General features: G+C 35.5%; 2 protein-coding genes across 6 annotated transcripts; both read left to right on the forward strand.

The window, feature by feature from the left end:
- The first annotated feature begins 38,918 nt into the window (after nucleotides 1–38,918).
- On the forward strand, nucleotides 38,919–96,031 carry LOC149559096 (protein STICHEL-like 4). Of its 3 annotated transcripts, none has more exons than XM_089833054.1 (7): nucleotides 38,919–39,271; nucleotides 41,617–44,274; nucleotides 48,361–48,580; nucleotides 48,858–49,316; nucleotides 54,310–55,045; nucleotides 89,347–89,410; nucleotides 95,728–96,031. In XM_089833054.1, exons 2-7 carry the CDS (start codon nucleotides 42,181–42,183, stop codon nucleotides 95,797–95,799), a joined length of 3,645 nt encoding a protein of 1,214 aa, XP_089689180.1. In that variant the 5' UTR covers nucleotides 38,919–39,271; nucleotides 41,617–42,180; the 3' UTR covers nucleotides 95,800–96,031. The 3 variants fall into 3 exon arrangements, with proteins under 3 accessions (XP_089689180.1, XP_089689178.1, XP_089689179.1); XM_089833052.1 differs by lacking the exon at nucleotides 38,919–39,271 and adding an exon at nucleotides 39,380–39,762; XM_089833053.1 differs by lacking the exon at nucleotides 38,919–39,271 and adding an exon at nucleotides 39,380–39,651.
- A 41,210-nt stretch (nucleotides 96,032–137,241) lies between these two features.
- LOC149559097 (putative xyloglucan endotransglucosylase/hydrolase protein 33) lies at nucleotides 137,242–143,180 on the forward strand. 3 transcript variants are annotated; one of them, XM_089833057.1, is made up of 5 exons: nucleotides 137,242–137,269; nucleotides 138,347–138,520; nucleotides 139,827–139,927; nucleotides 140,067–140,275; nucleotides 142,364–143,180. In XM_089833057.1, the coding sequence occupies exons 1-5, from the start codon at nucleotides 137,257–137,259 to the stop codon at nucleotides 142,953–142,955; spliced, it is 1,089 nt and encodes a 362-aa protein (XP_089689183.1). In that variant the 5' UTR covers nucleotides 137,242–137,256; the 3' UTR covers nucleotides 142,956–143,180. The 3 variants fall into 3 exon arrangements, with proteins under 3 accessions (XP_089689183.1, XP_089689182.1, XP_089689181.1); XM_089833056.1 differs by lacking the exon at nucleotides 137,242–137,269 and having other exon boundaries at nucleotides 137,700–138,520; nucleotides 139,833–139,927; XM_089833055.1 differs by lacking the exon at nucleotides 137,242–137,269 and having other exon boundaries at nucleotides 137,701–138,520.
- Nucleotides 143,181–144,179: the final 999 nt, after the last annotated feature.

Here is a 144,179-nt window from a genome sequence, read left to right on the forward strand (position 1 = left end):
GTTAGAATGCTAAGCCAAAGAACATGATTCATTGTCACAAGTGCAAAAAAAAAGGTCATTAGGCACATGAATGCAGAACCAGAACCATGCATGCACCAAAATTTGAAGGACACTACTATAATTGTCAGAAGTTTGGACACAAAGCCTTGGAATGTCGATTCAAGTTCATACAGTCATCAAACAAGGGAAGAAGCTATGAAAATTCCTATAGTTGGGATTACAATACAAGACATAGCTATCATTATTTTCAAGAGTATGGACACATCCCTATGAATTGCATAAGATCACACTTCAGTGATAGATACAATAGGTGGTTGAGTCAAACTACATGCTTTAGTTGTTTGAAGACTAGTCATATCAGCAAGCATTACCCAACAAGGACAAAGGCACCTAACTTAGAGTTCAATAAAGGAAAAGGTAAGGTAGATTTTGAGTACATCAAAGGAGATGTGAAAAAAACATGGAGGAAGAAAGAGAGAGGCAGCACATCAAATGAAGGGATCAATTCACCTGAAAGGTCAAGTGATCACATCTCAACAAACTAAGCAAAAAGAGGTATGTGGGACTGATATTTAAATGCTTCATCATACATCAATTCCAAGATAGGTTAGTGCTGAAAAGAATAGATTAGCATGAATAATAATGCAAGTCAACAAGGAAAAACCAAAATTAAATCTTTAAGTTTTCATCTTACTGTTGAGTGTGAAAAGTTCTCGTCAATTGTCGAGTAAAATTCTAGTGTGTGTCAAGTTGTTAGCCAAAGCCAATTGAAGCTGAGTCAGTCGTAGTTGTCAAGTGAAGAAAATTTCTATAGAAGACAAGTAAGGTTAATTCTAATAGCTACCGAGTGATGGGAAAGCCAATGGATGCCGAGTGAAATAGAAATTACATAAAAATTGAGTTTACAGTTGTATAAGCACCATGCATTAAATGTGATGTTTTAAAAGGGTATGAGGTAGATTTTTGCTCATTTCTGTTCATTACAAACATAGAGAAAGAATGAACAAAGAGCAAAGAAGTGATTAACGAGTAGAGATTGAAGCATTTGCACAGATTCTAGCAAAGATCAAGCATCATTCCATCAATCTAAAGGTATTCTTCACATGTTGAGTTATGTAGTTACGTAATTTTGTATTTGCTAAAATCCTAGTTTGAAAAATGGCCTCTAGCTCTAAGAATCCTAAGGACAAGGAACCATTTGAAGTTTAGCTAGTCAGTAATGAGGTAAAACAACCAAATTTTAAGGCTATTCCAGAGATTGCATACAAGAATAATCCAGCAAGAGTATTATCTGTTATTCCACCCAAGGTCATAATGGTTTAGGATGTAAGGAAGTGTTATAATTGCAAGGTTGGAGGAATTGGAGACATGGAAATTTGTCAGGCATATGATAAATTGTGTGAAAATGGAGTGTTGAAAGAAAAATTCAAAATCATAGAGAGAAAGGGCTTAACCTGTGTCCTAGATTTCTCCATTGTCTTCAAAATGGAATGGATAAGAATTGTCTTAAGTAGAATCCATGATGGATGCCTATGGCTAGAAGGAGGACCTATCAAACTATCAAAGAGGATTGTACATCGAGTTACAGGATATCCAACCCTAGATTGGCCCAAGACCCTAAGGAGCGACTCTAAAGAAGTGATTGAGCAAAATACAGGGGCAAAGTGGAACAAGAGAGGAATGACATGTGATACTATCAAGGATCCACTTCTTGAATTTGTAGTGAGGGTCACATCACACAAATTCTATTAGTCAAGCCAACTAAATAGTGTTCCTTGTATAGTAGTAGATGTAGGATGCAAGATTGTGAAGAAAGATCATACTTAGGATCTGGCAGAGCTACAGTTGCAACAAATAATGGAGAACTTAGGAGCAATAAGGAGATCTAAAAGTGATCAATGTAAGTTTGGTTCCATATTGATATGCATTTTTTTCTATGTTCAAAATGAATTCCCATCTTTTGGTAAGATAGGATGGAAGACCAATAGGTTTGTGGCTATGCAAATAAATGAGTACATTGAACAAATGGGAGACAATTTTGAGTTAGTAATGACTAGTTATTTTGAAGACTTCAAGTAGTCAATGAAATAGAGGCTAAGAATTCTTGTTTCCCTAGTGAAGAAGTACTACAATGATATTTTTTTCTTGGTAGACATTGATTACACCTTTATCCAAGCTGCAGTACCTAGACTAAGATGGCTAAGGCCTTTGGGTTATGAAATCAACATAGATGAGGTATCAGCTGCCATCACTGCACTACTTGCAGAAGAGGTTGATAAGTCAAAAAAAATCTTTGGTAACTATGATGTTGTGAAATCCAAGGTTGAAATGGAGTTGAAAAATACCTCAACTCTAAAGAAGAAGGATAAAATGGTGAGGAAGTTGAAAGCTAAATTTGGTGAGGGAGATGAAGGCAACGATGAAGATGATGATGATGAAGAAGAAGAGAAAGGCTAGGAACATCTTGCCCTAACCCAAGGTATGGGTGAATATGAAGAAGAAGGTGTTGAGGAGGAACAAGTTGAGGAAGCACTAGCAAAACAAGAATCAAAGAAGAGAGGCTAATACATAGCTTGCAGCTCAACCAAAGGAAAATTAAATTGCAAAACCAAGCCCTGCAAAGCCTATTGCTCCAGCCACAAGAGCTACCACAAGGGCCACCACTCAAAAGGCTAAGGAGCAACTAAAAGAGAATAAGAAGGCTACTAAACAAAAAGGTCCTGTGCAAAAGAAATTAAGGAGAAAATATGTTGCACAACCAAAATCTAATGATGAAAAGACCCAGTTAGAAGACACAAGCCAGTTCAAAGTGGTAAGTCATGCTCCCAAGTCTAATAATGAAAACATTTGTGATAATGTTAGGGACAATGAAGACTTAACTAGTTCAAAAAATATTGATTTTAATAAATTGAGTAAAGGAGATTAAAATAAGGCTAAAGAATCAGTGTATGCCATGATGGAAAAATTCAAGAATACACCTCTTGAACTTGATAATACAATGCCCAAAGATTTATATTCAATTGTTGAGAATAAATGGCACTATTGCCTAAATATGGAAAAGAAAATAAGAGAGTCTACATTGGCACAAGTGATGCCAAAATTGTCAAAAGGGAAAATAACCAAGGCAAACAAGAAACATGGTATCAAATTTGTACCCAAGTATAGGGCATTCAACATACTTCAAAACAAGATTGAAGATATTGTAAAGAAATCAACTCAAATGTGGAAGTTGATATATGGCTTGACTACTATTAAGAAAGAAGAAGAGGATCCCTTTGAGGGAAGAAAAAATGGAGAATATGAGGATAATGATAAGGAAGGTGAAATTGAGAAAGGAAAGGAATGTAACACAATAGAAGAGACACAAAAAAAAGGAGATGAAATGGAAACAACTGAGGAGAAGCAAACAAATCAAAATGTGCAAGACACACAATTGCCACCATTAAATCCTCCACATGACACAAACAAACCTACAGTCACAATAAAAGTGAAAGATATTCCTAACAGCTTAGCTCAGAACATCATTCCATTAACTACAAAGGATCTAAAGAAGATCCTTGACCAATCTACATTATAGACTAAATTGTGTGATAATCTAGTGTTGGTCAGTGTGGATGAATTACAGAAAGTAGTAGCTAACATAACTAGGGAAAAGGTGAATACACAAGAACCACCTTCTGCCATCCCTATAGCTACTAGTGGTCAACCTCCAATACAAACATTAGAAGATACATCAGCAAAGGTTGACACCACAACCAAAGTTATTATAATTGAACAATAAAATTAGACTGTAGAGGAGCCCACAAATGATCAAGCTGGATAGACAGAGGTATCTGTACCTACTGCACAAACATAAGGTGCACTATATATAATTGTGATTGATCAAGGAAGATCAAAAGAAGACAAGGACATTCCAAAGGAAAAGGAGTAGGAAGCTATTTAAACATTGGTTAATTTACCAACAACTGGCACTCCTACCAAAGTTCTTCAAAAGCTAAGCACTAATGCAATGCCACTTTAGATTTTTGTACCAGGCTCAAGCTCAACAAATGTTGCAAGGGTACTTCACTATGGAGACCCAACACTAGATGAGGAAATAGTTATACCAAAATATGACTATGCAACCATGAACCTAGAATATATCAATATCATGCAAGAGGCATTGGAAAGGAAGAAGAACCAAGAAATACTCATAAAGGAGTATAAGCAAAGGCAAGCACTACATAAGATCAAAGACATCTTTTTAGATGCATTCAGCTTGCAAACACCTGATGAAACCAAGCCTATGTTGGAACAATTATTAGAAATTGTTGAACAGATGACAAATGAAGACTAGGAAACCAATGCAAAACTCATGGAATGGTCTAAAAAGAAGTTTCAAAGTAACTTTAATAAGAAGATATCTAGTGGAACTGGCTAAAAGATAAAAAAAGTGAAGGTACTTGAGAATATATTCTCATTGTACACAAAATTGTGTGACTCCACACTCTTCACACAAGAAATGAGCCAGAGAATTTTGAGTCTGGAAAGAAACCTAAAAATATCTGGTATGCAATTACCAAAAAACTTGGCTCAAAGTGAGAAGCACTTTCATTCAATGCTTCACACACAAAAGGAACTAGAAAATAGAAGAGGCTAACACAAGAGCCAAGCTAGTCTAGATTCAAGCTTCCCTAACCCCTCACATGGAAATACTACAAAACAAACTAGCCTATGTTGAAATAGTACTCAAGAAATATCCTAATCTTTCAACTTTAGATGGCTTAGTTCACCTTGCAGTAGAGATAGCCATCCAAATCAAATAATTAGATTTTGTAATAGACAACTGGGATGTTGCTCTCAAGATTGTAATGGAATTGAATATAACTTTCTAGATAAATACACAATCAGTGTATAGACCCTTTGACATAAGTGTCAAAAAGGGGGAGAAATATTTAAAAGGGGGGAGATAAAAGATGGATACAAATATGCAAGGGGGAGACATGTGAAAGGGGGAGATATAAATAAATAGATAGTAGAGCAAACAAAGGGAGAGTAAATAGTAGAAAAGTAGAAACAGGCTATATCAGAACATATCAAATAGAGAATATCAGAATGATTGAAGATAAAGAGTAACAATAGAGGTAAGTCTACTCTAAGAGTTCTTGGATACAGAAAAGACACATAAACTCAAGGGGAGTCACAAAATTTTTGAGGTATATGGTTCATTACAGAATTTTGAACACTATTGAAGTTTTGTATATATGTTGAACTAGATGTATATTATACTCAAAGAGATTAGATTCATCATGTATAGTTAAGTGTTTTTGCCACTCATGTCAAAGGGGGAGATTGTTAATCTCAGATTGATTTTGACAATTGAGTGTCAACACACTTAAACTTTTTACTAAGTTCATGTCAAGCTAGTGACATATGCCAAGTATAATATGTATAGATGCCAAGTTGCAATGAGTGCCAAGTCACTCATGTGTGGGGTAGATCAAGTGCTAAGCTAAAAATAGATGCTAAACAAGTTCAAGTGTTGAGCCAAACAGAATTATAGTATATTCCAAGCATCAGTATTATCAAGTGTCGAGTAACACAGAATGGACCTAATTGTTTATGATGGCACAAACAACTATGTAACCATTTTTGAGCTGACATATGGATAGATCTCAAATCTCTAAAGATAAGATTGAATCTATTTGGATTCCTTGTGTGATCAACATGAAACCAATAAAAAAAATGAAACGAATTAAGTGAGAAAAATGAATGAATCTCAATCGTAGATTCATACCTAACCCTAAGCCACCAAAGTCTTTTTAAAGGGAGACAAAGCCCCATATTTTAGTATGTGAGAAAGAGCATTAGAGAATAAATGTGAGGAGGTGATACTAGCAAAGATTTGAAGGAAGTGAAAGGGGTGAATAGACCAGTATACATTCAAGGTGACCTAGAAGGACATAATTGTAGAATTAGTTATCAGAATAAAGGATCAAGGATATAGCAATTTCATATCAGATCGAAGAGGATCAAGAAGGACTGAATTGAGATTTGAAATTAGAAATACCAAATTGTAAGTGTATCAGATCAAACATTCTACTGTACTTTCTAACAAATGTATCAGTAGGATGAAATCCTTTATATTAAGGTTGACTTAACAATCATTGTGAAATCCTTTAACAGGGTGACATTCCAAGTGAGTGTTCCAAAGTCCTTTAGCCAGGCACACTTTTCATAGGGTGTTAAAATACTTTAACATGGTGGGATCTAACAATCCTTTGTAAGCCTTTAATAGGGTAGGCTTTTTGTAGGGTAGATCATGAGAATGGTCAAATTATGTAACCTTAATAAGTGAACTTTATTGCTGCAGTAGTGAAGAATTATGGGTGTCATCCCTATCCTAGTTTTACCTTCTCATTGGAGGTTTTCTAGGTAGTCATATTTAGTGTCAAGTGTTTATGTGGATGCATTTACTTTACATTATATTTCAATATGTTTATGCATGCATTGTTTTAAAGTTAAAAGTTTTATTAGTTATCGATTAGTACTTCTAATTCAAACCCTCCCCCACCCCAGATGTATACATTTACCATTTGAATTTCCAACACATACATGTATAAGTCAGTATGGGTTAAAAATTAAAATTACTATGTAATAAGTATTAACTTTAAATCACATATGTTGTAACAAAAAAATGTATACATGTATTGACATAGAAGGATTCCATGCCTTTGCATGCCCCTGCTCTCTCACATCAAGGTGTGTAGCTTTTGTGTACACATCTAGTGTATCCTCCTCAAATACAAACTGATACTTAGAAAGATCACTTATGGGACCCAGATAAATATTCTTACATGTTATGCAAGTATGGGGCACACAAACATATGATGAGCTCACTGATGATGAACTTGTGCCAGCATCATCAACATAGGGAGGCAACACTGACCGAGCCTGTGATATCAATAGGCTACTCAATCTATGGATCACTTTAATAGTCTAAGAGCTAGCCTCTCCAATGATATCAAGATGTTGCACTAGAGGAGAGGGAGACATCAGTAGGGGGAATAAAAGTTCTAGCTTTCTTTTGTTGGGAAAAGGGTCTATCCTGAGGAGCTCCTCCTCCTACACCCATGTTGGGTCTCATGCTCCAATAGATCACCTTGAGGCCCAACACAAATTTGGCATATAATTTTCTAATGAAATAAAATGGCACCTCTAAATTGCTATGTGGAGGGATGTCAAAAACCATCCACCAATGATCCAAAAAGTTTGCACGAATAGCCTCATTTGTGCACCATTTCATTGATAGTTTGGGCTTTGTGAATTCTACTTGTTTACCAATTTTTGGGTCTGCAAAAAGGCTAACCATATCATCTTTAGTTATATTTAGGGCCACAACCTCATCATAGTCCAACCCATCATCAAACATAGCATGCATTTGGTCACGCCAATGAAGAGCAACATTTTGTTCATTGGTAAGTGTTTCAATATTATGCACTATGGTGTTTAACATGGATAACATGGGAGCCAATATAGGTATAATGTTATATGTGGTTCACAAAACCCTCAATTCAATGACATTTTCAAATATCAGATCTTCAATTCGAGGAGGGTTTTGAGGGGGTAGGGGATCATTTGGTGGATGATTTTGAGGGGGTACTAGATCGTTTGGTGGAGGGTTACGAGGAACATTATTTCCTGTCTTAGTATCATCATTTGGGTCAGCCATACCTATTAATTTGAAAAACATAATTTCTATTAAAAATAACCTAAATTTCCATAATTTCTATTAATAAAAACCTATTTTTTAACAAATTCAATTAAAAATAACTAATTTATAATAATATTCATTCAAAACATCAAAAAAAACTTACCGTTATTGTATACCCATTCTGAAATTCGATACTTGAATGGAGGTCAATGCTCAAGCCAAAAAAAATGCAATGTAAAAAGAGCTCTCGAGGTTTTTTGTTAATTTATGTTACAAGTTTTGGGCATCCAATTTCATATCAGATACCCAATATAATATTGGGTATCTGATATGAAATTAGATACCTAAAAACCAATCAGATACCTGAAAAGGCTTGGTCCTAACTTTTTAGCTTTGGTATCAGGATGGGTGGAAAAAGGTTAGAGTGGATTTTGAAATGCTTTTAGACATTTTCAAACTCCATTTTTTTCATATCACCACTTTTTGGCACACCATGATCCTACACATACCCAATAACAATTGAGCAAATGGGTACACTTCAAGAAGCCATGGCTAGAAAGAAACATCAAGAAATGCTCAGAAGGGACCATAGATAGAAGCAAGCTTTTCTTAATATCAAAGACATATTCTTAGATGCATTCAGTCTACCTACTCCAGATGAAACCATGTCAATTCTTGAACAGTTGATCAACATAGTGGAAAAGGTAAGTGATGTAGACCTTGATACTAATGCAAAATTATTAGAATGGTTTGAGAAAAAGTTTCAACATAAAGTGAATGAGAAGATAAATAGTGATATAGCACTTACACAAGTTGCATTGGAAACTAAGATAGGCAGTGTGAAGAAGGTACTTGAGAACATTTTCTCTTTGTACACCAAATTGTGTAATCCCACACCCTTCACACAAAAAATAAAGAATCACATCCTGAGCTTGGAAGTTCATATGTAGTCATACGGAGCTAAATTTCCCATGACACTAGCTCAAAGTGAGAATAACTTGAGGACCCAAAGTTAGTTAGCACATTATCTATAGATGACACCAATATAAGGGCTAAACTGATAAGCATCCAAACTATATTCACTCCTTACATGATACTTTGCACAAGGAGTTAGGCTATGTGGAAAATCTTATGAAGAAAGACCCCAATCTTTCTAGATTAGATGGCCTAGTAAACCTTGCTGCTGAGCTAGCCATCCAAATTAAGTCTTTGGAGGTAGCTTGTGACAATTGGGATGCTACTCTTAAGATTATTCCTGAGGTCCATAAATATTTCTTGGACAAACACATTATTCGTGTATAACCCATTAACATCAGTGTCAAAAAGGAGGAGAAAGAGCTAAGGGGGAGTAAGAGCATGGGAGAGCAAGCAAAGAACTACAAGAGATCAAATACTCAACAAGAGTAAAATTTTGAGTCTAGAACTAGATCAAACAACTCAGGGGGAGTTATAAGATTTTGAGGTATAAGTTGGTGCAAAATTTTGATATTTTGAAATTTTGTACAGAAGTTGAATACTTATGTTATGTTATGTTATGCTCATGAGAATAAAAGTATTAATGCATGACCAAGTGTTTTTGACACTCATGTTAAAGGGGAGATTGTTGATCTCAGATTGGTTTTGACAAGTGAGTGTCTATATACTTAAGCCATTTACTTAGTTCATGCCAAACAAGTAGTATATGTTGAGTACAACATGTATAATTTAAAGCATGTCGAGTCAACAGTGAGTGTCAAGTCACTTATGTGCCAAGTTATTTAAGTGTCAAGTAGACAGTATTTATTGAGTGATTCAAGAGTCAAGAAAGTAGTGCATGTTGAGTCATTTAGATGTTGAGTCATAGTATTGAATCAATATATGCCGAGCATTACAGACTTTAGATGTTGAGTAACATAGTTTTGTCATAGTTGTTTGTGTTGGCACAAACTACTATCTAAACCATTTTTGAGCTTACTTATAGATTGAATTTCAATATTTTGGTGATAAGGATGAATCTTAAGTTGGAATCCCTATGAATTACATGCATCCAATTAGGTAAAGGGAAGGTTTAAGTGGAAAAATGAATGAATCATAGTCGTTGATTCATACCTAACCCTAAGTCACCTAGGTCTTCTTAAGGAGGACAAACCCTAAAAAAATTTTAAAAGAGAGAAAGGGAATGTAAAAATGATCAAGGAGAGTTTTTCATGCGCAAACCAAGACATTCATCATGACCAAGGTATTATGATTTGAAATTGCATTGTAGGATTAGGTAAAGGAGAATAAAGGAAGGAAATAGTGAACCACAAAGAGACATTTGATCAAGAAGGATCAAATGTACATTAGTTTAGAGGTGATCTATCATCAACCAAAAAAGTGCTAACTATAGGATCAATGCTAAGACATTCTAATAGGTGAATCAGTTAAATCTCTTAACAGAGTAGTCCTAATAGGCTGTATTGAAATCCTCTAACAAGGTGCTTACTTTATTGTCAGTTGAAGTCATTTAACAAGGCACACTTTTAATAGGGCAAGACCTAACAATCTTTATAAGCCTTTAACATGGAAAACCTTTCATAGGGTAGATCATGTTTCATGATCAAACATTGTAACCTTCATTGGATACACTTTATTACTATAGTAGTGAAGATTTGTGGGTGTCATCCCCACCCCAGTTTTACCTTTTCATTGGAGAGTTTCTAGGTAATCATATCTAGTGTCATATATGTGTGAATGCTTACTTGTTTACATGCTTTAGATGTACATGCTTTACATGATATTTGAATTTACCTATTGAATAGGCGAGATGGATGTATGGTGAATATTTTATGGGTTAAAAGTTTGAACTATTGATTCACCCCCCATAGCCCCCCTCTTAGATGTTTACCCTTCCTATTGTAATTCCAACAATTAGATCCATCAAGGGTGCCCTAAGGGGTTGTAAGAATACTTAAAGCATACTTAAATAATTGTAATGTGTCCCAAGGGGTCATATGGGATCACAAGAGATTGGGTAATGTCCCTTTCGAGAAGTTCTAAGACCCCTTATGGCCCCTTTCAATAAATTTTAGCCATCAAGTGTAGCCTAAGGGGTCTTATGACTTCTTTAGGTCACACTTAATGGATTTAATACTAATCTTCCTCCAAATCTATTTTCCAACCCTTTTGTGGATCTACAGGCTCAATCACATGCCTAAAGGATTGGTCGAGAGAAAACTATGACTGTATTTCAACTGATTACAAAATGTTCAATTGAGGAGAAAATATTGTAGTGATAAATAAGAAAATTGGATATGGATAATCTAGTTATGAATTCTATTAAGAATTAAACTATTAATGAACTACCTCAGATTAAGAGATAAATTTCACCTAGTTAATGGGAAAGTGAGGGAAGAGCTTCTTGGACCCATGAAACAAGTTATAAATAAGGACTTGAAGAGCTAGGAAGGGGAAAACAATAAAGGAAATATGTTATATATGCATGTGAGTCTACGTTAGATGATGATGATGATTACTTACCATCTACTAGTAGCTCAAGTAGTAACATAAGGTCTTTAGTGCACATGTACTCAGAAACAAAATTTAAAGGGATCTTATAGGATCTTAAGGGGTCCTAATGGAACTTTTGACACACTAGGACCCCTCATGACCCCTTTCAATACATTAGAGCCAACAAGTCTCTAGAAGCACTAATATTTGTCAATGGAGGAGATATACCCATTAGATATGCAATAACTTTATATCTAGAGAGAGAGGAATGATAAGGGCAAGGAAGGAGACAAAGGAAATGGGGGGTTAGGGGTACAAGGGGAGTGGGAAAGGGATTATATATATATATATATATATATATATATATAGAGAGAGAGAGAGAGAGAGAGATCTATATATATTGAGAGAGAGAGAGAGGGGGTGGGGGGGGGGGGTGCTGTAATAAAAACTAATGGTATAATCTAAATAGAAAGGATGCACCCTACTTCATAAATCAAGGAAGAAAAAATAATCTTAAATATCTCACCTTGATTGATATCACCAATTCTAAAGCTTTCTCCCAACTAGAGCCCCTTTTCCTTTTATAGTACAAACATGAAAACATAAATCTAAAATTTGAACAATGATAAGCTCTACATAAACCTTTAAAATATAGGTGCACTGAAACACAACTTAAAATAATCTTATTTAAAGATATAGGAGGGACAACAACATATAAAGCATTCTAGTTGTCAAAAACCATATCAAACCCAACTTGATTCTGTAATCACCTAAAAATGGTCATCTAGACTATTAGCCCCTTTCTTGGCATTTTGGCTAATTTAATTTTTCATTTACCTACACCAAATAGCTAATAATCAATTAATTTGATTATAACCTATAGTTTGACTATGCTATCCTAAGTTCATTATTTGATTAAAAGAACATGTCCCCTTTTAATTAAATAAAAAGACCCCATTCTCCTAACCCACTTAAAGTGCACACATAAAGTTCTTTTCTATTTTTGAAATTAAAAGAAAATCTTATGAGACTTTTGTCTTATATGATAAATCAACTCAATTTCTATTGGTTAACTTGTGTGTGCACACAGATCCCTCCCATTTTCAATTTCAACTATTGATCATCCACCCTCTCGATCTTGATCTCTACCATTTGCACAACTTTAAAAGGAAGAAGGTTTCTCCCCTTAAAGGATCCACACTCTTGAGTATTGTCATGCTGCAGGATTTTCATTGGAGTGCTTGAGAGATTTTTGTGGAGAGCATGATCTTCTTGTCTTCATTCTTTGCATTCATTGCATCCTAGCTTCATTTACATAGTGTAGTTCTTTTGCAAGAAACTTAGATCACATAGTCTAATTAGGATGGTTGTAATACTTGTATTTGTGTAGCTTAGTTGCATTGTGCATCCCATTTCAGCATAGTTTCATTCTTGCATTGCATGCATCAAGAGTTCTTTGACACTAGCATTCTTGCTCTTGCTCAAAGAATATCCCATTTCATGGTTTACTAGCAAGAGCTACATTTCTAAGGCTTAGTTGAGAGCCATTTTAGACTTATTTGTATGCTTTTGCACTCGATGACTAGGGAGCCCTAAGCCAGCATTCAAGCTTTCCAATCCATGGAAAACCTTGGATAGAAGGGTTTAGGGAAGTGCACTCCTTTTAGTGTATATTTTGGGCGCCCACTGTGGGGTAGAATAGTAGTTTTGTCCTTAGTTTTGTTGTTTTTGTCACCATTTTCATTTTTTGTTTTGCATTTTCTTTTTTAAACAATCGCAATTTTGGGCAATATTTTTCTAGTTCCTACTACTGTTATGTGAAACTTTTTTTTGGAAATAGTGTTGCACAAAAATACTGAACTATATCGCCTCTATATGCAAACTTCTATCGCTAGGCTTAAGGAAATATATCGCATAGAGAAGTTCTATTGCACGGATATACTATGAAGTATCGTACAATAGTCTTCCAGTGAAAACTATCACTTGACAGAGATTTGCTTGTTGTCTGAGCTGTCTTGGTTAGTTTTTTATTGTTGTTGGTTGGTTGTTGGTCTTTACAGGTTTCTAAATGGTTTTATAGAAGTCCATTCATAGATTTCTCTTTGTTTTTTGAAGCTAACCTTTGGTGCTAAAGGTTGTGGTTACAAGTTGCCATTTTTGAAAGTTTAAAATATTGCTTAAAGAAATGCATGTCAAAGCTCCAAATGAAAAAGGGCTACTAACGATTGTTTGTAGGGCTACCCAACGCATAAAAACCAAAAAATTTCTTGTTCTTTTTATTGCATGTGCAACATATACTAGTTGTTCATTTTGTAGGTACATTAAAACTTGTAATCGGGATTCCTTGATGATAGGAGAGTATGCTCTTGACCCTTGTGGTGAATCAGAAATCTTGACCCACCTTTGGATTTCGAAAGCAAGTAGATAATTTACTCTTCTTGGTGTGTTTGGGTGAAGCGATTGGAATAGGCTTAGTATGCTCTTCACCCTTGAGGTGAATTAGAAATCTTGACCTCCAAGAGTTGATCCCCTCAATGTTTAGTTAGGATCCTTTAGCGAGCCTGCTCTTGGACAACTTGAATGGAACAACCCAAGTGGGGACAAGAAAATTACCTAGCTCTTCCAACCCACTATAAACTCAAGGCAATCAAGGACACAAAACCTTGGTAGACATAGTGTTTGTCTTTGCTTAGTGTGATCACTTATGGGATTTCGACCATAGGGAGATCACTAGGCAAAAATACTTAAGGTGCTCTTATGGCCGCGAGGTCTGTTACCTAGTGCAAGGTGGGGTGTCCCATAATTGGGAGCAAGAGGAACACTATGAATGGAAGCCCTATCTAGACACCCAAGGTTAGTATCCACCCTATTTTTCCACTCAACTTCTTGGTGCAAGGATCATTCCTAGTGGACTACCCAGATCACCCCAAGATTTACACTCACCATATGCGTTATCTTAGTTGTGCTTATGGCAGTTCTATGACAAAGCCAATATCTCTTGTGGTAACCACTTGGTGTGAGGAAAAGGAGCATCAAGCGTGGGCCAAGTTGTTGAGTAATGAACCATGACCTTAAGGTAGATTTATTGGCTACTATTTTCAAATGTGTTGACTAGTGCTAACATTCTTGCACATCAAACAATCATGGTAATATTAGTAGAAAGGTTGTTATCATATCACAAGTGCATGTTGGCAAGGTTGTTTTTACCCTTGTTCAACTGTTTGAAGACATGTTAAAACACTTTTTGTTTGCAAACCTTGCTAATAACTGACACGAACTAGAAACATACACTATCTGATTCAAAAAATCACCTGATTGTCAAGACTGAAACACAAAATTTTGGAGTTAAAACTAGTTTTTTTTTGTACACAAACTAGCACTTTATTGCCTGGTCTCTGAAGAAATATCACGTGACTGAAATTTTCCAAAATTGCATCACCTGCCTATTGTGAGTTATTTCCCTAGGTACTGAGTTTTATCACATCACTTTGTGTGAACTGTCGCTTGCTAGAAAAGTATCACCCTCCTATTTTGAATAGTATTGTACAACATTTTATGTTGTCTTACTGTCACTTGGTAACTGAGAAAGTATCACTTTAGGTTATTTCTTGCCAAAAACAGTGTCTACATTATGGTCTTTCTAGTTTAGGGTGTGTCATTCATGTTTCCTGAATTTTGGTTGCATATCTATATGTTAGGAAGTCGTTCGAGGTTGAAAAGATGGGTCTAGTTCATCAGATGTAAGTCTTGAAACATCATTGATAAATCACTTGTCAAAATCTAGTTACCATTCTTTTTAGCTACTTGCTATTGAGCTTCTTGCTTGCTTGCTTAGATCGAGTGACTAGTGTTGTAAATCCTTGAGCATTGCTTGACAAGCCATCTATCATACTTCAATAAGTGACTAATCTTGATTATGAAAGCTTCAAATCTAACTCACTTTTCTCATCCTATCAAACAAGGACATGTATTTACATGCTAGTTACAACTAGATTTCAAATTGTTACTAGCAATCATACTCCTTTTGTTTTTAGACAATTAGAAATCCCACCTAGACGTCCTCACGAACAACCTTGTTTGGAAGACCTTGAGCCAATTGAAACACAAACAACTAACATTAGGCATAATCCACTTTACAATTTTGAAAATTCATTTGGCACATCTTGTGAGACACCTAAGGGTGAAAACGGTTTAGTCACCATGGTGTACCCCGATGAAGTCCAACATTTTTAAGAGGAACAAGTGTGTGAAAATCAAAGGATCTTTGAAGCTATGTATGTTAGGGAAAAAGGACATCAACAAGTTGAAAACAATAACCATACTCGCCATGAAGGGAACAAAGGAAATTGCTCTTGAAATGCTCTTGATGGTAATGATGGGAACAACACACTGCTAAGAACTCCTAGAGTCACCACATGCACATGCCCTTCTCATCATGACAGTGATGAAGAAGTAATTAGCGAAGATGTCATAAAGTTCCAACAAGACAAATTCGCTCAAAAACTGATGCTTAGAGCTTTTGAGGAAAATGGAGACCAATATTTCTAATACATAGATTTTGATATAGAGCACATCATTCCAAAATGGGAACTCACTGAAGCTAAGATATTAAGGGAAGAAATACAAGAACTGAGGAAACAAATTACACAACTACAAGTTTCAAAAGAACCACCTAAAACCTCATTTGTTGAATCAATATGTGTCCTTCCATTTGATAGGAGTCTCTACATGCTGCCATTTCCTAAGGATATAGAGGTTCCTAAGTATGAAAAATACAATGGAAATGGTGATCCACATGATCATGTGAGGCATTTTTATGCTCTTAGCATGGAATTTATGCACGAAGACACCTTTCTTATGAGGTTATTTCCTAGGAGTCTAAGAGGGCAAGCTATGAAATGGTTCACCAAATTGAGTCCTCCCATTAAGACATTTGACGAGCTTGCACAATGTTTTATCCAAGAATACTCCTATAATATTCAACATCTTGTAACAGTGTTGGACTTATGCAACATCAAACAAAAACTAGGAGAGCCTTTTGCAACATATCTTCAACGATGGAGGGCATTATACTCTTGATATCCCTGGCAATTTCCTAAGGCTGAAAAAATTGATATCTTTGTCAATACTCTCATACCAAAATTATACTTTGATCTAAGGAAACAACTATTCACATCTTTCAATGCCATGGTTGAGCGTGCGTATCATATTGAAGATGTTGCTATCAAAAAGGGTGATATTGTCATAAACAAAGATAAGAACAACAATGGAAACGGTAAAGACAAAGGTAAACCTTGAAATAAACACAAGTATGTTGTCAATGATGGAGTGGTGGATACTAATAAGACCAAGGAACCTACATTTAACCTTTCCACTACCATCTATGGCACAAAGCAAAAAGAAAATGTGAAACCACAAACATCTAACAAAAGCTCTAAGTTTACTAAGAAACGACACGTTTACACACCAATAGTTGAGCCTTATGAAACAGTATTGAAAACTTTAATTGCAAACAACTTGATTACTTTGCTAGATAATTCTCGACCCTATGACCCACCCATCAAACCCTCGTGGTGGAGAGAAGATCATATTTGCAGTTATCATAGAAGCAAGGGTCACAACATTGAAAACTGTTTCAAGCTCAAAGATGTGATTCAAGATCTTATTGATGAAGGCAAAGTTGTCACAGATGGTCTCGGCAAAAATACTAATCACAAATCTTTTAAGCAACCCTTACCAAAATATTAGAAGGGTGAAACCTCTAAAGCTACTAAAAAGAATCATGATGCTAAGATCATCTATGCTTATGCTAACACGAACAATGTCATAGGTATGCTTGAGCTTGTTGAGTATTTATGCATGGCAAATTCTAATGATGACAACCAATATGTAGATGAACAACCTAAAGTTGTCTTAAAAACACATGATGTTCCTCAATACCATAATGACCCTCAACCTAAGGTGGTGCTTCGGGTGACTGATCCTTTTTCATCACAAAGTGAACCACTTAATGCTATTATTAGGGGGCAGTCTAAGGTTGTTCTAAAAGTTTCCCAAGATCCCAATAATTCTTCATCTTCTAAACAACCAACCACTTCTAGGATCTCAAACTATGACCTTGTCAGTCAATTACAGCGTACTCCAACTCAAATTTCCATTTTCAAGTTGTTAGAGTTATCTCCTTTGCACAAGGATATCCTTGAAAAAGCTTTACGATCTATTAATGTTCCCACAAATATTGATGTGGAACTATTCCAAGCTATGGTGAATCATATCTCTTCACCTTATCACCTCACATTTTCTAAAGATGATGATCGAGCTCCTAGTCATCCCCACAACCTTGCTTTCCATGTCAAAGTCCAAGTTTTCCAAACTCGCATTCGCTAAGTCTTGATGGACAATGGTGCATGGTTAAATATTATCTCCTTTAATGTCATCCAATAGTTGAGCATGTCAGAATTTGCTATTGATCCTAGGTGCAAGATCACCATAAAAGCTTACGACGAAGTTGAAAGACCTTCCAAGGGTCTAACTGTGCTACCAATTCAAGTTGGTCTAGTAGAAAAGGATGTTGTTTTCCAAGTTCTAGATATTCCCCTTGCATATAATTTGTTGTTGGGATGACCATGGATTCACGACATCCAAGTGGTGCCTTCTACGTATCATCAGTGGATCAAGTTCCCTTTTAATGGCACTGAAGTAGTTGTCCCCAATGACAACTCAATGTCCATCAACACATTGTCTACTACTGAAACACTAGTTCCCAGCCATTGCTCTTCTCATGATCCAACACCATCTCTTACAAAATGTGAATGGAAAATGAAAATGATGAGTCTTAGTATGGGAGAATACACTTTAGACTCTATTATTGCTCTACTAATTTCCCCTTGGTCTTATGGGAAGCCGTCCACCAAAAAGAAACCTTATGCATCTTACATGACTCTTTTTGGCACTTTTGTCTAGTCCTTAGTTCCTCTAGAAGTGAAAAAAGAAGAACAAGCTATTAAAGACTGGATATATAGGGGGAGGATGATGAAGAGGATCTTACAGTTACCACTCCCATTTCTCCCACATGATATGGAAAAGGATATAAGATGCTTGCAAATATGGGCTATCAAGGTCATGGGTCTTTAATAGGTAACAAAAAAGCTCTAGTTGAACCTTTAAGTCATACCCAAGGTCGTGATGCTTGAGACACTATTGGCTTCGGATTTGGGCTAGAGGATAATATGCTAATGTCTACTCAAAATGCACCCATATCTAGTGAATCAGAGGATTATGATCCTCCCTTTGTTGCTACTGCTTTGCAAGATGAAGACTTTGTGCCTACAACTTCTCTTCTTTGGGGGGAAGACACTCCAAATACCACTAATGATGCTAAAGCTTCCACTTCTTGATAACTAGAACAAGATGAATCTGCCCATGAGGACATGAATAGAGGTCGGATTAGACAAAATATTGCTCGTCTAATTGCTAGAGATTAGAGTACAGACTCTCAAGAGTATAAATGGGAAAGTTTATCAGACACCTCTTGTGAACTAGGAGTGGATGTTATTCATGATTATGTAACTCAACCAAATGTAGTCGATGAGTCTAGTGTAGGGTTAGATGAGTTTAGCTCACAATATGCTTCAGTGGATCATGCTAGTTCCTCTATGACTATTCCTGATCTAGATACCTTTGCAACATTTAATATTGACTCACCTTCACATGTCACCAGAGGTGACTCCTTTTGCATCAATCACCTTGAAGCTTCTACCTCACTCTCATTGATCCATTCTAATCTCATAGATTAGTCTATTCAATATCAAACACCATAAATACTATCTTTTTGCAATGACTATGAGATCACTTGTTACCTAAATGCCATTGAACCTATCACTTCTTCCACCAGTGAACCTGTGATTCACATGACAGAATCAGATATCAAGTACCTTAGTCATAAAATCAAAAGAAAAAATAAATGTTCAAATGGTGAAAACCATGTTGTGGCGATATCTGAACCTAAAACTAGTAAAAATAAAGATGTATCTAATAGTGAAAACCTCTTTGAGGCACCTACAAATGAGGTACTTGGTAGTCTACCAAGCTATTTTCAAGATAGATCATCAATTCTTATTAAGCCTACACAACCAATCAACTTGGGGACAGAGGAATCTCCTTAAATTATTCATGTAGCTCAATCATTGTTAGCTAAAGAAAAAGGAGCAATTTACCCAATTGTTCTAGGATAATAAGATCAATTTTGCATGGACATACTTGGACATGTGTGGGCTTGACAAAAATTTAATCATGCATCATTTGTCTATTTCTCCTGATATCGAGCCTGTTAAACAAAAATTGAGGAAGACGCATCCACATGTAGCTTTGTTGGTAAAAGCAGACTTGGAGAAACTTTGAGTGCAAACTTTATTAGAGCAATTGACTATACAGAATGGATCTCCAACATTGTACCTATATCCAAGCATGACAAAACCATCTGAGTTTGTACTAACTTTAGAGATCTTAAAAAAGCATGCCCCAAGGATGATTTTCTGCTACCAAACATTGATATGATCGTAGACATGACTGTGAGATATGAAATGCACTCCCTTATAGATGGGTTTTTTGGGTATAATCAAATTAAGATAGCTCCAGCTGATCAAGAGAAGACAACCTTCACATGTGCATGGGGTACTTTCTATTAGAACATCATGCCTTTTGGGATCAAGAATGTTAGTGCTACCTACCAAAGAGCAATAACCACCATCTTCCATGATATGATGCATAAAAATATGGAAGACTATGTTGATGACACGTTGGAAAAATCTAGAACAAGACACACACACCTTCAAGACCTTAGTTTGATATTGGACCATATGGAACAATTCCAACTTAGGCTAAATCCAAAAAATGTGCCTTTGGTGTCACTCCAGGAAAGTTTCTAGGCTACATTATCTTAGCTAAAGGTATTAAGGTTGATCCCAAAAAATTCCAAGCTATCATGGATATGCCTCCTCCAAAAAATATTAGTCAACTTAGAAGTCTACAAGGGCATCTACAATCCATAAGAAGGTTTATTTCTCAATTGGCTGATAAAGCTCAACCTTTCAACAAGAATTTGCACAAAGGTTCACTCATATCTAGAATGATGAATGTCAACAAAGTCTAGATCAAATCAAAGGGTACTTGGCAAAACCTCCCATCTTGATGCCACCTATTCTAGGAAAACCTTTGATCTTGTATATCTTAGCTACAACTTCTTCTATAGGAGCATTGTTAGCCCAAAGTGATGAGACTAGTAAAGAACATGCCATACATTATATTAGTCAAACTTTGGTTTCCTATGAGATGAATTACACTAGCATTGAGAAAGCTTGCCTTGTAGTGGTCTTTGCTTCTCAAAAACTTTGATGTTACATGTTGGCACATATAGTCCACCTAGTTGCTAAAATTGATCCTTTGAAATATCTCTTGAGCAAAGCTGCACTTACTGGTCATCTCGCTAAATGGATGATGATTCTTTCAAAATTTGACATTCATTATGTTGAACATAAAGCCATCAAAGGACAAGCTATAGTTGATCAACTAGTTGATTTTCCTTTAGAGGATACAACACTCATACAAGCTAAATTTCCATATGCCTTAATAATGTACATCACTAAGAGAACTTGGAAAATGTTCTTCGATGGGTCGCATACACAATATGAAGCTGGAGTTGGTATATTGTTTGTTTCTCCTCGTGGATATACGATTCCCAAATCTTACAAACTCTTGTTCCCTTGTAAAAACAACATGGCCGAATATGAGGCTTTAACAAATGGGATCAAGATGGCTCTTGAATGGAGAATAACTGAATTGCATATCTATGGGGATTCCCAACTTGTTATTAACCAAGTGAATAATGACTATCAAACGAAGGATGACAAGTTGATACCTTATAAAAGGTTGATAGATGCTCTAAGGAACTATTTCATTTTTATAACATTTCAGCAAATTCCTAGGGCAGAAAATAAAGTTGTTGATGCTATGGCTAGTCTAGCATCTATTCTCCAACTACAAGAACATGAATCTTGATTTGAGTTCCTAGTGGAAGAACTGCATCATCTCACCTATGATTCCCTCAATAACCAAGTGATTTGTACTATTTTAGGTCATGACTCTTCTCATTATGCCAACATCTTCTCTTACCTATGTGATCAAATTGTTCCTGAGAATCTCACGCGCAACCAAAAATGCCAATTCCTTCGTAATGCCTCACATTACATTTTGGTCTCTGGTGACTTGTATAGAAGGGGTCTAGACGAAACTTTTCTTAGGTGCTTAGAGCTAGAAGAGTCCAAAAAGGCACTTGCCAAAGTCCATGACAATAATTGTGGGGCACATTCTAATGGCCTTGCACTTGCTCGGAAGCTACTTAGAGCAGGTTATTACTGGCCAACTATGCAAACTGATGCTATTCATTATGACAATTCTTGTCAAAAATGTCAACTCCATGGTAACTTAATCCATGCTCCTAGGCATGAGTTGATCCCTTCTATGACATATTGGCCATTTCAACAATGGGCCTTTGACTTGGTCAAAAAAATTCACCCAAGTTCATCTAGTGGCCACAAGTTCACCATTATCGCAATTGAGTATTTCACTAAATGGGTTGAAGTTGTGCCATTATCTACTGGTACAGGCAAACATGTTGCCCTATTCATACTAAATCACATCATTTTTTGATATGGTATCCCTTCCTCTATTGTCACTAATAATGGAGGACAGTTCAAAAATAAGGACCTAAGACAACTATGCAAGAAGTTTAAGATAAAACAACACTGGTCTTCTATTTATTACCCTCAAAAGAATGGTCAAGTAGAGGCCTCCAACAAAACATTGCTGAAAATCGTGCATTGCACAATTCATAAGTTTGGGAGAGATTGACACCTACAGATAAATCTAGCACTTTGGGCCTACAAAACTACTATTCATACTCCTACAGGGGCCACACCCATTTCTTTAGTCTATGGTTCTGAGGTTGTTCTCCCATTAGAAGTAGAGATCCCTTCCTTGCGAGTCTTTTTGCATGGGTTGATAACTAATGAAGACCATAGAGCTATTCAAATACAAGAATTAGAGACCCTTGACGAGCGCCATAAAGCAACTTTTGATCGCATGAGGGCTTGTTAAAAGTGCATGTCTAGTTAGTATAATAAAAAGGTTCATCCACATGAGTTTCAAGTTGTTGATCTCGTGCTTAGAGAAAATCCAAAGAATCAACAACATAGAGAGTAGAAGGGAAAGTTTGAACCTAATTGGTTAGGCCCATACATTATCACAACAACATTTGGGTCTGGTGCTTATTAATTGTCTACTCCTGAAGGTGAAGAGCTTGCAGAGCCTATCAATGTCCTACCCTTAAAGAATTTCTATGCTTAAAGGCCTATTGCTTAACTATCTTGTACATATTTATGATCCTAAAAAAAGTCCTAAAAAACAGAAAATGTCCTAAAAATGATCATCTTAGTGAAAACCTAGCAATAGATGCTTTGATGCATCATCAAAAAAACAAAATAAAAATAAAAATACAAAAAAAGCACTATAAAAAGTCCTAGAAATAAATTAAAAAAAATAAAAAATTAAAAAAAATTCCAAGTGGTGAAAAATTGGAAATAGGTGCTGCTTGAGACCCTTGCACCTATGTCTATCAATCTCAATCACTCATCTTGCTACACATTTCCTAGTTTGGGATTGTTTCGTGTTCTCGTCTCGGGGGCATTTCTCTTTAGCCTACTTGAGATTTCCTTTTGCACTAAGGTTTCCTTGCCAACTCACAAAACAATGCTTCTCAACACTACCCCCCAATTAGACATCAAGTGTTTCTCAACACTTTTCAAATAGTTTACCTACAATCTTCGATGTTGTGATATTTTTCACTACCAGGACCGAGTCTTGAAGAAATAGCCAAGTGACTTACAGACACACACTTAAACATTTAAACAATTGAGCTACATATGTTGATCTTTATTTACTTTGTGTGTTGTCTATGCAATTTCTTTACTAGGTGTTCCCTCCTTAATAGTCTCTTGAGGATGTTATTGACTAGAAGACTGGGGGCATGGGTCACATTTTCTTGATTTTTGCTTGTGGGTATACTTTATTTGTCTACAATGTTTTAAAGAATTTCATGCTGATCCTATTTGACACTTGGACTTATAAACATATCATCCTCGTCTATTTTTTGCAAGACCAAACTCAGGGGTTATCCTGGAACTTATGCCTTGATATAGGTGTAATCTTACTATACTAAGCTTAGATTAGATTCCCACATACCTATCTAATATTGATCATATTCATATCCTCATAGTTATACTAGTGATGGTTATATGATCTCATGATGTCCCTAATAAATGCTCAATGATGAAATAAGAGTCTAAATATTATGTGTCCCTTGCTAGTAAACCACTTTGCATATTAGCTTGCATTTTAGGTTCATTTTGTTTAGTCTAGTCTTGCATTCCTGCATATGGGGAGACCTCTCTCTCTTTATCCTTTTTGCAGATCTGTCAGCTAACTGCTTCCATGCTCTTCTTTTCTTTCTTTATCATGTCTTTCACCTTCTTGATCTTTCATTTCATATCTATCTTGCTATCCTATCATCACAAGGGGTTAATCTAAATATCACATTCAATATATCCAAGTGTCACATATTTTCAAAAACATAAAAGTCTATATCATACACATGAGAGCTAACAACATTGCACATAAGAGAGACACATGAGCATAAGTATCCAACCAAACACATACATGAGCAAGAAACAGAAACAAAAACATCACATGGAAATTAAAAAACTAAAACATCCATTTGAGACAAGTACACAAGATTGCTAATCAAATCCAGTATCTCATACATATATATATATATATATATATATATATATATATATATATATATATATATATATATATATATATATATATATATATATGTCACAATACATATACAAAAAAATGAGATCCAAAATCTGGATATCTATCTCAAAAATACATGATGTACACTCAAAATTTCAAAACTAGCGGCCTTAGCCTATGACTAACTCCCACCCTCTGTAGTGGGTGGAGGTGGTGGCCCTAGTGGTGGAGCCTATCTCCTATCTAGTGGTTATACCGCACCCTTTGATCTACCCGTCTGCTCTGAGTAATCAAGTAGTCCCTTCCTTGGTGGTACCACACCTCTATAAGCGACATAATAATATGTGGCATGGGCACCATGATGAGCCTCCTCTCACTGCACAACATCATTCTCCCTGCAGAGCTCATCTCCTCGTGTTCACTCATCCATGAGTTGCTGATCCCACACTGCAATGGTAAACCAAGTTGCCTATAACTCTGTGTCTAAAGTGTGGATCCTAGCATCCTGCTCATCATCACCCCCCCTTGCTAGCTACTCTAGCTCTGCCTCCGTTCTCCTTGCTCACTGTCACCTCAGTGGCACCTCCTCCTCCTCCATCGCCCTCACAACCTATCCTTGTCTCCTCCTCCTCCCTAATCAAGATCCCTCTCCTACCTCCATGCACCTCACACCCCTACTTTTGCCTTTGCCTCCACCACCTCTGTATTCCCCTCTCCTACAAGTAGCGCATCAAGCTCTGTGAATCATGGAAATGGCTGCCTCTGCCTCTCATATAAGTATTTAGGATTTTGCTCCTGCATCTGCCACATCTAGGCGATAATGCCAATGAGTTCGCACTAAAGCTGTTATATCCTATACTTTTGTGTGGTAATCCAACATAGGCAACCATCCCCGTGCCTCATCTGATCACATCTGAGCATAGGTGGTAGTCTCCATCGATATCACTTGTTGCTCTACAAACTACCGCCATACCTGATTGATCATGAATCACTCCACCACATCTGTCATCCTCCCCACCAGTGGCCTATTGTATCTCATATAGTCTAGCTCCCATGCATTAGACCATTTGTGGCACTCTCAATAAGGCCACCATGTAAATGCCATTAGCTCATCAAAGACCCATCGATAATAGGTCACATCCCCACTTTGCGTCTAGGGGATAAATCCTCTACAACCAAAGATGAACGACTAGCTCCGCTCTTGTGGTTGTACTTGTGGTAGGATCACCACAATGTGCTCCCAAGCCCAGATTTGTACCACTACTGCACTGCATGCCCATGAGTGGCCCTTGTGATACACTATCTTGTGTAACTTGTGATACATCTCTACTAGTATCCTAGGTCCCCATGCCATCTTGCATGGTCGTGCAATCACCTAGTCAAATATCAGTTGACCCCATCCTAGTGGGAAGCCCTTTTAGCCCCTATCTATCACTAAGGCCTGAGCCACCAATAAACATAACAAGTTGGGAAGAGGGAAATTTGCTCCATACTCCACAATCAACTGCTCCCAACCTAGATGTCAATCTAAGATAGTAACATTAAGAAATAGTTGTTACATCATGGCCTACCCCTTTGTCAGGGTCTAATCATAGTACACTTGCGACATAACTAAGATTAACATCAATCTCTCTCACATCAATATTTGCAAAACATGACAACAATAATCAATCAAATAACTTACCGGCTTGTCATGGCATGGCACTCAAAGAATGCGATAGACATCCTCCAATGTAATAAAGTGTAATGGACACCCCTGGATGTCCCATAAAACTAAACCAATTTGCTGAAATGAATTTTGTCAAACAGTTTGCATGCAACCTCTTAAAACCCCTTATAACTCTGGAAATTAAACATTTATTTGTTTGTTGTGTTTCGTGCATGGAATTGGTATCATACAACATAAACAAGAGAGAAACTACAACAATATGCAAAGTGGAACTGCTGCTAATAAAATGTTATTTTCAGAATTCATAAAACCAAATACATGGCAGATTTATCAACTCACTAATTACTTCAGCAATATTGTCATAATACTCCAGCCCATGCTTACGAACTTGCTGCTACAATACTTTGTCCTCCAATCAGTCCACTACCTTCATAATACCATTCCCTCCAAGCGGCATAAGCGTCGGACAACTAGTGAAGAAGATATGAGCAAAATATCAAATCTGCCTGTAGCCGGAAATGCAACTAAACTGCCTGATACTAAAGCCAATAAGAAAGAATTCCAAAGGCCAAACCCCAAGGGAATGACGTCTAGAATGTTACAAGAGAGGATAGACGTCCTCAAATGCCAAGAACAAAGCTGCAACTCACACATCAATTTCTTCTCATATTCAACCTGTCTAATGAAGCCACAAATGCTTCCTTTTATTCTATTCCCACGGGTCCCCTCAACTCATATGGGCAATGTGGGATAAAAGATGTGTAATATAAAACATATATTAAAATACCCCTTATGTCTCCCTTGGGTACACATCACCATAAAATATATATTAAAGTAACACTTTAATATTTTACAATTAAATTAGACGTTACTTTAATAAAACTTCAGGCATTAAAATGTATTAGCAATCGGACTCCGAATAATGTGAGTGATAGCTCATCGGAAAGCTCTCACCGAGGAGTATCGAGTCCAATCACGAAAATTGACCTGCACTGTGTCCTGCCGACTTACTAAAAATAGTAAGTATGCCTGAAACTAAGTAAATCAACTTCGTTTTGGCCCAAACTGGAAATGACTAAGCCAAAACACTCCAAGATCCCATTAAACCCTTCATTAGCCCTCGGGACCATGTAGAACAAGGCTAACGCACACACACTTGGTCAACTCATATGGGCAATGTGGGATAAAAGATGTGTAATATAAAACATATATTAAAATACCCCTTATGTCTCCCTTGCCGACTTACTAAAAATAGTAAGTATGCCTGAAACTAAGTAAATCAACTTCGTTTTGGCCCAAACTAGAAATGACTAAGCCAAAACACTCCAAGATCCCATTAAACCCTTCGTTAGCCCTCGGGACCATGTAGAACAAGGCTAACGCGCACACACTTGGTCAACTGCTAAAATGGGGACATTACATAAAGGCCTCACCAATCAGCAGATGAAAGGTGTTATGCTCATTGTGTGACTGCTCAGCTAGTGCCGTCAGCAATCCATGGTTTGACCATATATGGAGCATCCATATAACCCATTGCAAACCCATATAGATAAGGCCACATGCTCATCATCACTTAGATACTACACAACACACAACCTCACCAATTTGGGGCCTCTGATTAGTAGTGCTAAGAATACCTTCTGTCAGCACACAGCATGTACATGTCAATAACACATAAAAAATGTAATCATAATGCAAAAAAATCCACAAAAACATGTTTTGTGATACTTTTTCATACTGTAGGCAACATAATTTGCTGACAGTATATTGTGCGATACTCTTTCTAAAGCCATGCGACACAATTCTATCATGCGACATTTTACACTAGTTCATGTGACATATGGGTATGTCCCATACGATAGATTACACAGCACACACGCGATACATTTTGTGTAAAAATCTATCGTGCCATATTTATCAAAGTACTCATGTGATAATTTTTAAGTATCACATGATATTTTGCAAAAAAACCTAAAAATCATATGAAAAAACACCACAGAAAGCTCAAAAAAGTGACAAAAAGTTGTTACTTACCAGTGCCCCGTACTACTTTGGCTGGTTGTACAACTGACTATGCTTGAAACGGTGTCGGTGAAGCAAAATGTTTGCCAAAGCCATCATAGCCTCTCAACCACTCACAAGCTCTCAACAAATGACAAAAGACAAAATGAATTTGAAAATGACACTTGGGACCCTTTTATAGCTTTCAACCCCATTTTGACCTAATTTTCAAACCTCTTAGAATTGCGCAAAAATTGCACCCCTAGCTAATTTTGACATTCTGGATCCATTTTTAGGATCAAAATTGAAATCCAAGTTCATCTTGATGGTCAAAATCACATTTTAAAATTCTACCTTCTTCTGAGTAGTTAGCTATTTTTTTAGTCTAATCTCCGAATCATCGTCGGGGCATCTTCATCTATTCATGTCTTCACCATTTCTACGCTTCATATCTCCTTCTATTCACCTTTGCATGCTTAAAATCACTTTTCTACTTGATTTGACCTAATCTTTATGTTTTATCCTTCATGGTCAACTCTGGTCAAATTGAGGCATTCTATCACTTCTTAATGGTCACTTTTTAGTTCTAATCATTCATCTATCATCTTGGACATTGATATGTCTCAATTTATTCATTTATAGCTCATTTTTGCATTCCCCTTATCTCATTTCCATTTCGATCTCGAGGGGGCAGACATACTTTATCACTGCTTGCTACAACTATTTGTTTCTTAGGAGCATATGATTGATCTTTTCACTTGCTCCTGATCTATCTACTTTGATAGGTGTTAGAATTCTTCTTGGATTCTAACATCATCTTTCTTTTCCTAATGTTTAGTACTACCACTATCAAGCTGTACATTTAGGATTTTCTATCTCTTTCTACATTTCGTTCTTTGGAATCAGATATCTATGTCTATTGCTGCCTACTTAGCTTCTATTTTCTTTCACATAATGTGTTCTCAAATCAATCACACATTACTCAAAGAATGGCAAATGTAATCACCTAAAAATGGCCATCTAGACTATTATCCCCCTTCTCATCATTTTTGCTAATTTAATTTATCATTTACCTAGACCAAATAGATAATAATCAATTAATTTGATTATAACCTATAGTTTGACTATGCTATCCTAAGTTCATTATTTGATTAAAAGAACATGTCCCCTTTTAATTAAATAAAAAGACCCCATTCTCCTAACCCACTTAAAGTGCACACATAAAATTCTTTTCTATTTTTGAAATTAAAAGAAAAGCTTATGAGACTTTTGTCTTATATGATAAGTCAACTCATTTTCTATTGGCTAACTTGTGTGTGCACATGGATCCCTCCCATTTTCAATTTCAACCGTTGATCATCCACCCTCTCAATCTTGATCTCTACCATCTGTACGACTTTAAAAGGAAAAGGGTTTCTCCCCTCAAAGGATCCACACTCTTGAGTATTGTTATGTTGTAGGATTTTCATTGGAGTGCTTGAGAGCTTTTTGTGGAGAGCATGATCTTCTTGTCTTCATTCTTTGCATTCATGGCATCTTGTTTACATGGCATCCTAGCTTAGTTTGCACATAGTGTAGTTCTTTTGCAAGTAACTTAGATAAAATAGTCTAATTAGGATGGCTGTAATACTTTCATTTGTGTAGCTTAGTTGTATTGTGCATCCCATTTCAACATAGTTGCATTCTTGCATTGCATGCATCAAGAGTTCTTTGACACTAGCATTCTTGCTCTTGCTCAAAGAATCTCCCATTTCATTGTTTACTAGCAAGGGCTACATTTCTAAGGCTCAGCAGAGAGCCATTTTATGCTTATTTGTATGCTTTTGCACTCCATGACTAGGGAGCCCTAAGCCGACATTCAAGCTTTCCAATCTATGGAAAAACTTGGATAGAAGGGTTTAGGGAAGTGCACTCTTTTTAGTGTATAGATTCAAAAGTGCTATTTGTATCAACTTGATAGCTCTATCCATTTCTACTAGTTTGTTCTTGTTCTCTCTCTTTCTACTTTGAAGACTTTTGTGAAGTAGGATTCAATAATTATATAGAAGCTTCTTGAGAAACCCAAAATAAATATTTATATCACAAAAATAATAGTATTTACAAAAAACTTAGACTAATATAAAAACTACATACCCCATTAACATGTAGAGTTGTATAACTACATATTTAAGCCCAAATAATTATACAAATATTTGTTATCATATAAATAAGCTCATGCATACAAGTGACAAAATGATTGAAACATATGAAATTAAGTGTACCACATAAGATAATGATGGATGGATTTCCATGCCCTCCAAATCTGGTGGTGGTGACATATTGATAAGATCTGATGATTTCTAAGATAGTTGAGATAGGGAAGACCTAGTTAACATTCACCTTGGTGCACTTAACACATAATAGGTCTAAAACTTGTGATGAAGATGGCACCTGCAACTACTAGACTATCATGGAAAACTTGTGATGAAGTTGACACCTAAAACTACTAGACCGTCACAAAAAAATTATGATGAAGATGACACCTACAACTACTAGATTTTTATTGAAAACTTGTGATAAAGCTAGCACCTACAACTACTAGAATGCCATAGAAAACTTGTGATGAAGTTGACACCTACAACTACTATACTATCATGGAAAACTTGTGATGAAGCTGGCACATACAACTGTTAGATTATCAAAGATTTCACAACCAGTCTCTGTCATTTCTTCATAAGATTATGTATCTCTTGGTTCAACCACAAGGATCACTCTCATATATCTTGACCTTACTTTGTATTGTTGCATTGCAGTTAGGTCTAATCTATAAGGGTTATCATTGAGATGAACCAAAAATTGAATGATTCAAAAATCCACTATTTGAGTTCCAGAAGATAAACTTTCCTTTATAGAATTGGTATTTTAATCTTTGTATAAAACCCATTGTGCATCATCCCTCCACCACACTCCTTCTATGGTGGGCTTTGGGTATTCTTTCATAATACACATATTTTCCTTACAATATTTTTTCTAATTACTAAACTGATTGAAAAATGTGATGGTTCTAATGTGTCCCATGGATGGTTGATTCAAAGTGTGAAACTTGGGATTGAGATATTTTTTAGAGTGCCCTAGTTGATCCAATCATTTATTTGGTGAAATCAATCCATTTTTTGGTAGTTTCTTCTTTAACTAGGCCTATGAGGCCTCTAACCAATTGACTTTACTTTTATAAAGATATAACTTGATCATGTTATTGCTAGTATAGTTTTATTAAGCATAACACAATTGTGTTATTGCTAGTATAGTTTTATTAAGAATAACACAATCATATTATGTAGGACCTAGTATGACAATTTACTCTTACTAATCATAACGTGACCATGTTTTGTTAACAAAAAAGTGTGATCCTGTGTAGGTTTGGTAATAGGTTGTTAAACTACCCAACAATTTAGATTGATGATTTTCCTCCATTTTTGTTTCTTTAGACATTTTTTCATTTTTTAAAATCAAATTTTGTCTTTGACTTCATTGGGTTTGTAAATAGTGAAGTGGATATCTCTAAAATTACCACCATAATCTCACACATTTTCTTACCTTTCTAACCATATAGATATTTTAATTTTTGGACAAAATTAACATTGTGAAGTTATTTTTTCCATGTATCAATGTCTTGAGAGTCCTTTTAGATGTACATTTACTATTTTTAAAATAACTTTTTCTAGTTTACTTAACCAAATAGAAAATAAATTACATACTATTGTTCTACACTTGATTCTATGCACTTAAGAAGAAAGTGTTGATTTTAGATTATTTAGATTCAACTTTTGTTGAATACATGAAGAGGTACTAGAGTTTTAGGAAGAGGTCACTTTAAAAAATCATAGAGAAAAACTACTCATAAGAAAATTATGAAAAAAATGCAAAACTTCTAGATCTCACTCTTACCTATCATTCTATCAAAGGGCTTTTCAAAATACTAAACATGACTATGTTTTGTGGAGTGCACAGAAACAACTATGTTATATTTTTCAACAAAAAATGAGAACAATTTTATGTGCATGCAGGGTTTAACCCTCTTAATCTTATCCATTTTTAAAAAAACTTAGTAGTTTAGAAATTAGTTTCAGATTACTATAATATTTGTGTTTTGCATATTTTCTCATTTTGAGTGCATGACCCTCAAATAGGTATTCCACGGTCAGGTTTACCTGATTTTAGAAAAAAAGTGTCCACTTATACCCCCCCCCTTTTGCACACCATCTTGGTGCACTTAGCGACTTCAATGTTTCACTTTTATCTTATTTGAATAGACACAAGCAATGATTAATAACCAATAGTAAAAGACAAGTAATAATAAACGCTAAGATAATACTAGAAAGGGTATCAATATGCTCAAAAGACATAAAATGAGTGAAGCTACCCTCCTCAACACCACGAGATGAGAATCACACACACACATAGAGATCAAGAGATATAACTTGTTGTAATAAGATGTATTGAGGCTATAAGAGTGAATGATCAAGAGATGTAGAGAGTCAAAAATTGTGTGAGACCCAATGAAGGCTCAAATGATATTTAAAATGTATGCAGGGTTCAATTCGATGTCAGTGGGTGGTGGATTCAAACATTACAATTGTAGGTTGCCAATTTGTAATGTCTCAATGGTGACTTGCATGTTTGTGAATTTGGGGATGAGAGTACACCATAGAACATCTCCATGACATACACACATCCTGTGTGATTTAGGTTGTATTGCCAAGATTCTAAAATAGGTGCTAATAGATAGATGATGTGGATTTTGAGTCATGGGCTAAGGTAAGAGTGATGCTAAATAGAGATATACACATAGGTGCAAATTTAGGCCATCATAATGAGATGCACTCTTTTGGGCCCAATTCAATATGGATATTGGTTAACATGCTTCAAAAAAATATAGTATGTATTATAACATGTAAATTTTATTCTTTGTCTTGAGATATTATGGTAAATAGGTAGAAGGATATTGTGTGGTGACCTAATTCAAATTTTGTTGGCTAACATAGAAGATTATGAAGGAATGCAATGGTATAAGTAAAAGACAATTCAAATGTCTATGTGTGTGGAAGGATACCCATATGAAAGGAAAAATCTAGATATTATATTTTTATATCCTATAGTTTTATCAGAGATTTCCTACACTAATTTAAAATCTTGTTGAACCTAATTGTTTCACCTTTCTCTTTCTAAAAAATAGACAATCTTTTAAAATTCTTACATACCTAATAAAAATAAATAAATTTTTAATATCTTAAAGAATTACAAATTTTAATATTTATTACATTATCTCTTATAAATTCCTATATTAGTTTTTAATTTAATGGCCCTTCTTGTATTATGTTTTTGATATTATCTTCATTATTTTAAGAAATAATAAAAATTAGATAAATAAAATCTTACATTATCTCTTATTATTAATCCCATCTTTTTATTCTAATATTATTAATTAATTAATTGCTATTCTATTTAATCAATTAGGTCACGACAGGTCGCTTTAAAAGTACGATTTGTCTATACACCTTTACAGATATCGAAAGAATATTTTTAACGCCCGTTGAAGTTTAAAGAATCTCTACCGTCCGATCAAAATGGCCGGGAAAATACTTTTCGGCTTCCTCTCCTTAAATATAAATAAATAAAAACGTTTGAACCGTCATTTAGAAGGATTCTAACCTGGAACATTTGCAACGCAGGGAATTCAAACGAAAAAAATATACAATTGATCGAACTAAAGGTGCGTATAAAAACCAGAGAAAACGGAGCAAATGATCATTTTGGTTGGAAGCTTTTTTTACATATGAGGTTTTTTTTTAAAGGATTTGTGGCGCTGAAGTTTTTTTACCGTGAATTACAAGTAAACAATCACTTATGAGGTAATTCGTCCATTTTAGCTACCAGTGCGTTTTTTAGATGTGATTTAAAAAGAGAGTTAACGATAAGATCCAAGTATTTTGAGTTGCTTTGGAATAAACAGTTTTTATCAGAATTTTTTGGCTTAGTTTTAGAATTGAAAGAATTTAACGGTGAAAAGCTGGTTTCTGTGAAATTTATTGTTGAAATACGAGTTAATTTTCATTTGCCTTGTGAATATGAACTCTCTGCTAGTTTCTCCGTTATAATTTCGCTTCGAGGAAAATACGAATTGAAGATCCAATAGATTTCAACTCTTTTGATTTCGATTGTATTATTACATACGGTCCGGCTTTTGAAATACGAGGCTCGCGTTTTATACAACACTTAAATTTTATGAGATCTTTTAAAGAATTTAGTTGTTTTTGAAGTAGATTATTTGAGAATCTATATACATTTTACTAATAAATTATAGAGTGCGATCAGATATGTTAATGCAAAAAAAATCATCCAAAAATAACTCGATTACATTCACATGATTTATAGAAGCTTTAATGTCTGTAATCTTTTGACGATTTCAGTTTTAATCATTTAATATGATTTGTCTTACGGTCTTTGAATTATTCGTGGTGATGTGCCGTTATTATCGTGGAAAAGCAAAATTTCTCCTTGTGTGGCTGCGATTGCTTGTTAAGGGTTGTCCCACACGTTTTTGACCTACAATTATTTGGAACTTGCTTTGTCTGTGTGGACCATACGAACTTTTTACACCATTACAGTAATCTTACACAGCTTATCTCATCGCTACAATATATTTTGCACATTATCTTTTAATGACAGGAAGAATATTATAATTATTGAAGAATTTTAGGAATTGACCTGTATAGGTGATACTGAGTACCTAACCCTAATCTGAATTTTCGATTATGATTATTTTGATAATCTTATTTACATTTGAGTGGGCCTTCCAACGTCTCGCTTTCACTTTTGCACAACTGGTATGCAAAGTACTGTAATCCACTTGATTCTGTTAAAATTATTTATTTGATGGTAACTGTGAAAGACAGATTGGTTGCAGTGACAAGATACTTCAAACAAACGCTTTCTTCCCAACATTGATCGTATTTGTTACATTGGGATAGAGTTGGGATATAAATGCTTCTTATTAATTAATGTTAAATAATTCGTAAACGATCTTCGTTTCTAGTTTATCAAATTTGATTGGTGATGGTAATATTGAGTGGTTATTTATAAATTTGATATGAGATTTTTATATGAAGGATAAGAAAGAATCTTAAAGAATTAGATCTTTTGATGTGTCGTTGCAGTAATATTTTTGAGGTTTCAAAATTTTGGTAATTTTTAAAAATCAAAATAGAGTAATTACAATGAAAATAAATAGCAAGGATTAAATAGTTACAAAAAGGTAACTATCATAACTTCGAAATGCCTAAATCTTCATCTTTCTTTGTTATTCCAACCTATTATACAATGAACTTTTCATTAAATTTCTATTTTTTAAATTGCTTTTCACACTTTAAAAAAATTAATTTATTATTATTTTTCTAACTTATTAAAACATTGGCTTTACTATTTTTACGAAAGGTATAATTTTCTTTCTATAATCATTTAATTTAAAAGTTTATATCTCTTCCACTTGCAAGTTTTAACTATATCAATCTTTGGTATCAACCTTTTTTTATACAAATATAGTTTAAAATATTTATATAAACCTATTTCATATTGAAGTTTCTCATGATTGTCAAATATAATGCAATTCAATTATTTAAACTATGTTATAAAAGTAACCTTTAAAAATATTATAATTGAATTATTGTAAATAAATACAATTTTATCTTTCAAAATAATTTAATAAAATAAACAATCCAATTAATAACTATAAGATAAAAAATTTAATTAGCTTTTTAGAAATTAAATATAATATGTAAGATAGTGAATATATATGTTTAAAAAAAATATCAATTATCATATGTATTCTATTAAAATTTAACTTATCATTTTAGGGAAGTCAACATTAAATTTTATTGTTATTGTTTGCATAAGTTTTAATTGTTTATAGCTATTGTTTTGACTTTTCATAGTAATGACATTTTTTGCATGTAAGAATTAAAAAATGATCATGTACCTATTACCCACAATACCCACTTAATGATACAACTATTGAAGTAGTAGCATGCTATAAGTACCAATAAAGATGCACAATTCCTCCAATTACAATTTACAAAATCTAACTAGTACAAATTATGATAAACAATTAGGTTGACTCTTTAGTGAAATGGTGGGGCTTAATGCTTGTAGGGCCTAATACTAAGGTTTAAACCTTGTAGGGTTACTCTCTACTTTGTCAACAGTTGAGAGATTGTTTTAAGGGATTTGAATTAGGCATACTAGTTTGGCACTGCACTAAAGAATGTTACATTTGTTATAGTGATAAAGAAAGATCACAGTAGGAATGGTGGAATAAATAGTGGAGGGACACTTTAAATTGGCTAGAAATCCTTGTAGACAATATCTTGGCAAGGATGGAGGATGGGATAAAAAAAGAAGAAGAAGTAGAAAACAATTTTTTTATTTACAAATTAAGGTTTGAAAGATAGGTTCAAGGGTTTCTAGCCTAGTTTGGAAGATCTATGCAAATGGATATCAGTCCATGAGAGTAAGATTTTGGAAGTTGATGTTTTAGATCTATTTGGAAATAAGGGGATTTTTTGTGTTTGAGTTCAATAGTGAGTAAAGCAGGTAGAAACCTGTTGTGTACGCAATGGAGTTGGCAAGATAAATATATGTTGTAGTTGAAACAATGGCATCCTACATTTAACCTGATAATTGAATCATTTGAAAAGATGCCAAAATGGGTAAGATTATCAAAGTTGTCATTTTAGTTTTGGTTCAATTTGTGCTTTGAGGCTATTGGTAATTCCTTAGGAAGATTTTGGAGGTGGACAAGGGTTCACTTGGATACTTTGACAATACTTATGCTCGCATCAATAATTGAAATGGATATGACAAAGGCACATTTGACAAAATTATCTTTGAAAATTGTGAGTGGAATGTGAGTGTTCACAACTTATAAATTATGAAATCATTCCATTTAGATGTAGAAGGTATTTTTAGAACAAAAATTGCTATTGCCAACTCTTTAAGGAGGTGGTTCATAAGAAGGTCTCTTGGTGGAATGAGTCTTCCCCTTGAATTGTGTTAAATTGTAGTAAGAGGGAGTGAATATTCAGAAGTTGACAAAGATGAGATGGAGCCTGTAGAGACTCTAGGGTTCTAGAGGTTGTCCAGAAGTTGGGCTTGACTAATAATGAGGTTTATTCACATGGTGGCACTAATAAGGTATTTTCAAGAAAGAAGACAAATATTTCCTCATCATCAGAAGTGAGGACATGGGCATAAGCTTCCTCACTAGATTGGAAACATTTCAATGAGTAAGGGGGAGAATAACATGTCTTCTCTTCAACCTTTAGCACTTTCTGAGTCCTTGATACCTAGTGCTACAAATGAGTGTGGTTTGACAAGTGTTGTTGTGGATGTGGGAGAGTGCATTGTTCGCAACATAAGTGAGGTCCCATTCGATCATACCCCAAAGTGGATAAGGAGGTTGCTAAATGAGAAGATGGATGGGAATAGTTAAAGGAAGAGGGACAACAAATTTAAGAAAGAAGGGGACTTTGATATGATTATTTGCTCTCATACAAAGAGTAGGTCCTAATTTAATGCTTGACTAGAGAGGTCTCTTGTACCATGTTGTTTAAGGAGAAGTGGATCTTCATCTTTATCCATCCTTGATTTTGGCTAGGTCAAAAATCAATTATTAGCAAAGATTTATTATCACCAATAAAAAATAGTTAAAATAAAAGACTCTTAATATATGTAAAATTTATTCATAAATTTTTAATTATCATTTATATAATTTAAAAGTTAAATAAACCAAGATGAAGGTTATTCAAATACGAACGATATAGACATAGAACCCTTAGGGCCTGTTTGGCAACGAGAATACAAGCAGAATAGGCATATGTAAATTCTTAAAATTTTGAATTCTTCGTTTGGATGCACCAAATCAGAATTGGAATATGAAGTAAAATAGGAATACGTATTCCAATTTTGGCCCAAAAATAGGGTTTTGCAATTCCACCCAAATAGGTGTTATTGGAATACATATTCCTATTCCACTTTTATTTATTTTAGAAAACATAAATTTTGGGATCCGTGAATTCTCCATCAAATATTGGTTGAACTAGACAGAGAATAAGAATATGTAGCCCCATTTTCTATTCCAAAATAGCTATTCCTATTCCCTTCTTCCTATTCCTGTAACCAAATTGGCCCTTAGGCCCCGTTTGGTTGCTGGAATATGAGTGGAATAGGAAAACGAAATTAGAATATGTTTTATATTCGCTGTTTGGTAAGCTCAATCAGAAGGGAATAGGAAGACATATTCCAATTTTGCCCCTAAAATGAGCATATGTCTATGCCAAAAAATATCTGTTATTGGAATAGGCCATTTCCATTCCCATTCCGATTTTCCATTAAAAAATATATATATATATATATTTTAAATTTTTATTTTTAAAAAAAAATTTTTTAAATTTTTTTTTTTTTTTACTTTTACTTTTTGAATTTTTTTTAAAAATTTTTTTTAATAACATTTTTAAAAATTATATCTATTTGTTTAAAAAAATGAAAATGAAAATGAATTAACTAAAAAAATAATAAATTAAAAAAAAAATTAGGAATTTAAAAAAAAAAAATACAAAACTTAACCTTATTCCTATTCTATTTTTGTACAACCAAACAACAGATTAACATATTCCAAGTCGAATTCCAAGTGCACCAAACATGATTGGAATTGCCTATTTCGATTCCCATTCCTCATTTCCATTCCCATTCCATTTTTCTATTCTAATTTTCTATTCCTATGCCAGCAACCAAACGGGGCCTTATTGTATAGATGCTTCAAGTAGTTTCATTGGTGCTTGAATGACAAATAAATGCTAAAATACTCTCATTCAGCATTAACTGCCAAGGACAGGACGTCTTAGTGAAAGTCAATGGTAGATCGTGTGTTAATGATGGCAAAGAAATAAGGACATCAAATATTTTCCTATTCACAATGGTCACTAGTTCGAATCCCTACATCGACACCGTTGGTTGTATGTTTTGTTGTTTTTAGTATGACAACGCACTTTATCGAGATAGCCAATCATAAGGCTCTCTGGAGAGTGGTAATAGTATGATATGCTTTCTGGAGAGGAGTAATCGTATGATATGAACCCAACTTTTCATGACCATATATCATTTGTTTTTTTATCAAATTTCCATCCGCGAGACATCTGTCCTCAGAACCATAATAAGCCCACCTTGAGGGATTCCTTCTCCTGTGGTCTATAACTAGGGACTGTTCTTGTTCCCATAAAAATTCCCGCCTTTCAGGAGAGCCTGTGAAAGTATAAAACTTGAATAAAATAGCCATTAGGTTAATACCCATCAAGTGCTTTCAGTTATACGATCTCAGTATTGCAGAGTGTAACATGACATAATCAGAACGAATACTTCTTCAGCATGTCTGACATAGTGTATTTTATTCACACTTTTTGGCGGAAACGGCGGAGGTGTGAGAGACTATTTAAACAAAAAGAATCTCAACCGTTGGATCATTCGAATGCCACGTAAGTGCCCGGCAAAAAAACATTTGAATATTTTTGGGGCTGGAATAGAAAATAATAAAATTTATGAGCTGAGTGATTGCTCGTCCATTAAGGGCGTTAGATCATTAGCTGTATTTTTTCATTTTCGAATTTTATTGGTTATAATTTATTTATTTTATTTTTTAATTTAAAGTTAATTAGATCATCATCAAGGCTGTGGGGAAATCCTTTGTATGCCTCCGTTAGTTGGGACCGGTGGATTATCTAGAGGTGCTCAGTTTTTAATTCTCATAAAGCTGGCGTCTTCTGCAAAGTAGGGGCGTCTGTTTTTATTATTTCATATTTTGAGCGTAATACATCTGATCGGACTAAAACTGCGAATCAAACGCATCAAAAATACAGTAAATGATCGCTTTTCCTTTTGAAGATTTATCTACATTTCAGTTTTTCGAGGATTTAATGGTCGCTCTAGTTTCAGTTCAGTAAATTCCAAAAACACAGTAATTTATGAGGTATTTTTGTCGCTATTTTACCAATTAATCTGGTTTTTTCCAAAGTCTAGTAACGCCGCTGAAGTGCTATGAAATGTCGAGTATATTAAATGAAGGAAGTTTTAGGAGAAATTTGTTTTCCATTTAAAAATCCTAAGAAATTAGTGGGGAATGCTGAGTTCCGGTAATTTAAATCCAAGCTCATTTGACCTCTAAAATTAAGTATGGTTGGTAGATTTGAAGTTTGTCTATTTCGATTGAATTATTATGGATTGTTCGGATTGTGGAAATGTGCGCATTTGCATTTTTCCGAGCAATATAAATGACCCGAGCTTTGATCTCAACAGCATTTGCTGATTTCAGCTTCTTCGTAAACTTGATGATTAAAATGATAGCATTTTTTAATTTTATGGAATTGAAATTTGTTTTGCCTGGCCAGCTGATTTGAAGATTTATAACTATGGTTTTATGGATTTTGGAAATGGTTTTGGCTGCCTTTTTATGCTGAGCCTATGTTTTGAGCTTCCTTATCACACAATCTAGATATTTCTGGATCTTCAGAAGTGATCTCTTAACATTTAAACGTCTTATGCTTGCAAGACGTATATTGTTTTCTTGGATGCCAACAAGAGATTTATTTGAATATTGACTGCCATTGGGTGTAGGGGCTGGGTTTATAAACTCGAGAATGGGTAAATTCGAGATTTTTCTGTCACGATATTATTACAGTTTGTTGCAGCTTGATCCTACCGAACTCATATTTAGAAAGAAATTTTCAGGCCGTTAGTTATGATAAAATTAGCTTGCGTTTGTGTTTTCATTCACCATTCTGACATTTAGGAACTGGAGTTTTACCTTTTATCAAGGACATATTCTCAATCTATACGATTAGGTTAAAGCGATTAAAGTACTTCGGGCAACTTAGAAAAGGCCAATTTTCATATCACACATGAACAGAAACTTTATGTTCTGGATTCAGGAACTGGAAATGCTATTCAATCTTATATTGATTTCTCTGAACTATGGCATTGCTTATAGCCTCATGTCTGTCCAAATTTTCAAGTTTTAGTGTTTTTCACATAAAATGATGAAAGATTTATATCGTTTTAACGGAGAGGAGGAAGATATTTTCTTTATCGTGCACCTTTTGAATATTGATTTTTTTATTAGTCAATTTAGACCTTCCAATCTGAATGAAAACCCTAATTTGAGCTTTATTTAACAGTATAAACCATTTCTCTCTGAGTTTACAACCCAGCCTTAAGCTGCATGGCTGTTGTGTAGACCTTCCTTAAATATTGGATTCAGGAGTTATTTTGTAAATTTCCAGACCTTTCTTTTCTGCGTCATATAAATTCTGATTGGATTGGAATAATTCCTGGGCTTGGATGATTAGTTCTACATTTCATTTTATTCAAGGATCTGAATCACTCATCAAGGAGTTGGGACGACTACAAGCTAATAAATTCTCTCTCAGCTTCTTTTTGTACATCCGAATTTTAAATTATCACAGTTCAAAATACTTGAGACAAGTGATTAAACTGAAGATCCTGTAGATATATTGAACTTCTAGACTGGGGCGTGCTTAGGTATATGAATTTCAAATTGATCTGATCTGAATATATGCTCTTATCTTTTCTATTGTCCACAGTACTTGTTAAATTTTACCTTACAATACACTGCTTTTCTTGACAATTAGATTATTTCAGAGTCTAAATCTTGATTGTTCTGTTTTGTAAATCATTTTGTGGTGTGCTTTTTTCAACAATTTTATGCCATATTAGTGTTCATGAAATTTCATTTGGCCTAGATTATTCTGCTTATTTTAAATTTTTAAGCATTGTCTTACTAGTGAAATCTTGTTTGCTGTGCTAGGGCCTTATTTGCTGACAATGAGAGATCAAAGTGAATTAATATGAGTAAAACAGATCCAACAATGGTGGAAACCTTTGAGCCGAGTGATTCAGAGGAGATAGTACAAACTTGATCTGCTAGATTGTGTTTTTGAAGGGGGATTGGCTGTTTTGTTTATATAATCTATCTAAAAAGCATTCCAGTCTGCAACTTATAGTCTGAATACTATTTCGCAAATTTGGTCATGGGAATTCATAATGCAGAGCATCTGAATCTTTATGTATCGCTGTGATGAAATGAATTGTTATGCAACAAAGTGTGGTCCTTAGCAACTCATGGTATGAATGACATTTGTTGTGGATCAAGGTCAAAGGGATAGAATGACATGTTCATTGATTTTTTGTTTGTTGATCAGCTGAATGCCTGGTTGTTCTTTGCCATGGTTGTAATACATGGTTGGCTGTGTTCTCAGCTTCCACACGATGCCCATCTTTTTTGTTGTCTTGTATTCTCATTTGCTTCCCAGATTTATCTTGAGAGCCCTTGGAGTTCTGCTCGTTGCAGTGCAGCTGTTCCACTTGTATCATGTCAGTAGCATTTAGTGGCATCTCCAAAGTTCTCTCTGAAAGGGATCATAGTATCCAAGATCACGTGAGAAACCATGCACATTTGACTAATTTTATTCATTTGAAGAATCACATGCATGTGAACAAGTCAAAAGCTATGTTGGATAAGCGATTTTCAGCGGAAAGCTCTCTTATGAAAGATTTAATCACTCTTCGACGATCACGATCTCTGCGGGACCCCTCTACAAGTCCATCATGGAATTCTCCTATTATGGGCTCTATAATGAAGAAGCTAGAAAAGGAGAGTGCAATTAATCTAAATAATCTTCAAGGCATAAAGCCGTTCGTTGGTGATCATAGGAAAGATTCTAGAAGGGCTGTCAGTGCCTCGCCACTTTCTCAAAGTGACACATCAAGGAAAACAGAAGCTGTATTTGCAGGATATGGTGTGAAAGATTCAGTTGAAGATGATAGAAGACTAAGGAGAAGAAGGAAACTCATTTCTAATGCTCTCGCTGATAGTAGGTTGAGACATAGAGACTTAAAAAGTAGAGGAAGGAAAAAGGGACTGAATGATGAAAAGTGGAAAAGTGATTCTGAGCTTGGAAGGAACCCTAAAGTCAGTAATTTGAACAGAAAAGGGTTGCCTCTGAGGGATGTTAAGAAAGATGTAGTCCAAAATAAAATAGAGGCAGGTTCTGCAATTGGTAGCAGGTATAATTTGACTCCTCAGTCTCACTTACATGTTTCAGCAAGTGGGGTGAAGAAATCCAAAAAGTGCAAGTTAAAACGGATCAAAAGACCTCATTTTCACAGCCCAAAACAAGGACAGCATCATGATACTCCATGTCTATCTGATGCTTTGGATTCTGTTGGTCGTGGAAAGATTAGTACTGTAGATTATTCAGATTCACATAAGCCTGTAGTTCAAACAGAAAGTGAGAAATCGAGAGTTGGTTATGCTCCTAAAAAGGGCTGTGGGATTCCTTGGAAGTGGTCTAAAATTCATGATAGAGGCAAGAGTATCTTGGACATGGCAGGTCGGAGCCTCTCTTGTGGGCTCTCGGATTCGGCCACACGAAAACTTGAAGGCCTTGATTCACAAAGCCATTCCAGTTCTCATCAGGAACCTTCTACTGCATTAGAAACATCTGATGCCTCTTCCTTGTCTTATGATTCAGATTCTGAGTCTCTTCCTTTATTGATTGAGACAGGTGCGTCTCAACAAAGCGCAGAATCAAATGCACCAGGAGCAAAGCTTTCAGGTGAGTTGGGTCTTTATGCTGACCACCAGATACATGTGAGACAAAACTATGAAACGGATTCAGAAACCAGATCAATAGTTAATATCGGACATAGACAAAATACAAAGGGTGGTGGTTCTTCTAAATATGAAGAAAGGAATCAGAACTTGTCTCAGAAGTATGCTCCCAAGACTTTTAGAGAATTGATAGGGCAAAATTTGATAGCTCAGGCTCTTATGAATGCTGTAATCAAAGGGAAAATTGCCCCAATTTATGTGTTCCATGGGCCTCATGGAACAGGTAAAACTTCATGTGCTAGAATTTTTGCAGCAGCCATGAATTGTCATTCTCTGGATCAATCTTACCCTTGTGGACAGTGTCATCCATGTTTAGCTCAGAGTCTTGGAAGGAATTCACAAGTTAAGGAAATTGGTGGAATTGGAACACTTGGCTATGATTGTTTTCAGAGTTCTCTCACTAATGCAGCTATGCATCCTCAATTATCTTCCTATGGAGTGTTCATAATTGATGATTGTGATATTTTGACCAGTGAAGAATGGAATGCACTTTATAAGGTCCTTGATGAAGTTCCTTGGAATACAGTCTTTATTCTAATTACATCAAAACTAGATCATATACCTCATGCCATTCTCTCGAGGTGCCAGAAATATTTGTTTCCAAAATTGAAGGAAATCGATATTGTGAATAAGTTGCAGATGATTGCCTTACAGGAGGATTTAGAAATTGACACTGAAGTGTTGAATCTCATAGCGTCAAGATCAAATGGATCTATGCGGGATGCTGAAATGACACTTGATCAGTTGAGTCTACTGGGGCAAAGGATATCTCTGTCCTTGGTTCAGGAGCTTGTAAGTATGTGTAATCCTCCAATCATCTACTTTACTTTTATTGCAATGATCAGCAAAGGAATTGTGTCAAAGAATACCTATGATATGTTTCATAGAAGTGATTCTTCTGTTAAATTTAGATAAATATTGAAAGATGCAATGCCAACTTGAAATGGAGTTGTTTATTGCTTTCCAGTTGTTTATTGCCCTTATCTGATAGTAGATGCATTCTCAAGCATCTATAGGATATCCAATTCACAAATATATTCAAAACACAGTTCAAAATACAAAGGATAAGCATTTCCAATCACTATGAGATATGCCCTAAAGAGAGTTTTCTTGTATCCAGACACATCCATTAAGTTTTTAGTCTTGAAAATTGATATGGACTTTTTACAGAAATTAGAGCCACAGCCAATGTGAAGAGTGGATATTTATGTCTGCCAAGGTCAATTATATGTTGTTCCATGCTTGGTGTGCAAATAATGGCTTTCTTACATCTCAGTTGCTTCCTTGTAATTAGATCTTGAGTACCTATCTTTACAGTATGAATCCGAACCCAGCAGTTAATAGTTGATTATAAAAGCCAGTCGGGATTTGTTAGAATGTCATTTTGTTTTTGTTTTCATTATCCTATGATCTTGTTCACACTACAAAGGTGAAAAACATCATATAAACATTCTCATTGTTGAGTCTAGTTTGATTTAACACATACATTGAGCTCTGCCGTGTGCAACTGCGAATGATTATCATGGTCAATTTCGTTTGTTAGGATACCCTTTACTTTTTAGCAACCCGATTCCCAACTCTATGTACATGTTCTTTAATTCTGAAATAATGAATTGATGCCGAAGATATATGCTTTTAAACCAATTATTTTAATTTTGGCTGAAGGGTTGCTCCTGAATCAACCATCTCCTAAGTTTCCTCTTTGGTTGCAGTTAAATGGAGGTGAATGAGAGTAATAAACTTTGAATTTGGAAGGAATCATAAGTAAAAATAACATTGCAAATTCTTCTCTAAGTTTATAATAATGTTCTCAAGGAGTTGATTCTTGAAAAAAATGCATTTTGGCTCTTATTTCGAAGAGCACAATGGAACATATTGATCATATTATGCAATTTCTGAACCATTATTTACATGAGTGACTATAGGGAAGATACATAATGAGAAGGAGGTAACCTTTGAGAAGACATTGATCATTGATGAAGGTACGCTCTGATACCACTGACGAAGGGCCACACCACCCTTACCAACTCACAACCAAGAATGCAACAATAAGGAAACAAAGAGATGACAAAATACTTCCCAAGCAATTTTATTATACTTGACAATCCAATAGCAATTACAATAACATTTCTACAAGATCTCTCAAGATCTAATCCAAACACAAGCTAGTCCAGATCCACACTCTGGTAGAAACCCCCAAGATCTCAACTTGTGCTCGCAAGCCACCAAGCAACCTCCTTGTTTCTAAACCGCAGCCACTAGCTCTTCTCCAACTTTATCCAAGATCCAAGTGTAAACTGCCTCACATTCGGCGCTCTGTTTACACACTCACAACTCCATCACAATCCTGCTGTAAACTGCCTCACATTCGACGCTCTGTCCACAGACTCAGGAAAATTACTCTTCACTTCCTCCTTCTCTTTCACACCTTGAAGCCTTCACATCTTCCAACTTTCACACCTTGAAGCTTTTCCTTCCAAAGCTTTACCTTCCACAACTTCTACTTCTCGAGCTCCTCCTTCTCGAGCTTCTCCTTCTCGAGCTTGATTAGAAATGCTCATATGCCTTGCTTAAATAGGCACTTACCACCCAATGCATGACTTATCCACAACCTTCTAGAATTCCTCCTACACAGTATCCACAACCTTCTACAACTTCCATAACCTTCTACAATATCCACAACTTCTTACAATATTCATAACTTTTTAGAATTCTACCCACACACCTCGATAAATGGAATGACAATCGTTTATTTTTTATTTTTTTTATTATACAACCTATGCACCTTGAAAATAGAAATTCCCTTTTCCTTTCTTTTCTCCTTTTTCCCCTTTTTATTTTTTAAAAATTATTTTCTCTAATTTTTGTCACTTTCTCTCTCCTCCACAATTTTTTAAAATTTTTTTTTCAATAATTTTCCATGCAAGATGCTCCTGCATCAATCATCTGCTGTATAGTTTCTGTGCTACAGTACCATTTATGACCAAGCACTACTAAATGACTAATGCAACAACTCAATCAACTCTTTCATATTTTGAAGTAAAGGAAACCATTTAGGGAAGAGTTTCTGATTTTCAAGACTTGTTATATAAAACTTGATAAGATATAGAAATAATGAATAAGGAAGAGGTTAAATGAATTTTTTTGAAGGCATTGAAATGTGAAAGATCAAATTAATTTAGCTTTTCTCATTAACAAGAGAAAAAACAGAGGGAAAAGGTTGTGATATTGCCATTAGGACTCAACAGTGTAGTTTTTAGGTTAAAGTATTCTCATTCAGGTCTCTGATAAATGGGTCAATGACTTTGACGCAGAAACCACATAGTTGAATCCTACTAGTAATATCACAATTTGGCTTGCTATGGAAAATATCTCTCTTACTCATCAAGAGGCAAAAGGTATTTTATTTTGTTGTTTAGGCACATGTTATTAGATTTGTGTTCATTGGATATTAGTGTTTTGAAATTTCTTTAGTACCAATATTCTACTTGTCTTTCTGAATCTGAGCAGTTAAAGAGACAAAAGTTCAAGAGAAATAATTAAGTTGATTTCACTTTTCAGTGTTCTTGTCTTTTTTAAAGGTTGCATCTCTTCTTAAAACTACATTTCTTCTTATTTTTGGAACTGTGATGATAGTTGCAACTTTCAGTTTGTGATTTCTTTTAATTTAACTGCTTAAACCATTTTTAGAAATTCAATTGCCAGTTGGTAGATACTTGAAGCTTTGAAGGCATGTCTCTCCTTATAAATGAGAGAACCTCTGGACATGACTTAGTATTGAATGTTTAATCCTTACACCACAGTATCTTATGGGAGAATATCACAAACAAGTGAGTAATATATAAGGATGAATATGAATCAAATCGATTGCTCTGCTCCCATATTGATATGAAGGGCACATCATAGAGAATACAAGAGATTTGAAAAACAAATGCATTTTGCAGAACTAGGACACTGCTAAGAAAGATGATGTTAGCATATGGATCCACAAGTAGAAGTTTTGCATGGTATGCAAAAATATTAAAATGAAATAAGAGTAAACAACTAAATAAGAATTATCACGTAGTGCAGGTAAATGGTGGCTATTTGCAATATTAAGTGTTCAATAAGTGATTTCATCTGAGAACATAGAAACTGAATATGCACTGGTATATGATTATTGTTCTACCATAAAACTATATGTTTGTGAAAAAGATGGCTTATTACATAGCAGAAAATATTATGTGTGCATGAGTAGGTATTTAAACTAAAAGGGCATGATTACTTTATTCAGTAATCACTACAATTGAAATTTATCCTTCTGTACCAAATTTCTTTAATCAAATTGGGGTTGGTAAGATGATCCTCACTAAGATCTATCTGGATGAGCATCTCGTACAAGAGTTACTAACCAAGATTATGTTGTTGATAGTAGTTGGGCTGCTTATACTACCATTGTTTTAACAAGGATGGTTACCTACTTCTCTGCTTTTCTGTTTGACAAAATGTGGGTGACTAGAAAGTTAGAAACAGAATTTGATGCTGCCCATGATAGATTTCTGTACCTATAAGAGAAAACTTCCTTCTAAGATATCGAACATCTCCAATATTAACCAAACAAAAAATGAACATATTTGAAATGCAACTAATCAATCATTAAAACCACATATTCATCTGTTAAATGCTTATGATTACCAAGGTATAAGTCAATTACCAATCACTTAACTATTATTTTTTGTTTCCAGTAATTGTGATAAATGTGAGCATTTCAAATATCAAGCAGAAAGAGTATTTGATAAAATTGTAAATTTTCTTGCAAAGCTTTCCATTTACTGTTTGGCTTCCAATAAGGACTTTATACACTAGTGCATCTGTAACAAGCTAGTTTCACTTCTTCAGGTTGGACTGATACCAGATGAGAAATTGGTAGACTTGCTTGATTTGGCATTGTCTGCAGACACTGTGAATACAGTGAAGAGTTTGAGAGAGCTCATGGAGGCAGGGGTGGAACCGCTGGCCTTGATGTCACAATTAGCAACATTAATAACTGATATTCTTGCTGGCAGTTACAAGCTACATAAAGAAAGGCATAAGAGAATGTTTTTTCACAAACATACATGTAAGTTATTTGTAAATAACATGTATGTGCTAAGAATGAATCTGTTTTAAAAACTATTTTCTAAATAAGTTCTTAAAGATACCATTGTATTAATTTTTTAAATCACAAATATGATTTACAAATTCAAGAGTTCAGCACAGAGTCTAGAGTTTGTATCTAGAAATGCATGCTTATTGATTCTGGTAATTGGTTACATCATTGCATTTATTTAACACTTAAAAGTTTAAGTTCTACTGAAATTCTAACATTTGAGTGAAACCACTTGTTAATTCGGCAGTATCTAAAGAAGAGATGAATAGGTTGCGACAAGCTCTTAGAACTCTTTCAGAGGCTGAGAAACAGCTTTTGTTATCAAATGACCGAACGACATGGTTGACAGCTGCTTTGCTGCAACTTGCTCCAGATCCATCACATAAATTTCGTAGCTCTTCTTCAGGAACCAGTGCCATTCAGAGCCCTGTAGCACGTGCAATGGAAAAGGAAAAAGCTGGTGGAGAAGTAATTAGTGTTCTATGGAATAACCTGGACAAGCATTCCAAGTCAATACAATATGCAAAAGGTTCCCCCATGTTTGAAAGTGGTGGTTCTGGCACAAGGGAGAGGATTCCCACTAAGACATCAAGAGATTTTAATTTACACAATCATACAGGAAGTGGGAGAAAAGTACAGTCTTTGGGAACAGGAGGAAGGAAAGACATAGCATCTTTTGAATATAGCGAGGATGTAAAAATAAATGGTGAGACAGATGCCCTGCTATGTTTGTTAATTTTTATGAGAACTGCAAAGCAGACCGGGTATGATCTGTAAATACTAAATGCTTGTCTGAATTGGTTGACTTTTTGCAGTTAGTACTAGGAACCTGCATTTGGAAGAACACATAATTCAATCTATTTTTTTTTATTTATGAAAAATTCTGATATAGCATTCTTGTGCATTCTCTGTAAATATGTCGATCTATTTTTCTAGTTTTGAAAACTCTACCAAAATAGTACATTTGAAACTACCTTCTCCTGTAAATCATCATTAATATTGTAGTATCAAATAGAATGTGGAACATATGCTGAGTTACATAGGACACAAATTCTGAATATTGGAGCTTAGGTTTGTCCTGCATTCAGGAAATAACAGATACTGCTCTAGGAATCTGCTTCTCCATTGGATCAATAGGAAAATTAATTTGCCCATCCATACTATAACTATATTATAGTAACTCTGTTAAAATCTATAATATTTTTTTTTAAATTGACATTGTGGCTTTGATCTTCACTAACAACTTGTTATATGGTAGGTCAACCCTTACCTATCATTTTGTACATGTCTATAGACCTTACTGGTTGAGGTTGAACTACTTAGATTTACCCTTGTCTAGCTATGCATACATGAAAAACATGACCTTGAAATGAACTACATACTTCATGAATATGCTCGAAACCTTAAAACTTGGGTTGAAATTTTGTTGTTGAACTTGAAAGTGTAGTTTGAAAACTCGGACTTGACAGTACAAAATAGAACTCGAATTCAAGACCCTGCAAAAAATTCTGCAAAGAAAAAACAAGAAAAGGGGTTTTAAGTCTGTTTTTGGCATTTCCTTAGAACTCGAGAGTCCTTCCTAAAAACTTAGGAGTTCTTCCTAAAAGCTTTTGAGGTTCTTTGACTTGGACTTGTGATGACTCAGCTCAGGGGTTCGTGGCGAGTTGTCTTGGCAAGCCTGGAGCCACGAGACCCATGAGCTGTGGTGAGTCACAATAGTCTTCAAACTATGCTTCAAAGATAGTTCCCAACTTAATGTAACTTCCCTTGTTCATGAAAAATGCCCCAATATTGTGTAACATCTTATTTATTGAGAATCAATATCTCAAATCCCACTGCCTGTAAAGATGGTAATACTAAACATATTCCTGATCCACTCATACAAATCCTGGAATTGATCTGAAAAGTTGAAACTTAGGGAGTTCTTCATATTAGAAATATCTTGAAACATAGGTTCATATGAGTGAGTCTAATTTTAATCTTGAATGAGTTTACTCCATGTATTGCATTGGTATTGATCATTAATTTAAAGTTAAAGATCTCAACAGAAAGGTCACCTCCTTCCTTCGCGTTGGCTTATCAAGAAGGGTTTGAGGCCAAGCTGACAATACAAAGTAGAATGTTCATATAGGATTTTGGGCATTTTGCTAAATCCAAAAAACAAACAGTGCCTCAAAATGCAACGGATGTAAACCAATTACAAGACTACCAATCTTTTGAAATATGCTTAGTGTAGCTGGTATTAAAAACATAAATACCATTGCATTGCAGCTTCTATCACTGCTGTGTGGGTCCCCAAATCTCTAATGTAAGGAGAGTTGACATAATACTGAGCTGGTTTAAGATCTGCAAGTGGCATTTGTCTACTCTTCTTATAAATAATTTCCTGCAAGAAGAGGTCATTGAGTTCTTGTATTAGGGAGACACGTGTCACTTTAATCCTTAGTTACCGGTTTGAGTTTGATTCGAAATACGGGATTATTGTTCGTCCTAGTTATCTTTCTCGATGGTGGTGTCATGGCTTGCGTATCCCTTTGAGGTCATTCATAGTTGGTTCTCATCTTCTTCGTGCTTAGACAGATCATCATATTGACAGAGGGGAACGTATCTGTAAGTTGTGTACTCTTTATGAGATTGAGACGGAGACTCACTTTATCTTTTGGTGCCCTATCTTTTATGAGATCAAAGGGAGATTTCATTTTTTTTTGGTGACTGCTGTTCTCTCTCAGCCTTCTTCCGTTATTGTGACCAGCGATGTCTTGCTCTTTATCTTCAGGAGGCTACTTTGCTCCGTGCTAGTACTTTATAGTCCCTGCTTCCTCACTAGCATACCTCTGATCAGCTTATTACTGCCTTTTTCACACCCTTATCTCCTTTACAAGGTGTGAAAAGGCCGTCTAGTTCTTCCTGTTCTACTGTGTCTGCTTTCTTTTTGCCAAGGGAAGACTTCTAGTCTTTGCCTTGGACTCTCTCTCTTCTCTTGTTTCTTGCTTCGCTTTTCTCAGACACCGTTTGGTGTTCTTGCTGTTGTCAGCATCTTGGTTGTAGCTCTTAGTCCCATAGACACTTTGCGGTCTTTTGTTGGACATTAATAATATTATCTTATCTTATCTTATCTTATATATACATATTTATGAAGCCTAGAAGCAAAAACTTATATAAAACTTTATATATATCTGATTTTGTTTCTCATATAGCTCAAAATCCAATCTTCCAACTCCTTGCGCAAACTCACTTTTGCTCAATCACCTATTTGCTCAAAACAATATCAAATATGCTATTAAAAATGACTTAAAAGCTGTTCGTCTCCGAAAATTTGCTTGGGTTTGAACCATCCCCTGCAAATGGAAACCTGCTCGAATTTGGGTCAACTAGACCAGTATTTCGAACTGGTTCAAACCCAAACGTAGTTCTGGGGGCAAACCAGTGAACTTGGGTAACTACATATATAAAATCTTAACTTATTTTGGTTCTAGCAAAGTTATTGAGCACTTTCTTTCCACTTCTTTTACCTGCCTAGGAAAGGAAGCATAAGAGTAAGAGTACAATTGATCAAAAAAGACAACAGGGTACCAAAGGGTATAGCTAAATACTAGATGATTTATCCTGGCTTTATTAGATTCCATTTTTTGTAATCTATTGTAGAGTTTAATTTTGACCAATAAGAATCTCTTCTTTCTCCTTTCTTTTTTATTTATTTTTCTTCTCTACCCAGTTCTCTAATTGCTTCAGAAGTGTCCAAACAAAATATATAATGCTCCCATTTAAGAGTTGACTTAGCTCAACTGTTAAAGCTGAACTATTTTTTAACTATGCTCCATAGAGTTTCCGGGATGGGGATGTGTTTGTGGTATTGGTATGGTTCATATCCAATTTTTTTGGACAATTATTAAAAAAGAGGGAATATATATATATATATATATATATAGAAAGAAAGAAAATATGTACATCATAACATTGATAAACCATTCACCATAGACATTTTAGAAGTTGAATACATAGCAAATTAACAAAAATGAAAACCCTTTTCTTGCAACTCAAAAATGAAAACTTTCTTGCTGCTGTTCTTTGTTTTTATTCTTGACATGAATGGTTGAAATGAAGAATGGAAAAGACTTTACCTTTTTAGCCTCCAAATACGGTTCCATCAATTTGAATTTCTATTTCCACCCACATGGGACCTGCTCAACAATTAAAAAATAGAAAAAAAAGTGTCTCTTTTACAAATTGGTGGACTTATCTTTGGCTATAAAAGGGTACAATGTTAGGTACTGGGGACGTTCAAGGGATAGCTAGGCCGTCCTTAGTACCTAATGGCATTCTTAAGTCCCCTATTTTGCATAAAATGCCATTTGCAAGGCGTTTCCTTTTTGGCATTTTTGGAATAGCATTGGGGACAGGAAATTCCTAGACTCAGACTTGGCAACAACTTGACAAAATGAGGAAACCCTTGAAATTTAGAGAGTTTTAACGATTTAAACCTTGTTTCATGCACCCATTATGTAATAAAGCATCCTTGTTTGATTTGAAGTATCCTCAATTCTAATGGTTTTCATTGTAAAAGTGAATGTTCAGTTCACCTTGAGTGTCATACCTATGCACAAGTCTAATGGCACTCCATGTCAACAAGAAATTGTCAGGTTTTAAAGTGAATCATGATTTAGTACCTGTGTTACCAAATTCTTCCTTGGCAAGTGCAAAGTCTGGTCCCATTCTTGCAAAAGTCCGTTCCTTATCATATTCTTGCAAAAGTCTGTACAAATTCTGTTAGACGAAACTGACACAAATTTTGCAGTTTCTATGGTAAATTGCCAAATCTGCAGCAGGACTCAGGCTGAATTTTACCAAAAAATGGAATTTTTCTAGTCCATTTTAATCAATCCAATCCTCCAACCCTAAAACAGACCAGAAAAAGGCTATAAAGAGAAAACATATGCTATATATATATATATATATATATATTATATCTGGTGGTGTATATTGCTATGTTACTTTACTATTAGCACAGTGGTGTACGAACTTATTTTCTGCTGCATACATATACATATACATATCATACATATATACATATAAAAAATATATATTTTTGTACGGACGAACCCAAATGAATTCAAACAAACCCCCAAAAAAATCTTGAATGAATCTCAAACTCGAATCTCGAACCCACATCTAAACCCAAATCCGAACTGGCAACTTAGTTTAATACTTATTGCATAATCTTCTCTGTTTGTAGATCATAATACCAAGTTGAGTTTCACTTATTGCATCTTATATATGCTGGTTATAATATAACATTTTAAAACATTCTTTAGTACGTACTGTACAATTTGACACACTAACTGAATACTGTAAATACATGTATTTTTTCTTTTATAAGTTCTGTCTACCTGGGAGCTAAAATATAGTAAGCATGGTAAATTATATCTCTCTCCATCTAATATTGCTTGCAATAGAAATGACTATATGGTGCTCCTCATCACTATAGTTTCTATAGAGTGTCATTCTTTAGTTTGATTTTCTAGTTGTAAATACCGTTCCTATATAAATGTTAGTTAATCCATATCTGTTATTTAACTCTGATATTAAAAGCTCCAAGTTATATTTAGAGTCAATGCTTGAGCTGAAAATAGTTCCTATTTATGTTTGATTTCTGAGCAGTGCATGTGAATATTTGAACTGATATTTTCCTTTTGATATAGATAATGTAGAACAGATGGAATTTCACAAGAAGCAACACAAAATGAGATCAGTAGATTTTATTTCATCTTGTTCACAACAATCTCAGTCAAATGCTAGCTGTCCAATTGAAGTTCAAAATAAATTTTCACCTTCAAAGGAAGATATTGGTCCAGTAGGAGTTGTTTTGGCACTTGATCAATCAGTTGATTCAGGTGCTACCCAAAAAGTTGCTTTTGATCCTAATCAAAGCAGGTTACAGCTAGGTGCTTCTACTATTGTTGCTGAAAACAATTTAGTGGTCAGAATTCAGGCCAGCGAACAGGAAACTTGTCAATCTCAGAATGAGGGTTCCTCAAGTGAGAATGTTAGACCAGATTTTTTTAATTCCTCTATTCATGAAGGTGGTTGTGGCCAGCAAGTCATACCTAGAGTGCATTCAGATAAAGTCTTTGGGAATGAAGGGGAGCAGGAAGTTCATTGTTCTTCACTCTGCACACCTCTGGATGGGCAATCAAGTTCAGAGGCATACACAAGAGAACAATTCCAGTCGCAAAGCATGCTCAAGAGTAAATCCACACGTGGTAGTGCAATTGAGCAGCCAAAGAGCAGTACTGATGGACTTAATCAGAATTTCCAACCTGATCACATATATGGCTCATCTGATCAAATTAGCAGAGGGGATGAGGGAACTGATATATTGACCTTTATTTCTAAGGAAGGAGAATCCATTGCTGAAAAAATTGAAGAAGAAAACTTGTACGTATTTTGTTTCTATTTGTGCTTGTAATGAATCTTGATATTTGAGAAATATACACATCTTTTTATAACCTACTGTTTGTATTGGGCAAAATTGTATTACTTACAGCAGGGTATATTGACTTCTCATAAAGATTTAGAATTAAAAAGAATTTTGGTTTTTAGAAACAGTGATATATAGTTATAAAAACTGTGTAAGACATGATAAATAGTTTGACAATGTATATACGAATGAGAGAGGATATGATTTTGAAGCTTGTGTTGCACCTTCTAAAACCACCATATTCATCTATCTTCAAAATTTGACAAGCATCATTATAAGAACACAGGAAAAATACCAGAGCAAGGTTATAAACTTATGACTACTTTATTATAGTGTTTGAGCAATATGGTGTGGTTTGTTCTTATGGAGTTTTCAAATGCATCATTGATTTCAATGAGATATTTTGCATGGTCACCTAGTTAGATTCTTTTAGGAAGAATCAAATGCCATCTTTCCATAAATCATAATTATAAGACTCAGATTCAACTCAGACCTAGCAAGCTGATTTTGACCCAAACTTGAACTTTGCACTCAGACTTTGCAAATTTAAAAAATCATGAAATATAGAGATTTTTTTCAGAATTTAAAACTATTATCATTCACCCTTTTAAAAACAAATTTGAAGATAATAAACTAATCAGATAGAAGCTACTTCAGTCAGACACACACATATACATCAATTACGAGTATAAAAATTATTTTAGCAATGGGTGACAACATTTTTCAATATAAAAATATTGTTAAGCAGTGTACCAAACATGGGGTTTATGATATTCATGGCATTAAAAAATAATAATATATTTAGTCATGAAATATGGTACAAAGGAACTTCTATCCCTCATTCAACCCAACATTAGTATGTCTTTGTGGAGTCATGTGCTTGTATCTCAACCAAGTCTACATGTAATGCTATAGCCCTGGGAGCATTATTTAGTATATAGTTTGACTAAGAAAAGTATAAGTGTAAATGTAATTTATTTACTAGGAAGTCAATTGGGAAGAATGTGAATGAATAAAAAAATATCATTCTTTCATCCAACATGGCCCATAAAGCTTTAAAAAAAAAAAAAGCCTAGAGTTTGAGATTCTAGGGCAGCGTCCCTGTTGAGGTCAAGGGCTTGACCCCTTGTGGTGAGTCATGTGATGCAAGAGCATCCTTGGCTCGTTGGCAATCTTGATCACCCAAAAATATTTGTTTTCGACTTTCTGTTGTACAGTTTTCCTTTGGTTTTAGGTTGCGATCGCTTTGGTTGGTTCATTTTCTTATGTGATCCTTATGGTGTGGTCTAGGCATCTTGAAGAATCCTTTGTCTAGCTTCGCATCTTGTTCCGATGTTTCCAAATAAAGTTATCTTAAGATTGGTCCGGTCCTTTATTGGCTTTCCTGTTCTAATAGCCAGAGCAGCGAGTTGTGGCTTGCGATGAAGATGTACAATATGCGATGTTTAATGGCACATTGCTCTATGGTGTAATACGTTTGATCGACTCTTGTATGTTTGCATGACTCGATGTATCTGTTTAAGGTTGTTTTTATGGATTTTGATTGTGATCTATTTGTTTGTAATATGTTTCATGTTTGAATCTTATAATAAAACAGATATAACCCAAAATCCAATTGAGAGTGTTAGACCAAAATAGGAAATAAAATAAGCAGAATAACACTATTAGATAATCTTGATGTAGATGCACAGAGGCATAACAACATCAAGTAATTTAAATCTCTATTATGCCACCCCAGCATATACAATATACCTCCAATATGATGAAATACAGAAGAGCTATCTTGTTTATACAGGCAAGTGTTGGTAGGAAGTTTGGACAAGTGTCTCAACTTGGAGGAAGTAGAGTCTTCATGGAATCAACCACCTACCATCTGGAAGAGTGGTGTCCGAATTGGACTTAACTATATCTTAGAAAGATGGAGTCAAAAGTGTGACTCAACAATATCCTTCTAATATTAATATCCAAAATAAATAATTCCTCCTAATAAATGAGTTCACCTAAGTTAATTTAATAGAAGAGTGAAATGGAAAAGAACCATTTACTCTACACCCCCATGAAGTGCAACTTAGAGAGTACACTAAAGCTCACAAAGATAGATTACAAGCATGATGGGTCAAAGCTATGAGGCCATATTGGGTATTCATGTACAAAATGCAATGAAATCTCTCATAAAGCAGAGAAAGAAGGGGAAACCTAATGGGAAAAACCCTCACCCAAAAACAAAGAACTGAAAAACAAGATGCATGGATGGAAGCAATAATCAAGATACTCCCATTATGACATACATTATTAATATACAATCAAGAAGTATGAGAAGAAGAGAGACAAAGTAACCCCCTTCAATGTAGAAGGTGGACTAGCAGTAGATGCTCTAGGCTCAATGTAGAAACTGCTCCATGATTATAGAACAAAATTCCTTCCCCTAGGAAGAAACATAACCAAAGATGCATGAAAGAAGCCTCCCGATTTGAAGGAAGAAACTTCAAACTATATGGAATCTTTGAAATCTGCTCAAGTCTCCTCATGCCAATATTGTAGGGCACCTCCTTTAAACTATGTGTACTAAGCCACTCTCTTGAAAAAGACAAGTTCAAATCAACTGAGGATGAATGCAAAACATGTGTCAAAGTCCCAAGTATCTCCTCTAAAGATAAAGTGACATCTTGCTGAATCAAAGTATCTACTATCATGTCAACCTCAAAAGAATGGTCAAGTAGAAATTGAAGGTGAGTGTTAGTACATTTCCTTGCAACAACTGTAGAAGGATCATCTTCATTAAAGAGAAGATGAATGTCATCAATAATGTCTGTTAAATTTGCAACGTAGGACTTTACAAACAAACCTGAAATGCCTGTCAAGTAGTTATCCCATGGAACTGGGTCTAGAAAACAAGAAGTATTTTGTTGTGTTGAATCACCTAAATCCTTTTGTATGAACGCAAGCATCATCAGGAACAACAATAGATGCAATATCAGTAGCAAGAGAAGGAATGGATGGCTCAAGAACTTGATCACATGTGAGGATTCCCAAGTTCAAGCAGCCAAACTTCTCCTTAAAATGTGAATCAACACTATGTGTGATCAAAATATGTGGAAGAATCACTATCATCATTAGGAGCAAAATCTGCAAAGCAGTATATCTGAGATGCATGGTCAACCACTCCTGTAGTAATGATTTGTCTGCTGTCCAAGACTCTGATAAGAACTAATTCAAGAGTGAATTCCACAGTCCTCCTTGTTGGCCCATTAGTGAGTTGATAGATGGAAAGGAGATTATAGGTTAAGTGAGGCACACACATCTTTGAAGGTAACCTCCCCCTTATCAATTATTCCTTTCCCAATCACATTCATGTAAGTATGATCCCCATCAATATAGGTGGTGCATGGCAAGGCTCAAATGAAGATTACAAAGACTGTGAAGATGCCACATGATGAGAAGCTCCTGAATGTATAAGCCATTTCCTTGAATCATGACTTGAAGTAGCAATTAAGGCTGGACCTTTGCCTTTATTATCCTTTCCCTGAGCAAAATTAAAATGGGAAGAAGAGGATGAAGTAGTCATTTTTGAAGATAGATTTATATAATTCTTCTTAAGAAGATTCCCGAGTTCATCTATATCCTTTTTGTAGCAATGCTGTTCTTCATGTCCATATTACAATAAGTCGTCTATTGTTAGTTAATCGTTATCTCTTGTAAATATCTATTAAGCTTTAGTTTGCTTTCTCTAGAATAGAATGTTTCTATTCTTTATGATCGTTTCCTAAGGAAACATCGTCTCATTCTTTTATAAAAATTGACCTTTCGGTCTTTGTTAATATTAAGCAAGTATTTACCATAATATGGTAGTAGAGCCAATACTTGAATTTTTTTGAAAAATTTATAATTTCATTTGAAATTATTTGCTCTTCGGCTAGGTTTCTTTTTTGTAAATTGAGGGAAATTGTGGACGATTTCATCTACAACTCACATTTTTTTTGTGTTAGAAATCGCAGGTTTATTTGTTGGAAAATTGTGGGTTTATTTGGCACCGGATTCGTCTGCAAATCGTGATTTGAACTCTGCAATTTTTTTCAAATCATCTTTGTCATTGTTGGGAATCTTGTGCAATTTTCCCTGCTGGTTCAAGATGTCATCCACATCTTGCAAATTTCTAGCAAAACCTTGCGTTTTGAGATTGCATCTTCGCGTTTTATTGGAGGGCTGACGTCTGTCGATTTCTGGTCTTTTTTTGCCCATTTGCGTGCAATCCAAGCATCCATGTTTTGCATTTCTCTGTGCTTTTCCCTCCATCCCGCCGTGACCTCCTTCTAGCACTGGTCGACTGTAAAATCTCCATTTTTTTGCAAAATTGACCTTCAAAGTCGACGGCTAGGGTTTTGCCCAAAACCCTACTTTTTGGGTTCGGAAATTATTTTTGTTTGTAGATTCTTGGTGGGTTTTTCGAGAGCTCAATTGGGTTGTCGTCCCTTTTTTTGGGTGTCTCGATTTTCGTGCCTCAATTTTTGAGCTAGCAGATCCAAAAAATGACAACATATTTCTCTTGGGTTTTTCGAGCTCTCTTTTGGGTCACTCTAATTCTACTGGGTCTTTTGGATTTTTGACTCGAAGAATGTGCCTTCACAAATTTTCACAGTTTTTCATTGAAAAATGTGCCATGGCATCTCTGAGAAATATCTTGCTCGAGCATAGCTCCAAATTCAATGGTCGCAATTATGGCACTTGGAAGCAGCGCATCATCACAATTTTTGAATATCAGAACATAGATCAACTTGTTTTGGGTGTTACGAAGCATCCAACTTCTTCGGGTCTTGATCAAGATACATGGGATCTGAATAAGCGAGAGGCAGTGATGCTTCTCAAATTATCCATGGTTGATGATCAGCTTTCTCAAATTCCATCCGGCAAGACAGCTATCGAAATCTGGGCACATCTCAAAGGTCTTCATGAGACTTTTGACAAGAGCAGAGCCTTCTTTTTGAAAAACACTTTGTTTTCTATTGTCATGGATGAGTGCACCTCGCTCTAGGCACACCTGAATTGGATTCAGGAAATCCGTGATCAGTTACTTGCCATTGGTCGCAAGATGGAGGAAGAGGATATTGTGGTTATCACTCTTCGGAGTTTACCAAAATTCTATGAGCATTTTATCGAGACTCTCAACATCACATCTTGTGGTGTTGATTTGAAGTTCACTGATCTATGCACCCTGTTGCTTAAGCAAGATCGGTGGAAACAACAGTTCGGTAGCAACTCCAGTTCCATCTCCACGGAGCAAGCCTTTGCTGCGAAATTCTTTCAGAAGGATAAGGGCAAGTTTCAGCAGCCATCTCAGTAGAAGTCTTCTGCTCTAGCATCAGATGGTTCCAGAAAGAAGAACATTTAATGCAACTACTGCCACAAGTTTGGTCATATGAAGGTTGAATGTCAGAAATGCTTAGCTGCACAGTCTAAGCAGTCAGGTTTGCAACCCAAAGCAAATAGTATAGAGCACGCTGAGCAGGCGAAATTTGCCTTTTACGTCTTCATGGCTAAAAGACTTGCAGATCATGTGAAGTCATCTACTTGGTACATTGATTCAGATGCCTCTTGTCATTTCACTCACCGCAAAGATTGGTTTATCGACTACCAACCTTATTCAGACTCTGTTATTTTTGGTGGCGGAGAAGAGTACACGGTTGCTAGTAAAGGCAACATTCAGATTCAGTCTATTGGGAGGAATCTCATATTCCTTGATGTGTACTAGATTCCAGGGATGGAACTAAATCTACTCTTAGTCAGTTAGCTACTACGACATTCTCGACACTTGACAGTCACCTTCAGTTCACATCAGTGCACCATCACTGATCGGGCGACTAACTCTACTATTGCAGTGGGTCTTGAGGATCATGGTCTTTTCAGACTTAATGATTTTGGTGATTCTTAGGACTTAGCTATGGCTAGTCGGCGATCTTCTATCAACACCCTTTGGCATCAATGATATGGGCACTTAAATGTGCATTATCTCTCACAGCTTGCTCGGAATGAGCTTGTTCTTGGATTACCAAAGATTCAGACTCAACACCTGACGCATGGCAAGCTGGGAAGCAACATCGCACACCTTTCACCAGTGGTGATTCTTGGCGAGCTTCTCAGGCACTTCAGCTTGTTCATGCCAATATCTGCGGCCCCATGGCCACTTTTTCTGTTCTTGGGTCCAGGTATTTTCTGTTGTTTGTTGATGATTTTAGTAGAAAAATGTGGGTGTATTTCCTTAAAAAAAAATTAGATGCATTTCCTGTATTTCAGAAGTTGAAACCCTTTGTTGAAAAAGAGTTTAGGAAGTCTATTATTACTCAGATTAGACAATGGGGGCGAATTTTGTTCTAATGCTTTCTCCAGCTTCTTGGATACACATGGCATCAAATGCCAGTTAACCACGCCCGACATGCCACAACAGAATAGTGTAGTTGAACGTCGGAATAAGACAATCACCGAGATGGCTCTTTCCATGCTTGAACATAGACATGTTCCGAAGCAGTTTTGGGCCCCTATAATTTGATGGGCCTTGTCATTTTATGCCTTACCCTAGCCCCCTAACCCCTTTAATAGTAAGGGGGCTTTTATGGCCTATAATTTTATGGGGGCCCTATCCCTAGCCTAGCCTAGCCCCGCTCCCTAGCCATTTGATGGGCCCTATAATTTTATGGGCTATAATTTTTAGGTTAGGTAACCTAAAATTTTATGGGGTATGGCCTATAATTTTATGGTGGATGGGCTATTATTTTAGGTAGGTATGCCTATAAAATTATAGGGATACAACCCTACTGGTCACCCAGAGTGGCAGTCAAAGGTAAAACTCTGGAAGAGGCCTGGTCAGGTCACAAGCCTAGAATCAGTCACCTGGAGGTTTTTGGCTCTCTTGCTTTTGTTTGGATCCACGATGCTTCATGCACCAAGTTGGATGTCAAGAGTCAAAAATTGATGCTTGCTGGATATAGTAGTCTTCACAAAGCGTACCGCCTAATCGATGTTGAGACATCTCATCTCATCTACAATCGTGATGTAGTCTTAGATGAGCAGCAAGGACCATTCATGCTTGTTTCTCTTGTTCCTGATCCAGCAGACCAGTCTTTGATGGCTCATGATTTGGGAGTTCGACATCCATTAGGTCCACCAGATGGGAGGGCTCCAACAGCTCTTGCAGCTCTAGTTATTTAAGTGATACCTGTACAGACTCCTCTGACTTCTCCTATAGGTTCACCTTGCTTTGTAGATGCTTCACCTGAGTTTGATCCAACTTCTTCTAATGAGGATCTTGCTGATCAAGCATCTCCTAGTACTACTGTTGGTCATTCCCCTATTCGGCCTAAGTGGTGGGCTAAGACACTTGCTGATCTTCGTGATGATGAGCTCATTGATGGGATAATTGCTCGGAAAAAAAGAAAAGCTACAAATTCTGTTAACTTTGCTCATATGGCCAACATTCACAGTGTGTTTGAACCTCAAACATATGCTGAGGCTAAAGGAATTCCAAAGTGGGAATAGGCCATGACATCTGAACACCAGAGCCTGTTGAAGAACAACACTTGGGTCCTTTTTGCTCTTCCACCAGGGAAGAAACCCATTGGCTACAAATGGGTCTACACAATCAAATACAAATCGAATGGTACTTTGGATAAGTACAAAGCTTGTTTAGCGGCTTAGGAGTGCTTTCCTGAATGGTGATCTCCATGAAGAGGTCTACATGATGCAGCCTCCTGGTTTTAAGGTTGTTGGTAAAGACCATCAAGTTTGCCGATTGGTAAAAGCTCTCTATGGCTTGAAGCAGGCCCCTCGGGCATGGTACATCAAGATTGATAAGTACCTCAGTGATTAAGGCTTCAAGAGGAGTTCTTTAGATTCAAATTTGTACATCAAGACTACTGACAGTGACATCATCCTTCTGGTTATCTATGTGGATGATTTGATCATCACTAGCAGTTTGGCATCTTTGATTTAGGGAATCAAATAGAACTTATGCCAGTCTTTGATATGACTGACCTTGGGCTCATGCATTATTGCTTAGGTGTTGAAGCTTGGCAATAGTCTTTTGGTTTATTCATCTCTCAGTCCAAATATGTCGGGGTCCTGTTAGACAAATTCTGACCCATCAACCGTATACCTCACCCTGAATTGAGTATAGCAGGAATTGCTCCACCGCCATAAAATTTTAGGCTGTACTAGAGCACAGGTAGAATCTTGGATTGAAACTTGCCATAGAATAGAAACTATACAGATAGGCAATATAATCCCCCACCCCCTTACCCCCCCAATCCCCCCTGTGGAAGGCAAGGTAGGGATCTGATTGAACTATGCCAGCCATCATAGATCTCGAAGCTAGGTTTCTTTCATCGCCCTATCTCTATCTCGGTCTGGGCCCCACACCCCAGGGACCAACACTTTTTATTAATTAGCCCTTACTATTGCTTAGGTGTTGAAGCTTGGCAACAGTCTTCTGGTATATTCATCTCTTAGTCCAAATATGCCAGGGTCCTGTTAGACAAATTCCAAATGCAGGATTGCAAACTTGCATCTACACCTATGGAGAAAGGTCTCAAGTTATCAACAAAGTCTGATTCTCCTTATGTTGATGATACTACATACAGGCAACTAGTAGGTAACCTCATCTACCTCTCAGCTACTAGGCTTGATATCAGCTTCGTAGTCAACTATATTTCACGCTTTATGACAACTCCTAAGGCTGATCATTGGATGGCAGCAAAGTTTGTGCTTCGTTATGTGAAGAGCACTTCAAATTATGGACTTTTGTACTCTCGAAGTTCTAATCCTAAACTCAGTGGGTTCACAGATTTAGATTGGGCAGGCTTTGTTGATGATAAAAAGTCAACATCTGGATATGTGTTCAATTTGGGATCCGGTGCAGTCACATGGACTAGTAAGAAGCAGTAGGCAGTTTCTCTCTCTTCTATAGAGGCCGAATACAGAGGGATTGTTAAGGTAGGATGTGAAGCTGTTTGACTTTGTCGAATGCTTGGGGAAATGCATATGTCACCAGCAGGACCGACTACTCTATTTGTTGATATGGAAGGCGTTATCAAGTTAGCACGAAATCTAGTCTGCCCTGAACGAACCAAGCAGGTGGATGTTCATTGTCATTACATACGATAGCTGGTTGAAGACGAGACTATAGATTTGCAGTATGTTCCTACCACAGATAAGACTGCAGACATTCTCACCGAGCCTCTTGGTCCTGATAAGTTTGTCAAACTCAAAGGACAGCTTGGTGTGTTAGATAAATTAACCATTAAGGGAGTGTATTACAATAATAGATAAGTCGTCTATTATTAGTTAATAGTTATCTCTTGTAAATATCTATTAAGCTTTAGTTTGCTTTCGTTTTTTGCTTTCTCTAGAATACAATGTTTCTCTTCTTTACAATCGTTTCCTAAGGAAACATTGTCTCATTCTTTTGTATAAATAGACCATTCGGTCTTTGTTGATATTAAGCAAGTATTTACCATAACAATCCATTCTTTTGGCAATACGCATAAGTAGGCTTTTCCTTATTAGATTATTACTTGTTTGAGGAAGCAGATTCAAATTCTCTCTATGCCTTATTCTTTTTTTTTTTTTTTCGCTTTTTTTGTTCAAGTTTCCTTGCTTCATTCTATACCTTAGTCACACAAGTAATTAATGCTTGTGATTTGGATTTCTTGATGATACCCATTTGAATTAGCTTAACTTCCGCTTGGATTAGAAGATTTGAAAACACATCAAAAGTAGGATCAACATATGCAACTCCCATAGAAACCCAATTAGTGTGAAAGGCAGAAACAAATGTAGAGCACTAAGGTCCAAACTTAGATAACACATTGAGAATCAACTGTCTATCTTCCTTAATTATCATGTAGTCCTTTAGCCGTGTCCTTGTTTAATCTTGGAGATGTTTTCTTGGATGTTGAAACTTTTTGGATCAAGATTCATCTGATCATTATCGATTTGATTATCCTTAATCTTGTCAATTCACCATTCAAGTTTCAAGAGCATCCCAAGCCTCTTTATGTGTCTTGAATGACTCAAGATGAAATTGTAAGTCAAAAGAGACTAATGAAAAAATGTAACCAAGAAATTCCTCACAAATAATTTCCCATGCTTGAAGAGGATTAGCATCAGTAGGTGTGGGAATAGATTCATTTACATATCTTTTGTAACCTTTTTCCCTTACATAATTCCATATTTATTTTTTTGATGGTCATAATTGTATGGAGTTAGAAGTTCAATTTGCGATTTCCTCATTGTCTTATAAAAAGGAACCAATGCAATCAAAACAACACAAGATCAACCTCCCAAATTCACTAGATTGGAAATCACCCCCCAAGATGCAATAATTTTGGCACTTTATACTTAGTGCGTGTAAAATTGTCACTTGTCAAAATAGATCAAAGTGGGCTTATGATTTTGATTATTACAACTGCAAATGTGAATCTATAGAAGACTCAAAAATATGGGACACAAGATCTCTCAAGGATTTTATCAATTACAAGTGCCAAATGAGGTCATAAAAGACCAAATTCTGATAGTGTTATGCCGACTTATAATTTCTCGAGAGTGATGCCAGATCTAGAAAGTAGACAAAAATTCATTCACTTACAAAAAATAATACCTGAAATAATATCTTTATAATTTTGAATGAAGGTCCAAAAGTTGCAAAATTCAGGATGAGATAGGTATAGTCATGATAATTTGCAATTTTTTGTTAAATTTTTTCACCAAACTAGAAAATAACACCACCACTGAAAACTTTGGAAAATTTTACCTAAAATCAAAAAATATCGCATCAAACTTTGATGCAAAAGCATCTTGGGTCAATGAGCAATCTTGCATCACCCAAACATTTCTTGATTTTGTACTAGCCTGCTGGTCGTGAAGTAGCTGTTGCTGCTTGGAGTTTTGTGTTGTGCGCAATTAGTATCTTATGTAGGACCTATTTTTAGTCCTTACCCTAAGAGCACAAAAGTTGATGTCGTATGCTTTGAGTTTTGTGCCATTCTTTCCGGTCTTTGTTTCTTGCAGTTTTCTTTCAGCAAGGCGTGTTATTTCTTTTGGCATGGTTTCCTATGATGTGCAGTTGGGAGCCACCTCCTTGATCATATTTGGACTTACCTTGATGAGCGCGTGAACAATTGATGCCCATTACTTGGGTTATGACTCACACCTCCAAAGCGAGACCTATATTGTAATTAAATGCTTGACTGACCGACTTGTGGTTTAGTTGGCTATTTAGACTTGGATTTGTTGTTGGAAAATAGTAGATGGGTAGTAAGAAAGCTTTTGGGATAAGAAATAAATGGAAGAAGAAGGAAAGCTTTTAGCCCTATCCTTGTAAATCTTTTGTAATGGCTACAACCTAGAAGGCCTCACAACCGGGCATACTGGATGTTATTACATATATTTCATCATGTTAGTTGTAATCAATCGATAAACTTGTGAATTTCTATTGTCGCTTGACTGCAATTTTGTATTTGCTTTTGTGTGTACTTTGGGTAGGCTGTTAGGTGATTGGTTTCAATCTCTGATTGGTCCCATTCTCTATCATCCCTTGCATTAGGTGGTATCAGAGCTTGAGGTTTTTTTTTTCGTGAATTTGGTTAGTGGAGAACCTTAATTGGATTAGTTGTAGGGTGGCAGATCTGGAATTTGACCTATAACTTGTAGTAGGTTATGATTTTGCAGGAATTATTGTCAAGATGGTTTGAGGTAGAGGACATGTAGATAATGCTATAATGGACATGTTGAGATGTATGGCAACGAGACTTGAAGTTGTTGAGACAACCCAAAGAAGAGGTGTACATCTTGAGGATGGTAATGACAATGAAGAAGTAGCACCTAATCCTAACCCTGGACCTGAAGTGGAATCCTAACAGTGATAGGAAGCCTTGTTTGCAACTGAATATACCGCACCTAGTAATTTTTCATGACTCACCGCTTTGGGAGTGTTTAGTGTCCATACCAGATAACCTATGTTTCAGATTTCGATTCGTTTCGAGTCCATTTGACTAGGTTTTGAATCCCTCAAAGTTGGTCATTTATTGATGTCATGCTGATGCAATTTGTTCTGAATTTCGGGAAGCCCTGTTTGACTTGTTATAATTTTGACCCAGTTGACTGAATTGAGAAAATTCCTTTTGCATTGCATTTTAGAGGTCAGAGACTTACTAGGTTTCAACTTTGAGCTTATGACGAATCCATTTGATCAGTTTTCAAACGCAATTCCAAATGCAATTTCTAACTTTTTACTGGTGTCAAAAGGTGCAGAGTTGTTGGTACCCCTGTTTGTGATGTTATATCTCAAAATCCATGATAGGTGGGATCGAATGAATTGTACCGCTGCGTTCTCCTCCGAAAATACTTTAAGTGGGCCAATTTTCAAATCTCGATGAATCCGTCTGCACACTTTCCCAGGTCTATTCCATTTGCAAAAAACATTTTTCTGCCATTGTTTCCAATTTGGAAATTCCGAGTAACCCACTTTGACCACTCGCCGAATTTGCCTAGTTATTCATCATGAGCCCAAATCGTAGAATTATACTCTCCTCGTGAAAGTGAACCAATGCCCTAGTTTTCGTTTTCCCAAGTGTCAGTTTCCTAGTTTTCAAAGCCAAATCCAAACACGATGTATTGCTTTCTGACATGTTTCCTTGCAACAGTTCTGAAGGGCAACTTTGGCAGTCAATATCTTTTGACTGGGAGTTCATCATAAGACGAGATTCGACTAGGTAAGAGTTTGTGGAACAAAGAATCAGTGTGTCAGTTCCCAGAACCCAATCACATGTTTTTGTTAGTTTTTAAGGCCAGCCAAAGGACCTTTTGGCACACATTTGATAGTTTGCAGATAAATAGTAAAATGAATTTTTAATGGCAAAGCAGTGATCAAATTTGAATCCGGTTAATGTCGGATGATTCAGTAGGCCACTCTGAGATGTCAGTTGTTTGAAAACAAAATTTTTTTAGCCGGACCCACTTGGGGCCCGACTAATTTCACCAAGCTATTGCGGTATCCAAATTATTTCAAATATGGGATCATTACATTTGAAAGTCCCATTTGAACAGTTTGGTTGTTCAAAGCAAAGTGGGGGTGATATTGTTGATCAATATCAATTATCACAGAATATGCCAATGGTGCAGCTGTACAGGAAAGAAAAAGCTAGGTGGAGGAGCATATCAATGCTTTTGTGGTAATAGAGAGTTGTCTGATACAACCTTAGAAAAAGCAGACCAAGGAGATCTCTTCCAATTGATAAAGCTTTCAGCTTTGAACTGGATGAATTGCTTAGAGCTTCGGCCTATGTCTTGGGAAAGAGTGGGCTGGGAATTGTTTATAAGGTGGTTCTTGGAAGTGGGGTTCTAGTTGCAATGAGGAGATTGGGTGAGGGAGATGCTCAGAGATTCAAGGAATTCAAGGCTGAAGTTCAAGTAATTTGATGGATTTGACATCCAAATATAGTGATGCTTGGAACGTATTATTGGGCAGCTGATGAGAAGCTGTTGATCTATGACTTCATCCCAAATGGAAGCCTGGCAACTGCATTGCATCGTAAATCAGGCCACATTGCCACAGCTCTGTCATGGGCAATTAGGCTTAATTTTATGAAGAAGAACGCAGCCGATTGAAGAGAAGACCCATGGCATGAGACTAGACGAATCAGGGAGGAAAACACGTACAAAGGACTCGATTTCCTATCCACCACGTTTCCAGTCCATGGTGAAGGTAGAACATTATGTGTACACAGAAAGGGAGTCGTTATTTTAAAGCACAATTTGCATCAATAAGGGAAGAACAAAGCAAGCCACAGGGGCATTCACGGTAGGGGAGCCAGAGGCAGCACCGAGGAAGGAAAGCCATTTGATAAGGAGGTTTCGGAGCGCTATAGCTTCATTGATGGCGTCTACTCCATGTGTATGTGACGAGGAGAATTGAGTGATTCATTTTGTAGATTCTGGGAAATCTTCTAAGGGGAGTATTTGCTCTTCAAGTACAAAGATGGGTCCAAGCAAATGCTATGATTGTGGGTATAGTGGAAAAGGTGGACTAACAAAGACCTGTTTAAATTGCTTTCTGAATGGAGGAAAGATTTACTGATATGAATATGGGGTATCAACAGAACGATATAAAAATCGCAAGGGAGGAACTTGCCACACTGTGGTAGCCAATAAATCCAGAAATTGAACAATTCATTGAGCACGGTACCTGCTTAAAAATGGATTTGGGGTTTACTCTCTGACTAATAACAATTGCGAGAATTTTGCAATCTATTGCATGACAGGAACAAAAGGCATTAAATCAGGTCAAGTAGATAAGAAATGGATCCTTATTAGAGTTATTATGACATCAACTACTAGCCCCATTTCCGCGAGAGCAAAACCAAACCCAGAACAGAGCAGGACAGTGAGTTAACTAGATTATATTGCAGGTGAGTTGGGTCGTCCACATGAAACAATAAGGAAAATAAGAAGGAAAGAGGTTAGAAAATTATGATGACCACCCATCTGTACAAAGGAGGCCAGCTCCATCCTTTTGTCAAAACATATAATGCAGAAGAGTGAAGAAAAAATGTAGAGTTTGAAATTAAACTCAAAGCAATTATCCCACATTCGTTATGTGATGGAGTATTGAAGTGTTTAAATATAATCATACACCAAACATGAAGTGTCTTAAAGACACAACTTTTGGAAGTTGCGAGCTACAAGGTGGGACCCGTGGTTGGCTAGAGGACCTCGGAATTCGAGCCTAGATAAAATTTTGAACGAAAATGCAGATAGAGATGATGTGGCACCAAATGCCCAAATGCATAGGATTGCGCCATGTGATGCATCCTACGGTGGGCGCTTCCTCGCTTCCCGGAAGTGCTTGGAGGATAAATAATGCGATAAAGTGCCTGGGCACCACGTGGCAGTGGGCCTAGGCCGGTGGTGAGGTGGTGATCAACGACGGAATCAGATCGGATGCTCAAATTTCGCCACATGGATAGAATAGACAGTCAGCGCATTCTTGCAAAATGGAGTTGCTTGGAGGATAAGGAATATGGGCAAGCGCGGGCTTGACTGGCGGTGACTTGGCGGGTGCATTCGAAGTGATGTGGCGGTCCAGTGGCACTCAAGTAGCCAATGAGAGGCTACCATGTGGCGATGCCTGGCAGACCAATTGGAGGCCGCCACATGGTGCCTAGTGGATGATGACTATGTAGGGGTCCACAAATCAGAGGTGGACACACGTGGCATGCTTGGTCAAAAGGGGTTTGACCTGAAATGCAAGGTGAGGGAAAAAATAAAATGTCTTTAAAAATGTCAATTTTAAAATTTTTTTCTGAAATGCACGTACATGGTTTTAAATTCAAAGAAGCATATATTCTGAAGTGTAAACTTTAGGATATTTTGAATTTTTGAAAAAATGAGGTTGCAGACCAGATACCTTTAGCAAGGGGTACATTTTTCAAACTAAGATTCAGGGGGTTTCTGGTAAGCGAATATAGGCATATTATATATCCCCAGAATCGAGAGAAGAACTTTCCGATTATGGAGTTCATTTTTGCACAGGAATATACTGGTCCGAGTTATAGGCAAAAATGTAAATTTTGGGCCTTCTCAGTGAAATGGGCTTGTAACAACGGGTTTTCTTCTATCTAACATCAACATAAAACTAATTGAATTATATTTCATATTCACATGACATAGGATTCAATAACAGTTTAAAAACTGAATATGTAAGTCTACATTGCCTTTTGTTCTAAATCTATCAAGATTATCATTAACTAATAATATATATGATCAGCTGAAAATAAATACTGAACTAATTACAGTTGATTGAAATGAAAATGTAGATTTAAATGCTCATGATCAACTAACTAAAATTTTAAGAAAATATCTAACTCTACAGGAAAAGATTCTTAGAGCTTGAAAAGAAAATACTAAGCTTGCAGGTTAAAGAGAACATACAGTCTTTATTTAGGAATCTTCCATAATTGGTTGTCCAAGCTCTAGCTTTGGTGAGAGGAGAAGCATTATCATAGGCTTAACCTCCCAGCCGCGGACCTTTTTACTAATCCCCACAGGTTCTAAATTAATAGAACGACTCTCCCTATCTCAAGGTCGGGCTTGGGACGTTCATTGATCCAACTATCAGAGTAATTAGGTGGGTTGAAGTCCCAACAGTTATTCGAAGGAATAACTGAAGCATCTAGACAACAACATGATCAATTTGTTGTGGCAAATCTGCCTATTACCACCTTGGCCAAGAATTTCAAAATGTGGGTTTATAACCCGATCTCCACCACTCAACTTGACCACTAATTTCAAAAGTGGAACTTGCATGAGCTTAACATATATTAGTTTGTTTATGAATGATTGATTTGGTTACTGATTTCATTCTTGTATTTCTTTTTAACAGGTTCATCTACACCTCATCACCATAATCAGGCCATCAGGTCGGTGACTCCTTGGTGCCTGAACAATTAACTCTTACTAATATATCTTGTACCTCTTCACAAGATTCTGGCTCTTAAGCCTGTGAATTCCTTGGTACATGGATTCATCTCAGATTTGATAGTTATTCCAAATTGTACATCATCATTTATCAAGAAGTAAAAAGAAACATTCAAGAAAGCTTGGCAGAGTAAAGATATATTCAAATATTATGAATTTGACATTCTTTATATTATCAAATTAATGTTGTAGCAGTGGATTAAACTTGAAGATTTATTATACTGGATAGTTGATTGTAGTTGGCTTTATCTATGAAATACAAACATTTATGTGATGACTGAATGAGAATGTTTAACCATAGTACAATCGGTTTCTCTTTCAAAAATAGGAAGACGACAAACTTGCAAAGTATACTAAGAATTATAGATTCTATTTGGTTTTTAAACAACTCAACATATCAAAAGGTATAATTAAATAGGAAAAATCTCAGCGTACATGACACACTGTCACCGTATTAAAGGAGACTCCCGCTTGGCTTTAATTCGGCTCCCAAATCTGAATGCAGCGCTGACTTGGCAATGAAATTAACAGGAAACAATGTAACCAAACCTCGACGCTAATGAAAAATAGTTTTATGGAAATAGAGACAAACTAGAGCAAGAAGGATAATGGTTCAACCGTGGTCTCCAATACACGACAAGGATGCATAAATAAGCTTAAGCCGACCTTACGGCTACCCAGCAGTTACAAAAAAGATTGTGAACGACTCTTTATTCAATCGGCTAGAAGAAATAAAGAGGAGGGAAAATTTAAAAGAAAGAAAGTTGAAGAGATTTATTAAAGTAATTATATCATTTATATTATCTTATCATCTTGATTAAGTTTATAGGTATGTATTTGCAAGGTGACATTATTGGATTAATGATTTTAATGTAATGGTGCCACCTTGTAATTATTTATCTATGATCTTAATTGAGGTAATAAAATAATATTAAGTGATATTGTTATTTGATAAATTTATTAAACGTGAGAACTTTGTTTATTTTTAATATTTATATTGTTTTTACTTATAGCTCATGTGGTTCCACCAAGAAATATATTGTCAAGTCTTAATAACGTTGCCAGGGCGGTTTGTAAGGAAAACTTGTCGCTTTTGATGATTGAACCTTATGACCATCCCCTTCCGATGACCTCGTTTCGTAATGCTTCCCCTCTCTCTCTGGTCTTCATCCTGCAACCTTTAAAACAACATTCTCGCCAAAACATCAATTCAAGATTCATAATTTGTTAAATAAAATCAAGTGATCGTTAGGAAATTCCATTATAATAACTAACTCATTCATCATAAATGTACAATGGCTAAAATTAACTGACTCCATTTCACATGAACACAACAGTTACATTTTAACTAACTCAGTTTCATATGATAATTAGATTGATGCAACGGCTAAAATTAGCTGCTTCAATTTCATACGAACATGAAGAAATAAACAACGGCTATAACTACCATGATATAACAACGACTATAATGAACTAACTCAATTTCATATGAACATGAAAAATTAGTTTGGTTCAACGGCTATATTTAGTTAAAAAAATTTTAGGGCAAAAATTGGGATGTAACAGGGTTAAAATTGAAAATGTAGTTACAGGCATGGTAAAAATACATGGTAAAAGGTTTGTTGGATTAATTTTGAGAAATATTATGCCATTTTGGTATAATTTGGCTCCAATTTTCAGTTATGATGGATATTTGTTTTTCTAGTTGGGCTGAATTTTTGGATTGAAGTTGGAATAATGATTGAAGAATTAGATCTTTATGTGAAATGAAAGGGAAAATGAAAATATCTCTAGGTTAGGATTGAACTCTTTCATCCTATATATGTAATTTCTCTCTTTCATTGTAGGGGTTGGAAGATATTGGAAAGGTTCCTTGGAATTGAAAACTGAAGTAGAAATGGTTTCTTTGGAATTGATGAAATCTGAATGGAGTGATTTGGGATGTGCTGGTTCCAGACCATGAAGCTTTTCTTTGGCTGTGATACTTGCTTCCCATCCCATCAGTTTCTCATTCCCACCATTTTCTCTCTTGTATGACAGCATATGTTCATTGTACAGTCTGGTTTATTAGGTACTTTATGAGTAAATTTCATGCATTTTCATGTATTATTTCAAGGAAATCAATACAAAGAACAGAAGGTGTTGAGTTTCATTTTAAATTTGGTCTCCTTTCTCGGTGAGTTATAATGTTTTATGATCTTTGAACAAAGAGCCTAGATTATAGTTGCAGTCCCTTAAGGCTGTATGCTGTTTCATTGTTGCCTATAATTCAAGGAGTTATGAACATGCTTCAGGGAAATCAACAGGGTTGCAAGTTTATTGAGGAGGATATCAGGTAAGAATGAGATTTAGATGGAACATTAATATCCAATTTACAAGGTAAATGGATAGGTTTGGAGTCTTGACATAAGATATGTGTCTTAGATATCCAAAATGCATGAGGGAGATTCGTGAATTGCCCAATGGATGAGGCACTGAACAGCTATAGGATCATTAGTTTGTTGTCCATACATGGTTTTCATCCACTTTCCCCACCCACATAAAATCAAATCAAATTGAAATCATCTTTATATTTTATGTTTGAAGAGCTAAAAGTATTGCCCTCACTCAACTTGTGAATTTCATAGAGTTGCAATTTGCTATTGCACGTCTTTGTGATTGCATAAGTATTAGGAGATATAAGGGTTCTATCTGCTTTGTTAAATTCAGGAATATGTTTAGCATTGGTACCATATAAATTGAATCTAAGGTCCACCTGTCTAGGTTTTGCAGAGCCTGAAGTAGAAGAAGGTTCTAGCTTTATAGTTGGCCTGATGTTTGAAATAGTATGTTGAAGATGGGAGTTAGCTGCCCCTAGATGTACCTTATTCTCATTGGGGTAATTTGAAACCTATAGCATCTCAAAACACCAATAGGAAGAATCAAATATTGTTACCTTTGGTAGAAAGACTTGATAAGAATCATTGTACTAGAGTAAGAGTATGTTTGGTTGAAGGTAATCAGTTTGTTAAAGATGTAAAGGACTAGAATTTTTTTTTGCTTTGATTCCTAGAAAGATTGAGAAACAAGATGAACTTGAGCATGCACTTGAGATTGAATCTTTGCTAGCTGAGTTTCAAGATATTAGTTCCGATAATGTAACTGATGGTTTACCTTCTGTGAGAAGTATTAGTCATTGTATAGATGTGATACGTGGAGCTAGTTTGCCTAATAAAGCACTACATAGATTGACACTTGTTGAAAATGTTGAATTGAATAGACAAGTGCAAGAATTGCTTGAAAAGGGTCCGATTAGAGAAAGTTTAAGTCCTTGTTCAATACCTGCTATATTGACACATAAAAAGAATGGAGAATGGAGAATCTGCATTGATTCTAGAGCTATAAACAAGATAACGGTGAAGTATAGGTTTACCTTGCCTAGGATGGATGACATAATGGATTGTTTGAGGTTAGAAAGATATTTTACAAAGATTGATTCAAAATGTGGCTATCATCAAATCAGAAGCAGAGAAGAGGATGAATGGAAAATTGCTTTCAAGAGAAATAAAGGTTTGTATGAATGGCTGGTTATGCCTTTTGGTTTAACTAATGCACCTAGTACTTTCATGAGGCAGATGCGTGAGGCTATGAAGAAATTCTTTGGTAAGTTTGTGATTGTATATCTTGATGACATTTTTATATTCAGTAAAACTAAGGAAGAACCGTTTGAGCATATTAGACAAGCATTGCAGAGATTGAAGGAAGAAAAATTGTTGATCAATTTGAAGAAATGTTCTTTTATGAAGGAAAAGATTGTATACCTTGGTTTTGTGATTTCAGCTGATTGTTTAAAGATGGATCTTGAAAAGGTAAAAGCTATTCTTGATTGGCCTACACCTGAGAATTTTGGAGAAGTTAGATCATTTTATGGATTGGCGAGTTTCTATAGGAAGTTCATAAAAAATTTCAGTTCTGCATGCAATGCTATGACAAAAGCTATGAGAGGAGACAAACTGGATGGTAGTGGAAGTGCCATTGGCGTTGTTTTGAGTTAAGAAGGAAGACTTGTAGCTTTCTATAGTGAGAAGTTGAATGATGCTAAGAAAAGGAATTCAATTTATGACCAAGACTTTTATGCTATTGTTCAAGCTTTGAAGAAATGGAGACATTATTTAATGCCTAATGATTTTGTGTTGTACATTGACCATAAAGCCTTGTAGTATTTGGGAAGTTAGAATAAGTTGAATTAGAGACACATGAAATGGGTAGAGTATTTGTAGAAATTTTCCTTTATGTTGAAACATAAGAGTGGACTATCAAATAAAGTTGCTGATGCTTCGAGTAGAAGAAGGAATTTGCTGAAATAAATGAGAATTGAGGTACTTAGTTTTGATGATTTGAAATATTTGTATGAATCTGATCTTGATTTTGTAGAATCTTGGTAGGCTTGTAAGAATCAAATGATGAGTGAGCAGAATAAGTAGATTGATTATTTCATTTAGGAAGACATTTTGTTTAAAGGAACTCAATTGTGCATACCTAGAGGATCTATGAGAGATAATATCATGAAAGAGAAACATAGTGGAGGGCTTGCTAGACATTTTGGAATTGATAAAACAAGTGTATCTTTGACATGTATTTTTGGCCTCAATTTTATAAAGATGCGTAGATGATAGTTAGAAGTTGCAAAATTTGTCAAACACCAAGAGGAACTAGTCAAGATTTAGGATTGTATTCACCACTACCTGTACCAAATAAACTTTGGAAAGATATCAATATGGATTTTGTTATTGGTTTGCAAAGAACTTAGAGAGGTATTAATTCTATTCTGGTAGTGGTTGACGGATTTTCAAAAATGGCTCATTTCATACCTTGTAAGAAGACATTTGATGTAGTACATGTGGCTGAATTATTCTTTAAGGAAATAATAAAGGTTGCATGGGTTGCCTAGGACTATTGTTTCAGACAGAGATACTAAGTTTATTGGTCATAAATGGAGGACACTTTGGAAGAAATTGGATACAAAGCTGACAGATGGACAAACTGAAGCTGTGAATAGAAGCTTGAGTAACTTACTGAGATGTTTGGTTGGGGATACGCCTGCTAATTGAAATTCGATTTTAACACAAGCAAAGTTCACATAGAACAATTCAGTGAATAGAAGTACCAAGAAGACTCCTTTTGAGATTATTAATGAATTGAATCCTAAAAAAACTACCGAAAAGAGAAGTGATGAAGCAAAGGAATTTGTAGATTTCATGAAGACTTTGCATGAGGAAGTAAAGAAGAATTTGGAGGATGGTAACCTTGAGTGTAAACAGAGAGAAAATAAAGGAAGGAGACAAATCTTTTGAGGTTAGAGATTAAGTGATGGTTCGTTTGAAAAAAAACAAATTTCCAGTTGTTACCTATAGCAACCTAAAGATGAAGAAGTTTGGTCCTTGTAAGATCTTAAGAAAGTTTGATAGTGGAAATGCTTTTGAAGTTGAATTACTAGAAGACATTGTTATTTTACCTATATTCAATATTGTAGATGTCTTTCAATACTTTGAATCATATGAGAAATTAAAAGATATCCTAGATTATCCCAAGAAGAAGATTGACAACATTGAGAAGGTTTTGGAGTAAGAGTACCAGAGGAAAATATTGCATGGATTACCTTGTTTAGTGGAAAGATAAACTAGTAGAAGACAATTCATGGATAACACAAGTTGAGTTGGATCTTTATGATTTAGGTTAGAGCATTAGGGTTACCTAATGTGGACATCAATTCTTTACTTACCCCAAGTTTTTGATGTAGGAGCATCTTGGGTTAATGAGCACTCTTGCATCACCCAAAAACATTTCTTGATTCCGCATCGGTCTATTGTTTGTGAAGTAGTCATAGCTGCTTGGAGTTCTGTGTTGAGCGTAGTCAGTATCTTATTGAGGACCTATTTTCAGCCCTTACCCTAAGAGCGTAAAAAATTGATGTATCATATGCTTTGAGTTTTGCACCATTCTTTTTGGTCTTAGTTTCCTGCAATCTTCTTCCAATGAGGTGTGTCATTTCTATTGGCAGGGTTTTCTATGATGACGTGGCGTCTTGCACAGTTGGGAGTCGACTCCTTGATCATAAATGGACTTACCTTCACGAGCACATGAACAAGTGATGCCCATTACTTGGGTTATGATTCACACCTCCAAGGCGGGACCTATACTGTAATTAAATGCTTGACTGGCCAACTTGGGGTCTAGTTGGCATTTACGACTTGGATTTGTTGTAGGAAAATAGTAGATGAGGAGTGAGAAAGCTTCTAGGTTAAGAAGGAAATGGAAGGAGGTGAGCTTTTAACCCGAAAGGCCTCAAGCCAAGCATATTGAATGTTATTACATATATTTCATCATGCTAGCTGTAATCAATTGGTAAACTTGTGAATTTCTGTTGTCTCTTGGCTGCAATTCTGTGTTTGCTTCCATGTGTATTGAAGGTAGGTTGTTAGGTGATTAGTTCCAATTTTTGATTGGTCCCATTCTCTATCAATCCTTGTGTCGAATTTGGAGTCCAGATGACTAGGTTATGGCCTTTTAAAGTTGGACTGTGGGATTAAAAATGCAAATGGTGAGGGGTGAATGTTGTAACAAAGGAAAATCACCTGTTGTGACAGTCATATAGATGTCAACGTTAAGACGGTGAGTTGGTGGGTTTTTGCAAAACATTTAGTCCCACATTGGTGGTTTGAGGGGCTTCAAAGTTGTTTATAATGAAGAATCTTTGCATGTAAAACAAAGATGAGAACTCGGTGACACACATGGGTAGCGACAACGGAGCTGTAGCACATGGGAGGCGCTAGTTGTTTATGGTGGATTGTATGTGCGGCTTTCAAATGGCTATCGACGAAACTGTAGTTCAAGTTAGCTGTATGCGTGGGATGGAGGTTTAATTTTAAAGATGGGTGACTCCATTGTCCTTATTTTTTTGAAATACAATTTTTTTCCAATGCACATTGCCTCGGTTTTGCATTTGAGGCTTTGGGAAAAATGTTTTTTTCCATAGAGAGATCTAGGCACCAAAATAGGGTGAATTTTAAATCAAAATTTGTCACTCAATCCTCCCAGACACAATGGCATGGTTCTTTTGGCCTGAAAATACCTCCTTTGCATGTTTTCCTCTAGATCAGAGTTACAAATGTGAGCCTATGGCTTGTGCAAATGAACTTCGATTTGGATGAAATTAAAGTATAGCTGCTGGACTTAGTCGAGCCTTCTGGATGCAATGGAATTGTCAAAATTGCTCTATGAATCCTCCAAAGTGTTGCAATTAATAGATCAAGAAAATCAATATATATGCAAAAGAGATAAATGGATCTTCATAAATCCTTTTTGATTCTCCAGTTTGTAATAAAACACAAGAGGAGCATATGTGATTTTACAAGAACTCTAAAAATTAATTTAATCTTTCAAAATGGACTCTGATGCCATTTTAGAATATGCTAATAAAACAGATATAACCCAAAATCCAATTGAAAGTGTTAGAACAAATTTGGAAACCAAAATAACACTTTTAGACAATCTTGATGTATATGCACAAAGGCATACTAGCATCAAGCAAAATCTCTATTATGTTATCCTAGCATATACAATATATCTCTAATATGATGAAATACATAAGAGTTAGGCCGATTATATAGGCAAGAGCTGATAGGAGGTTTGGACAAGGTTGAAACATGTGTCTCAACTTGGAGGAAGTAGAGTCCCCACAAAACCAACCACCTACCATTTAGAAGGGTGGTGTCCAAATTGGGCTTGACCATATCTTAGTAGTACTGAAAGTCAAAAGTATGGCTCAACAATATCCTCCTAACAATAATATGCAAAATAAATAATTCCAACTAATAAATGCGTACTCATAGGGTTTGCCGAATTTTTGGCTTTAGATTCAAAATTCTGCGAACCTCTAAAAAATGAAAAACATTCGCCAAGTTCGTCATAAAATTCGTAAAAAGCTATTTTTGGATTTTTGGGCCAAAAAAATTTCAAAAACAATGCCCTTCGTTTGCATCTTTGAAGGTGAGTTAGGGCAAAAAATTGCAAAAACATTTCTATGCATTTGAAACTTGATTAGGGCAAAAAAATCCTTGGAAAAAATTGCGTCTAAATATCACGACGCCATTGGAGGGTCGTGTGTGAAGCTCGTGGAAAATCGTATTACCTTGCTCCAGCCTCTTGTCGGCTATTGCCTCTTGCCATTCGTCTCCATTTTCGTTTGCTTGGCTTTGTTCCTTTGTGTTTGCTTTATCTATTCGTTTGCTCCATTCGCTTCTCTATTTCCAGCTAAAGATTTGATGACATTTTTATTATTTATTTGTTGATGTCTACAGTTTGATAACATTTTTTATTTATTTGTTGAGGTTTAAAAGTTTAATTAGATAATAATATTAAATGTTATTTTAATTATAATGTTTTAATGTTTTGTAAGCTTATGATAAAATGTTATGTTTATTATTTCTTTATCAATATCTGTATGTATTTGTTTTAGAAAAACATTAATAATGTGTGTATATTTTATGCATATTTATTTATTTATTATTAGTAAAATAATAATAGTTTGTATTTTTTTTAATGATTATAAATTTATTTATTATTACGGTGTTTATTTATTTATTTTTAATTCTGTAATTTTAAAGTTTTATTTTATTAGAAAAGATTAAATAGAGAGATTGTTATTCTTTTATTTTAATTCTCTTATTAGCAAAGAAAAGTAAAAAGCAATATTATACTCTTTAATTGTCTCTGCAAAGTTACAAACTTTCCCATAGCTAGGACTCAGGGTCATATATATATATGGCAAATTTATTGTCGAACTTTTTTCAATTTTTTTTACCTTGCCGAACTTTTTTCCGAACTTCATAGTTGTCGAACTCGAACTCAAACTCGAACCTTGTGACTTAGAATAAATGAGTTCACCTAAGTAAACTTAATAGAAGAGTGAAATGGAAAAGAACCATTTACTCTAACATTTCCTTTGTCTTGGAAATTTTTGATCAGATAAGTAGACTTGTGGCTGATGATCTTGTATATAAGTAGTGTAGTAGTCCTTGTTTGAGTAGTGCTAGACACAAAGGGTACTAGATGGTTAGAAGAGATTCAATACAAGAAGTAGGATAACTTGGGTTTGTTTGAAGTTTGATAATTTTGTGGGATGATCAGCTGTGAATAGGTTGCCAAAGGCAGTGGATATTCCTGCCTTATTGCAGTTGTATATTGACAATTTGACAATGACAATGTAATATCTGCATTAGCAGGCCAACTTGATGGTAATCTAGTGATTTTCTTCCTTTTGTGTTCATTGATTGTTAGTTTGTTTGGGCATTTTTGTTGTAGTTTAATCTAGCTGCAAGGTCAGACATCTCCTTTGGGGATTCTCTCTCCTTGAATGTGTTATAATGTCTCCACCAAAGTTGAGAAGTAGCACTCTTGGTGCAACCCCTATTGTGATATAGGAAAAGGTCAAGGGGAAGCCTTTTGCACCAAACCCAAATTAAAGCCTTTGAGACCGCACAAACCATCATGCACATGCTATTTTTCACAACTCTAGCAATTTAACCATCCTCCAAACCCTTTAAAAGTTCCGCAACTTTTGTGCTTTTATCCTTTTTTCTTGATTTTCATAGACCTGACTGTTTTTCTTCTCAATGCATGGTGAGCTGGCAGACTTCATAAGTTTGACATTACTCATTGGGTGTTTTGAGTCATGAGTGCTTAGGCCTTTGCTATCTTTTAATCTATTTCTAACCTCAATCCTTTTTTCTTAGTCCTCACCCTAACCTAAACCCTACCTCTAACCCAATATTTTTATTAATTGAAATGATATAGTCTTTTATGTCATGCCCCTTATCAGCTAGGATGACCAGATGAACAAAAAGGTGTTTTTTAACATGCATTATCTTATATATGTTTTTTAAGAAAAACCAATAAATTCGTAAATAGAAAAACAGAATATTGAAAACTAGACACCCATTTTGGGCCGACTGGTTTTGTACTAAATAAATATTAAACAAAATAAAAGTAGTTACAAGCTGTTGGTCGGCCTAGTTTTGGGCACATCTAAACCTAACGCATAGGTCAATATAAAAGAGTTGAAGGTGCCATTTCAAAATATACTTTTTGGGCATTTTTGATTAATTTGCCGTTTGTTCTGCAGGCACAAAATCCCTTGTCACTGGCCAAATTTTTTGAGGTAAATCCTACCCTCAATCACAACATTTCATTATTTTTTGCTTTGAACTTTTCATAGATCTTAAGTTTAGATGTCTTTTTCCTAGAGTAGTGTTTAGTCCAAGGTAGCCCAAGAGGGGGTGATCACATGTTCAGACTTGGTGCACCATTTTTGGAGGGATTTGAGCTCAATTTCATATCTGGTGGATGTTATTGACTGAAATTTTGAGTCCGATCAATTCCACCAGTTACAACTAATGTATAATCAACAAGGTACCCATATTGCCCTCAAGTTGCTACCAGTAGCTGCCAACAGCCATACATATCTGAATGCTCAACAACTACAAATTAAAAATCATTGTCTATTGCATCACTGGGGTTGAGGGTTTCAGACCACAAACTCGAATGAGAGCACATGTTTGAAGGCATTGGATGCGAATACATCCTTTGACAAGGCAGTAATCAAGGGCCAGGTGTGATACGGCGCAATATATGGCATATCTGAGATGATTGAACCTTGGGTAGCATAGGCCTAGCCATTGTTATTACCCAACCACTTACACCAGTGAGTTATGGGTATAGTCACGATTTTATTTTGATTGAAGGGACAAACCATTGCAAGGATATTTCCAATCATACCTAGACCCTGTAAAATCATTACAACTGATTTTTTGAGGTTCCTTATCTGATTTAATACTCATGTTTATCAAGAAATTATGTCAGTTGATGATATCTCGTTATGCAACTCTTTGTTTGAGTGAAATAAAGTATTATGGAGTACTTGTTTGTGATGCAAAATTTAGCTTGAATTCATAATTTGAAACTAGTTAAGTTGGATTATTAAGCCCTAGATCTAAAGAATCAGGTAATAGTTGAACGTTTCAGTGGTATCAGAGCCACTGTTTTTGCCAACCTATTTATGTCTGTGATGCAGGTTCAATCATAGGAAAGTCAAGTAACAATGAAGGAAAAAAAAGAAACAAAGAAGCTATAGATGAAAGGAATGGTACCTGAATCTTTTGATTACAACATTTATTCTCTCTTGATTTCTCCGAGTCATTGGAGTCTTTGAGGAGAATTTGTAGTTAGTGAAAAGATCTTACGCCTGCTTCAGCATCACTGTGTTTTCTCCAAACCTATTACGAGCTTCATTGCTTAGAGGTCAAAGTGAAATATAAAAAAGAAAGTAGTATAAAAAGGAAGGAAAAAATTCATCATAGGAAAGTGAGTTTCTTTGGGTAGTGGGTATGCTCCCCATTAATCCTGAATTCGGCTCCATGACCTTGATATTTAAGCATGAGAAAATGAGGAAAGAAAAAATCATGGCATTTTAACTTTAGGTTTGCAAATATCTATATTGGTGCTATTCAACATAAATTCACTAAATGTCAAGCAATGCTTGTTTTGTAACCACAACAATAACCTCATCGGGGTTCTACATGTCTAACCAACAACAATGCTCTATCAAGGATGCTTTTGAAGTCTGGATATTAAAATAGCTAACTACAATAGATCTTAGAATATTTTCAATGGTCTTGTCGAGCAGGGAATAAATGCACTTGCACACCCGTGGGTAATCGAAGATAAAGAATCTTAGACCATTTGTGATTTCTTTCATTCTTAGTACATTTCCTAGTTGTTTGATAAGTGAAAATGAGTTGACAAAGGTAGTTGTTTCCAAGCACGTTTTATCCTTGAGATATTAAGGAACATTTCTTTGGGTGGATCTTAGATGTGAGGTTTTCACATCAGCACCCTATTGCAAATGGGGACCCCCTCGTTTCAATTTGTTGTAGGTTCGATAGTTGCCTTAGGTGTAGAGAGTTAAAGTTGGGCAGTTCTTGTTAAGGAGTGAAGTCTAATGAGGTTAACAAGAGTGAGAAGTCAATAAAGTCTTAAGAGTTAAAAGTGAAACCTTCATCAAGGGTGGGGACCTCAAACAAGGGTTAAGCATGAGATGGCTGGATTTTGAACAAGGGACGAGGATAGAGGTAACAATGAACATGTTTCAACATTTAAATCGGATATGAATCCAATTGAAAATGGAGGAAAAGAAAGCTATCCGATGCATAGTTATAGTAAGGAATGACCAAGCAAAGAGTGGCCTTGGGGTAGATGGTAATGGGCAAGTCTAGTTAGAGAAACCCCTTTTTAAGTAATCTTGAGAATAGGTCAGATTTGGACCTGGTCTCAAGATTCAAAATTCTGATTCCCATGGAATTTTCGCCCCCTCCTAAGACAAAATCCTTGGAACCTTGAGATTTCTACCTAGGTATAGGGGCGACTTAAGACATAATTTCAACTCTAAAATATATAGAAATATCAAACTTGAAGGATAAAGATTGAAAACCAGTCAAAGATTTGAAGAAAAATGAACAAACCTTGAAGGAGAGCGAGGAAGAAATCAGATATCAATAAGTTTCAACCAACCAAGGTACAAATCATATTGAACAAAGCATGAAGTTCACCCTTGGAAGTCATGTTGAATTGTAAAATGCGAGCAGAGAGAAGTGAATTAACAAAGTGGGAAACTTAGTGAAAGATGAATAATCCTAACTTAGGGTCAATTTCCAACCCTAGTTAAGATTCCTGATAGCAGCATCAGTCAAAGTTTCGCCTCCTTGTTTGGAGCAACAAAAGGGGGTAATTGATGTAGGAGCATCTTGCATCAAAAAATAAAGGGGGACATAATTTTATTAAAAATAAAAATAAAAAAATTATGGAGGAGAGAGAAAGTGACGAATAATAGAAGAAAAATAAAAAATAAATAAAAATGGAGAAAAGAGCGAAAATGCATTTAATAGGTGGCATTATTAAATGTAACTTGTGGCTTAGTTGGGTATAAGTAGGGGGTCTTGTGGAGTCTTTTAGTCATTCATTCAGTGGAGTGAGTCATAGAGAGTGTGGAATCCAACTTGGAGAAGAGCATGGAAGATGGAGTAGTTAAGTGAGCGAAGTTTTCCTAAGTGTGTGGACAGAGTGCCGAATGTGAGGCAGTTTACACGTGGATCTTGGGTAAAGTTTGAGAGGGGCTAGTAGGTGAGGCTTGGGAAACGAGGAGATTGCTTGGTGGGGTTGCGAGCACAAGTTTAGATCTTCCTTGGAGGTTTCTACTAGAGTGTGGATTTGGACTAGCTAGTGTTTGGATTGGATCTTGCAGAACTGTTATTGTAATTGCTATTGAATGGCTATAACCGGGAAGGCCGTACAACTTGACACATTACATGTAAGTAGTTATTTATGAATAAAGAGTTGCATTTGGTATCAAATTGTTTATCTTGTGTTGTGTTTCCGTTGTGTGGTTATTTGCTGGGGGCTAGGACATCTCCTTGAGGGATTCTCATGCCTTGCACTGCATCAATAATTCAAATGTAAGTTGGATGGAAGACTTTGTAGCATAGTTACGAGACTCGGAATTGCCTCTGACTCGAAAAGTCAAAATTTGACTTGGACTCGGACTCGGCAACTGGACTCGGCTAGGACTTGGCAAGGACTCGGAAAATCGAAAAACCCATGAAATTTAAAGATTTTTAAGGATTTAACGATTTTTTCATGCATCATTTAGTCAATTAACATCAAATACACAATAATTGAGATAAATAGAAGCTACTTAACACTCATACACAATTTTGCATAGATCACATAAGTATAACAACGAATTTCTAAAGGAAAAAAATTAAATAACATAATATAAAGTTGAAGATTTAAGATTCAATCCTTAATAAATTCTTGACATACCACAACATCATTTTCAGAATTAATATACACTAAAAAAAAACAACTTCCAAAAATCTTTATCTTTTTAAATTTAAAAAAAAAAAAATTTTTTTTTTTTTTTTGGAGAGTCCTGGGCTCAGGACTCGGCGTAGTCCTTGGACTCGGCGAGTCCACGTGGACTCTGCAAGGACTCGGCCGAATCAAAGTCCAGAGGCCATTTGCCTCGGAAAGGCTGCCTCAGCCTCAGACTCACAGAGTCCTAGAATACTGTTTTGTAGTCTTCTAGTTGCTAGTGAAAGAACCCATTGAGGGAACTTGTCTCATCTTTTGAACAATTCCCAAGGTCTAGTTCCTCTCATCGTTGGGTTTCATCTGATATAAATAAATTCTCAATGCTCAATAGAGTATTCTCAAATAACACTACCTCACTCTTGAGGTTTCTCTCTGCATTGTCTTCGTCACGTGTAGACTTCATAGATGGGTCACTTTATGTGGAGTTGGACTCTAAGTCTTCCTTGCCAATTATTGCTTGTATGGTCCAATTATTTGCCCATTATTCCTTCATTTCGATTGAGCCATAATTGGCTATTTGAATGTGTTGACAATATGAAAATCATCCATGCACCCTTAGAAGATAGCACCCTCCTTTACATAGTTGATTTGGGGCAATAAGGATTGGTTTAGTTCCACTTCACCATCAATAATCTCTTGCATTTTTAGAATTACTTAGATTCTCTAATCCCTTATCTATTTGTGCTTTATTTCATTAAAAGTAGTTGATGAACTGAAATTGCCAAATCATTCGCATCTAGAAAGTTGATATTCCGTTGAATGAATAGCACAAGTCCTTGCATGGTTACCAACAAACCACATCATAAAATTAAGTTGTGGCCAACAAGAATGAGAACCTTGGATTTGCTTCTATGATCTTTTTTGCAATCTTTTGTATATGCGGTGTCTTGTTCAAGAGAGGATGGGATATTTTGTATTACACCATGGAATACCAAGTGTTTTCATCCTGCACGTTGGAGTCGTCACAAAACTCACATTGACGGATGAAAACTCAAAGCTTACCATGAAGCCTTGATTTCATGAAGGGTGGAGATTTGTGAAGCCTTGATTTCAATTCTTCTTTCTCATTTTTCATTACAAATTTCCTCCTAGAGTGGAAAGTTGATCCCTACCATGAAGGCTTGATTTAACATTTGAAATTGTCAACGGTCGGAAAATTGACCCACACCATGAAGTCTTTAGCTTGCGAGGGGTGTAAATTTGTGGTTGACCACGAATTTCCACTCTTTATATTGATTTTGCCTCGTAAAGTTTTTGTAGGAGTGAAAAATCAACCATGATCATGAAGATGCCACTTTCATACTTTTCTTTCTAATTATCATTTGAAATTTCTCTCAATTTCATGTGGTGGAAAAACAACCCTAACCATGAAAATTTTACTCTCCTTTCATCTTTCATCAACCTCCAAGAGTGGAAATTAGAAAGGGATCACAATTGATTTCTCACATGTCAAATGGTGGAAATTCATTGTGGAGTATGAAATTCTATTCTTTTCTTTCACCTTTACTCATAATTATTTTCCTTAGGAGTGGAAAATCAACCATGAAAAAGAAGGTTTGATGTTGCATAGAGTGGAGGTCCGTGGTTCACCATGAATTTCCACTCTTTCTTTGAAACATACTTTAATCATTCAACTTCTTGATCATGACACCTTTTTGACATCCTTTTACAATTTTCAAAACTTCACCCTTAATTTTTAAGTTTTGCAATCCCAACTCTTCAACTTCATACCTCATAAAATGGTCAAAACACCACCTAGACTCAACAAGATTTCTCAATTGGTATCAGAGCTCTAGGTTGAACACTAGGGCTTAGGTCTATCATATTGCTAAAGCAATGCACCTTTGTTGATGCAGAACTTTTTGAGTAGCCATGATGAATAGTAGGAACATGAATTGGGCTGGGTCAAGCAATGGGCCTAACAGTAGACCCAACGCAAGGTTGGCTTGCATCCTTGAACTCCTGACTCAGCAAGGAGCACTCTTTGTACAACTGAATAATTGGAACAGGATCTGATACGACTGATACTAGGGTTTGCTTGAATAGGCACACACAATTAGCAAGGGTTGTTTGCATCTTCATTTTTCCATGACTGTGCAGTGAGAGTGATGTTGGAAACCTTGTCTTCTCAGGTTTGAATTAGAATTTTCAATTTTGTTTCTTTACAATTGAACACCTTCATGTTTGATTTGAAATTTGGTTTTCAAAATCAGATCCAAATTTACTGCTGATTGATATCTATTCCCCGAAGAACTTTGTACACTTTATTGACAACATAACCAATCTTTTTTTGGCTTTATGAGATACAAGTTTGCATCTTCCTATGCCCTATGAAATTCTGTACCCTCCCAGAATTTTGAAGATGGAAAACCTGGTATTAGTAATTAAATAATACTTTTGTTAGTTAAGTTAGACTTAAATTATAATGAAACATTTGTTCTATAGGGGTGTCAGTTGCTGACAGTTGGCACCTTAACCAACCATTGGGTACTATTTGTATTCAGGTTGCAACAAGTCACAGTGGTTGTTGATTCTACAGACATGATATGATATGAAAAGATTTATCTTCCTACCAATGTTATGTGCACTCTTCTAGAATTGTATGTTATTTATGGTCTATTGAATACTTCTGTTTTTACTCTGTTTGTGAAACAATATACCCCATATGGAGTAAACAAATTTCTTCATGTCTTCTTATTCTACATAATCTAAATTCCCAGTTAATATCTGATTTCATTAAGTTTTTGAGATTTTTGTCTTGATCTCATTCCAGTAAATCCTTAATTTCCCCTCCAAAGCATTTTTTGTTTCTTTATGCAAATTGAAGTTAAAGCCTCTTCCTGCCAATCGAAGAGCCCTCCCGGAAACCAGGATTTAGTCCAAAAATCTTACCTTCAGGCCTTGCCTTATACCCTATCTAGATTCTAAATTGAGTAACAATGACGCTTATGCACAAGAAGTTTAACAAAAGCTGATCTCTGGGAGTGTTTTCTACTTAAAAGTTAAAAATGTGACAATGATAAATATTATTTGTGTCATTACTACCATAACCTTAGTCTACACCCAATTCTTTTATTTCTTGAGTCTTCACCGAATTTTAGCACCGTGGCCTTATGTCTTGAACCCTCCCCTTCCAAACTACTCTGGCCTTGTTTGCACACAAATTTTCAACCTATAAGAGGTAGGCTATTCTTGTCTTTAGTTTCTTGCAATACAAATCTTCAGTCTTGGTACTGTCTCTGATATGTATGTTCTGTATGATGGACAAGACTATGTTGAGGCTACCTGTAGAACTGATGAGCGCAATATATTTTCTTCTTATTATTGCCATTGTTGTTGCCATCCTTCCTATTTTCTTGAGAATTATCAAATTATTAGACAGCTCTTTCTTAATCTGTCTTATGAACAAAGTTATGCATAGATATTTGCAAGGGTATGATTTAGCTCCAAATCATTGAACTCTCCTTATGCTTAATTTTGCTCTTGGACGGGTGTTAAGAATTAACACATTAAATTTAATCGAGCTTTCAAGTTTCCTCATCATACTCTTTTAATATAGTTTGTAACTTTATGTTTTCTGTAACTGCAAGACAAAAAAAAAAAATTCATAGGGGATGGATACATATTTGTCTTCTGAAGTGATTGGAGTATCTTATCTAAATACATTTCTTGCTATATCATTTAAGATTCGATTTTTCGTTTTGGTCCCCAAAAGTAGAAATATTAGAGTATCATCTGTGGTTAATAATTTTAGTTTGTTGCTTCTTTGCAGGAGACTTGAATCCAAATATAGAGGGCTTCTTTGTTGGAAGACACCCAAAGTCAATAGTGGGAAGGTATTATTTAGTTTACTGCTTTTGCATGTTTTTAGATACATTTCTAATAATCTGATACCACATTTTCAATTTTGCACTTTTTGTATTTGTTTTAACTCAACTACTTGCTACTTTTAATATCATTTCTCCATACATGTAAATGATGTTTAATATTGAAGTATCCATTAAATTTTATATTTATTAATCAAAATATTGTCTTGTAAAGAGACACTTGAGATGGAGATAGTTTGTCTCTTGCTTCTATCTTTAAAGGAGAAAATGAGAGTAAATGATATGATGAGGGTTTGAGAGTTTCAAAAGATGCATGGATTAGTTTGATTCAGAGATAGTGGTAGTTAGTAGCATCTTTGTGCCATATACAATAATTTTTTTACTCATCTATACAAAGCAAACTTAACCCTATTTTCCCAGAATCAACTGATGTCCATTAAGTAAATGAGAGGACTGGGGTGGTTTATTGATTGTATTTTTAAACATCAACGAAACACCACACCACTAATTCCCCTTCTTATTCTAACGGAGGTGTGAACTACTTTTAAATGATCAGGGATTCCGCATCATTATTATGACCATTTTGTAAATCTGCAGTATTACTGAGGCTAAAAAGTTTGGAGGAAATTATAGGTGTTCTATTAATGTGAAATACATTGGGAAGTCTCTGTGAGGAGCTTAACAAATGTGTGCATGTCATTGAAATTCATCAACATCAAAAAGTTTTCTGACTTATTCCTGAGAAATGAAATCTATATATCTTCACGAGGGTGGGATGCTCATTAGACAGACATGTCCCTCTGATCATGTCCAAGATGTCTATATTTATCAAGAAGCACCTTTTAGAAAAAGAAAATCTCTTTGTTTCTTGTAAGACCACAGTGCTACAAGTGTGGACAATATTCTATTTGAAAGAAAGAATATGCACAACCTGATACTGTTAGACTTAGGTATAGAGCACTCTATACAATGTACGATTGACCGAAGATTATAGAAAGCACAAGCTGAACAATGAGGAATAATGCTATCTTATCAGTGATGCAATAGAATGAATTGAGATAACAAAGGGAACCCTTGGTTATGTAGGCCAAGCTAGAGACATAGGATAGTATATGATTATGACAAATGTCTTGATCTTATAATATGAGACAAAGTGATAACTTATCACTTGAATAAGGTCGAAAAGTGATAATATGACTAACCACGAAGAGTAGGAATTCCACTTAAATTGGGAATGTTCCTATATGGTTCCTAATAAACTTAATTACCATGTGTGATTAGGACCTAGTTGAAAAACTTACTAGGTAGAACACCTTAATCAGATCAGCAACCATCCTTAAGCAAAACTTAGGGAGAATGTACACAAATGATGCAAGATGTGTCTCGACTACTAGACCATGTTAGGTACTCGTGTAAAAATGCAATGCAATCTCTCAAAAATAGGTAAAAAAAGGAAACCCAATGGGGCAATAATCCTTCCCAAAAAGGAGATGAAATAAAAATTGCTCTCAACGAAGAATGAGAAGGACAAAACGACATGAAAAAAAAATGCCCACCCCCAATATAGAGTCTTCTGTACTGATGGTAGACAATCGAGATTGAATGTTGAAGATGATCTAATGTTGTCTAACAATGTTCGACACCTGAAGAAACAAAACCAAGATGGTAAGCAAGATGTCTTCCCATTCCTGAAGGGAGGATGAGGGAATAAGGATGAAAATGTCTTTGAAGTATGGTCAAGTGTCTCCATGTAGATGCCAAAAGATCTCGGACTCCAATCAAGCGGTGTAGACCACACTATTGAAGGTGAAAATCTAGAATCTTCTAGAAGTTGATGTAGAACATTATCGAAAGACAATAATACTTCCTCCGAAGACAAAGAAACCTGCTACAAATACTGTACAAAAGTATCCACAATCACGTCACAGTCAAAAGAATTTAAATGTAGAGAAGGAACAAGAGGGTCAAAGTGCTCCCTCACAATAATCGAAGCTGGATCATCTGCATGAAAGAGAAGATGAATGCAATCAATGGTGTCTTCCAAATTTGAAGTTAAGGACTCTAACCAACATACAATATATGTCAAGTGATCATCCATGAAGCCATGTCTTGAAGAGGAAACGTATATTGTTACGCTGAATCACAAGGAGCCCAAACTATAGTAACACAAGCATCCTTGGGAGCAACAGTAGATGTGATCTCAATAGGAGGATATGGAATGTGAGGTTGAAGAACTGGATCATATGTGAAAATACCCTAGTAACTGAACTTCTTCTCAAGATCAATATCCACGCCAGAAGTGGTATTGTCATTTGAAGAATCAAAGTCATCCAAAAGAAAAAAGTCTAAAATGGAGTACAATCAAGATGCATGATCCACCACCTCAATAGAAGTGATTTCTCCATGAGTTCCAAGTCTCTAATGATAATTGAATCAGAATTCCACAATCTTTCGAGTTGCACCATGAGTGGTTTGATAGATGGAAAGGATATTTATTTCCAAGTGAAGTTATGCAGAAAACATAATTGAAAGTGTCATCCCCAATACCAATATATCTCTTCCCAATTAACTTCAAATCTGTATGGTTTCCCATCAAAATAGGTGGCATTTTGCAAGGCTCAAATGAAGAGAATATGGATTTCAAAGATGCCAAATGATGAGAAGCTCCCGAATCTAGAATCCATATCTCTGATCCATGACCTGTAGTAGCACAAAGAGCTTGTCATTTGTTTTTACTTTCCCCAAAAGTGACTCTTTTTCTTGTTTAAATTTTTTTGTTTGGAAGGAGCTGAATTAGAATTTGACATTTGGAAGTCAAACTGATTCTATTCTTGTCAAAAAAATGTTTCAACTCATTGATATTCTTGTTATAAGTATAACGTTCTTCTTCTAGTATGCACAAGTAGGCTTATCCTTGTTAGATGATTCCTGCATAGTAGAATAACTTTTAGATTCTTTTGTGGAATTAGATGTGATTGTGTGTTCATCTTAGGTTTGTTCTTAGACTGCTTTTGGTTCCTGTTGAATCCTATCTCATGACCATCCACCAAAGCATCTGACTTGGATGACTTGAGAATACCCATTGTGATCAACTTTTCTTGTTCAAGCATCGGCATCTTTGTGAATGAATCAAATGATGGTGTAGTATAAGAACTTCCTAAGGTCAACAAATGAGTGTGGAAACTAGAAACAAAAGCTGTATACTTTGAAGGAAGCTTGTCCAACAAATCAAGACCAACTATGCATCCTTCTTATCATTGCTGCAATATTTATTTTGTGCTCTTAGTTCATTTGCCTTAGTTACATAGTCTTGGATTTTGTCAAAACTCATGGGATCTAGATTAGTAAGATCATTATCAAGTTTGTATCTCCTAAGCTCATCAGCTTTGCCATACAAAAGAACAAGTTTACCCCAAGCATCCTTCACTGGTTTATACTTATCAATATGAAAGATAAGATCAACAGATACATATTTTCTCAATGTTTCGAGAGCCATAGTATTTTGAATGAGCTGATCCATTTTTAGACTAAGATCTGATTTAGGATCTAATGGTTGTTCAATGGTACCATTAATGTACTGATTCAATGTTTACTTCATGCATTCATTTTCGATGTTGCATAATTAAGTGAAGTTATAAGAGGAAATTTAGGATGTCACATGGGTTAAAATCTGAAGAGTACAGCAGATAACTCAAAGCAGTAAGTGGAGTTATAAGAGGAAACTCAGGATATTCTATGGGTTAAAATTTGAAGAGCACAAGAGATAACTCAAAGCACAAGCACACAACACAAACTCTCAAATTCACTCTATCACACCCCCACCATGATACCATCTCACCCATCCATAAATTTTAATTTTAATTAGATATGCATCAATGATAAGAAAATTATCTGATTATAGGACATCACAATTTTCTAATATTTAGCACAACAGGAAAATAAGGAGGGTAATAACACTCTCGTCCTTGATTTCCGAGAGTCGTGATGGATGAAATTAATTTAGAAGAGGCAGCAACTAATTTAGACAAGACTCCTCTCTATTTGTCTTCTTTTAGGGCTATATAAGGATGAACTTTGTTTAGTGAAAAAACATTAAGTAGATCAGATCTGAAATAAGTAATCTGCATTTAGAAAACAACAGTCTTCTGATCTAATAAGTGTTGTCGTATGCAATGTGATTGTATTGTTTAATATATAATCTTTTACATGTTTTGATCTAGTTAGTAATGAGCTAATCTATCTAGATTCCTTAAATATTTTTTAAATCCATTTATCCACCTACAAACAATCATGTCAGGGTTAGTAAGAAAACATGATTGAGAGGGCAGAAATGGGTTTATCCAAGTAGGCCACCCCATGTTGGATGGACAAGAGTTCTTGCCACTTGTGGGCCAAGGGATGTTCTATCATGTCCTTGGGTTAGTTGCAGTGAATGTTACTCCAAAAATATATCATTAGAAGATAAACCTCCTATAAGAAAGATGAGTATCATAGATCGTCCTATAGGTGACCATGAAGAACATCAAAGAAAAAAATCTGTTTCAATTGTAAGGAAAAATGGGAGCTGAGATGTATATGTGGACAAAGAAGCCAAGTGCCTAATATATAGGCATTGTTTGATGAACAAGCACGAAAAGAATAAAAGGAAAACCCAAGCAAAAGGTGCGAGGAAGAAAAACACAAAATCATAACAAAGTAGTAACAAAGCTACCGATTTGGCTGCTATTTCAAATATCCGATTCCATCTATAATATAGCTAACACCTCTCAGTTATTATAGTAGATTCAATTCCAAGCTATCTTCAAATTCGACGAAAATTATCTCTACTAAGTGGTTTAGTCATTATATTTACAGGAAAATAATAAAGTCATCTTCATTATCTACCAGCCAGTAGATATAATAGTGACAAATCTCAGTACACTTGGTGAGCATGATATAAGATTCTTCATCATCTCGTGGACTTTGTAACTATTTGCAAAGAATGAAGTTATTGTAAAATCACCCAATAATGTTTGTTTTCTAGTACTCTTTAGTGTAAGATAAGGTAACTATATGATATAACTTAGTTTTTCATAAAATTGCTCTTGATCAAGAGTAAAGATATATCTCATTATAGATGTTTAAAAATTAATCCAATCCAAATAGAGTAGATATAATTTACATACCTGAATAATGTGGAATTTCAATAAAATTGCCAAAGTTGAGTGTTCCTTTGAAATATTGAAGAATACTTTTGAAAATTGTAAATGTCCCTCTTTAGGTTTGGACACAAATATGGAAGGCCATCTTATAAAAAAATCATGCTAGCTCACTAGAAGTCTGACATTCAGATGCCATACCAATAAATCAGACTTGTCTTGTGTGTAACTAGGAGACGAACTTATGGATTTTTCAAATGAGTGAGAAGTCACAGTCAAGATCATCCTACCATGGTAACAAGAGTGATTAATCTAATACAAGATCCAACACACCCTTGTCAATCTTGTTTAGCCACACACAGAGAAAAGATTGTTAAACAAAATGACAGTTCACAAAACTTTCTTGACAAAAAATCATCACATAGATATGTGTCATGCTTCTAATTCTTGTTTAAAAATAGGTGGTCTTGGTTTAATGTTAAGTAATATCTATGATATTATACAAACATTGGGACGACCTAAGCGGTTCTTACATTTAAAAAGTGATGCAAAATGAGGGTGGAAGAAAATTACAGATTTTGCCAATTCCCAACTCTAGGTTATGTCATGAGCTTTAGTTCAAATTTGCAACTTATTATCGAGGTCTCATAAGCTAATTATATCATATCAAGGATCTAAGGATTACAAATTTCTAGACATTATAGTTTAGGGAACCTCACATTGAAAAGATTTGGTTAAATTTGTCAATGTTTGAGGATGAGGACAAACAATCTCGGGGAGGACTTGCTATCATGCCGGTGCCACAATACCTCTCACCCGTCCTACAAAGAAATTGAAAATAGAAATAATCCAATATGCATTATGAAATAAATAAAATATAATTTTGAAATTTTTATAAAAAGGCAAAGTTTAGAAAGTCCAAGATTTTTAAAGAACAAAAATAAAATTCTCAAATGATCTAGAGTGTTTTCTTCCAAAGTTTTCTATATAAACTTTATAAAAAATATTTGTCTCCAAATGACTAAAATGCAGAAATATTTGTTTTTAATTTGTAATGTCTACAAGATATTTGTCAGCATTTGTATTTTAATTGAGAACATGATTGTTACTTGAACTTTCTTTATGTGTATGCTGAGTTAAGTTATTTTGCAGTCTGTCATCTTAACAACAAAGTTAACTTTATTGCAGAGCATGAAATCTAAGAACCAGCCCAGAAGACCAAGGTTCTTTCAAAAACTTGTTCCATGTGCAAAGCAATAATTGTAATCCATAAATTTTGTCTCTTTCATGCCCCAAAATTAGGCAAAATGTAAATTCAGCGAGAATGATGAATGTGAAAGGTATTTCAATGGAATATAAGATCTTATTTAGAGAGGAAAATGCACTTAGGCAGGTGTCTCTTTCGAATTTGAAACATTTATAGTGTTACAATATGTGTTTGATTGAAGCAAATTCGAATAATGAAAGTTGATTTGGTGAGATGTTAGTAGAACCAAGATGTATATATGTATTAGTTTGATTTATTTAAAAAGTTATTTCATAAATAGTTTTCTATGAATAGTTTTGAATCAATTTAGATTTATAATTTTAAATTGAAAAATATTATAATTTTTATGTACATTTCATATTAATAATAGTTCATTTTAATTCTTATATTAAAATGCAGTATGAATGTAAGCGTATTTAAATTATTTTATTTTATTTTTATATAATTTAAAATTGGAATTGGACTATTCAATAGTAAAAACAAATTGCTTGAAACAAATAATTTTTAGTTGAAAAATTAGTAAAGGATTTGCTATTAGGTCATGATCTTAGAATATAAATATTCTTTCATATAAATTATGATTTTTTTTAGTAGGAGAATTAATATACTAGTCATAAATGGTAGTATAAAATAGAGCGTGAATGAACTTATTGTACTTATTGTCCTATGCACAATTAGTGATTAGTTTTGCACAAAATCAATCAATCAAAAATATTTATATAATTGGTTCACTTGATTTGGTCTTATAGTATCCCTTTTTTGAGAGGCTTCCTTTATAATTTATTTTTTGGTCGACAAGATTTACAGAATACAAACGATTAAACAATTATTAAAATATTGTAATACTATCAGATTATTACAATTAATATATTTTGATTCAATTTAACTTCTTTATAAGAATACATGTTACAATGCATGGTAGTCGCATAGACCCCATACTCCCAAAAAAGAAATAATGCTGCATCAAATCAACCACATGTGAGTTTTCTTCACTATTACATACACCTAGCACAGCGAGTGCGGTGAGATAAAGTCGACAGCCTTTTATCCACGTCTCATAATCGTTTATGTAAAAACTCAAGTTATTAGCGTGTAAGTCCGATCTGGAAAAAGCTGATCGCTACATGTTTGACTCTGCATGTGTTGTATCCCTGTTTGAAAGTATGGCAACGTGAAGAGTATCTTTGAGTCCTCGTCCTCCTCTTGTCCCTGTTCGGGTATATACTCCCCACTCTTCTTACCCTCTCTGTTTGCCAAACAGAAGAAACAACAATCAGGTAATCTTTTGAATTCTGGCCATAAATCTCATTTGCACACAAAGCCTGTGCAACGTCAGAATAGTCCTCAGCCAATCCAAAATGGCCTGCACAGAACCAGTTTCTGATTCTCCCTCTGACCACATTGGTGCAGCATCATAGACTCTGAGCTTTTCTCCAGCTTCTAACTTGCTAATAATTTTCCAAGCAATTCCTTGAAAATAAGATTAAATGCATTTGTGTCTTCCACTTTGATGTCTATTGGCTTCCATCCGCAAGAGCTTCCTAGGAAGTATTTGTCATCTATATAGATGAAGTTGTTTACACAACGGATGGCATTGCTACAAGCATCTTGAATGCTTCAATTTGTGATATTAACCCATCCCAAACAATTGATCCTTCAAGTTTGGAAAGAATATCATGTCAAGGCTCTCTGGGCTCTCTTTCTCAATGGCTTCCAACACACAGATCAATCCTCCCAACACAACTCAAAATCCCCATCTGCTCTGAACCTGAGTAAGGAAGAGGATTGTTCACAACAAATTTATGATAAAGGCCTTCCTGCTACTTCAACGAATCAATAGCAAGATTGACCGTATAAACAACTGAAGAGGCTTTGAGAACTAGTCGCAAGGTTAAAATGGCAAATCACTCTGCAAAACTCTGCAAGCATGTGACATTAGCAACACTTTGTTCCTACTGGAATACAGGCTAATGAATGCTACTGGTATTAGATTTTATGAAGGAGAGCAGTTAACATCTCATATTATTAATTCCTCTGACTAGCTAGGAGAGATATCTACCTTTGATGCTGCTGCTATTAGTTCTTCGCCACTTTAAGTACAAGTGCCCTGATCTAATTGAGCCTCCATATTAGATAGCCAGTAGGCTAGCATGTTTGCCTCTCTAAAACAATGTGCGATTATCTACTCTTGAAATCTTGGATTCAATTTTCAAACTTACAATTCTACTTGTCGACAACGCAGAAGTGTTGATCTGCAAGTCTCCTTCAATAACCGCACTTAAATGCTCATGGATGCCGCTAGTCTGATACCTTCTAGCAAGGCTTTGGCTTCAGCTTGATTACTAGACCCATTAAGAACCCTAGAGTATGTTGGTCGTATAATAGATCTCCTATGGTTTCTAATGACCATCCCGTTATCTGATTTACCCAGATTACCCTTAGATGCTTCATCAAAATTCAATTTAGCAAATGATCAGTTTGGTTTGACAAACTTCACTAGCCTTCTACTTTCTTTTTTAGAAAGTTTCCCGACAAAGACTCATTTGAAAGGAATCTTTACCTTCTTCCATCTATTAAGAATGTTATTATCAATTAACAAGAATGCTGAGGATAAAAACTTTGTTCTCATTGTCTATGTGTTGATGGAGTTTGATATGGACAATTCAATGATTTCGCACACCCTTACTAGATCCATATACTCTTTCTTAAAAATTCTTATATTCCATTCTCACTATATACCCCATACTTTTATAGAGGGAATTAATTTCCAAATCTCTTTAATAAGTTCCCTTGTGTAACAAAGGCCAACCATTTACCATTAGGTCCAAGGAAAACAAGAATGAGCTCTCCCAACCTAATTTGCCAATAGATCATTTCCAACATGTTTAGGCAAATTCACAATTCATGAGTAAGTGATTGGTATCTTCCATATGCTTATCACATAAACACAAATGAAATTGTTTGCCATTCCTAATTTTTGAAGTCCGTTTGCAGCAAGAATTTTGTCATGCAGTGCCAACAATAAAAATTCCCCTGCTTTAGGCATCACTAGATCTTGCTAATAAAATGAATATTCCTTCCTACATATCAAAGACCTCTGCTCTACTAACAACTTGTAACCATCTTCGACCAAATATTTGCCATTGTTGCTACTAGCCCTAATAGGGGAGTCAAACCTACCATTAAAGTGAAGTAGATGTTGTAATAACTTGCTTAGCTCCTTCCTCTCTTTTTGAGGTATATTAACACTTGACAAATCTTTCCAACTTGCTATTGGGATTCCATTTTGAAGTAGTCTTTAACTTTGAGACCCCATGATGCCTCTAGGACTAGTTTAGATGTAATCATTTGACAAGTTGATGTTATTGAACCCATTCCACAAATCGGGCCAAAATAGAGCTTTATCCTCTGAATAGATGACTCAGGAAAGACGGGGCAAAATGACCTCTCTACATTTTACTAAGAAATTCCACTTAGTCGAGCCCTTTAGAGGGTTACTCATTGTGAATATCCTCTTTGGGTCATCACTATCTAGATATTTAACTTTGATGATCTTATCCCAGAGTGCTGAAGGTTTTTCATAGTAATTCCATGCAAGTTTGACTCCTAAGCTCAGGTTCCTTAAGTGAGCATTATGGAGTCCAACTCATCCACTATCTCTAGGTCTGCAGATATTATCCCATGAGACAAGGTACACCTCTTTTTCTCTCATCCAGACTACCTTTCCATAAGAAGTCTATGAGAAGTTTCCTCAATGTTTCTAGGACTAAGTTGGGTGCCAATAGATCATACATGATGTAGTTTGGGATAGTGCTAAGAACAATTTTAATAAGAAATAGTTTGTTTGCTAGTGACAACCACCTAGCCTTCTAGGATGCAATTTGGTGCAAGAGCACCTCAAGGTTTTCAATACATTTTGGCTTGTATGTTGGCTTAGCCAACCACTAGTTAATAAGGACCAAGCTATGAAGTCCCAAGTTGATTTGTGTTTGTGGATAGTTTAGGGATGAGTGGAGTCAAGGGATTTGAGTGGTCTTTTAGGATCTAGGTGTTTGAGTCCTAAAAAGTCAACCAAAGGGTCAAACTTTGACCAAGACCCCAAAGTGGAATGATTTTTGAGATTTTGATGTTTTTAGTTGTTTTAAGGTCTTACAGAATGGTTTGGGGTCAAGTTGAACCATGGAGGCTAATGATTTGACAAAATTGCCAAAATTGTAAAAGTTGTAATAGTTGCTCATGCCAACTTTGCAATTTTGCAAAAGTTGTCATGACAACTTTTCCTAAAAACTTGGAATTGGGCTTAATGGTGTTGTAAGCCTGACTTAAGGGTCCAAACACATGCGAAGGGAATATATAAGGTCATCCAAACCCTAATCTGACAGTTAGTGAATGGATTGTACATATTGTGGAATTGGAAAGAGCAAGAAAAAAAAGAAATTATGTGTCAGAGCCTTAATATAATGATTAATGTATCGAAAGAACAAAGTTAATGCACTGAGATTTCAGTAATTGTTGCGTTCTTACTTTCTGTAGCACTAGTTTTGTTGATTTGTTAAGTTACTTATCATTTTGCTAAATTCTCGTGTCTTGCTGATTCACTATTTGGTTCAGAGCCAGTTGTGCAAAAATGACTCCTTGAGTTCCCATGGTTGAACTTCCATGGCCTCTTGGAATCAAGTAGGAGACCTTGTAAATAATGTAAATATAAGTTTTGGAGTCATGGGTTGCAAAGGAGCTATTTTTACTAACAAGCCCTAGGCGAGTGCAGGGACATTTTGGCTAGGTGCTTGTTCAGGATGGTAGCAAGACGGCTTGTTGAATGGATTGGAAGTGCCAATCCAAAAGTGTGGAAGTGCGGGGGTATGTGTCTTAGACATTTACAAGCAAGGAGGTGTGTAGGGAAGACCTTTGAAGCACTTGTTGAAAGCAAAGAGACTAGACTGGTTCACATGCCCTAGAAACCCTTAAAAATAAGGATTTGGTAGAAATCCAGTGTACAAAAAGTGTCAGGATCTAAGACCCAAGAAATCTTTGAGCCTTGGCTAATGGTAGAAAGAATCCATAGTTGATTCAGGGGGTTGTTAAGGAAGTTTGTGTGAAAAACCAAGAAACCTAGTTTCTAGGAGGCCTAATTGGGGCAAAAAGGCTACAAGGCCTAAAACTAACAAAGCAAGAAATTGATAAGAAACCCAAGTGAGAAATCATTAGGATGAATCAAGGAGGATTGAAACCTAACAATGAATAGATAGGGAAACTAGTCCTAGTCCCAAGAACAATATGGGAAGAAGAATGGCTAGTTGTGCCCATGAGTGTACGAGGAGGGAATTGAGGTATAGTTTGAAGTTTGAAATTGGTGGAGAGTTCTAAGAGGGATAGGGATCTTAGGAGTGATCTCAGATTGGGGTCAAGAAAGTACCCTAACAAGGCCAAAGGAAAGGTCTTAGGTAGAGCTAGAAGAGCTCTTGTGAAGCAGTTAGATCTCCCCATCACAATCCTATCTTTAATTGTTTGGATGACTGACTCCTAATGGCCCAACTTAGACCCCCCTTGAAAGACAGGGATTCCCAAATATTTGCAAGGGATTTCAGCTTCCATAAAACCAATAAATCTGCTAATTGACTCTTTGACATCATTTGGCATGTTGAAGAAGAAAATCTTCTTTTTTGTTGGACTAAATTTTTGACTTGATGCTTCTGAATATTCCTTAAGAGTATCATTATTTAGCCTAGCTTTTTTCATACTACCTCTACCAAACATTAAGGAATCATCAGAAAAAAATTATGGGTGATAAAAAGTTGGGATTTGTGAAGGTTGCTGCCCTCAATGAGCCCTAGTTCTTGCTTATGTTGATTTAGTCTAAGAAGAAGCCATGGGTGAGCCATTAACTAGTACTTAAAACTTTGTTCCTTTGATACATGGCATTACCCATTTAATATCCTTTCCCACATAATAAAAAATATTAATGATTATCTTTATGAAAACATCATGTGATGTGTAAAGGGAATATGTATTAAATTCCATTATCTTTTTTTTTCAATTATAAGAAAATTTCAATTTTATTATTCACTAATACAACAAATTCAAATTTCACTCTATAACAATAACATTAAAAATATATAAGTTTCAAAACTAACTATACACTTAACCTACTCTTATCTAACAATCTTATCATAAAATTAACTATAATATAAGACTATGAACTTGTTGGTTAATAGTTTGTCTTCCTTAGATTTTGGTTTATACCTTGACTCTTAGTGTGCCCAAAGTGATGGAAAACAAAACAATTAACGACATAATGGGCCACTGTAGTAATCTATGAGAGACCCTTGAATTGAAAGGTACAACTTCCTTGTGGTACAAATATTTGCAAAGAATTTGTTTTTAGTAGATCAACTAATTTTGGGGGTATGCTCTTAACTAGAGAGCAAAATATGTATAACTAGATTGCCTAACACTTCAAGCAATCTAGGTCAATTTCATATTATAACTCAATCTCCATAGATATGAATGTATGTAAGTCATTGTTAAGCTCATATGACACCTAAAATGCAATCTATTCTATCTTTTGAAGGCAAGATGTGACAATACACGACTACCTACCAATGCACACTACACAAGAAGAGAAAGGATGGACAATTAGACAATACCTGAATAGTCTAATTCACTAAGATTTGACAATACTTAGATTGCTTCCTATTCAATCCTTCTCATTAATCAAATCCCGAACTTTTCACACATCAATGAAATGCATATGAACTAACTTGCACAAAACAAAGGAATTGAAAGAATACTGTAAACAAGGAAAGTAAAGCTTACAATCACTGAAAATAAAGAAACTAAACCCAATTTATTTTCTATCTTATAGTTTTAATTAACAACATGTTTCATTCCAAGCATAATAAAAAAATTAAATGAACAAGAAGATTAAAATGTAGATGCAGAGTCTCACACAGTAGTCCCAGCTACATGGGTTTGCCCACATAGTAATTTGCCGATGTTATTTGCTCATCAAAAAGTTATCTTTCTGCAAGCTTTCCTTTTCCTTTGATTCAGGATCGTAGCACAAGCAATACTCCTTCGATACCTTGGGGACTTTATTTCCTTTTTTTCCACATAAGGCTTTCTCCCTTTATTTCACAACTTGATTTGGGGAATCCGCGAAATGGTTTCTCCACCTCAATCACTTGAACAATTGATTTCCTTTCCATTGGGTTGTTACTTTACCACCGATTCCATTTAATGTCTTTTTGGTATCTCTGCAAAATATCCTCGCATACAGTTTTTATTATTGTTTTCCTCCTTGTCCTCCTGAAATGAAGCTTTGAGTATTTTCATTAGATGGAAAAACACCATTGAGACCTTCGCTTTCCGAAGAGAGAAACAATTAGAAGTATTTTCATTTGATTTAGTCATTTTTTAATATACCCTCAAGATGAATCGTTGACCATAGATTCCTCATTTAGTAATGCATATTAAGGTCTCGGATTAACTTCTTTATAAACTAGCATCTAGGTCCACTAGACACGTGGAGTCTTCTAAATGAAGCATAAATTCTCTTACTTTATCATCATACTTGTTCATTTTTTAATCAAATCCTTTGATATGAAATAGCATAAATGATTAGGACATGATTTTGCTTCGGAAATAGAATAGATGATGTTCTCTTACAGAGGATGAGCAACTAAAAGGATGAAGTTTCATTTCTTTCCACATAAATGAACTCTGACTTTGGATCTTCATTCTGAGAGTTTATTAGCTTTATATCTTTGCTTCTCTTGGTCTTTTCATCATGAATCAATCAGACACATATCTACAGATGCCATTGTTGCTCTATTCTTTAAATTCTTGCTTAGTGAAGTTCACCAAAGATTATTAGCTAGCAGAATGGGCTAGAATCCATAGGAAACATTCTTACTTGAGGTAAGAACAAAATTGCAAGACAAATTGGACTTTCTTCTCATCGGGAAGGTGCTCAGACAACAACCCACCTAAACCTAGATCGCCTAAGACCTTAATGCAATGAAATGACAAGAATCCTACATGGAGGTATATGGGGAAATGGAGCAAGGAAAACCTAGAAAGGACACACAAGGAAATCCTTAGGATGTTTGATGAGAAGAGATCCACCTAGGGGCTACCTAGATAGGAAATTGAACATAATTGCAATGGAAACACATCAATCTAGAAGCTCAAAAGGGATGGACTGAAAGTCTGGCAACATAACTATAATGGAAAGGATACTCCACTACATGACACTTGTTTACAAATGTAGAACATTCAAAAGAAAAAAGAAAAGTAAAATCATATAATAACAATTGACTAGTGGTGTCATACTTGTAGTTATAGTTTAGAAATTAATTGAAATATATTTTTGTTTAAAATTTAATTATAATAATTTTTTCATATTTTTTAAAAGATGTTCTACTACTTAATTTTAATTTAAAATTTAATACAAAACAAGAAAAAAATAGATATGTGAAGAATGTTTTCTCAAAATCATTTACATCATGTGTATTATTGAATAAATTTGTTACAAGTACATTTTAACATTATGGACTAAGAAGTAAAAGGCTGGGATGTAGGATGGCTTTGTTGGCCAGTCTTAGTGTGGTGTAGGATGGTGTGTGGGACATTATCCAACGTGAAATCGAGGGGCTGGGTGGAGTAGATTGGAGGATGGGTTGTAAGCTATAGTGATGAGTAGGTACTCATTTGAGTATGGGGCTTGAGGAGAATTAGTTTGGGCCACAAGGCATGGTGTGGAGAAGGATCTCTCTGATGCAAATCTCAGGTGAAACAATTGGGTTGCTTCGAGCAGTGTGGTGTAGAACCTGTAGGGTGTGGGTTAGAGGTGAATGAAGTAGATGTATGGAATGGTGAAGTAGGGGCTTGCATAGGGTAAGTATGAATGTGCAAAAGGTTGGGGCTATTTGGTATGGTACGATGTAATATTTTTATGGTGGAAATTTGAGGAGTAATGTGCTGACGACATGGTAGGTTGGCTTGGAAGCTACTGTTATCACAAAAGTTTGCACCCTTGCTTGAGGAATTACTTCTGAGGCAACCTTGTAAAGCATGGAAACAATGTCCAAGTTGTGGGACTTGAACTATCAGATTGAGTCTCTAGAGAAGGCCAACTTCCTTACTATCAGGGTGCACCTAACTACTCTTTGGAAGAAAGAGGGAGAAGGAATGCATGGAAGCAAACTACCTAATCTAATCTAAAGGGGGTGATAAACCAAAATAGTTTGTTTAGTCATATCTCTACCTAACAATGCACTATTTATGAATATGATCTCAAAAGACATTGATTCAACCTTTGTTTTGACTTAACAACCACATATAGATCAGAAAACCAAGTTGATATTATGAGGAAGGGATTTCACTCCATAACAATGAAAGGGTCAATAGTAGATACTCTTCGGCATATTGAAGAATGAAAAAAAATACATCACTAAAGGCAAGAAGGTTTTACACTTATATTAGTGGAGAATAAGGCACAATAGAGATTACATTCACTCACAGACAAAAGGAAATTACCATAGTAGAGTATAAAATACTACTATTACAAAATCGGAGAAGAATTAACTGATCCTAAGAAGGGTTATAAAATTTGCTTTTATAGATGAAGTGTAGCTTTGATAGCTTCTACCCAAAGGCAAAGCACAACAACTATACTTAAGATGTCAGAGAACAATCACTGCAAATCTGGGGAAGAATCCAATCATAGTACACATCTAGATGCAAGAAAATCATATCTATTCATCAAACAAAACTCTAAGAAGACAAAAACAATGGCCATTAATACCTCAACCAAATAGATTGATAACTAGGCGACAAAGAAAATGTCCTTTGCATCTGTCAAGCATGGAGAATGATGAAGAGTGGTTGTGAATGATCAAGAAGATCATATTTGCCATTAAAAGATTGTATTTCTTTGTTATCAACATGCCAAGTCAAACAAGTCAACAAGTCAAATGGGTTTGACTGCCAAATTCACCATGTGGCCCAATGCCTTTTAAGTATTCTGTCACCTTGTCTGGCTTCTAACTCCATGTTGATCTTTTGATCATTTACATGACATGACTTCACCAACTTTTTATCTTTATTCACCACGAACTTAACTGTAACTATTACTGCTTTACTCTCCACCCAGGCCTGCCAAGACACATGTCCACCTATAGTTATGTCACTATGGATAATGACCTTGCATCTTTGGTTGGAACAATAATGACGACACTCGATCTACTCTCAATTTGATGGTCCCAAAGATGCGTTGATTCCTATCAATACTTTGACCAATGAAAATCTACCCTGTGCCAACTTATTTGACACTCTTCCCTTTGCTTGCAACCCATAACGAAAGCAGGACCCACATGTCCACATGTCACATCATTGCTATCTTTGCCAAGAAAAATGAATGTACATTTTCACATGGCAATATAGCGACAATCGTTGATCGATTCCAATCTAAAAATGGACAAAGCATGTTAAGAAACTGTCCCTCTTTTGTGAAGCACCAATAAAATCTTGCCAACTATACTTTGTCTGACAACTCCACTAGTCACAGAGAAGGAAGGCCCACCTAGGATAGATGGCACATTGTCACTATGCCATTATGACTTTTGGCCATGCAATTTTTGACAACGAAAAATGATGGTCATAGATCTTGGAAGATCAGATGGATGAAAGGATACGGGCCTAGGAGAATTTAGTAACACGCGATCACTTGGAGACTTAGGAAATAAAACATAATCTAACGTTTTAAAATGTATTTTTTTCATGACATTGGGAAATTTGAATATTTAAATAAATGTGACCATTGGGCATATTTGATAGACAAAACCTAATTTTGGTAGGACAATAAATATGACTAACAATTCTGGTGACTTAGAGGGGATGCAAGCCTACTATGCATATGACTAGTGATCTTAAGCATCCTTTGAGATATGGAGTCATAAAAAACATGAAATCTACTCTGCAAAACCAAAACACTGAAGAGCTATAACTTCTATAACAAAAAAACTTTGAAAATTCTACCTCTATCTTCTCTACAACTTCAAAATTTTCGAAACCTGGCTATCTCACAGAGAGATAACCTATGCCCAACACTTCTTGGAAAACTAGGACCAACCTAATATGTACATGAAACCCTAACTCTCATTAGAAATAAGGTTTGCGATAAATTCCATTGATTAGAATTGGTAGGACATCACTGTTGAGCATGGATAATTCAAAAGCATTGGCCTACTTACAACTGGTGATCACATAAGGTCCACTCCAGATAGCATCAAGTTTAGAGTGCCATCCTAGTTTGGCTCTGTCTACATCCCACTTGAGAATAAGGTCTCCCTCTCTAAAAAGCCTAGCTTTGGCCCTCATATCAAAGCTCTTCTTGACATGTTGCTGATGTGTTCCAAGTTTATGTGTAGCCTATTGCCTTTGTTCCTCCAACTCCATTAATTTTTCCAACCTCACAGTCATGGCATCATGTTTAGTTAGCTCCAATTGATGAGCTAATTCTAGGGAAAGGAACTCTAGTGAGATAGGAAGTTTGGCTTCTCTTCCATAAACCAACATGAAAGGTGAATTCCCAATAGCCCTCTTAGGTGCAATGCTGTTAGCCCAAAGGGTAGTCTTTAATTTTGCATGCCAACACCTCTAGTTGTCCTCAATGGTCTTGTTCATGATTTTGATTAGGTTCTTATTAGAGGAATTAGGTAGGTCATTTCCTTGGGGGTAGTAATTTGAAGAGGTTCTCAAATATATCCCATGATCAACTGCCCAAGAACAAATATGGGCCCCAACAAAGGACTTAGCATTGTCTGATATTATTGTCAAAGGGGTACCAAAAATGGTTATAATTCCATTAAGGAATTCTACCACTGAAGTCTTTGTGGCATCCTTCAAGGCTATTTCCTTTGTCCACCTTGTAAATTAATTTGTAGTAGCTAAGATCCACTTGTGACCAAAGCTAGAAGGTGGATTAATAGGACTGATAAAATCTAGCCCCCATTGAGTAAATGGTTGATCAACCTAAATAAGATGTAAGTGAAGGGTTGCTAACCTTTGTTTTCCTAAAGAAGAAGGCACATTGATCACATTTCCTCACATGTTTATAACAATCATGGAATAGAGTTGGCCAATAATAACTAGTTCTCATGACCTTAGTGATCCATCTAACCGTCTTTTCATTGATGTCTTTGTGTAGAAGGAAGTCCTTCACACTTGCATGCGGAACTAAGAGTTGGAGCTTATTATGTTACAAAAGACGTTTGAACTTCTTTAAGGCTCTTATGACAAAGAGGACATGTTTTAAACATAACTATATTTATCTTCATAGAAATTTAACCCTTCACTGGAAAAAGCTATGGGTTGTTCTTAATTGTATCATTTAATTGAGTTAAGACAACTGATATACTTGAATCACCACCAAGGGTATAGAGAATGAAATCCTTATCAAAATTAGGATTGATAAGGGTAGGAGCTGATGCTATTGTTGCCTTGATCTCTTCAAAAATGGCTCTACCTTCCTTTGTTCATGAGAAGACCATATTGTTTTTGAGCATAGTTATAAGGTGCTTAACCATGGTAGCAAGATTAGGAATAAATCTTCTTACAAAATTAAATCTACCAAGGAAGCTTTGCAACCCTTTCTTATGAGTAGGAAATGGAAGAGCAAGAATTGCCTCTATTATCTCTGGATCAATTGTAAAACCCTCTTTAGACACAATATGTCAAGCAATTTCCCTTGATTAGTGGAAAACACACACTTGCTTGGATTTAGGGATACACGATATTCTCTACACTTAATAAACGCTTCCCTCAGATGACCAAAATGATCTACCACATTCTTGGAGGAGATTGTTATATCATCAAGGTAGACCAAAACAAATTTCTCAATCATATTCTTAAAAGCCATCTCTATTGCCTTTTGAAAAGTAGCACCTGCATTATTTAGTTCAAAAGGCATCTTGCTATAGGCATAAGTACCCCATTTAGTAGTAAAGGTTTTCTTGTATCTATTAGATTTTTGGACTAACACTTGGTTATAACCAGAAAAACCATCCAAGAAAGAAAATCTCTCTGAACTACTAACTTTAGACAAGATTTGCTCCGTGGAAGGGAGAGGATGGCGATCTTTCAGAGAAGCCCTATTAAGGTCTTTAAAATATACACACAATCTAATTTCTCCACTCTTCTTCCTAACAGGAATAAGGTTAGCTACTCAACATGAATGCTTAATAGGAAAGATGATATTAGCCTATATTAGCTTGGATAACTCCTTTCTCATCATAGGCTCAATCTTAGGGTTGACTAGTCTCTATTTTTGTCTAACCTATTTTGGCATTAACACTCAAATCTATGGTATGGTGAAACAAACTTGGGTCAAAACCCTTTAAATCATCATATGTCCAAGAAAATACATCATTTAATTATTGACATAGATGGACAAAATTTTCCTGCTCAAATTTTAGAACATACCTTTCCCAAACTGAGAGTTCTTCCATCAGGAATGGCAATAGGTATATGATCATCTTTATTTGTAGCCAAGTTTGACCCTCTGCTTTTTGCTTGATCATCAGGGTTAAAGATACTCTCCAAAGTGATTAGGCCCTTGGGTAACTTGTTTGAACTGAGGTTCATGATTTGATCACCATATTGGCCTTGCAATTTGGACTAGTTCCTCTTTGAGAATTTTGCCTCATTTTGCAAAAAATTGATAATTTGTACATCAAAATCAAAGACTTACTAATTAGTATTTTTCTTAGGGATTGTAGGCCTTACAACCATTCTAATATGTTGTTCCTTGTCATCTTCAATGTGTTTTGGTACCTCATAGCTAGCACCAATGGCTACAAGACTATCAACATGTTTGTTCTTATTCCTAGGAACACTCTAAATGCTGAATGCCTAAAAGCCTTCAAGGAAATCCCAAACTCTATGTTTATATGATTTGAGGAGGTTGTTCTTGGTAATTTTATGGCTTCTCACTTGATTAACAACCAACTCACTATCCCCAAATACCCTTAGAGCCTTGATTCCTCTTTTTTGTGCAAGTTGGAGACCTTGGATCAAAGCTTCACACTGTACTACATTATTAGTGCAACTGAATTGGAGCCTATAAGAAAAATAGTATTTCTCCAATTCAAGGGAAATGAACATGACACCAACCCTTGAGCCATTCTTATTCCTTAAGCCATCAAAGAACAAATTCCACAATTCATCAATATCTTCTTCTTTCTTTATGAGATTAGGAATAGGAGTATCCCTTTCTGATATGCAATATGTGCCAAGGCATGTCTCTAGGGCTTCTTGTACTGGATCAAATTGATAAGTAGTGGCCCACTCATCCAAAAGATAATTAGACACTTCTATTAAGGAAGTAGCAGGCTCATGTGTTATGTTTCCATTCTCTTCTTCAAAAATAGTACAATTCATGTTTATGGGACTGGGGGTATAGATCTCTATATGATTGAGGGCTAGAAACTTTTCTCTTATGGAAGATTTTATTCCATACCTTTTTCTAAAAAATATGTAAGACCAATTAGATGAAATATAGCCACCTATATGTGCAGTAAAATCTCTAGAAAGACAAATTGCAAAATGTGGTTTGACCTTAGCTACTGATATATCTTGTGTCAAAGTACAATTGGGGCAAGCATGCAATGTCATTTCTACATTTTTTTAAGACTCTTATAGTCTTGACAGAGCTACCATCCAACTGAAGCAAATCCCTAACTATGGGCTCATATTTGATGCGAAGGAGATCAGCTAAACTTGTAGGCATTACTAAACTACTAGCCCTTAAATCTATCATGCAATTATGGACTAATTTATCTCCTATGATCAAAGAGACATAAAAGAGAGGGGGGCTAATTTTCTTACTTGATTCTCCCTCTTTTATTGGTTGTACCAGGCTTGTTGTATTTTCTTCTCTGGGTGGTTGGTCTCTCACCTCTATACTTTCTAACTCTTGTTGCATTAACTTCTTCTTTTATGGTATAGTAGCAACAACATCCCATATGGAGATATTGACATTAGTCTTTTTCATTTGATCTACTACATTGAAAGAAGTGTTAGCTGCCTTAACTGAAGCCTAGGGAATTGCATGGATTGGTGGCTGAATTTGAGAAGTCTGAGATTCAGTAGACTTCTTGTTTCTTATATCTTGTCTCTGTTGAGGAGCAACATTGGATTGGGCATTCATCACTGGCACATGAGGAGCAACACCTAAAGTTGCAGCTTGATTAGGTGAGGGAAGTGTAGCATCCTCAATAGTTCTTCTCTTACTTTGGTATTGTGGGCTATAGCATCATAATTGGCATGACAATGCTCCTTTGATTGACGGTTCATAAAATAACAATCACTCTGTTGTTGTGTATGTGAACCATTAATAGGTTGACTGGCATTATATTTTTGTCCTATTTTTTGCGTAGTCAAAGCTAAGTAAGACTCTTCCTTCTAACACATATAATATCCATATGAATAATTGCAAGAAGGGAAAAAGTCTTGATCTTGAGCAAGATTATTTTGAGGGACTAAACCCTTGCTTGTATTGGTAGTAGGGGTATTGCTATTAGGTCTATTCTGATTATGTGGAGCATAACTTTGATTTTGATTTGGGGGCTTATTGTGCATAGAGGCTTGGTATTGAAGTTGGAGAGGCTCGTTTCTTTGATCTTATTGACTTTCTAGGGTCACCACCTTGTTGCTAATATTTTGCACCACTCAAAAACTATCCTCTAATTTCTTATCTTGAATCTACAACTTTTTTTCAATATTCTACATTAGGGCCATCAACTCACCCTATTCATTAGAAGATGTAGAGGCTTGAGGATATATAGCAAGGGGTTGACATGTATAAGTAGTAAGAATAGGGGCTACAATAGGTTGATTATTGGGCATGCCAAGAAAGAAAGACATTGGAGGCCTTGGAGCTAACTTCCCTCCTTGTATCAAAATATTTTCTACCCTTATGGCTATCTCATAAGCATTTGGTAAGGTATGTCCTCCCATAGTTTGCACTGTGGTAGCTATATCACTATTGAAGGCTCTAAGGTAATGTAAGAAAGCATTACTAGGGGAAGGTTTTACTACAGTGGGTATTCTATCCCATGTCATTTGAAATCTATAATTAAAATCAGTCATACACTCATGGGGTGCTCTCTTGATAGTTGTTAGATACTCCGAAAGTGATAGGTTCTTGTCCTCAAATGCTTACAAAGCCTTGCTCCTAACCCATCCCAATCAGTAATAGAGTTATGAGGAAGACCTCTATACCATTGCAATGCTTTTCCTTTTAAGGATGAAGCTAGAAGCCTAATGACAACGTCATCTTATGTAATACCATGTATATTGAAAACATTTGGAATTTCTTGAATATGTTCTATGGGAGAGATGGAAGTTTCACTAATGAAATTAGGTATACTTTGAGAGCTAACACTGGGATATCATTTCTTTGATCCAATAGGAGAGGAATCCCACTATTAAAGGTGGAAAATGTATGTGCTCTAGGCTATGCCATATGGAATAATGCTCTATTTAAATGAAAAGATAGCAACCCAAGCTACGATCTATCAATAGGAGGAGTAGAGAGAGATCTTACAGGTGTATTTTTTACTGCTGCACTTCTAACTGGTGATAGAGATAATCTATTTCTCTTTCTTCTAGGGTTTGAAAATGAGAGTTCACTATATCAAAAATTACCTCTAGAAGATGCCCTTGTGTGAACCTTGGGCATTAATCACAACAACTTTGGTTTGAAACCAGAATGTAGAGATGGAGTTGCCAAGTACATGAAAATGAGCCTCTTGAAGGCCTGAAATACTGAGAGCAACACTATTTCCTCAACATGTGTTTGAAATTATTCACTTTGAAACTAGTGAGATTAGAATGTTTTGAATATGAGAATCCCATCGGGTGTGCCAAAAAATATTGTCACAAAAATTTGCACCCTTGCCCGAGGAACTACTTCTTAGGAAACCTTGTGAAACATGGAAACAATCTCCAAGTTGTGGGACTTAACCTATGAGATTGAGTCTCTAGAGAGAGCTGACTTCCTTACTATTAGAGTGCACCTAACTACTCTTTGGAAGGAAAAGGGAGAAGGAATGCATGAAAGCTAATCTAATCTAAAGAGGGTGATACACCAAAATAGTTTGTACAGTCATATCTGACGTAGTGCAAGGTAGGAGAATCCCCAAAGGAGATGTTCTAGCCCCCAGCTATAAAATTGCACAACGAAAACACAATAGCAATAAGAAAAAATGCAAGATCTAATACTAAATTACAATAATTTGTTCATAAAATATAAATGATTACATGCAATATGCTCGACTATAGGGCCTTTCGGGTTAGGGCCAAATACAAACATCAATTTTGAAAGATCTAATAAGATCCAATTTACAAATCAATCTCAACTAGTCCAGATACACAACTGGATAAGAATACTAAGAAGAATCCACACTTGTACTCGTAGGTCCACCACGAGATCCTCTAGTTCCTAAGCTGCAACTCTAGCTCTTCAAATTAGCATCTAACCTTCCTTCCATCCCAAATGAATGAATAAATGACTCCAAAAGACCCCTACTGATACCAATCTAAGCTACAAGTCAGCCTAGCAATTACAAATTAAATAAAACTTAACATTAAATACTTGAAGAGCCACAAGTCAGCCTGCAACAACAATTAAATGTCTATGAATTGATATCTGAGAAAAATCACAATATCTCCTAGCCCCGATTGAATTAGAAGTCATGCTTTGAACCAAAGGTATAAATTTAGGTCCTCTACAACCCTGAAATGTTCAAAGGCTGATTCACCAAGGATAAGTGTGCATCCATCCCGAAAGTCAAGCACCAAAAACTGTCGCTCAAAATTGCCAAAAATTGATACTTTGGGAGAATTTCCATATCTCCCAACTTATGAGAATTTAGAACTTGTGTCTTTGATACAAGGAAGTACTCTAGGCCCTATTCAATTTTTGAAAATAGAATCTTCTCATTCATTATGAAAAATTAGTTACATATCTTGCAACAGGCACTCATAAACTAGAAAACATAGTTCCAACAACAAGGTACAAACAACGCAAACTTCAACGCAATCCATCCAATCTCTATGAAATCATGAGGAAAGGTTCCTCAATGTGTCTCCAAAACATCCCTAACCATGAAAAACATCAGACCACCAAAATCCAATCTTGATGCTCCTGCATCAAACTCCCCAAGTAAATAGAAAAGTATGTCCTATACTTTGATGCCCAACTTCATCTTTACCAAAGGCTTCCACTTCATCAAAGTCAATAGAATAAATCTAAAAATAAACCATCTATGCTTTATCCACTGAAACACTAGAATAAAATATATATCAACAACCCAATCAACATGCTCACACCCAAGATCAAACTGAACATAATGCTTCAACAACAAACCCTCATCCACATCAACTAGTGAATCCACACCAGCAACAACAAACTTCACATCAATAGCAATATGAAAATATCCATCAACACATACCAAAATCACAACACTAGTAATCTCATTTCTCACAACACAATGCTCTACAACATACAAGTCACCACCAACAACAACTAGATCATCCATGACCAAGTGGTCTGCAATTTCCATGTCAGACCCAACTGGCTGATCATGAAAACCAATGTCTATCCCAACAACAACCTCTAGCTACTCTATAGGTTTTGTATTGGACTCCACAATCTGATAAAAAAAACCAACCTCTTCCACCTCAACCTTGTCATGCCACCTTCTCTCACAAACAAATCTCTTAACCAGCTAGACAACTCTCTTATGGATCAGTAGACTCCAACTCCAATAGCATATAACCTTCTTCTTTGGTTCCTCAACTCTTTTAGAAAAAGTAGCATCCACAAAAAAATCTACTTGAGCTATTGTCTCATTAATCCTCCTCTCCACAATATCACATAGATTCGCAATCATTCCAAGGTTCAGTCCTCTCAAAGCCATATTCCAAGATCTTTGTAAACCCTCTACAAAAAATCCTTCCTATGTTCCTTGTGACAAAATTGAATTTTTTGCAAGTCAGATTGTAATTTTCCACCTTGCATGAAAAATTAGGAACTACATCACAAGTTTAGGACCACAGATCTGCAATCGACAAACTCTCTACGATCATGCCTCAAAAAGATCAGTCTTTCATCTTTGCATCCATCAATCCATCTGTAAGCTATCTAAAATTGCAAGTTAGAACTATGATCTGCCATCTCATGACCAATACATCTAGGACTCCAGAAATAAAATCCACCACCAGATCAAGATCAAATCAGATCTATTTCTCCAACCCAAGTCCTAGTGCAAACTGCCTTAGCTTTAGCAATCTATCTACATGTTCAGGAACAACCTTCACTCTAATACCATCTGATGCAGTGTAAGGTAGGAGAATCCTGAAAGGAGATGTCCTAGCCCCCAACTAGATAACCACACAACAAAAAAACAATAGCAAGAAGCAATAGTGCAAGATCTGATACCAAATTACAATAATCTATTCATAAAATATAACTGATTACATGCAATATACCTGATTGTAAGGCCTTCTAGGTTAGGACCAAATACAAGCATCAATTAAAAAATTATTTCTATAAGATCCAAGAAGATCGAACTTAAAAACCAATCTCAACTAGTCCAGATACACAATTGGATAAGAACACCAAGAAGAATCCACACTTGTACCCGCAGGTCCACCAAGAGATCCTCTAGTTCCTAAGCTGCACCTCTAGCTCTTCAAATTAGCATCTATCCTTCCTTCCATCCCAACTAAATGAATAAAATAATCCATAAGGCCCCTACTTCTACCAATCCAAGCCACACATCTTCCTAGCAATTACAAATTAAATAAAACTTAACATTAAATACTTGAAGAGCCACAAGTCGGCCTGCAATAACAATTAAATGTCTAGAAATTGATATTTGAGAAAAATCACAATATCTCCTAGCTTCGATTGGATTAGAATTCATGCTTTGAACCAAAGGTAGAAATTTAGGTCCTCTACAACCCCTAAAATGCACAAAGCCTAATTTACCAAGGATAACTACGCATCCATCCTAAGAGTCAAGCACCAAAAATTATCGCGCAAAATTGTCAAAAATTGATACTCTGAGAGAATTACTATATCTCCCAAATTATGAGAAATTAAAAATTTCACCTTTGATAAAAAGAAGTACTCTAGGCCCTCTTCAATCCCTCAAAAGTGCATCTTCTCATTCATTGCACAAAATTAGTTACACAACCTACAACAAGCACCTAAAAACTAGAAAACACAGTTCCAATAGCAAGGTACAAACAACTCAAACTTCAACTCATTCCATCTAATCTATATGAAATCATGAGGAAAGGTTCCCCAATGTATCTCCAAAAAATCCCTAACCATGAAAACATGACACCACCAAAATCTAATCTTGATGCTCCTGCATCAATATCTCTGTCTAGCAATGCACTATTTATGAATATGATCTCAGAAGACACTGACTCAACCTTTGTCTTGACTTAATAGCCACATGCAGATTAAAAAACCAAGTTGATATTGTGAGGAAGGGACTTCACTCCATAACATTCGAAGGGGCAATAGTAGATACTCTTATGTATATTGAAGAATGAAAATAAATACATCAAAAAAGGTAAGAAGGTTTTACACTTATATTAATGGAGAATAAGGCACAATAGAGATTACATTCACTCATAGACAAAAGGAAATTACCATAGCAGAGTATAGAATACTACTGTTATAGAATTAGAGAAGAATTGTTTGACCCTAAGAAGGGTTAAAAAATTCACTTTTATAGTTCAAGCATAACTTCGATAGCTTCTACCCTAAGGAAAAGCACAACAACTATATTTAAGATGGCAAAGAACAATCACTACAAATTTGGGGAAGAATCTAGTCATAGTACACATCTAGATGTAGGAAAATCATATCTATTAATTGAATAGAACCCTAAGAAGATAGAAACGGTGGCCATTAATACCTTGACCAAATAGGTGGATAACAAGGGGACAAAGAGAATGTCCTTTGCATTTATCAAGCATGGATAATGACGAAGAGTGGTTGCAAATGATCGAGAAGTTCATATTTGCCATTAAAAGACTATATTTCTTTGTTATCATCATGCCAAGTTAGACAAGTCAACAAGTCAAATGGGTTTGACCACTGAATCCACCATGTGGCCCAATGTCATTTAAATATTTTGCCACTTGGTCTGGCTTCTAACTCCATGTTGACCTGTTGGCCATTTACACTACATGACTTCACCACCTTTTTATCTTTATTAACCACAAACTTAACTGTAACTATTATTGCTTTACTCTCCACCTAGGCCTACTGAGACATGTGTCCACTTGTCGTTATGTTGCCATGGATAATGACCTTGTATCTTTGGTTGGTGACATAATGATGATGCTTGATCTACTTTCAATCTGATAGTACCAGAGATGCACTGATTCTTGTTAGTACTTCGACCAATGAAAACCCTACCCTATACCAACTCATTTGACACTCTTCCCTTTGCCTGCAACCCACAATGAAAATAGGACCCACATGTCCATGTGTTACATTGTTGCTATCTCACAAAGGAAAATGAACTTACATTTTTGCATAATGATATAATGATAATTGTTGATCAATTCCAATCTGATGGTAGATAAGGCATACTAAGAAATTGACCCTCTTTTGTAAAGCACCAATAAAATCTCGCCATTTATACTTCATTTGATAACTCCACCAGCCACAGGGAAGGAAGGCCTACTTGGGATACATGGCATGTTGTTGCTATGTTGTTATGACTTTTGGTCATGCAATTTCTGACAATGAAAAAGTGATAGTCGTAGATCTTGGAAGATCAGATGGATGAAAGGATATGGGCCCACCAAAATTTTAATAACACACGATCACTTGTAGACTTAGGAAATAAAACACAAGCAAAAGTTTTAAAATATTTTTTTTGTGACATTGGGCCATTTGAATATTTAAACAAATGTGACCATTGGGCATATTTGATAGACAAAACCTAATTTTGGCAGGAGGGCAAATATGACTAATAGCTACAGGAGAAGGCATACATAAATCTCATGGATCAGTAAGTTTGGGGTGATGTGATATCATGTGGTGTAGGTTGATGTGAAATACATCATCCGAGGTGTAAATTTTGGGCTATTGAGTGAGTGCAAAGAGGTGTAGAGTTGCAGCTTGTACACATGTGAGTTAGATCTGAGGACATGAAGCAAGTACTAAGAAGTCACAAGGTTTTGGATGTGTATTGAAAGATGTAAGTTGGGTGTATTTTAGGTTGAGGTGTTGAGGACGAGTTGATGCAGGATATGCCATAGGATCAATCAACAATCAAGTAAAGTGGTACAGTGGAAGGCTTGGTGCCAAAGTTGAATGTGATGACTTGTGAAAGTGGATTTGGGAGTTGTTTAGTGTGGTTTTATGTAAGATTATGTCATGTACATGATTTGAGGAAGGTTTTTGTAAGTACTATGAGTTGCACAATGTGTTGGAAGTGAATTGGTAGACGAATTTTGGTGGTCATTTTAGGTTGTGGTGTTGGAAGCGAGTTGGGTGCAGGGCATGCCAGAGGGTTGTTTAGCAGGTAGGAACAGTGAAATAATAGAAAGTCAATGAGGTATAAGGTTGAATGTGAGAACTTGGGAAAACATATTGGGGCTTGTACATTTGTGATATAGCAAGCATGTCTTTTAGTGGATGTTGGGAATCATTTCTTGGGTAGTTGATGGTGGAAGACTTACTATGGGGTGTTGTCGTGGGATGACATAAGGTGGTTGAATGGAGAGAGAAGCATTTGGTATGTAGTTCTCAAGTTGTCATTTGGTATGGATAGCTCAGTGGAAGTGAGACATGGAGTGGATTAATGCAAGTGGGTAAGTATTCAGTATGCTAACAACATCAAGTATGTTTTAGTAATAGAAAGGGTGCATAGGTGTGTAATGATGTTGATGAAACTTAGTGTTTAGTACCCAAAGGCATATGTCAATCCTCTTGACACGTTACTATAGGGGTTGCTGGCATCAAGAACGTCACTCATTGTAGAGTGGGGAAGGATATAAGGGGCCGTCCATACAAGATGAAAATCTAAGGTTATGGGCTTATGCGACAAAGTTGGGTGCACACAGGTGTGGATTTGGTGAGGCCTTTTGCTGATCTGAGGAGTATGTGATAGGGCTATATCATGTGTTGGAAACACATAGTTGTGGCATAGGTGAGGTCTTGTGTTGATCTGAGGTGTATACAATGGGATTGTGCTACAAGATGTTTTCTCTATCATGATTTTCATGTAGGAGAGGTGTGGAGATGAGCTGAGGTGCAAACTTGGGGTTGTGCTATGTGATGTTCCCACTAACATGGTTGTGGTGTAGGCAAGGCGTGAGGTCAAAGTGAAGTGTAACCACAAAGGGTAAGTGTTAGTGTGCATCAAGGGTGGCTTAGGTAGTTGACCTTCTTCAAGAGGGATTAAGTAGAGTAGTCCTCTCTAATCTTAGGATGGGATAGAGGTGACACATAGTTTTATGAGTGAAGAAGAGTAGCCTTGTCTTATCATGTTGTGGTGAGCTTTTGTGGTAATGCAAAGGTCCCTAAATTAGTGAAGCAGAGTAGTTGTGCCAATGCCAATGGTGACTCCTTGAGAGTTGTCTAAGGTTCGAAAGCTGGAGAAGTAGAGTGCCCAATCTTATGGCAGGAGGCAAATGGTTTGTTCGAGTAGGATCATTGGGGGCTTATGGTGAGTTGCATAGGGAAGTGTTGTAGAGCCAACTATCTATGCATAGTGGTATCAAAGGGGGTGTAGCATAGGGTGCACATATAGGTTACTTGGTGGATTGGATTTGTATTGGGATAAGGTATCTTAAGGATCGTGGTGGTCCAGAATAGAAATCAAGATAAGGTGTTTTGGGGGAGTGCTCAAGGTGAGTCAAGCCATGAGGCAAATCTGTGTCAAGTAACTAAAGAGGTAGTTGTATGGCATGGCTCAAAGAGGCCGGTCATGATGAATGGCTAGAAGTGATGGCTTGTGGTACATGACTAAAATGGGTGAAGTGATCCATAGGTAAAGCTATGGTGGCATAGCAGAGTTGGAAATGGAGTACAAAATCCAAGGGATTGGATGGATCATGGAACATGGGTATGGTACTCAAGAAGGCATGCATTGAAAGAAATCCAGGATGAGTAAAATTGCGTGTATGCATGGAGGGTTGATTTGAGTTCAGTGGATGCATGAGTAACAAGGTTTTCACCAATGAGTGATTTCGATCTTACAAATCCAATTGACAACACAAAGGCATCAAACTTAAGGCACCACATCCTAGGTTCAAACCATATAGAGACTTCTTTAATTTGCAAACCAAAGATTCTTTACCTTTAACAATGTAGTGCTTAGGCTGTAACATATAAATTTCTTCCTCCAAATCACCATGACGGAAAACTATCTTCACATCCATATATTCTATCTCTAAATCATATGATGTAGCAAGAGATAACAAAAATCTAATGGATGTCAACTTTGTAACAGGAGAGAATATTTCACCATAATCTATTCCCTCTACTTGTGAGTACCTCTTCACAACCAATCTAGCTTTGTACCTTTCAACACTACCATCCACACAAAATTTCTTCTTGAACACCCATTTTCTACCAACAAGTTTTTTTACTTTAGGCAAAGGTACGAGGTCCCAAGTTTTGTTTTTATCCAATGAAGCCATCTCATCATCCATGGCCTCAATCCAGAAACTTGCATCTTCCATATCCAAGGCCTCTTTTACAGATCTAGGTTCATTAGTGTTAGTAATCAAAGCAAAGGCACAACTAGAATCTAACATAGAATAACCAAACCTTTATGGCTACTTTCTTATTGTCGTGGATCTCCTCAAGGGCTAAGGTTGAGGTTGTTCTTCCTCTTTTTTTGAACTATCAGAGCTACTAGAGCTCTCCTCATCATTAGACCCAACATGCTCTTTCTATTCAATCTTCTCAGGGGTAGGAGGCAACTAAACAATATCTTCTTTCTTCTCTTTTTCATCTAGTTGTAGCACAATAGGAGAAGATGTTAGCTCTCTAAAAATAACATTTCTACTACACAACACCTTACTAGTTGCAGGGTCCCAAAGCTTGTATCCCTTCACACCAACACTATATTTGATGAAAATACATTTGACAACTTTATTTTCCAACTTAGATCTTTTCTCCTTTGGAACATGTGCATAAGCTTCACAACCTAAAACATGAAGATGTCTAATTGAAGGCTTCTTACCAGACCACACGTCCATGGGTGTCTTACCAACAAGGGATGATGTAGGAGATCTATTAACCAAATAGCAAGCAGTGGCCACAACTTCAACCCAAAACCTTTGTTCAAGACCAACTCTACTAAGCATACTCCTAGCCTTCTCCATTAGTATCCTATTCATTCTTTTTGCAACTCCATTTTGCTATGGGGTACAAGGAGTTGTCTTGTACCTCTCGATACCTCATTCTTTATAGAACTATTCAAACTCTATTGAGAAAAACTCACCACCATTGTCAGTTCTCACACACTTAATCTTCTTACTAGTTTGGTTCTCTACAAGGGCTTTAAATTCCTTGAGCTGACTAAAGAATTGTGTCTTACTTTTCAAGAAATAAATCCATGTTCTTCTACTGTAATCATCTATGAAAGATACAAAAAATACTGACTTGGAGATTGAAGGAAATTTTACGGGACCAAATACATCAGAATGAATAAGATCCAAAACATCAGAAGATTTGTGAGAACTAGAGTAAAATTGAACATGATTTTGTTTACCATAGACATAATGTTTGCAGAAGTCAAACTGGAGATTACAATCATTTAACCCCTCAATGAGGTTCTTTTTTTTTAGGGTTCTGAGACCCTTCTCACCAATGTAGCCAAATATCATATGCCACAACATTGTCTTTTCTACAGGAAGCTTGTCTTCCAATGTGTTTGCACCCTTAGGTACACATGCTACACTACCATCAAAACTAATAACCACTGTTTTCTTTACTACTCGTTTAGATGGTGGGAATGAAGTGATAGTTGCTCTCTTCTTTGAAACAGAAGAACTATTGCATTGAGAAATGCATGCATCAAGCTAAAATAGAGTACCTCTCCTAGTACCCTTAGCAAGCACCATAGCTCCTCTCATCATCTTACATCCATCTTTAGAAAAAACAACTTGCACACCTACATCATTCATCATACTTAAAAATAATAGGTTTCATGCCAAACTAGGGATGTGCATTACCCCATTAATCCCCTTTACTCATCCATCAGGGAATCTAATAGTGAATTGTCCTCGTCCAACTATCTTTAGGTGAGAATCATCACCCAAGTACACCTTTCCACCATCAAAAACTTTATACTTTGAGATCCAACTTCAATGAGAGGTCATGTGGAAAGAAGCGCCCGAGTCTATCAACCACACATCATTAGATGCATGCGTTACCAAGGCTACAATGAAAACATCGACATGTTCTTGAGATTTTTTTGAACCTGAATCTAAGGCCTTCTTCTTCTTCTTTGGCTCTTTATAGTCTTTATAAAAGTGCCTAGTCTTATCATAGTTCTAACATTTTGCCTTGGACTTCCCAGGAGTCTTTGATTTTCCACAGGATTTGGATCTACCCTTTCCAGACTTGTTATCATTTTGCTTCCCTTTATCATTAGATCTACCACAAATAGCAAGAGATTCCTTAGCTGAATCTGAAGAATTTCTCTACGTCTCCTTGTTCATCCATTTTGAAAGTGACTAAAGTACTTCCAAGAGCCATCACAAGATGTTTCCAGGAATTCGTAAAGGAACATAATAGGGTCATACATCGACCCTCCTCCTGTATCTTGATAGATGATGTCAACTATTCAATCAGTAGATTAAAAGCATTTAGATGATCTATAGTAGATCCTCCTTCCTCCATTCTTAGAGAATACAATTTCTTCCTTGGGAACAACTCATTCACTAGAGATTTGGTTCGATCCACAGACCCAAGCCATGTCCACAAACTGTTTGAGGTCTTCTCATTAAGAACATTCAGGAGAACTGAATCAACTAGGTAGAGTCTAATGAGACCCATAGCATTCTGATCCTTGAGATCCTAATTTTCTTGAGATATTGCTGCAAGTCTCACATCAAGTGAAGCCGCCTCCCATAGATCACAATCTTCAAGCAATTCTTCCATCTTGAGTTTCCACAACTTGAAATTATTGCCATTAAATTTCTCCACCTCCATTTTTCTGTATGATGAACTAGCCAGCTCAATTTGCAAATAAGATTTAGAATGCTTTACACAAAATTCCCACTCAACTTGAGATTAGCTCAAAAAAGCTACCCAACAACTAGGATCAAAAGTTGATCAAGCTCTGATACCATTTGTAAGGAAACTTAGGTGCGGAAACAACTTCCTACACTAATCCCTTAAGGAAAGTATTATGCAAATTCCTATTAAATCCTTACAATTTTAGATTCAATATTATCTAAATAATAATATTGTAGTCAACCATGAATACATAAAACATACAAAGAAAGAAAATACATAAACAAAAAGATATGCCAATGGGGAAAATCCTTTCGGTAAAACAAACCCACCCCTCCAAAACCTGCACAATGTATTATCTTCAACACAAAGTTTACAACTCACTTGCAATGCAAGTTCTTTCAGGACACAGAAGACTAATCCAATAGTAACCAACAATACACTTTTCACTCTCTCCTATCTGCAACACTAAAAATACTTATATCATGCGCTTTCCATTTTAGGGCAACTTCCAAAGAACAATCGTATTAGGGTTTTACCATTCTCTAAAAAAGTAGGAACCCAAATTTTTTTTGGGGTGGTGCCTCAAACCTCGCATGCTAGATGGAGACTCGAGTGTAGAGTACTCAACGATTAATAACCATTTTAGTCATGATCTCCTTACACACAATTCAAGATGTTGACACATGCAAGTGGAGTGACACATCAACATGCCAACTAGAAATGTACACTCACACTTAATTACACTTAATAGGACATGGTGATAAAATAATGATGCTCGAAAAAGTGTACAAAACAAGATTTTGAGAAGTTCATAGCACATATGTGATAACCAAATGAATTTTTTTTTCAAACTAATAAAATGAACTTAAATTGAAGGTTCATTATTGTTACAAGATTCATTAGAAAAATATTAAGATTCTTTAAATTGTTGTTCAAGAACCATGACGAATAAGTGGTCATGAGATGGAATTTCATATAATAGAGGTACACATGACATTCCACAAACAAAAACTACCTTGAATTTGTTAGGAAAATCATGTCTCTCCATTTGTTTAATTATGATGAACTTCCAAAGCCATGGGATTGTCTTTTCTATGTCATTATGCAATACTTCACGTTGGAGGGCCGGTATGGGTTTTATTATTACTACCACCTTCCATTTCTCAATTACCTTAGGAATAAGGACTTGGTTTCCATTCCCTTTTTTGTTTTGTTGTCAATGGATTAAATTGTTAAAGATATTGCGAAGGCTAAAAATAAGGGAAAATATTTCACCATTCTACACCAAGGATAATTTATAGGATTTACAAGTTTCACCTTTCCCTCTATCCTCCTCATTCTATTTCAACTCAAAATGTTCAAGATTCTCGACCCCAAATCTTGGCCACTACTAACCCTTAGCCTAGTTGCTCTAAAAAGTAAAAAATTAAAAATCCCATTGCTAAGGTTGAACCAAGCTCTTCAAATACTATTACCCCCCATGACACACCTATTGATCATAAGAGAATGAAATGGGTTAATTCTCCTACTAAAAATAAACTCACTAAGAAAAAAAGCCCAAGTTCAAAATTTAGTAGATTAATTCAGATGTAGAGATTATGGATGAAGATATTACCCCCCATCTTTCTATTGGGTGGGGTACCATACCCTTGAAAATGAGAAAACCCTCAAGGACCCCTCTTCATCTAAGAACACTAGCATCTCTACTAGCTTGGATGAGGATTCCCCTAAAAAAAATCACGTCCTCTCTAATTGCCACTTCTCCCTCCTATGAGGCTAGTATCTCTACCCATGTGTTTGAAATCCCTAATACTTCTTTAGACCCTACTATGGACCTTTCCACTCATCCAAAATCTTCATTACCACCTTTAAGGATCAAGAATAATATGATCATTGAGGAGGCCAATAATATTTGTGAGGATGTTGATATTAAGTTGATAAAGATGGAAAAGAGAGTGGGTTGTTTTGAGGAAAAGGTTAAGAAAATTGTTAACAATGTTGATGCCATGAAACATAATATGAATGAGATCACCAAATCTACATTAGAGTTCAAAAAGAAGCTAAGTGAGGAGGAGGATTACAAGGACCTATCCAAGTTTCGTTCGAAATATTGGACCAATAATGTCAATGCCCAAACCCAATTATGGTAGGAAGAACAATCATGGTTATTCTCTAGTTTTTTGGCATTATGGGTGTCCCGAGTGGCCTTAGTTCATTTTTATTCTCACTAGTACATTTGATGTCCATTTCTAATGGGTGTTCATAAAAAAATTGAAAAATACAAGCCAAGTTTTCGACAATCTATGGAGGTTTTACTTGTCGCTATTTTTTTGTCAGAGGGTTTGAAAAAGACCTTTATGTCATAATTATGATGATGTCCACATCAAAAATGGTGGATGCAAAGATCATGACCTATAATTGCAAGAGAAAAATGTCAGACATTTGATGATAGAGGTTGCAAAACCTGTGTCGAAGGCCACTATCACATATTTGGAAAACTCGTCAGACCTATGATGGGTGTCATCAAAATTTTGAAAACTAGTCATTGCAATTCCAATGAAAACTCATCATAGCACATACAAAGTTGCCAAACCTATTATTGTGGCCTTCATTACAATTTTGGCAACCTTGTCGATACTTTGACAAGCATTCATTGAACGTTTAACAACCAGGTCATTTTAATTCTGACAAACCCTTTATTTTTTAAAAATTATTGAAGAATAAATAAATTGCTTTTTAGATGTAAAATAGAAAGGAGGCTAGGAAATGCATAATATTTATGTTGGCTCTCTAAAATCTAACCACACCCTACCTTGCTGAAGGGTATGTAGTGTATGTCTCTCCCTTTGTAGAAATAGAGTGGTTAATAGATGGATCATGATGTGTACTTCCATTATGATGACCACCTCAGAAATAAAAAGAATTTGGTTAGGGATGTAACCTAGTACTACCCACATGATCTCAAACATCTGACCTAGCTAGTGAAGGGATGCCTATTGCACTGTACATGTTCATTGATGATGAAACATCCAATGATCTAGAATATCTGTGAGACATCAAGTACTAATGAACCTTGTCACTATATATGGATATAACAACTACTACAATGTCCCCAACTCCTTGAATCACCCATCCACAATTGGGTGCTACACATAGCCTCATCGATTGATGGACCAAATACAAGGGTAATAGAATGTGTCCTCTTTGTGGCACTCACCCTGTGTGTTGGTGCCTGATGACCTGCCTATCCAAAAACATCCTTATTAGCTAGTCTACCATGCCCCTATCCTAAATGATTTGGTAGATCAACATAGTTCACCATCTTACCTAAGTGAACATCAATAAGAGGTTGTTGTGCAAAATAGAGTGGAATCTAGTTGTTATTTGGATGATGACTATGAGAAGAAAGGAAGTGTAGGTATATCAATGCCACCATATGTGGATATGTACACTTTGTAACCTAACACTCCTTCACAAAATTTTGATCCACATAATAAGGGAAATATTCCCTCATCAAGGTCTCTTTGGGAACCAAGCCTTGTACTACATGCAAAAGAATACCTGAAGAAACCTCTCATCTCTTACTCTCAAGTATTTCCTATATGGTAGCAACGACATATGAAGCAACACCATGAATCTCATCTTAAATGTGAACTAGGCTACCTAATATAGGTTGGTATGTACTACAGTATACACTAAAGCATGTTCCACTAGTCAAGGAATCCTATAGCCTCAGAATTCCTTAATTAGTGTGATCATATAATTGTTGGCATAGAATAGGCTGCTACCTAGGTGAAATAGGTTGTTGGGGTGGAATAAACTGATCCACCATGTGATGAGTAGGATGTTGAGTTAGTATGCAAATGTATGTATGTGCACATATGTGTACCTAAAATTTATTAAAATGACATTTAAAAAAATAGATAACAACATGTATGCAGATCTATAAGTCATAAACATGAAATGAGCATAAACATATAATTTATATAAATATTTTAAATGAACACACACACACACACACACACACACACACACACACACACACACACACACACACACACACACACACACACAGAAGTCCTAAAAATGAAATGAATTCTCACATGCACATAAACTTCCTAAACATGGAATGAACATACACATAGATCATTTATATGAACATTAAATGAAGACATGTACATTTAAGTCATATACATTCATGAAATGAACATACACATATAAGGGGAAAACATAAAATCAAACATCAATTTCTAGATCATAAATTTCTTAGATAGGTTTATGGTTTCTAGTTCACAAAGACATGTTTAGTAGGGTCCTAGTAGGATGTATTAAGGGAATTATCTTAAGTTTCAAAAGTCAATATATCATGTGGTAACAAGAATGTTGTGATCTATATATACTTCATGTGTGTTTAAAAGGGCCTATATAGTAATTCTTGGTCTTAATAGGATGGCATGTGCATGTTCAAAATTGAGCATCAATCCATCATGACTTTCTAAACTTGGTTATAATATCTCAAGTTCATGTATATATGTATGCATAAAGGGTCCTAATAGGACATGTCTTAAGGGGAAATTCTAAAATATAAATTAAATATATCATAATGTTGAAAGGGGTCACTAAAGGATGGCTTAAGGGGAAAGACTAAAAACAAAAATCAATCTAGATCATGTAATTTTATAAACTAGATGATGATCTCTAGTTTATACACATGGATATTTGAAGGGGTCTTAATAGGACATGACTTAAAGGGATAATGTAAAATTTAACATGTATTGATATCATAATAACGAAAGGGGTTCTAATAAGATGTCTTAATGGGAGAACTTAGAATCAAACCTTAATTAATCATAATTTTCTAAACTAGATCATCGAGAGCTAGTTCATGTACATACATGTATAAATGAGCCCTCATAAGATGTCTTAAGGAGTAAATTTAAAATTAAACCTTAATAAATAATAATTTTGAAGGGATAATGTAAAATTGAACATCAATCTATAAATTATAATTTTCTAAACTAGGTAGATTGGTGTCTAGCACATACATTATTGTTTATAGGGGTCCAAATAGGATGGATTAAGGAGAAAGCCTAGAATCTAACACCAATTTATCATAATGGTGAAAAGGATGCTAGAATAATGGCTCAAGGGTCATGATATTGGTGTCCTAATCTATATATACTTCATGTGTGTGTTTTAAAGGGTCTACATGGTAATTTTTGCTCCTAATTTCTATGACATGTGCATGTTCAAAATCAAACTTCAATCCATCATGAATTTTTGAACTAGTTCATTGCTTCTAGTTCATACATGTATGAGGGTGAGGGATGGATTTATAATTATAAAGTATGGTTTAACACTTAATTAGAGTTAATTGGGGTTTAATTTTTCTTTAGTAAAATAATTAAGATATATATATATGGTTGGGGTAAATAATTTGATTTCATATTTAACAATGTTAAAATATGTACAACTCAATTGGGTTTAGTTTTAGAGTTATCATTTTATTTAGCCCAATCTAAGAGTTTGGGTTCAATTTGCTCCAGATAATTTTTTGAAATCCAATTTGATTTAGCATTAGAAATTTAATTTACGTTGTACAATTAGGGTACAACTTAGTTTAGTATTAGAGCTATAGTGTATTAAGGTAACTAGTGTTATAGTTTAACTCAAGGGTTAGTGTTATGATTTGGGATTCATTATGGTTTAGTCTAGGTTTAATATTCAATTTTAAATATACATGCATGTAGTATAAAGATATATATCTCTCTATATATACATGAATGTGTATTTAAACATGTGCATGTGTATGCATATATATACCCAAGCGCGCGTGCACACACACACATGCGCGTACGCATGGACACACACACATATCCATATATGTACATAAAATATTACACTAAAAAATATACACACACGTGCAATATCATAAAATCTAAACATATATATATATATATATATATATATATATATATATATATATATATATATATATATATATATACACATGTGACTACATAAAATTTGAACATGCATGCATATATATATATATAAAGAATAAATGTGTGTATATATATATATACATATATGTGTGCATATATACACATATATGTATATTTACGCAATATATACATATACACATATATACATTAAAAATACTTAAAAACTATTAAAAATCAACTTAAAAACTTTAGAAAGCCAAAAAAATGAAAAATACCATCCTTAGTCGATGACTGATGAGTCAAATGCCCCCTTCTTTTCACTTCTGATTGAAACCCAATGTGAAAATGATGGGTGTGGGGTTAAATAGTGGGTTTTTAACCTTGATTTTCCTTAGGCACTTTTAATCAAAAGTACATAGGAACTTTTGATCAAAACTAACTAGGTACTTTCAATCAAAAGTATTTGATCTAGTTACTTTTGATCCTCTCATGACTTTTGATCCTCTCATGAATTTTGATTGAAAGTATTGGGGCAGTTTCTATCAAAACTACCTGAATAAAATAAAGGGCGTCCACTTTTTTGGATCAATTTCTTCCTCCAAAAAAGTGTAACCCACTATTGTGGGTTCACCCCATACTCATAATCCTATGTAGATGACACAACATCTATTCTAGCTCTATCTCTTGGGAGATGCTATGGTGGTTGACCACCTTTTGCAATACTACTCTCTAGAATGCTATTGTTGAGTTGGCCTATGTTGTTGTTGTTGCTATCTTAAAATAGACCCAACTAGAATATGCGTCTACTCTACAAGCGGGGGAGGGGGGTGGTGTATAAATATGAGTAAGTTATCTTATCCTCTATCTCCACTCTTGTCACCTCCATCATCCCTATCATCATCATCATCACTATCTCCACCTTCACCTTTTTCACCTCCAACAACACCTATATCTCTACCATCACCCCTCAACTCACCAACATAATGAGTCCTAGTATCTCATCTATCTCTAAAACCTCTATCCCTATCTTTGTGACCTCCTCTTTGTGCTCCAATCTAGTAGGAGATGAACCATCATAATATAGATCATAGTCTAAGGGATGCTCACTATGTGGTGTCATCTCATCTAGGGCAGTGAACTATGGAACTTGACGTTGAACAAGAAACTCTCCATATGCATTAGTGAGTCCACCACTTGACATATTAGGAAGTAAGCCCCATCTAACTAAGACCATCTCTGAAATTTATCAACAAGAAATCTCATATGATAATCAGGATCCCTAATCTCCCTTCTCATCCTTAATGTGAGCATAGATAGTCAAATCCTATGGAGTACTTGGAACTCTACCATATTGTATCAATACTTAAGTAACCAAATTTTCTCAATGATGCATGGCGTGCATCTAATAAGATACTAGCTCTAGAAGAAATAAGGCATTTATTGGAGATTAGTGCTCCACTCCTCAGAATACAAGAAAGACCTTCTTATCACCTCAGTCAGATCATTATTTCTCTCCTAAAGGAATCCAACTTCCACATATGAGGCCACCAAATGAATCTTGAATATATGTAGATGTATGGATCCTTGGGATCTATTTACCTATCCTCAATTGGATTGGTCATTGGGTTATGCTCTCTTGCCAATATCTACAATATGACTATGCCAACTATCATACTCTAAGCATGGTGATAAAACATCTCATGTAGTTCCTAGTACATGTGGGCGAAAATGCATGCACCCTAGGTAAATCAATGAGGGTACTCTAAAATCTCTCGTAAAAACCATGCCCAACCACACATAAAACTATGTTGACCACAATCAGGCATCGTGACTCCTCCAATTGATCTAAAATACACACAGTCAAGTACAAAAATCATGGCCAAAGTCATTATTGATTAGTTACTGAAGGAAGATAGTGCGACATTCGTCAATGTAGCCTATTGAGCCCAATACAATGGTTATCTACTAGTAGGACAATGATACAAGGAGCTCTAAAATGGTAAATTAAGAAGCAAAAATTTAATGACCTTTCACTTTTTCAAGGCCTATTCATACTTTTAGGGTTTTCAAGGACTAATACTAAAAATGGGGTAAAAATGTAGAATAAGTGCAAAATACTACATCAAGACCAAAATAAAAATCAAATGACCCTAAAAAGTAAAAAAAGAGGGTTTTTAAAAAGTCAACCCTAATCAAGCAAATTTAACTTTACTCAAATAGGTGTTGACCAAAGGAAAAAATGAGTCCACAAAGACACATAAAGGTATCAAAATGTCTCAAAAACAAAATGGAAGGTCACCAAAGGTCAATCGAGGTAGAATTATCAGTCAAACCATAGTTAACCAATGGTCAAAGATGGTTAAACAAGCCCACACTTCTTACCAAAAGCTACACAACATAATTTTTCATTAAATGAATCTAGTCAACTCATCATATTATTGGTCAAACTTAGTAAAATATGGTCAACTTACACTTTTCAAGTGGTCAAACTATGTTTTATCAACACTAAATCAATTCTAATCAGATTAAACTTGATTCTAAACATCTTCAAGCCATATCACATTTCTATTAATCTAAGATCATAAGATCACATTTCTATTAATCTAAGATCATAAACAATACTTGAAATAGAGATCTCATTAATTTATATTTAGATTTTACTCCCCAGTGGACATGATCATACCTAAATCAATCAGTTTTTCATCAAATCCAGCTAGGGATCATATCAAAATTAGTGAATCAATCACCAAGTCAAATCAATCAATCGAATCAGCTATCCACACTAGGGACATGCTAATTCTCTTCCATCAAGTTGGGACTCTCAAATAATTGACTACATCAAGAATCATATCAAGTTGATTATCTATGCCTAAATCAAATCATCTTATAGTTGATTATTTTCATCGCACCAAATCAAATTGGTTATTCTATTTTATCAAGCAACATTTCTTTTGATATTTTCTTAACATTGATCAATTTCATCACTTCAAATTGAATTGATTATTTTTTTATCATCATGATGTTTTAGTTTCTTAGTTTCATCACTTCAAATCAAATTGGATATTCTAGTTAGCTCTTATTGGTCTTTATTCCATTAAGTTTAGAGTCAATATGGTTAGTTTTTGGTCCATAAAGATTAAAATTGATGGCTTAAACTTTTAATCAATTGAATCTCATTTGGTCAAGCTAGAAAATTATCAATCTGCAAAGTTGGAATAGTTTCATTGCCTTGTATCAAATTGTTCTTTAAGTGAACATCATCATTTCTTTGAATAAACACGCTACTCATATATTGATTTGAAGATGGGCAAATATAACCATCCTAACATCGGCTAGTCTAACCAGAAGCCCTATTTTCTTTAAGTTAGAACTCACTCCTTGATTATACTTATCTGATTGTTTGATCACTTTCATAATTCATCAATATCCCTAATCAAGTATTCAATCAACATTAATTGATAAGTAACCTTCATTAATTGCACTGGCATATTTAATTAAATCAATCCCATTAAATCCTCTTGGCTAAATCAATTAATTAATTAAAATAAATTAATAAAATCTCCTAAATTGCAACTCATCACAAGATGACAAATTAGTTGTTAATAGACCAATGGGAGTTAGCACACATAAATAAGCTCACATTCATTATTAAGGGTTAACCACTCCTTAAGAATCAATCTGCACCACTTGTTTCCTCTCAATTTTGATTAAAGGAATGAATTTTGAGCTCATTTGATCCCATTCACTTGCATCTTAAGTACAAGATGTAGAATTATGTACTCACATAGATTAATTGTGCACTTTGCATTTAGATTACTTCAATTTCACAATGGAACCAACTAATTCTTTCTTAATTTGCTCATCTTAGATGCATTATAAGTGGATTATTTCCTATTTGAATCTCTCATTCTAGGATCCATTGTCACTAATCATGGATCTGTAAATTTATCAGAGAACTTCAAGATCCATCTCATACTTATTCTAGATAGAGAATAATAGGATGCTCTTGTTAGTCTTTTGTTTTGTAATTTTCTCTATATGGTCATTATGGACTACCAATCTAATGTTCTATTGAAGTATGTAATTGTTTGTGTAGGTACACTATTTCACACACATAGTAACATCTTAAAAAATGTGCACTTTCATTGTAAGACCTTTTACCCTTCCATTTTGGTGATCTCATAGAACATGGATGCATTTATGCTTTCTCTACTACTTTTTTATGAGTTCATGTCTATTTCTGATCATTTTTCCTCTAACCCCAAGATATCAGTAGACATACCAATGCAAAAGGTCTTCAAGGTTGAGGTCAAGGTCAACCTCAACCCAAGTCATTGTGCCTTGTGATCTTGGGCTCATCTTTTCAATTTATTTTAGTGCCTACTACAAAATGCCTTGGGATCCTAGGCCCATCTTTTCAGTTTAATTTAGCACGTAGTGTGGTGGGCCCTTTCGGTTTTGATTTTGAAATCACTATAAAAGGAGGCTTACTCACTTCATTTGGGTATCAATTCTATATACAATTTATCTATTATTATTCAATACACATGTAAGAAAGTATTCAAGTCACCATTATCAAGAAATTTTTTAAGCAACATTCAAGGTTTCAACCCTTCAAAAATTCAAGAGCATACTTACATCCTTGATTCTATGATTTGACACTTGTAGATCTATTGTATTTAAGGAGATATCCTATCATTCTACATCATACATCTACTTACAAGAATTCATACATCTTTGTGGATAGTGGATTTGAATCTATCTAAACATTTGGTAAGTAAGGTGAACATTTACATTTGTCTTACTTTTGAATGCTTTCTTTCTTCAAGGTTGATTCCTAAATTAGGGCTTGACCATGGCAAGCCGCTCCCACCCAACAAAAATCCATTTTTTTTGTGTTTGGGAGCATATCTACAAGTTTTAAGAGTACCAAATCCAAATCTTGGAACTAGGGTAGACTTAAATATTTCAATGTTTTTGTGTAGAACAGATAGAGGCAAAGCTAAAGATCAACTCAGGTTGACCTAGGCTCTCCAAGTCAACCTTTACCAAAGAGTCCCAAATTTTTAAGATCCATATATCTCAGTTTTTGGGTACCATATTTGGTTCTATTTCAATTTTTGATACAATTTGACAACTAATTTTTAGATTTTATTTCACCCTTCCTATTGGCTCTTAAGGTAAGTATGATTCTTTTTTTTCATTCCATGGCAATTACTTTGATGTTTCAGATATAATCCTTTCTTGTTTTTATCTATCAAATGTACTTTTTCTTTTACTTTTAATTCAATTGGTCAATTTACTTGGATTAAGAAAATACTTAATCAAATCAATTAATAACATAATATTAAAGAGAAAGAACATTCTAATTGAAAGAGATTCTTTGAGTATACATCTCAAAAAATGACTTTAATTCAGCATTAACACCCCTTTGCATCCTCTTTGGGTAGTGCTAATCTAATTTAGGCCCTTCAGAAGGTTATGCTTGAAGGTCCCTCTTTAACTTTTCCTAATGTACATAGAAAATTAAGGATTTGTTACATCAAAATCCCACACCTTTTAATTTTTATGTTATAATAACAACTACACTTTATATAATGCATCTATAGTAAGCCTAACTTCTAAATTTCTAGAGACATCAAAGATTACATACTAGTAAACAAGTGAAACTTGAGATATATCAATGATACCAAAGGATATGATATTTTGTATACTGCATCAAGTGAGTTTTAGTTGATCATAAAAACTAACAACTAGGAAAATTGTGTAGATGATAGTAAGAGAATGTTAAGATGTTTTTCAATTCAAGTTGAGAGCCATTTCATGTGTATCCAAGAAATAAATTAGAGTTTTCCTTCCCAAAGTAGAGCTAGGTATATTATAACAAATGTAACAACATTTTAGGCTATTTAGCTCAAGAGGATCCTAATAGACTTGAAGGAAGAAAAAGAAGATAATACAACCACATTTCATGACATTATATCATTAATAACCCTCGGAAGGAACCCAAATTTTCATTGATATAAAATGAATATTGAGATCCACTGTCATTTCACAATAGAGGTCTAAGAACATGGACAAATCAAAGTTCACTTTTGTATATTTAAGTAGTAGTTCATAGAATATTAACCAAGCCACTCCAAAAAGATAGTTTGAGCACCTAAGAAATAATTTAGGCATTGTGGATATACTTGCAATTACTTTGGAGTTTATAGTCACCTCCAAAATTTATATAAAGTCAATTTTAAAACTCTTTATAATGCTAGCTTTGGAGTTCATTTACAATAGCTTTGAAAATGCACAATTTGACTTTGAAAATATGTAATGAATATGAAAGAAATCAAATTTAATAAAAAGACATTGCAAAAAAAGTATTTCCTTGACTCAAGGTTAGGTATTTCCAACATAATATGCACACCGATATTAATCAATTAGTCTTAAGTCCCTTCTTGATTAGTTTTATAGATTTGATCAATAATTTGTACAGATTTTCACCATGCCACTCTCAAAACTTAATTGTGGACACCTAAGAAGTAACTTGGGCATTATAGGTATAATGATAGTAACTTCACTCTTTAGAGTCTACTCCATAAGTCTTATACAATCAATTCTACAAATGCCAACTCTAGGGCTTATATATGGAAGCTCCAATAATACATAATTTAACTTTACAAATATATAATCAACACACAGAAGTCAAGAGTCCTTAAGCATTATCAACATATATAGTCAACTCCAAAATTCTTTAGAAGGTTAGCTTTGGAGGTCATTTAAGGAGCTCTTGAAAATATATAATGAACATGAAAGAGACCAAATCCAAGAGGTTTGGAAGGAATAGAGGACATGCCAAAAATTCATTTCTGACACAAGGTTAGTCATTTCCAACATAATTGCCATACCAATGTCGAGTACTAAGTCTCTTCTTGATTATTTTTATAGATTTTGAACAAATAACTTATATACAATTTTTTACCAAACCACTCTTAAAAGATACTCTTAAGCACTTACAAAATAATTTAGACATTATGAATATAATTATAGTAAATTGAATCTTCATACTCAATTCCTTTAGTCTTGCAATTAATTTAACAAAACTTAGAATGTCTAACTCCTTTAGTCATATAGAATCAATTCTCAAACTCAACTTTGGAGCTCATATATAACGAGTCCAAAACTACTTACCTTAACTTTGAAAATATAGAATGAGAACAAAAGAGAACAATCTTGGATGAAAATAAGGACATATTCTAAATTTATTTTCCATTCAAACTAGCACTATGATACAAGTTTGGACAAAAAATCAATTTTACATATTATAATAAATTTGCATGTAATTTTTATTAGTTTGGTCCTCATAATCCACCTTCACAATACTATATACTATAAAAATGAAGAAATCAATGCAACCAAATTGAATTGGGAGAAGATGTCTAAGTAGTGAATTGGAGTACATTTTGTAAACCTTTTTTTTCGACTACTTTTAACCCTTTCATACATAATGTGTCCTATATAATACATGACTATTACCTAAAAGCTGAACCTTAACTTTAAACAGTTAGATTGCATATGAAAAAGAAAACTTTGACATTGCATATGAAACAGAAAACTCTGACATCCTTAAATACCTCAATTGAATACTTATTAAAACACTATACTATAGCCACCAATCAATATCTTCCTCTATACAAATTGCTAAAACCCTCCCCTTGATTAGTTTTGTAGAACTGACAGCTGCTAAGAAAAATTTTCAATGGAAAGAACAAAAGCACATGAGGGCCTTATTAAGTTGACGAATGTAGGCATGTGAAATGTTACTCTTGGCGGCAAAAAGAGTCAGAGACTACCTATGTCTCTTGTTTCAGTAAGAAGATGACATGGTCGTCACGTACAAGGTTGTAAAAGTTAGCAAGCACGTTACCCCATGAAGATAAATTGATTGTGGTGCCACAAAAAGGTGTACAGGGAAGTCCCATGCATATCACTGTAATGGCAGCCCAATACAATGATTCCAAACATAATTATCTCCTCTGGTTGGCTTTGCTGCTCTTTTTGTTTGCTCCAACTCACCCGTCATAGCTGTGTTGAGGCTGGCAAACTTTCCGTCTTTGATTTAATCAGTTCTGATTCAGTTGTATATCTAATCTCCTCCTATATTCTTTGAGACCCACCAGTCTTTTCATTTTATGAGTTGTCTGCTGCAAATAGCTATGGATTTTAATGGTAAGATCGGCCTTCAACTAGGGGAAGAGATTTAATAATTGTTCAGGCTAATTTCACGTATCTAGATTTCTTAGATTGTAAGTCAAATTATGCAGATTTTTTCAGTGTGTCTATGTATGTGACCCAAGAGCTTAAATCTAAGGTTTTGGCATTTGGGCATTTTTATGGATCGGCATAGGCCTTGGAGTACAATGTGGTTGAAAGTATCATTTTAAAACACTCCTCCGATATATGTCATGTTCACCCCAATAATCGTTCACCAAAAAACACTAGTACCTGTGGTAAAATGTCCTAATAGTCATTATGAAATCTCCCTATAGTGGTGCACAAATAGGTGAATCACCAACCAAAAAAGTTCAAAAATGATGACTATAAGTACATGTGTGACTTTTAAGGACTACTGAGTCTCTTCCCCTCAGAATTTTCATTGTAAGAACCACCTTCTTAATGGATATCCTTAGTGGAATTGTGAAACCAAGATGGCACAAAATTAATATTATTAGTTTAAGGGTCACGCCGATGTGGGACTCTAGTAAATGCTAGCTTACAACTTGTAGCTCTCAACATATCTGTGAAAAGTGCGAACCTTTATACTTTTCTGTAAATTTTAATGAGTTTCTTGTCTTATATGTCTGCCATACCTGAAATAAAATATGTCACAGTTGAATTGCATAACTTTAGTTGTAAGGATTTATTTATTTATTATTTCGTTGAGGATTTGCACCTCTGACACTAGATAGCCCAAGTCTGCACGGTGGGGTAGTTTCGTTCAGCTTTCTGATTTATTTTTGTTTACGAATGAGTCTTGAAACTACAATCACTTGTGGTGATGCTTTACTATTATGAAATGTTTAGTAAGTTTTGAGGATCCCAAGGTTTGAATCTACTCGAATCCATAATAAGAGTATGTTGGTCATACTCCACTTCTCCAAGTTGTGTATTTTTGGATAACTTTGCAACTGAGCAGCATCTGCTCTGTTCCAGACAGAGTGGGAAGAAAAACAATCAGATATATGGCTTGTCCGTTTCTACATTTATATTCCTTACTTTTTCAGCTCATTTTGCTGTCATTTACAGTACACTGTGGTCGCCAAGAAGAACACTTTCGTCCTCCAGCTACACCACGTTTGACAGACCAGTTTCCTCATCTATCTTTCAAAGAGGGATACTCTGTTGTATGGGGAGGTCCAACAAATGTTCAGCAACTAGATGGTGGAAATCTTGTCAATCTAATTCTCGACAAATCCTCAGGTACACATCTTCTTACCCTTATTCCATTTCTCCTTTTTGGCTATCATTCTTAGTTAGTTTATTCTAATACCCTATTGATCTTTTGTGGAGAGCTGATAGATTGTTGTAGGATGTCTGCCTCTGGTCTCCATCTTGTTTGGATTGTGGGAAAAACTTGTGAAGCTCAAACTATATTGAGCATAAGTACATGCCATGACTGCACTGTCCCCTTACATTATAGTCTATGGCAAATAGGATGAAAAACCATGTCCATGTCAAGATTCCATATTGAAAGTCAATGTTCAGCGCTAACTTGATTCGTACAAGTTGAATGACAGTAATAGGCGGCTCATATTCCTGATAAAGGAGCTTCCACCGTGCACATTCTCATCAACTCATGAAATACTACATATTCTTTAAACTATGTTAGACAATGTTGGAAGAAATGTGTTATTTGTTTCTGGATTCTGTTGTGTATGTCTTTTTAGCATCAACGTTTTGGATAACATTCATCAGGATGAAAGAATGGAAAAATACATACACAATCAATCCAGAGATAGATCATACATTTCAAATGGATTTTAGAAATCTGATAAAGTTAATGTTGGAAGAAGGCTGTCCCGGCATATAACAGTGCACAATAAGCAGATATTCAGTTTCCAAGAGATACAGATCATAACCAATTTGAAAATGGGTTCCTTTGGACTGTTATAGTTAGTCCTCTCCTGTGACTCGAGTCAGGGAATGACTTAGATAGTAGGAGACTGAAAGTTAACGCCCTGTTTTAGTGGAATAACTGAAGTTTTCACGTTTAAGCAATATATAGATGGCACATTTAAAATTACAGTTTACACTAACTCGGGCCCATCTGTTGTCTGGGTATATCTATCACAGATGGATCCTACCAGTAAAAGTAGTATAATTCCAGATGAACCACTTAAGTAAATAAAATCTAAAACCGTTTTGTTTGAGCCAAACTCAATAAAGATCTAGTGATAATCAGGTTTGAACCTCCAGTGGTAATTGTAGTCTTTTTCTGCTCTGGTAACAGATCTACAAGGTTTCATGTGAAGTATCCTCCCGAGGGCTCAAAAGGGATTTGTTTATTTAGAATTCTGTTAACATACGAAGAGAAACAATTCCTAAAACTTATATACACTAGTATGCATTGATAGTATTTTTTGGGACATGCTGAAGAAACAGATATAATCTGGTCTTGGTGAAAACATACACTTTGTGAATTTGCTTGAGTTGTCCTGTCTATAAATATGACTTGAATCCACTAAAACACGCCAACGCACCATCCTCTTCCTTTTCCCTGTGAAAGGTTCAGGTATTATTTCACAAGACGACTTCTACTATGGATTCTTCAGTGCAGCCATCAAGCTTCCTGCGAACTACTCTGCAGGAGTTGTTGTGGCATTTTATGTAAGCTCTTCATGACCATCGATTCCATTTTTTTTCTCTTCAATTATCTCAAAGAAGTAGCTTACTTGTTTCTGACATTATATGATCCTCTAACGATATGAATTAATCTTATAATTTCTCTCTCCTGGAACTTTTGCAGACTTCAAATGCAGATGTCTTCCCCCGTACCCATGATGAATTAGACTTTGAATTCCTGGGTCATACCAGGCGAAAACAGTGGGTTCTGCAGACGAATGTATATGGGAATGGAAGTGTTCACATAGGCCGAGAAGAGAGATTCCATCTCTGGTTCGATCCTGCGGCTGAATTCCACGAGTATAGCATTCTTTGGAACTACAACCATACTGTGTATGTATCAAGTATATACTTTCTTTCCGTATTGTTACTGGTATTATGATGTGTATTAGGTCATGGAGCAGGACATCCAAGAAACATAACTTTTGTTCTGTCAGATTGGATCAACAGGCAACTTGATTAGCTCTTGAGTTATGGATCTGACTCAAAAACCCGCTTTATAATCCAGTGTACGTCATGATGTCATATATCTAGGCATATGAGAGCTTTTCCGGTTCCTATGGTCCAACTTCGAACCCTACCGTCGCTGGCACAATAGAGTCATAACTTGGCTCCCAAAGATAGGCTTTATCTCATTGCCTACAATAACCCCAAAAAAGCAAAGTTCTGAGCCTACTCTAAATGAGGGGTAAAACTTTTATAAGATAGAAGGAAAAACAAAAGGGATAGTTCAGAAAAGAGCATCATAGAGTTCTATTCCATTCAACAAGTTCATCAAAGTCATGAGATAATTATAGAGGTAATTTGCTTCTTATCAACAATATTTCAATCTTGAACACAAGCTGAAGCCCATTTAGCCAGGCAATCAGCAACTCCCCTCCACTCCACTGCAGAGGGATGTAAGTAAAAAACAGACTCAAGAGATATGTAGAAATGGAATGTCTGATTAACAATCGAAGTCAGGCGGCAATTAATGCCCTCATGTGCTTGCTTTGTGAGCAAGTTCACAACGACCTGAAAATCGATCTCACAAATAATTCTGTGCCATCTCTGTAAACAACATTGCTCCACAGCGCACAAGATAGCCAGAGCCTCCATAAAATTATTAGTATGAAAGCCCTTATACACAGAGGAGAAATTGAACTTCAGTAGAACTACTACGAGAAACTCCCTCAAGTCTTGAGTCTACAAACTGATTCGCTGTAATCCATAATTTCCACCATTAACGAGCAAGCAATTAGGGAATCATACTCCGCATTACTATTGTATTTGTACTCTAATTGATAGTCAACAATGGGAGCAACTGGAATAATGTTGCACAAGGATATGCAACACTATAATGTTGAAATGGAAGATAATACAAGAATTATCTTTGAAAAACCTCAATGAGGCACGAAATGTTCAGGTGGTTGAGGCAATAGCTCTCTCATAGTTATTGCACAGACTAAAGAACAAAGTGTTGTACAACCTCTTTCAAGCTTATTATTACTTCAGCTTTCTATTTCTCAAATTGTAAGAGATCCAACATTCAATTCTTCTCCTCTTTGCTTTGAAGACTCAGCTAATTCTGAGTGCTGGAAAACTTCCTTTGTGCATGGAGATTGCAGCGCTATGGTCACTTGAATGATACAAATTTTGCCTTTTTAAACTAGAACAAAATCACGGCTTTCAACAGGACCAGAGGCAGTTTTAGAACCGCCCAATGTTTTGAAAACTCTTAGTGACAAATTTTGAACCACCACTCCAAAATCAGGAGCCCTTCTTTTAAATTATGAGGACTGTAAATATATGACCTATTCAACTTTTCAAGTCATCAGGTATAATCTTTGGCCTGCAATATACTAAAGTTTCTTTCCCTTCAAAAATGAGTTTTACTATCAAATTTTATGCTTTCGAATTTGATTGTGTGATTATTTTTGCATCAATGTTTCGAATCGCATTTTGTGATCTATCATCATCCTAAGAGAAAGAGAGCATCACGAAAAATTAAGAGAAGTAACAGATTAAACCTGAATTGTTAATGCTCTCTTTCTCTTGTCCTAATGATGGACCATAGAGTGTGTGATCTGAAACGTTGATGCAAAAATAATCACATAATCGAATCCAGAAACATAAAGTTTGCTAGTTTCATATGGATTGTGAAAAACTTCCTGGTCTTAATGATCTTTACTCGTAGGTCCAATACTGACCACCCCGATGCAAGCAAAATAAGCTCTAGTCCTAAATAATTTTTTCTGATTCCCTAGAACTCAATTTCTCTTTCTACTTTGTATATGACCATGATTTGTAATTTTCTTTCTAGTTCTTTCCTCCATGGATCTTTTTACCAGTTTATTATCGATAATATATTATGTGGCTTGTCACATTCGCCTAAAAAATACACATCACTTGAACTCACTCAAGTTCTTATTTTGTAAACAGGTTTCTTGTTGACAATATCCCAATCAGGGAAATACATCATACTAAAGAATGGGGAGTGCAATATCCATCAAAGCCAATGTCTGTGTACTCAACTATTTGGAATGGATCAGATTGGGCCACTGAAGGAGGGAAGTATCCAGTTGATTACAGGTTTGCACCATTTGTAGCTTCCTACACCAACCTTGAACTTGATGGGTGTGTTTGGAATCCCACACAGCCCACTCCATTGTGTTCATACACACCACATTCCACTAATCCCATTGATGGTCCAGAGTTCGAGTCCCTGGATGCCAGGCAGCGAGCAGCAATGAATTGGGCAAGGAAAAGATATATGACATATTCATACTGTCAAGATTTTTCAAGATATCCAATTATCCCACCTGAATGTCAACGACAGAGAAAATCAGAAACAGGGTTTATTCCGAGCCATGATTATGATTATGATAATGATCTTGGTACATTTGAGCAAGAGGAGCCTCCCACAATGACACGGTTTTCAAAGTATGGGAGAGAGAAGTTTTCAATACCTCCTTCTCAGAGAAGGGCAGGGGAAGGCATTGGCATGGATAGGAGAGCCTATGGTTTATGGTAATTTATTTTGTTTGGCAAAATGGGCACTTTTTCCGTTGCTATTTCTGAAATTGATTGTGTAAAGATTCTTTCATCAATATATCAGGTCACACTCCATGATCCATCCTTGGATGAAAGAGAAAGAACTCAAAGAAGAAATGAAATTAATACTTTAGATTTTTGGCTCTTAGCTAAAGAAATTATGTGAACCTTATAAATTATATATATTATTTAAGATCGAATAGCAGCATGTCTTGAATAACATGAAATGTAAGAGTGCGTGCCCTTTGTCCTGCTTTAGACAGACATCGCTTTTGTACATTGGAGAGTTTGGCCAGGTTGCAGGTGCATTGGAACACGCATAGAACGGACTTCAATCAGAATTGCCCGAAATTTTAATACATGCTCACAATAAATAAATTTCTAAGTGCTCATGGTAATCAAATCTTGCAAATGGTAACTTTAAAAATAGAACAAGACTCGTAAGTTCTTGTGTTACATTGGTACCTGCACTCTCTTCTCTTGTTCCAACACTTCAGGTGTGAAACTGGCAAAATCCTACATCGGTGAAATCCTTAGGTTGTTATAACAAAAGTAGTATAGACTTTGATTTTATTTTTTTTAAATAGATTTTTTTTTTAATAGAGATTCAGCTTTTTTCGCTTAGTTTCTTTGGTTAAAAATCAAAGACCAAGGGGTATCCATTTCGCCAAATTTGCTCAGGCATGATCTCGGCCTCGTTCCTTTTAGATGTCGGGGGCCTTGCACTCAACAAGACTTGATCCCTGGTTGTGAGCCTTTCAACTTCACTAGTACGTACTAGAGATTTATAAGTGTTGTCCTAAGTGTAGGTGTAAATGACTAAATCATGGAGTTAAATTGGTGTGTGGAGTGAGGAAGTTCTATATTGGTAAAAAAGAGTTTTACATCTTTAACAATAGTGTATGTAGGATGTAGGGGGTGTTAGGTTAGTGTTAAATTAGGTTCTATTTTTATTTAATAAATGAGAAGTTAGGGCTTAAATTCTGTGAAAAGACATAGGTTTAGATTTTGTGAAAAACATGAGTTTGTATAAGAAGATGTGAGTTTGAATTTTGTGAAAAAAAAAGGGTTTGTAAAAGAAAATGAGAGTTTGGATTTCTAGATATGAAGTTGTGTTCTTGTTGGAAGGATTAGCACGAGTGATCTTGTATAGAGGATATGAGCAAGTGTAGATGACTATATCATGGAGTTTAAGTGGTGTGGA

Source organism: Cupressus sempervirens, chromosome 5 (genome assembly GCF_028749045.1).
Source record: "Cupressus sempervirens isolate cs-2001-9-10 chromosome 5, ASM2874904v1, whole genome shotgun sequence".
Taxonomy (NCBI): domain Eukaryota; kingdom Viridiplantae; phylum Streptophyta; class Pinopsida; order Cupressales; family Cupressaceae; genus Cupressus; species Cupressus sempervirens.

Excerpts from the sequence above, each read along its gene's own strand:
- LOC149559096 (XM_089833054.1), top strand. The coding sequence starts at position 42,181 with ATGTCAGTAGCATTTAGTGGCATCTCCAAAGTTCTCTCTGAAAGGGAT. Across the intron at positions 44,275-48,360 it reads TGTCCTTGGTTCAGGAGCTT|GTTGGACTGATACCAGATGA; the intron begins GTAAGTATGTGT and ends TCACTTCTTCAG. Across the intron at positions 48,581-48,857 it reads GTTTTTTCACAAACATACAT|TATCTAAAGAAGAGATGAAT; the intron begins GTAAGTTATTTG and ends TTAATTCGGCAG.
- LOC149559097 (XM_089833055.1), top strand. The coding sequence starts at position 138,283 with ATGGCTTGTCCGTTTCTACATTTATATTCCTTACTTTTTCAGCTCATT. Across the intron at positions 139,928-140,066 it reads GAGTTGTTGTGGCATTTTAT|ACTTCAAATGCAGATGTCTT; the intron begins GTAAGCTCTTCA and ends GAACTTTTGCAG. Across the intron at positions 140,276-142,363 it reads TGGAACTACAACCATACTGT|GTTTCTTGTTGACAATATCC; the intron begins GTATGTATCAAG and ends TTTTGTAAACAG.